The sequence below is a fragment of the Cryptomeria japonica genome, chromosome 9, assembly GCF_030272615.1.
Source record: "Cryptomeria japonica chromosome 9, Sugi_1.0, whole genome shotgun sequence".
NCBI classification, from domain to species: Eukaryota; Viridiplantae; Streptophyta; class Pinopsida; order Cupressales; family Cupressaceae; genus Cryptomeria; species Cryptomeria japonica.
Genome location: NC_081413.1, coordinates 727,217,243 through 727,361,421, shown reverse-complemented (window position 1 = coordinate 727,361,421; position 144,179 = coordinate 727,217,243). Strand labels below are relative to the sequence as shown.

Genomic DNA, 144,179 nt, shown 5'->3' with positions numbered 1-144,179 from the left:
TCTTATATGTGCCTTAGGATCCCCTTTTCCTCTGTACTTATCAAACTTAGGTGTCACAAAGTGTGTAGGAAATGGAGGCATTGAAATGCTTTTGTCAAATGGATAAGGACATATGTCTCTCATTGTGTAAGCTGGCTTCGGTATATTTATATCCTCTATTTTCTTTTGTAAGTCCTTGATTTGCTGTTCCAAATTGTTCTTAGGTGGATATCGACTTCTTGGACCATACCCCATGCTTGAGGTGTTGGGTGGAGGAGGAGAATGTTGCATATATGGATGATATTGATCATACACATGTTCATATGAAGGAGGTCTATAATGATGCTACGTATATGGACCACTTGGTATAGAGTCATGGTGAGAAATGGAATATCTGCTTTGTCCATGTATACCATACTCTATAGGAATGTCATGAGTTTGTTCTAATGTGTTGCCCCCAAATTTGACACTAGGTTTCCTTGTGTCCAAATTTTGAACATGCCTTTGGATATCCAATTGCTTTGGTGGTTGGTCCTTAACATTGGAATGTGAATGAGCATATTTTTCTGCATAAGACTTCCATAATGGTCTGCGAAGGTGAGTATCATATGCTTGACCATGTGTATGTGGGACCTCAGGTTTTTGAAACAAAGATGATGGTGATTCAGGCACAAGATCTGGTCCTCTATTGCCTCCACTATTATGCATCCTTTGATCCATGTTGAGGTGAGGTTATTGCAAAGGTTAATTTTCCATTATTTGAGACATATCAAAATCATGAGGGATCTTGGCTCCACTTTGTGCCATCACTTGTAAGAAGTATTGTCTATCTCTCCTCATTATTTCCTCAACCAATCGATTGAAACGGGGATCCATAATGGAGTCTTCCACTTCTGCTGAATGTACTGAAATGTTGTCCATATTGTCATTGTGTGTATCATTATTGTTTGTAGTGTCCATGTTCTCAACATTTGGAATGTTTCTATAGGCATCCATGTCAAGTAATGTGGTATGATAAGAATTGAAAAAGACATCATTATCATACTCATAGGAACTCATGTTTGCGGACTCTTGAGCCTCTTTAGCTTCTCTCCTAGATTTTTGGGAATGGGTTTCAACCATGAACTAGGTATTCACCAAGATGTGTGAGACTAGATGAAAATGGAAAGAGTATGGAAGACCAAGAGTTTGGATGGAATGTAAATGAATTTGAGGTGTACTTGCAATGTCCAAAGTGTAAGACCAAGTATGTATGTAGTAGAGTAGGTGTGGCTTCCAAAGAGATGATAGTTTCTCTTGATGAGGTAAGTTGACCTTGACTCTAAGTAAGACCAAATGAGACCCAAAGGTGATAGACCTTGATGAGGGACCACTTAGCAAAATGTTGTTGTCTGTAGTGTGTTGACAAAGCAAGATGAGGACAAGAAAGTGACCTTTTGACTCAAGTTTAGACAAATGTAAATGTAATGTAAGGTGTAAAGCATTGATGAACTTTGTGAGACCCATATATAGGCTGAATGCTAGATGAAAACCTAGAGAAATTACCTAGGAAGCTTAAGAATTCTGAAACTGATTGCTTTTGTTTGTTGGACTGTAAATTTTTCCAATTTGTGAAGTTGTTTGTTGTGACCAAATCTGAGTTTTTGACTATTTTTCGTGACAAGAGGACACAATGTTGATGATGACTCAATGTTTGCAAGTGTTTAGACTCAAAATGACTCAAAGAAAAGTGTGTTATTTGATGTAAAAATGTTCTGCATACACTTGAAGACACAAAAGACACAATGTTTTGATGTTTGATCTTGAATGTTTGATTGTTCAAAATAAGACAAGCACAATTCTTATGGTTGGCCAAGACAATAGTTGTTGATCCCACATGGGGTTTCCCCCGAGGCTACGCTATTCAAAGCAGATACTTAGATGCTTGACCCCACTAGCTCCACCCTTGACACTCACTTCTCTGGGGCAGCCAAGCATCAGTCCCCATGAAAACTCCCTGTGGCAAACTTTGTATCTCTACTAAGAACCATATGTGTGTGGGTCGCTCCAGAGGTCTGACCTCCTGACCCAACAACTAGAAGGATTTTGGCTTTCTAAAACAAAAAGGTGCTAGTAAGGGCATCCGCTCATGTGGCCATACATGTGGCACTTTCAGCTTTGTAAATACAGAAGACTCCCAGCCGGTAGGGGTTACACCCTACAAATGATCAAATAAATTTGATCAAATAGGTTTATGGGGAGACATAGTGTCGGTATGAACTAATCAACACACATTACCCATGGCTTTCACCATGGATGCAATTGTTTATAGTGGTTCAGAAGATGATGGATTTTCCTCACTACCACTTGGGTCATCTCTCCTTACTAGTAGTCCTAATGACCACATGGGGAGACAGGCCCTTTAAAGATTAAACAAAAAGAGCTTATTGCCCAAGACACAAAAGACACTGGTTCAATTTTAGTGCACCAATTGAAGTGTTTGCTAGTCTATGAAAATAAGGCACACAATAAAGATCAAAAACCCTTTCCAAAATTCTACAACAAAGATTTGTTAGTAGTTTTGCAATAATACCCCTCCTGCAAGCACACAGGTTAAGTAAATTTTAGATCCAAAAGACTTTCTGAAATAAGGGCCTTCAACAATGCGTTTTTTTGACCAATTCAAAGATCTGTTTCATAATAAAAAATGACCACCTGTAAAATTTCAATAAATTTCCAGAAATGTAAGAAAATCCAAAAAATATGCTAATTTGCTCCAAAAATTAATTTTTTATGAAAATCATAAAAAAATTCATATAAAATGCACATTTGATTCAAAAAATCTGAAATTTTTACTAGGTACTCTTGACGGTCTTCCAAACTTGCATAAAAAACTTTCTACAAAAAATTCAAGCAGTTTGTGAGATGTGAGCAAAATAATGCAAAACCCTAATTTTCAAAGATCAATTTTTTTAGGAATGATTTTGCATCAAAATTAAAATCACAAAGAATAAATTGTGTGTATAAATCAGAGAGATTTCCAAAAATATAAGAAAATCCAAAAAATTCGCTCATTTACTCTCAAAATTAATTTTTTATGAAAATTCATAAAAAATTCATAGAAAATTAAAATATGCTCCAATAGATCTGAATTTTATTTTGAGAGTTGTTGATACTGTCTCCAACCTGTCAAAAAACGTTGGTGCAAAATTTCCAAGCCGTTTGTGAGATCGGATCAAATCTCTCCAAGATCTTGATTTTGTGTCCAAAACCCTAGCTGCACAAGGTTATTCTCCAAATTGTTTTACAAAATAGCAATATAGGGTTAGAAAAACCTGCAAACAATACAGATCTAACAAAAATACATGTCCCATAGGGCGTACCAAAATGTTTATGGTGAAAATGGATAACAATATTGAAAGGCTAAATGAATTCAACCACAAAACCCTAACCTAACAACAACAAAGATCCACCATAACATATGAAGATTACCTAAGACAATGCAAATCAAATCAAATCACAAAGATTATACCATCACATATCCAATAGGGTTTGAATCTCCATTCTTCCTATCTCCGTTGATCTTGCTTGATATATTTGTTCTCGGATTTTATGTGTGCACAAGAGCTCAACAAAGAACGGAAATGTGGTTGCAAGTAAGCTTGATCGCATATGAAAGTTTGAAAGCGTAGAGTAGTCGGGTAGTCAACTGATCAGGGGCGATAATGAAAGAAACATCTCCTTATATAGAAGACACTATAAGAAATGGAGGGATAAGATTAAGAGGTGTAAAAGATAAATGGTCAGCTAAGATTAGAGGGTAGGTAAAGGAAATAATAAAATAATGAGAGCGTAGGTAGTGTAGGAATTAAGAGATGAATGACATGTGTCATGGGTAGAAAAGACTAATGAATTAATTAAATAAATAAAGATTTATTTAATTAATAGAGGAAGTGGGATCAATTAAATAAATAAAACTATTTATTTAATTTGGAAAAAGACAATTTAAATAAATAAGGCTAGAAGAGGATAAATGAATTAATTAAATAAATAAAGATTTATTTAATTAATAGAAGAATTAGGCTAAAATAATTAAATAAATAAAATATTTATTTAATTAGACTGGACAATTTTAGGTGTCTATAGTAGTAAACAACACACTCTTTCCCTTCTGCATTATGTTGTGCCAGTAGTACGCCCAATGTCGTGTTTGTTGCTGAAATATAGAGCAATAAAGGTCTACTTGGATCTGGTGGGATCAACAACGGTGTATTCATAAGATAGTCCTCGAGCATTTGGAATGCTTACTGGTATCTGGCATCCCATTGAAAGCGAATGTTTTTGTGTAACAGGTGTGTAAAGGGATGACACTTATCTTCTAGTTGTGCAATGAATCTTCAGATGGATTGAAGTCGCCCGTGTAATATCCTTAGCTGACTGATGTTCCTTGGAGGTGGCATGTCCATGATTGCTTTGACCTTTGCAGGATCAACCTCAATGCCTTTGCTTGAGACAATGTATCCTAGCAGCTTCCCTGAGGTTACTCCAAAGACACATTTCTTTGGGTTGAGTCGAACATAATATTGTTCCAGTTTGTCAAAGATTTCCTCTAATATTTCCAGATGACCTTCTCTTGTTAATGATTTTTCTAGTAAGTCATCAACATAATCCTCCATTATGGTATGCATCATATCATGAAAGATGGTGGTCATTTCTCTTTGATAGGTTGCCCCTCCATTCTTTAGAACAAAAGGCATTACATTCCAACAGTATGTTCCCCATGGACATGTGAAGGTCATCTTATATTGATCCTTTGGCGCGATCTTTATTTGGTTGTACCCTAAAAAGCCATCCATGAGAGAAAGCATGGCATGTCCTGCTGTTAGGTCCACGATCATGTCAATGTTTGGTAGGGGGAGTCATCTTTAGGACATGCCTTATTGAGATATCTGAAGTCAGTACAGATACAGATGCCCTCATTTGGTTTGCCGACAGGTACAATGTTGGATATCCAATCTGCATAAACAATTGGTCTAATAAAACCAACATCCAAGAGTTTCTTAAGTTCTGCTTTGACTAGTACCGCAATCTAGGGGTGCATCTTGCGAAGCTTCTATTTTACTGGTTTAGCTCCTTCTGCTATAGTGAGGTGATGCATGAATAAATCAGGATCAAGACTAGGCATGTCTGCATATGACCATGCAAAGTTGATCTGACGCTTCTGGAAGAATTCTATAGATTTAGGTTGTTCCTCTGGAGTTAAAAGAGATGCCAAATGTATGTGGTGAGAAGTCTCAGGGGTCACCACGTTGAATTCTTTTGTTTCCTCAATAATGATCGTTGATCATTCCTGACTTGTACTAGAGGGGAGGATGTCAAACCTTCCATCCTCAGGCGCCTCAAAGAGGTTTTCACCATTGGATATGCTCTTTCATTTTACTTTTTTGGGATCAAACAGTGCCACAGTGTGGTTTTCACTGGAAGATCCATGTTTTATTGTAATATTTTTACAGCTGAAAGGTTTGGCATCCACCCCAAAGTATGCTGCGCTATTAAGTTCGATGGAAAATCCAGCTTTGTGATCCCTGCTTGGTATGTTATCCTGTAGTTCCAAAAATTCAATGATCACCTCATCATTTTGGAATTGGTCAAGGCATGGGGGATTTGGTTGGTTCCATTCGATGAGTTCGGGATGGATAATGGGCATTACCTCATCGATCAGGTTAAGTTCATGGGATGTGTCTGTGAGGGTCAAGACGTTGTGGTAAAGGTCATTGATGGTACTCTCCCTATTAGAATCAGGTGTAGGATGTGATGTAGGGTTTGTGGAAGGTGTTTCCAGTTTAGGAACCCAAGAGGTTTTAATCTATGCTTCTCTGTAAACAGGGATTTCTTTGTGAGGTGGAGGTGGTGATGAGTCTTCCTCATCTGAAGCATTGAGCTGTACGGAATCAAATTCCTACTCATGTGAGTCGATCTTTGAGTTGCTTTCTAGCATTTGATTACTATACTAAACTGGGATATCCTTTGAGTTAAATACTGCAGGTGTGATCGGTTGATGTACCTTTGGAGATGGAATAGTTGGTGTTGCATGAAGGATTATTGGGATCAGTGAATCCGATATTGGGAGTATCGACGTTGTTGAATTTGCTTCTTTTGATGGAATTATCAATGTTGTCGATACTACTGGGGGTTCTGATACTGGTAATGGTGCGGTTGCTACTGTTGATGGGGTTTTTGGTTTATTTGGTGGGATGATTGGTGTTGTGGATGGTATTGTTGGGATTCTCAACCTCATTGGGGCAGTTGGTGCAGTGTTTGGTGCTGCTAATATAATCAAGGGTGACATCTTTAGAGTATTAAGCTGATATAAAGGTTTGGTGGGTTTTCCTTTGAATCTGAGCTTGAAGAGTCTCCTTTTGAAAGCCTAATACAGTGTTATCTTTAGGCTTTAATTCTGGCTGTAATGGTTCATGTCGTCCTTGCTTGTGAGGTCCCAAAGCACTCTGACCATCATAGCCCATTCTTTGCATAATGGTAAGGCCTTTGCCATATTGATCTGTGGGAAGCTTAGCTTGTGGGATTTTTGTGGTGGTAGGGTCTGTATAGATCCATTCTGCTAAGTCCTCATCTCTGGTCTCCTCTTCCTAACTCTTTCCAAGGATAAAAGGCACCAAAGTGCATACTGGTTTGACCAATGGTGCTTGAAGTAACCTTTGAGGTTTACCATGATTTATAGGGGAAGTGGGTAGTTGCCCAACACAAAAGAGTTAGCTTAGATTGTATTCCCTAGGACCTTCCTCTGCCATTTTCATTTTTAGCTTCTCTTGCTTTGGCATAGTGGTGTTTGAACTGGAAAGAGAGTCTGGACTTACATATGATGTGGATGGGATAGCTTCTCTATTGTTGGGAATGATGATATCTGGTTGATGGTTGATATTGTTACAATATGCAAATGGGTTTGCATCACCAAGGATTGTAATTTCTACACCGTTATGAGGAAATTTGATACACAGGTGATAAGTGGATGGAATGAATTGCATGGTGTGTATCCAAGGTCTTCCTAACAACAAATTATACAGTAGAGGAAGGTCCAGAACTTGACATATGATGTGCTTCACCACTGGGCCCACTTAGATTGGTAACACAACTGCTCCTTTTGAAGAACGCTCTGCATCATCATAGGCTTTTATGGTTATCTTTTTGCGAGGATCCACTGATTCAACTGCATATCCCAATGTTGTGACCAATTGTAGTGTACATATATTTAGGCCTGCTCCATTGTCGATCAAGACTCGCTTGATCCTATGTTGGTTGATAAATCCTTCAATATGGAGTGAGGCGTTATGAGGTTGTTGGAAGGATGTATTGTCACTTTCAGAGAAAGTGAGACATGGTGATGACCTTAGATTACCCACCATAGCTTGAAATTGATCTGTATTTAGATTGGCAGGAACTAACGCCTCTTGGAGAGCTTGATCCAAGATTGTTTTATGAGATGGGGATAGGCACAAAAGCTCTAAGATGGATATAAGTGCGGGCGTCTTATCTAATTGTTCCATAAGGTTATACTACTTTGGGATGGAGGTTGTGCCTTGTGGAGCTGCTTTAATGGTGATCTTGCTATGATGCGTAACAGCATTGCAGGTAGGACTTGGATCTTTGATGGTAATGGTTGCAATTTGTTCATCAACATCATATAAGTGATTCACAGTGTAATTATAGGTGGCTCATGTATAATCATTGGTATCTGTGTTTCATCCTGAAGTGGAAGGACCCCTTTGATCTTGTGATGGAAGCGGATTCTTAAACATAAGATGATCATTATTTGAGGTTTTTTGGTCGTGTCCTTCAATTTCAATCTCTCCTCAGTCAATAAGATCCTAAACAAGATCTTTCAATCTATGATAGTTACTTGTTTTATGCCCTTTCTCTTGATGGAATTCGCAATGTTCATTATCCCTCCACCATGGAGGTTTGACCTGAGGTTCGTAATTAGATGCCTTTGGTAAGGTCACCAGATTTGAAGAGACCAAGTGACGTAACACTGTTTCAATAGGTTCCCCTAAGAGAGTGTATGTATATTTTGGTTTATAATTTTGCTGTCCTTGTCTTGGTTCCTCTTGCGGTGCATTGCGCCCTTGATTTTGTGGGGGAGCAACCGTGTTGTTCTTAGGAGGGGGTTTTTGTGCCACAAATTGGACCACGGGTTGTGCACTCTTTATAGTCCTTGCATCTACAACTCCGTCATTGATCATGTTTTTGTTTTTATTCCAGAAGTTTGATTTATCACTGTTGTAGCGCAGGCGAGGGCCATCTTTTGGTTCATTGTATATCTTGATAATCCCCTTTTTGATGAGGGCTCGTTCACATTTTAAACCTTGGGTGATCATGTCTTTAAAGGACTCTATGCCTTTCATGTCTAGATGAAATTCCATTTCTTCATTCAAGTTGGAAATAAATATTTCCACTAGTTCTTGTTTAGGTAACTGAAGAGAGCATCTGCTAGACATTTTTCGCCATCATTGTAGGAAAGCTGAAAATAGCTCCCCTGGTTTTTGTTTGGTATTACATAGATCCGCCATGGTAACGTCGTGTTCTATGTTGTGTGAATAATGTGCGATGAACTTTTGGACCAGCTCTTTGAATGTCCTAATGCCACCTGTTAGTCGGGAAAACCATTGCGTGGTTGTCCCTCCCAAACTCTGAGGAAAGAGGCGCATTAGATATGTGTCTTCATATGCCACTTCTAGGCAAGCTGAGTGAAATTCCCTACCATGATCTCGAGGGTCTCCTTTTCCCTGATACTTTTCGAACTTAGGTGTTTCAAACCCTCATGGAAAAGGTGGCATATGTAGATTCCTATCGAAGGGATAGGTGTTCGCAAATGTACACTCCAATGAAAAATTGTAGGTGATTGAAGGTATGTCATTGATGGCAACCTTAAAATCCTATGGCACCGGCACAGGCACAGATGATTACCGGCACCCTGGCCGACATGATTTTGTTTATTGTATTTTGTATTTAATTGTAAAATCTTTTTGTAAGCCGACAAGGTGAATTGTAATAGGACTCATATAAGTATGAGATCTTGTGAATCATTTGTGTAAGCATGGATGGAATGTAATAGGCAGATGCGAATATTAAGGCAGATTTTGGAATAAGGGTTATGGAAGTTGTATGAGCTTACCGGTACTGAACCTGGCATAGTAGATGATAAATCGAAGAAGTACATGATATTGGATTTATATAATCCATTTTTGTAAGTTAGTGAGACTTCCCTTTTTGTAATTAAGCAGTGAGATTTAGGCAGTTGGCCTTCCTACATGTGCAGGCCCCTATTGTAAGTAATATTCACTTATTGGCCAGTGAACAAATATTGTGGGTCACAAATCCCACCGAGGTTTTTCCCACACCAGGTTTCCTCTTTAAAAATATTGTGTTATGGTGTGCTTTCTATGTTGTGTTTATTGTTCTTATTTACTGCATTAATTATGGTTTACCTGTACACTGTTTTGGAATGCAATTCATTTAATAAGTTCAGAAAATCCATTAACTGGTTAGATACTGATTCACCCCTCCCTCTCAGTATCTTTGGGAATCCTAACAATTGGTATCAAAGCTTGGTCCTCTATTTTCAAAAGCCTAACAACTTGAGGAAGATTCTGACACTGGTAGAGATGGAAAACCTAAGAAAGCAATTGGAAACAACTCTTTCAAATTATGATGTAGAAAAGTTGAAGAATATGAAACTTGAAGATGATCTGAAGGCTGCACAAGAAATCATTCAAGGACTTCAAGAAAATCTCACTATTTATAGGAATAAAAGAAGAGAACTTTCTGAGAAGATGCAGAATGATGATGGTGAAAAAGAAACTCTTAATGATCTTGTAAGCAAGATGAAGCAAGAAAACATGGCCTTGAGGAATGAGATGCAAGATATGACTATGAGGTTTTGTAAAGACATTGAAGACCAAAAGAAGAATGAAGATGACTTGGCTAGGAGAATCAATGATGCTGGAAATGAAAATCTAAGACTTAGTCATGAAAATGATATGTTGAAGATGGGTATAATTTACTTAGAGCATGATAAAACTGAACTCATGAGATAGAAAGATTTCTTAGAAAATTAGTTGGCTACTGCAAATTGACACAAGGAGAAATTCAAGAAAAGTTTAGAAGAACTTGATAACATGTTGAAAAATCAGAAACCTAATGGGGATACTAATGGTCTTGGCTTTGAAGTTGGTAAAAGCTCTGGTACTGCAAACAATCATGATCATAGTAAACCGGTAAGACAACCTAATGCCTACAAATTTAATGGGAAATGCTTTAACTGTAACAAGTATGGTCATAGAGAAAATCAGTGTAGATCTAGAAACTATCAGAACACTAATGCACCCACCGGTCAATGTTCTAAATGCAACAAAATTGGTCATAATTCAGAAAACTACAGAATGAATGTAAGATGTTATATTTGTGGAAGATTTGGGCACTTATCTAATCAATGTAGAACACATACTGGCATAGGATATGGAAAATCTATTCAGAAAAATAATGTGACTTGCTATGCTTGTAACAAGATTGGACATATTGCAAAATTTTGTAGAAGGCATCACTGGCAAATAACAAAGGACCCAGTTTGAAAGGTAAAGAGAAGGTTGAAGAAGTAAAGCAAGAATTTTCAAAACAATGGATCAGAAAGTCAAATATGAATGTTAATGAAGCTATTCCTTCACCGGTAGAACAAAGTATCACTCCACCAGCAGGAGATTCTTCATCTAACTGAAAAAGAATCCTTTGGGGGTATGGGAACAAATTGAAAAACATGCTAGTTTACCCTCGGTTGATGGTGAGAAGTTGAAATACTTCTTTACCGATAGATGTGTTAAGTTTCACTTAACTGAAAGGCATTTAATGTGGTAGTTGAAGGAAATGACATTATAAAGCAAGTGTTTTTCACTCTTTTTCATTCACTGAGCATTCAAATTTCCTCGGAGTGTGAAAAACCTGAGCGAAGGCATCCACGGCGAGAAGTGAAGCAAATCAATCAAGCATTCGAACCTAAAGACAGATTAAGGTATTTATACAATGGCTTCCTCCTCTGCACCCGAATTCATTGCAAACCCTACAGTAATTGAAGTGATTAAACGCCCTAGGCTTGTATTTAAAATTATTCCCGAAATTGCGAAGAAAGATGATACCCTAGGAGCATTTTCTAAAATACCCAAGGGATTTGCATATGCCGAGGATCCTAGAATTTACATACATTGTCATATTGAAGAACTAGGAGCTGAAGAGATAATGAACATGAATAGAACAGTAATTTGTGATGTTAATGGAAATGTGAAACCAAAACATAAGATAATTGAAACCCTAGGTTTTGTGGAGATTCTTAGTATCCCTGATTTTACAAAGGATGTTATAAGGATTGTATTAAGTAGAGTTCATGGGGAGTTCTTTTGGTTGGATTTCATTCATAAGATAACAAAAGAAGCAGTTAGGGCAGTGGCAAGCTTACCCTCCACCGGTAGCAGACCTGACAAAACTAAAAAGGTTTCAAATGACACTCTAATGACCCTAACCAGTGCAACCTTTGACAAGAGATCCTTGAGAGTCAATGATGTTAAGGATATCAATGTAAGATTCATTAGCATGATTCTTGGATACAAAGTTACACATGCCAACAGATTAAACTCTATTTCTAGTTTATGTGTCAAGAGTGCTTATGACTTAGTAAACAGTAATGCAAAGATGAGCTAATAGACAATCTGAAGAAACTTAAGGGTGGAAAGAAAGGCACATTCAGATTTGGCAACTTACTTGTATGCTTATTGCTATATATCACCAAGGAAGTTCTCGGTATTGGTAGAAAGGATTTTGGATTTGACATACCGGTAGGAAAACAACTTCTGGATATTCTAAATAACATGGGAGATGATAGGGAGAAGAACATAAATGAACATTTTCAGGCACTGAAGGCTAGAATGAAAATTAGGGAAAGATTATCTCAATCCATAGTAGATAAATATCAAAAGGAGATATGCTTTGTGATAAAGAAAGATGAAATCTGGATGGAGGCAGTGGTTCCAAGGACAGTTTGGGTTACAGAGATGGGTTATGAGGCTAATGAGAAAATAATAGAAACTTATGCAAAAGCACTTCTAGAAGCCCCTAGAGAACCAACTGAAGAAATATTTGGTAATGCTGAAACAATTGAGAGCAAAATCCAATCACAGAAAAGAATAAAGAAAACTGAACAAACAGTTAGAAAAGGAACAAGGCAGGCAAAAGCAATCAAGGAAGATATATTGAATATGACTGGTATTAAGGAGAGTGACTTGGAAGGATTACAAATAGAAACACATCTTTCACCAGTTGCTACCTCCTCTGACAGTGAAATATCAACAGAGTTTAAAAGGGTAGTAATAAAAAGGAAACCCTCAACGGTACCCTCACCTGCTCCTAAGAAAACAAGACAGAAACAACAGGCAGTTAGGCCTCCGGCAAAGAAGATGACTCCAAGAAAGAAGAAAGTAAAACAAGTTGTCCCTCCACTTGACAATCTTCTACATGAAATAACTGAAGACGGTGACTTATCAAACATTAGCAAGTTGTATAACACATTTTCAAATGAAGAAAAAGAAAGCATAGAAAACAGTGTTATCCTACACTTGGATATCTACAAGAAATTTTTGATTGAGGTTGTAGATGATTTACCTAGTGACTTGTACAGAAGGTTAGATGCTAAAATGTTAGCAATTATTGAACTGGACAAGAAGATAAAAATAGAGAAACTACTTGCAGTTCACCCAGTGAATTCAACAAAAGAGATTGATGAACTAATAAGTGAGGCAAACAGAACTGTATTTTCAACTGGCCACCGACATGTAGCATTAATGGATGGCAGAGTTAATGAGATCACTGAAAAGACATCAGAAAAATGGGATAAATTCTTTGTAGAAAAGGAAAAACAAGAAGAGCTTAAACGATCAAAGACATTTAAAGTCTATCAAAAAGAAAAGGATAAAGGTAAAGGTAAGGTAGGTGGACCTCTGAGCATAAAGATAACATATAACTTGCCCCCACTTTCTTCTAATGCTCCACCGACACAAACTGTTGATACACCACCAGCAACAAATAAAGTTGAGAGTATGGAGACAACACATGAGGACACGAATCCTGATTCTGAGGTGTTGTATACAATGAATATTGACACACAGGAAGTCAACATTGTGGTTGATAAGGAAACAAGTGAGAAGAGTGATGTGGCAACTGAGCCACCAACAGAAAACATTGTAGTTGAGACAAATATTGAGGATACAGTTGGAAACATTGAAATTGGGGTTGAGCAACAAAATGAACAATCAACTGATCCCCTGGTTACTGGAAAGACTGATGAGAAACCGACAACTGATAGCACTGACAAATTTGTTGAGATACCAGTTGTAGACAATTCAGAGGTAAACACAGAGAAACCAGTAGAAAACATAGAGTCACAATCAGAGAAACCAATAGTGGAAAGCTCTGAGAAACAGGCAGAGGTACACACTGAAAAATCAGAAGAGAAGAAGGATGAGGTAAAGGCTAATGAAGAGACTGTGCCACCAACATCATCTGAGAAACCTAAACCCTTGCTTGTAGAAATGCAGACTCAAACTGACCTACCAAAGGTCATCATAAGCAAAGAGGTTCCTCACACCGACGGATTACGGATTGTTAAGGCAGTTGGTCAATCATCTGGTTCTTCACTGATAGAATTACGACCAACCGATGTAACAGAGGTATTGCTTGATTTAATTAAGAAAATAATTGATTGCAATGCACTTGCATATAAGGCAATTGATGACACCATACCAATTTTGAAGATGACTACACCCAAGTGTAATATAGAAAATAAAGATTCTTTAAGCGAATTAGACACATTGTCTAAATATATAACCGGCAATCTTCTAGCAATTGATCAGATCAATGAGGAGACTTTTAGAGAGAAAATGAATAAAGAGAAGGAAAAATTCCTTGAGGAGACAGTAAAGAAGAGTAAGGAACATATTGATACATTATTACCGGTACTAGGAAAGAAAATTTTGGACTTCAAGAAATTGTACAGAGATACATGTAAGACAAACATTTTGACAAAGGATATAGATAAAGAGATCAACAGAGCTCAAAAAGAAATCAATGTCATTGCTGATAATTTAATAGGTTCATCAGACTCCATATCGGTAGTAGAATAGGAAATTACCGGCTATGAAGAGAAAATTGAAAAAATTAAAAAATATAAGGAGAGATTAAAGTTTAAGGCAAAGGAACTGAAATGCAGACTAGGTCCTAAACTAGATATCCTCATCTCTTTGAGAAAAGAGATTTCTGAGGCTCTTGTTCTAGGACTTAAGACACCGGAAGAGAAAATGCACATACTCACCGGTACAATCCAAAGGACAAAAGCAACACTAAAAGATAGTGAGAGGTTCTATAACAGCCTAAATTTTGCATTAGCGGATTATATCAGATTGTAACCAACCGGTTACAGGGATCCAGACAGGAACTACACTCAATTGACATTGAATGACAGCCTTTGTCATTGATGCCAAAGGGGGAGTAGTAGAGGATGAGAAAAAGGAGTAAGGAGAACACAAATAATGTATGACAAGAGAGATCATCTGCTCAGGGGGAGCACACTATTTTGGAAGATATTTTTTTGACAACACTTTTTTTTGACTTTTTCTCATGAGTGTTGCCATCAATGCCAAAGGGGGAGATTGTTGGCAAATGCACACTCCAATGAGAAATTGTAGGTGATTGAAGGTATTGTCATTGATGGAAACCTTACAATCCTATGGCACTGGCACAGGCACAGGCACAGGCACAGACACCAGCAGCGGCAACGACAAAGATGAATACCAACACACTGGCCGACAGGATTTTGTTTATTGTATTTTGTATTTAATTGTAAAATCTTTTTGTAAGATGACAAGGTGAATTGTAATAGGACTCATATAAGTATGAGATCTTGCAAATCATGTGTAAGCATGGATGGAATGTAATAGGCAGATGTGAATGTTAAGGTAGATTTTGGAATAAGGGTTATGGAAGTTGTATGAGCTTAAACCGGTACTGAACCTGGCATAGAAGATGCTGAATTGAAGTAGTACATGATATTGGATTTACATAATCCATTTTTGTAAGTCAGTGAGACTTCCCTTTTTGTAATTAAGCAGTGAGCTTTAGGCAGTTGGCCTTCCTGCATGTGCAGGCCCCTATTGTAAGTAATATTCACTTATTGGCCAGTGAGCGAATATTGTGGGTCACAAATCCCACCAAGGTTTTTCCCACACCGGGTTTCCTCGTTAAAAATATTGTGTTATGGTGTGCTTTCTATGTTGTGTTTACTGTTCTTATTTACTGCATTAATTTTGGTTTACCGGTACACTGTTTTGGAATGCAATTCATTTAATAAGTTCAGAAAATCCATTAATCGGTTAGATACTGATTCACCCACCCCTCTCAGTATCTTTGGGAATCCTAACAATAGGGACAAATATCATTAAGTGAAAACTAGGTAGTTTTCACACCACTGTGGAGTTGTTGGGCTAGATTCTCAACTTGTTTCCTCAACATGTCAATGTCATTAGGAGGAGGAGGAGGTGGGGGATTTTCTTGATGAAGATCATATCTGAAGTTATCTTGACCTCTTCCACCCTCATTATGACTATGGTGTTCTGATGCTTGCCATAATTGTGCAGTATCAAAATCAGAGGGTAGTTTGGCTCCCTCTTGGGCAAGTCTTAAAAAGTGAGCATCAGCGTTGTTCTTGAGGATTTCATTGAAAAGCTGATTAAAGAGGGGGTTGTTTTGTGCCCTTTCTATTGCTTCAGGAGTGGGAGTACTAGGATTTTCATCATTTGTGTTTCCTCCAAGGGCTTCTTGGAACTCATTGAGATTTTCCTCCTCTTCCTCTTTGATTTCTTGTTGTCTAGTCCTTGATCTGGTTTGAGCCATTTTGTTTGAAATTTGTTGTTGAAGTTTGATGAAAATTATTATGAGTTGATGATGGAATGAAAGATAAATGTTTGGTGAAGTGTTTAGCTTATGGATCTCTAGCACTTAAAGGTTTGATGTTACCAAAGTCCTTCTATGAATTGCTTGTTGTGTTTATTGACAATGTTTGAGATGATAAGGAATAGTAAGGTCTGAGATGTGTTACAAACCAAGCTACCTAGTAATGAGAAGATGCACTCATAGACTACTTTTAACCTGCATAGAAATGCCTCTTAGGATGAGTTTATCCTAGAAGTAGAGACACTCTAAAAAGCGATGTGTTGTTTTTTATTCAAGCAATATCGAAAAAAGAACTTGAGACAAGACCTTTTTATGTTTTGAGATTTTGAAATGGATTGATGATGTATGAATGTGAGAATAGATGTAATGTTTAAACTTCAATAAAAACTCTGTGTTATAAATGGAACAAATTCTTCCTCTTCTCTTTCGGGGGTTGGTGGTTCTTCCCAAGCTATGTTGTATGCTATGGAGATGTCTGGAAAGAAGGAAGGATTGATAATGCCTCCCTTGTTTTTATGATAACTCAAAGCTCTATATTGAGTAAAAGCTCTGTTGTTCAAAGATTCTTGGTCAAACTCATTGGATTTTCCTTGAAGATATAGACGCATGTGACGTAAGAAGGCTCTATGTGAGACAAATATTTGTCTATTGAGATAGAATTTTTTTTTCTTTTGATGAAAGCCTGTGAGCTCAATGGTCTTTTCTTCAAATTGATATGTTGATAAAGATTCTTCCTTCTCAAAATGTGAAGGATGGTCATATAGTTTGATATCTTGTTTGCACTTTTGTTTTGATTTTTGCCAAATGTTAGTTTTTTGAAATTTTGTGTTGGATGAATACTTTGTTTTTGAATTGGTTTTGATTTTGTTTGACAAGAAAACAGAGAAAGCACACAAACACAATAATGTTGCCTTAAAAGGCACAAATAAGTGTAGGTCTAAATCAACCCAATCTTTGAACTTTTTGACCCCTTTCAAATGTTTTTGTGTATGTTTTTCCAAAAGCCTGAAGTTGGATCAATTTATCATTGGTCTGACACAAATCAAAGACACTTCAAACACATTTTATCCCTAAGGTCAAATGGACAGTTACGATAATTTCAGCCCACATCTTGATATTTCTTCAACTTTGGTACTACATACCTTATGAATCCCGTCGTAGCAGGTAACGATGTGATATACTAAGTCTTGCATGAGTATAACAAATAGATGATCCCTATGATGGGGGAGTCACCACTTTTATCAAGCTACAAGTTTCTTTTCAAAAAGCTATGTTTCTACTCAAGGAAATATGTATGGTGAGTATCTTGGGAGCAAAACCATCTATGCTCTTGCACTGAATTTATCACAAATATCCTCAATCAATAGAATGGGTGGGTTTCTATATAAAAAGGTGTCTAGTAATGTTTGATGTTTTTGGACATAAGTTCATTCTATAGTGACTCACTTAAGAGCCTTGTAACTTGTGGTGGGGCCCATATGTCCTTTCGGCAAATTACACTGTAGGAACAGCTATACCCAAGGCTATAGCTTTTGCTCACACCTGATTTCTATAGCGGCTCAAAGGATTTACTGCGCGAGGTCGTTCCCAAGAGTGATGTGTCTCTTGGCAGGCCTCTCTTTAAAATATTAAACTTTGAGTGTTACTAACACTCTTCTCTTGCACCTAGGACCACAAAAGCCAAGGGAGAGGATAGTGGGTGTTAGAAGTAGGACCACTCGAACAAATTTGCACAAGCGTGCCAATCACTGAAAACACTTATTCTTTTTAATTGATTTATTGCAATGTGATTTATTTTCTATTTGGAGATGTTGCTCCAACAGATAACTAAGATATCAAAATGTTTGACACTTGACAAACTTTTGGAAAGCAAACTTGGTCAACAAAAATAAAGTCGTGTAGCTTTTGTAGCAAAGAAGGTAAATGTGAAGTTCTTTTTATGCACCAAACAAAAAATTTGAGTTTGTTTTAGTTGCACCAAATAGAAAATGTGAAGTTCTTTTTATCCATTTGTGAAAAACAAGAAACATGAAGTTCTTTGTTATGCACCAAATGAAAACTTGAGTTTGTTTTAGTTGCACCAAAAAATGCGAAGTTCATTTTTATTCCTTTGTGAAAAAAAAGAAAGATGATGTTCTTTGTTTTATGCACCAAATGAAAAAGTTGAGTTTGTTTTAGTCGCACCAAATAGAAAATGTGAAGTTATTTTTATCCCTTTGTGAAAAACAAGAAAGATGAAGTTCTTTTTTTATGCACCAAATGAAAAAGTTGAGTTTGTTTTAGTTGCACCAAATAGAAAATGTGAAATTATTTTTATCCTTTTGTGAAAAACAAGAAAGATGAAGTTTTAAACCAAAGAAATTGAAATGTTTTAAACTAACTCCTTCCAAAACCTGCACAAAAAAAAATTAAAAAATCTGCAACTAAAACATTCAAAAAAAGTTAGTGCACATGGTAGGCTCACAAGCCTAAAATAATGTCCTTGAAGTTACAAAAGTGTTGGATTCACGTCGGGTTCACTAAATGATGTCATGGAAATGGGGACAAGGAAACAACAAAGTTCAATGTTAATAAGTTAGTTTCAACCATAAAACCAAAACAAAGAACTAAAAACCATTCCAAACATATCAAAAGAGATTTCAAAAAGCATGAAAGAAGTTTAACAAAACAAAAGAAAGGAAAAGAGCCTCCCTAAGATGCTTCCATGATGCCTTTTGATGCTTCTCCCTTGTTTCTCCCCTCTCCAAGTCCCAAATGAGTGTAGCTCTTAGCTTTTAACACTAGCCATGGATTCCATATGGAGATTCAAGATGGTTGGATGTGATAAACAAATGCTATGCAAGTGTAGATAGTGATGCTATGAAAAAGCTCTATGCTAATACTAGTATAGTAACAATACTCTAATGCTTCCTTCTTTGCTTGAGGATAAGGGTTCCATTTATAGAAGAAATGGGGAAATGAAAGGTTAAGATTGAGAAATCTTAACAAGGGTTAGGATTGAAAGATATTAAATCCATGTGAGACTTTCAACCCAATCACATGTTGACAAGTGTCACCATGAGGAGGCTTGAGAGGAGAGATAAGGAGCATTAAATGCTTGAGGGGACATGATGGTTACCCTAAGGGGTTGGGTTAGGGTTAATGGATATTTCTTTTATTCAAGGGATAAATGAATGTGCAAGGGTTAAATGGTTACCTTAGTCAAAGAAATAAATGCTTTGAAGAGACCCATGAGTCAAAATGATGGTTAAGTTAGAGGAAAGTCTCTAACCAAAGGTAAAAGATGAGTTAACCATAAATGGTTATGTAAGAGCCTTTAATGGTTTGGAAGACTTTAGAGGTTAACCATTTGAAGACATAAAGCCTTTAATGGTTATTGAAGACTTTGGAGGTTTTTAATTAGTGACTTCCTTTTATTTAGGAATGTGATAATGATTAGGATAGGATTAGGCTAATTAGAAGAGTTAGAAGAATCTAGAAGGGATTTAGGCATGCAAGTGGATTTTGTAAGAGAATGCAAGTGGGAGGAATTTTGGGATTTTCAATTGAAGTAAAATCATTTATTTCAATTAAATGGTGTAATTTGCATTTGGATAGATATTTAAATAAATATTAATTTATTTAAATGTGAATGTGAATTTTGGATTTTATTTAAATAAATTTTAATTTATTTACATGAGAAAAAGGAAGATAAATCATTAAATGCTTGAAGACTTTGAGGGAAACCATTAAAGGCTTAAGAAGACTCTAGAAAGAAGCCATTAAGTTTGAAGACTTTAAGGGAAACCATTAAAGGCTTAAGAAGACTCTAGAAGTAAGCCATTAAGTTTGAAGACTTTAAGGGAAACCATTAAAGGTTTCAAGTGGGTGAGGATAAATAGAATTTTAAATAAATTATTTATTTATTTAAAATAGTTGTGCAACTTGCATTTGTAGGAAAATGCAAGTTGGTGGAGGATAAATGTGATTTAAATAAATGTTAATTTATTTAAATGTGAGAGAAGACTTAATTAAACAAATATGATTTATTTATTTAATTAATGGTCTGAATTTGGTTAAGTGAATTAAATCAAATAAATTGAATAATTTATTTAATTAATAGGAGAAGAGGGTTAAGATGAATTAATTAATTATTGATTGATGGTTAAATAATCAAATAAATACTAAATATTCATTTAATTAAGTGGACAGATTTATGTGTCTACAAATACAAAGACAAATTCAATGCTAGCTCAACAAGACTTGATGAGATGTTGGAAAGTCAGAGACATGGGAAAGACATGCGAGGACTTGGATTTGAGAAAGGAGAATCCTCCAGATCTGGACAAAGCAATGCAAAACCTAATCATAAGAAGAGAAAGAATCCTCTGGTAAGACAACCTAATGCTTATAAATTCAATGGTAGATGTTTTACTTGCAATAAATTTGGTCATATGACGAATCAATGTAGAAGTAGGATGAATAATGGAATGAACAATATGAACAATGGTCCTACCTTTATCGGTCAGTGTTTCATATGCAATAATTTTGGTCACAAGTCAAATATGTGCAGAGCAGTTTTGAATAATTTTCAAAACAAGAGATGCTATGCTTGTGGGATGTTTGGACATATCTCTAATCAGTGCAGGATGAGACCAAATCAAATGAACTTTAGACCTATGCAAAATGTTGTTTGTCGTACATGCAATAAAACCGGTCACATTGCAAAACATTGCAGAAGCAAAAATGTGAACAAGAGTGCTCCGGTGGACAAGAACAAAGTTGATCATAAAGGCAAGGCAAAGGTAGAGGAGATCAAAGAAAAGAATGAGAAGATGTGGGTCAAACAAGATGGATCTAAGGTGGACAATGGATCTGCACCTGAATCCGGTGGAGGATCTTCATCCAATAATTAAGGCATTTGGCCTTAGGGGGTGGCATCTTCATGCAAAATCCTACAGAATCCCCTTGGGGTGATACATGATCGATCATGATTGATTGTAGATGCTTGGAGATGAATATCTGGATCTCCAAATCACCCGATGAGTTGATTGATGTTCAACAGGGCATCCGATTTAACCTTATTAGTGCATTTATGTCAACTTGAAATTAGGGTTTGCAAGGTTAAAAAGGAAAAATGTTAATTGTTTCTCACATTGCGAGCGAAGAGAAGAATCTAGAGAGCAAGGTGAACTAGTTATCAAGGCGATCTAAGAGATCAAAGAAACTTCGACAAGGAGTATATGTGCATTCGACAGATGCAAGGGGTATTTACAGAAGAACACTCTTAACCCTAAATTTCTCATAATGGCATCATCTTTTGTTAATACTCCTTTGGTAGTTGAGTTTTTGGAGAGAGGAAGGTCGCAATTCAAGAAGCACCCATTTAAGTCAGTCGAGGATGATCCAAATGGTGCCTTCTCATCTGTGCCCTACAATGTTCTGCATGTCGACGATGTAAGAGTTTACATCCATTACACTATTGAAGAAACTGGTAATGAGGTGATTCTAGTACTCTACAACCAACACCTCCAGGATAGGGATGGAAGCCTTAAACCGAAATATGCGCAATTGCAGAGGAAGGGTTTCACACAGTTTGTGCATTTCCCCGCATATGACGAAGATGAGTGGCTAAGATATATTCTGAGTCGTGTGCGTGATGAATTCATCTGGTTAGACAAGCCTTACAAAATAACCAAGTAGGTCATTCATGCAATCACATGTCTGCATAAAATTAGTGACAAATTGAATCTGAGGAAGGTAGGTAACACAACTATGACAAAGGCAACCAGTGCACAATTCGATAACAGATCAATGACTATTGATGATATCTAGGAGCATGGTGTAAGATTTGCGTCTATGATCATTGGGTACAAGGTCTATCAGTCTAGCAGACTTACTTTTGTCTCTGGTACAACCATTTATGCAACATATCAGATGGTGAAGGAAGACACTTAGTATGATCTTTGTTCAGCTCTTCTTGAGGAGCTCCTGAGGAATTTGAAGAAGATAAAATTTTATAAGACGAATGTATTTAAGTTCGGTTCTCTAATTGTCTGTTTGGCATTGTACTTCATGAACCAAATTCTCGGTACAGGAAGAGTGCAATGGGCATTTTATTTATCGATGGCCACCCAGATCAATCAAAGTTTGCAAAGATTAGGAAACAAAGAAAATTAGATAGCAGCCTTGTGGAGTTTCTTTAAGACTTTCCAATGCCGAATGGAAGATAGAGAAAGGATCCCTAAAGAGATTGTGGAGAAATATAAGAACTCTATTTGCTTCATGGTGAATAAAGACCACTATCACATGGAATTTGTGGAGACCATAACAGTCTGGATTTTGCTGATGGGTTATGAGGTGGATGGTCAAACACTTGAAGCTTATGCTCAAAACCTCCTGAGCAAATCAGTGGACCCCAATAAACCTAGGTTTGACACATTTAAGGAAAAAGACATGGAGTTGCACAAGCAGTTCACAGTGATTGCAAGGAAGAGAAAATTATCTAAGATGGCTAAGGAATTGGTAGTGCAGATGGGATTTACCAGAGAGGTGGTGAAGAAAGCAAGGGAGAAGCATGCTTAGATGCAAGCTAAGAGGAATCCAAGAAGCCAAAGGCTGAACTGGTTCCCTCTAAAGCTAAACCAAAAGAGACCAAGTTTGCCCCTACTCTGATTGTACCATCTACAAGACAGAGCTCATCTGGAAAGGGAGTTTTGAAGCAAAGGAGAAACCTAAATGAACCCATGTTGTTGTATCTTCGATGGCATCTAAGACTAAATCAAATGAAGAAGCACGAAAGGCCAAGAAGAAAGGAGAATTTGTAAGGGTGGTGAGGAAGCCATAGTCTACTGGAGCCCCGTAGAGCAAGAAAGATAAATTTGAACCTACCCTTATCGGAAGACCCAAGAGGGGAAGGCAGCTCAGAACTCAACTTGACAATGATCTTGAAATTGACAACTTGCAAGGTAAATATACATTTGTTCCTCTAATGACAACATATCAATTGATTGATGAGATAATTATTGATGAGAATTTGAAGAATATTGGATCATATTACGAAAATCTAGTTGAAGCAAATCAAAGAAAAATTGAGGAAGCGGTTGTTTTGTATTTACACAACTTTAGTAAAACTTTGATTGAATTGGATCGTAGTATCCCTAAGGATTTGTACAATATTATTGATGCGAGGAGGTTGATAGCCAGTAAAACAGGTAAGGAAATGAAAGAAAGAGAATTGATCAATATTTGCACCTGTATCTCCCAAGATGAAGCTAAAAGGCTTATTGAGGAAGCAAATAAGAAGGAATTTAGAAGCAGAAATAGGGTGAATAGGTTAATGATTGGCAAGGTTGGGGAAGTGAGGAAGGAAACTGAGGATATCTGGAGAAGAATCATAAAGAGCAACCCTTTGTATAGTGATGCATTTCAAACTTCCCATCCGAAAGTAAACGAAGGTGTCTTTGGTGATCAAAAGGATGAAACTCAGACTGAGGGACATCCAAAAGATCAAGGCTGTGTAACACTTGATGTTGAGATCAGTGAAAATCCTCCGGTGGTAGATAGTACTAGAGAAGTTCCCGAGATTCAAAAGGATGGCATTGCACCAAGTGGTAATATCGGTGCACAGGATAAAGGGAATGATGCTGCCATTCTGAGAAATTTAGGGTTAAGAGTGTTCTTCTATAAATACCCCTTGCATCTGTAAGAGTGGAAGGGATTGATTTTGAAGAAACATTTGCCCCAGTTGCAAGATTAGAAGCCATTAGAATGTTTCTAGCCCTTGCAAGTCATAAAGGTTTCAAGGTCTACCAAATGGACGTAAAATCAGCCTTTCTGAATGGAGATTTAGAAGAGGAAGTGTATATTGAACACACTGAAGGATTCATTATATTAGAACAAAAAGATTATGTGTGCATATTAAAAAAGGCTCTCTATGGCCTCAAACAGGCCCCTAGAGCATGGTACTCCAGATTATACAACTACCTTCAAAAACAAGGGTTCAAAAGAGGGGCTGCAGACAGTAATTTGTATTTCAAAGATGAAGGTAATGATTTGTTGATTGTAGTTGTTTACGTAGATGATATTATTTTTGGTGGTAGAAAAAACAAGATGTGTAAAGAATTTGCCTCTAATATGAAAAATGAATTCAAAATGTCTATGCTTGGAGAAATTTCCTTCTTTTTGGGATTGCAGATTTTACAATTAAGTGATGAAATATTTCTTTCACAAACAAAGTATATTAAGGAGATGTTGAGAAAATTTAGAATGGAGGATTGCCACCCTGTGAGTACCCCCATTGTCATAGGTTGCAAGCTTAGTAAAGAAGATGAATCTCCTGATGCAAATCAAACTCAATATAGATCTATGATTGGAAGCCTTCTCTATGTGACAACCACAATGCCAGACATTATGCAAGTTGTTGGTGTGGTTGCGCGGTATCAAGCAGCACCAAAGGAAACACATGTGCAAGCAGTAAAAAGAATCTTCAAGTATTTGAAGGGTACTATGGATTTTGGGTTGTGGTACCCAAAAGGTGATGATTTCACTCTCAAGGCATACACAAATGCAAATTGGGGAGGTGACACTGATGATAGAAAAAGCACCAATGGAGGGGCTTTCTTCCTTGACAACAATCTTGTATCTTGGCTAAGCAAGAAGCAAGCTTCAATGTCTCTGTCTACTGCAGAGGCAAAGTATATTGCAGCAACAACATGTTGTACCCGAGTATTGTGGATGAAACAAACCTTGCAAGATATTAAAGCTGCATATGATCATCCTATCTCCATTTATTGTGATAATACGAGCGCCATCAGCATGTCAAAGAACCCAAACATGCATTCCAGAACAAAGCACATTCCAATCAAAGTTCATTTTCCAAGGGAGCAGGTTTTTGAGCAGCAAGTAAACTTGGAATATGTCCCAAGCAAGGAGCATCTAGCAAATATTTTGACAAAGCCTCTTTCAAGAGAGACTTTTGAGTACCTAAGGGGAAAATTGGGAGTAATATCACTCTCATCTTTTCACTAAAATGCAGGTTACAAGCAATAGAAGACCCCTTGCCATTGATGTCAAAGGGGGAGAAATTGGAGACAGGGGAGCATTAGACTAAGGGGGAGCATTGCTTATCATTTATGTTGCCATCAATGACAAAGGGGAATATTGATGGAAAATTGTCATTGATGTCAAGGAATAGTCAATCATATAGTACTTGGAGAAATATATACTCTTAGTATATATACGCACAGGAAGAATTATTGATACAACATACACATACACACAATGATACATACACAACAATACTAAAGCCTTTACCAATTACTCATATAATACATATTCTCAGAAAATAAGGGGTCTAGGTTACATGCCTATGTGTACCAATTCATGGTGAACGTATCCAAGATCATTCTGGACATATTGTGGCAAGTCAGGTTAATAGCAACTCATTGTAGAAAGGCAGTGTGTAAAAAGTCTCATAATTATTTGTTCCAAGATGTGTTTTGCATATAACACCAACATTCTACCTTGAAGAATACATTTGATTCTTCTATCAACATCATGAGATCTACCCGATACTTCATGTTAGCGGCAGACAGAGGTGTGCAAGGGTTATGTATGGTGACAACAAACAATCATCGAAGATCAAGTATCATATGTTTAAAAATGCGATTTAATTACTTATGCCACGGGTTCGTATGCTATGAGAAATCAAATTATACATATACGATTAAGTTTGAAGCCGCATCATAATAAATTTAACACTTCAACAAATAGTAACCAATCACCACGTTAACTAATTCATTGCTAATAAACAACTACGAATTAAGCTTGAGATTATCCACGAAGAGGTGTGGTGGCGGCAAATTTGAAGAGACGTGTTCCTTTCATAAAAATATATATATATATATATGAGTGTTGTGATTGTTATTTTTTGAAAAAGGGAAAAAAGAGTGGTATGAAATCATTAGAATATGAGTATGAATTTTTAAGTGGATGCCGTAAATACTGAAGACAAAAATTGAGATTAAGGGAATGCAGTTTGTAGACTTTTGCGTAATAATATAATGTTGCGGAATCAATAGAGAAAAGGAAAGATCATGCAAAGTATATTTATATACATATACTGAAAAATATTATTGAAGGTACAAATGTGTGTAATAAACAAATGTTGAAGAAACAAACGGCTATGTATACTATGTTCATGTGAATAAGTCTGAAATCATCTTCAGACTGTTAGTCAGAAATAAAAGAAAGAATGTTGTGCTAAATATATAAAGCATTAAGATAGTGAAAAATAGAAGTATGGAAGTCACTCAGACTGCAAAAAATTATCAGATATAGGTGAAGTTGAAGCTTCAACCTTGTGAGTTGATACTCACTAAATCAGAATAGGGTGAAGGTTGAGCTTTGTCCTTGTGAGTTGCAGCTCACTAAAGTCAGCGATTAAGGGGTTGAAGTCTCTTGTAGGTTGGAACCTACAAAATCTGTGTAGGGAGTTGGAGCTTCTAGTGGGTAGGTACTCACAAATTAAGGGGTTGTGTACCTCTAAGTTTATTGTAAAAGAAATTCTCAAAATAATCATTTAATGTGGTTTTCTCCCCATTAGATTTCCACGAGAAAAATTATTGTGTTCATTATAATTTGTATCATTTCAGTTTGGTTTGAAGAATAAAAATATATAATATATTGATTCACCCTCCCCCCCCGCCGCTCAGTATATTTGAGTGTTATTCACATACTAGTGGAACACACACGCACACACACACAATTTGAATGGAAATATAGAAGATAGAGTGACTATGAGAAAAAACACACAGAGACAAAATATTTGAATGAAAAACTTTAAGATAGAGTGACTAAGGGAAAATAGTCAAGTTCCCTAACCACCATTTGCATATAGGCATTGTTAAAAGAAATAAGAGAAGAGTGTCCAATGACAAGAAATAAGATAGAATGCTTAAGTAAAAATAGTCAAGTTTCCTAACCACCATTCGAGTCTATGGTATTGCTAAAAGAAATCATTTCCAAAATGATGGAACAATGATAAATGTTCCCCTTTCTTGCCTCTTCTTCAATGACTTCATACCATCTCTCTCATGGACTAAGAATTTCTTTGATACTACTTGTTAGAAATTCGACACAATGGTAACCATAATAAGTGAAACTAATATAAAAATAAACAATCAAAATAAAATAAATAAATAAATAAAATAATTGACATTATACTTATATATGATCCTAATATTTGGATGACATGATATAAGATAAAATGCCTAAGGAAAAATAGCCAAATTTCCTAAACACCATTTTTGTCTAGGCCGTTGCTATTAGGAAAATGGAGTCTTAGCCTTGCAATAATAAAATATTATTGTTGATAAATGGTGCAGGGGGTAACCCCATTGCGAGGTTTGGGGTACGCATGCCTCAACTAGTGTTTGGGGGCAACACCCCTAAAACCCATATTTTATGTAGAATTTATCATTATAAATCTTGACTGTTACATTAGATCATAGATCTAACAATGGATATTTTGTGTTCTTTACTTGTCCTAGATGGCAACCCTATTTTATGAGGGCATTGTATTATGGCTATGTGTTGTGATGTATCTAAGAATGTGATAGTCTATTAAAGATGCTATAGAGTGCACACACGCGCGCGCGCGTATGCTTACACTCACACACGTGGGATTTACCACCCACAAACTTAATTTGATTTAAGATTAGTCTAATTAATTCTAACATTTACTCATTCATTTAAAAATAATAATAATTCTAGTGGACATTTAAGATGTTTTTTTCACTTTTTAAAATAGACTAGAATTTGCATGATCAACAAATATAATAAATTTGCACACCTTTATAATTTTTTGATTATTATAAGAATTAAATAAATATAATTGTGCAAGGCCTTATAAATATAATTTGCACACCTTTATAAATTTGTTACTCTACGTAGGGAATGTGCTTTGGTTGTATTCGGTCACGGTTTTTTGTGTTGTGATCATTATGGAGTAAGCAATTTGTTATGTGGCATTTGTTGGGATATGAAGTACTGCTTTTTTCAGCCGCCACCATCATGCAAAGTCCCTCATTTATGTTGTATCTCGCATGAGCTTTAATCTTGCTTAAATGCCTTCACTTGTAATTATGAAGTGGTGTGATTTGTCCTGCTTACGTTTTTTGTGGCTGTTGTCTTTAAAAGCCGATATTTTTTCTCAATACAACAGTAAACTTTGAATCGGTCTTGTTGGGTTTTTTTCATATGTCGAGTGTTATTGCTCTTTCAAGATACAAGATTATTGTTGAGTGCCAGCTTGAGGAGGATAATGAGGTTTTGGGTAATAATTCTGAAATGCTTGGAAAGGTGTTTCGTTTGCTTACTCCTCAAGTGGATTTTGAGGTTCGCAGGTTGGTGGGAACTCTCTGGTTGCAGTTTGGATCTTCTTTTTCTTGCTTTGAGATTTTGTCTCGATTCCTTACTGTTTGCCATGACATTTTGTTTGATAAGGGTTTACTCCAACTCTTGGTTAATGTGTTCATTCATCCCTCGATTTGCTCCTGGGAGCTTGTTAGGTCTGCATTGGATAATTATCATTTTGAGTTGGGTTCTTTTTATTATGGGGGCTTTCTTCCTCGTTCTAATCTATTGGATAATGGGAGGTGTGGGGAATTATTGTTTGAGTTGAGAATGGGTTTATTATGTGACAAATTGGGGGATACTTTGAAATCATTTGAAATCTTGCTAGATTGGGCTCCTTCACAGTTAGTGGATAAAGCATTGGTTGTGCTTATGGGTTTACATTCTCTGCTCTCTTTTGGTTTTTTGGCTTCAGCTCCTCCATGGCTTGAATTTCCCTTGCAAATTATCCCTCCTTCGAGCATGGATAGAGAGCCTCCTGTTGAGAGCTCAAGTTCTTGGTTTCAGATTAAACTACTTTATGCAGATATCTGTGGGTTGATAACTTTTTGATGCAGGTTTTTTGAATTGTTGATATGCTCAAATTTTTTGGCAAGCCTGGGAAGCTTTGATGCTACGTACCTCTTCTACAGATCATATCTCACAGGCTGGGTGGTTCTCTCTCATTTTTTTTGACAGTCGTATGGATAATTATATGTATATCTTTGAAAGTCATGTAATGGGAGGATGATCACAATCAGATATGTAATTGGGATTATTGGGTTTTTACTTTTTTGCATTTTTGGGCCACAACCAGAGGTTTTTTTGCTAGTGTGCCCTTTGAACCCATTGTATCAAAATTCAAAATTAATAAAATATAGTTTAGTGGCTTGCCCACTTTTATCAAAAAATAAAATAAAATAATTTGCTACTCTAAAAAGAATTAAATAGATTTAATTATGTACAAAGATTAACAATAGCTAAAGTTTGCACACTTTTCCAATTTATTAACTCTAAAAAGAATTAAATATTGGCAATTGCACCAAAAAAGGAGGTGAAATAGTTACACCAATAGTAAAATATATTTTCAATACTATATTGGAGGGTACAAAATTGTAGAATGTAAAAATTGCATCTATTGGTAATAATTATTTGAAATGTAAACCAATTGATTTTAAAATATAAAAATTTAAATATGAATTAATGCAAATCAATTTGAGAATATAAATCATACAAAATATTTTTACAATATATGAAAATAAATAATTTAAGAAATCAATTACGATTACATTTAGAGATGATTTATTTAATTTTTATTTAATATTAGATACTGTATTATAAATTATATGAGTGATTAGTTTTATTAAAGCATACAAGTAAATTTTAATTTAAATCTTTTCATTAAAGATAATCAATAGAAAGAATACTCATTTTATAGAAGATTCTAGATTATTAATTGTAGATAGGAATTTCTTTTTACAAAGAATTATAGGCATAGAATAAAAGATTTTTAATATTGAGGAGGTTTAAGATGATTCATTTATTTTGTAACCTTAGAATATAACTTTATGTTAGTTGGAAGGAAAGCAAAAAAGTGAAATTCAACTAATTAGGTAAAATATATTTAAACATCTCAAACAACAAAATAAAACTAAAGATTGTATATTATCAATTACGCTACTTGTAACACATCAATTCTTGCAATTTATGCATACGTAGTTAAACATACAAATCTAAAACCCTAATAATTTAGTCAATAAAAAATAATAAATTTAGTGCACATAATAATTAGAAATTTATTATTAACAAAACTTCATAACATTCATTAAACATATTAATAAATTAAATTTTTTAAATAAATATTAAAAAATGATATATATAAATAAACCTAATCAAACTTTAAGAAGGTTACAGATTTCTTTTAAAAGTATTTATATCTAACTTATTATGGTTGTGGCCGATGGAGCTGCTCCTATTACATAGTAAAAAATAAAACTCAAATGCTGCATTTAGTAATTCTCTTTTGACACCTAAGTAAATTGTTCATCAACCTTTATAAAGGATCTTAGCAAGGATATTATGTATATATGTTTGGCGTCTTTTATTTTTAAACTAGCAATTGCACCTTGGTGTGCAATGGGTATGTCAAAGAGGTGTGAAGGGTCAATTAAGAAATAATTTGGTCTATTTTGCATATATTTGTGTAGTACATGAGCTCAATTAATAGGCCATTTAGCAAATGATTTTATTTTTGCAACAATGGTCTTGAAAGAGAAGTGATAGGTTGCATATACTTACAAGGATCCAATCATGAATGAAAATAACCTTTAAATCAAGAGGATAATTATCTCTATTACCAATAGTGTCATATTATGTTTGCAATAGGGAGAGAGGGAGAGTGAGGGATCAAAAGAGGGAGAGATATATGGGATTAAAAGAGGGAGAGATATATGGGGAAGATCAATAGGTTGAGAGGGGTGGGCGGGTGGCGAGAGGGGGGTGGGGCACTATAGAGATCGAGATAGAGAGGAAGATAGAGATAAAGATAGAGATGGAGATGGAGAAGGCGAGGGATTTGGGGATAAGGAGAGGGAGATGTGGAGTGCAAAACCAAACAAGGAAGATCAAAGAGAGGGACCCAAATTGGCTTTCAATTCCTGAAAGAATATATCCAAGGCAAGGAGGTAGAGAAACAAATGAAGGAGAAAGGATGCCAGCGATAGAGCAAACATTTGATATTCAACAAAGGATTTTAAGATACTATGTATATTTTTCTTCTAAAACTTGAATTTTGATACATGGATAGTTGTTTGTAGTATACAATCATACTAGTAGGCATTTTATGGGGGGTTGATGGTTTTTTGATAGTCTGTATATCTTGATCATGATAGATGCAAGGGTAGTGGTAAGACTGTTATGAGCTATGAACATGGCATTTATTGTTAATTGTAATTTTTTTTAATATAAATATAGTACAATCAAAACTTTACTGATAAAAAAAATTATTTGGGCCTTCTAGAAGCATTTGAAATAAACGTTGATATGTAAGGTTTTGTTGATTAAAGAAGAAGAATCATGAAGTAAAGAACAAATATTATTTTACAATTGAGCAACCTGGTACAAAGTCTAGATCTATCCATTATTTTCTCAAAATCTATAAAGTGCACAAGGCTACAACACAAAATTAAGCAATGAATATGAAGGTGCATGCATAATTTGAATAATGAAATTATGTCATTATAGAAATGGTATTCAAGTTTACACACTTTAAACAATTGAAAATTTATTTTCTTGTGGTAGAACGTATCACTGATATTCTACTCTTGAAAAGAGCATTAAAAAATTCCTTCCAAAAAAATCCTTTTACAATGTGCATATTACTTATTAATAAAAATAAATAAAAAACAACTTGGAAGTTTGCATGAAAGTTTACATCCCTAAAAAAAATTAATCCCTCTATCTTTTCTATCATGGTGGAGACTTTGCATGGTTTTTCCAATTCATAAGTAAATTGCAATGTCCATGATCCATAAACACAACAACTTTGCATACTTTTGTAAATTATTTATTTCAAAAAGAGCTATAATTTATTAATGCTTAAAATAATTTTAACTATGTGCTAGAACTAAAAGTAGTGGAAGTTTTGAATACTTCTACAATTTATTATTCTAAAAAAATAAAAAATAAAAAATTATGCACAAAGACTTATAATGATCAGAGGGCCCTTTATATCCTTAAAGTGCATAACTAGACTTTTGTATGCACTTTGACCAACTTAGAAGCGATGATTTGACTCCCTTGGTGACAATTTGCGAAGCTAAGAAGTCAAATTTCAGTCAAGTGCCTTATCCATTGAACTTAGTTGATGAATCCCATATTTCATGAAATCCAACCACAATAGAATTATTTATGAATGATATTGGACGACACAATCCCATTTCTGAATGTCACAAAACTTCTCATTTTTAAAAACATAACCCCTATTAAAAATTGACCTCTAATTGTACTAATTGTAAAATTACCCATGTATGGGGACAAGACTAACTCCTTCAAAAGCTAAGAAGGCATTATAGTGATACATGGTTCAAGAGCCATTATCTAGTTGTTTATATGGCCATATTTTTCCCCTTCATGAAGATTTCACAATGTTCTCATAATGATCGACTGTTATCATCCTCACTAAAATGATGCTTCTACAATAGACTGAAACTCTCTCATTTGGCCATGTTCTTCAATGTCAAAGGGTTGTTAAAGCTACTTCGTTGATAGGAAAGGGAAGAATACATATACATGTATTGAAGATCAAGCAACAACAAGTAATTTGTTTATGTCCTGTTGGTGTCTGTTTTATCATCTACCAAACATTAGAATAGCATACCCCAAGGTATTCTATCCTCTCTTGAAAAATCACTACTGATTCTAAGGTCTATATGTGCGAACAAGCGACTTTAGTGAAATAGCTTCTTGGGTAGTGTATGCTGAAAATCTCAAGGGGGACTTATGTTAACAAGTATCTTTGAACTGCTGGACTTAGACGGATTTAGCAATTTTAGGCTCTTCTTTTTTTCTTTTTTTTTCGAGGTTTAGACTTTCAAAAAGGGAAAAAGGGATATGGTTTGAGAAAGCTAATCTAATCCTACAAACTCCGGAAACGGTATCAACTGGGTGCTCTCGGGAAACGAAACTTTGCTTCGCCACACTAGGGACAACTACACAAAGCCGGTGCAATCTTCAATGGATTGTGCTTGTGATTAAGATGTTGGGATGCACAGAGAATGGGCTCAGACTAACTTTGCACGGTGAAATGGAAATCATCCATTCACCAAAACTATGAGCGGAGATACACCATCGATTAACACTTATCAAATCCTTCATTAAAATTAACAACAATGAAAGCAAATCTAAATTAATATTAACTAAGTGTTGAGGAAATTGAAACCATGCAAATCATTCAAACAATAGGAATTACAAAGCCTTAAGAGAAAGTGCACATGTAATATATTATCTGGAAATGACCTTACGCAACAATCCATCAAAAACCTCACACTCTCCAAATGAGAGGAGGTAACCTTATATAGTTTTTCAGAAATAAATGAACGACCAAGATCAAACAGTGATCAAGGGCCTAGATTGAAAGTTATAAACCCTAATTAGGGTTTCCTAAAACACTATCAGCATGCATGAATAAGAAAGTGACATGTGGCACAACTGCTAATCTCACTGAGGTGAGCGTCCACTTTCCTCCTTCGCAGATTCGATGTACCTGGACACAATAAGCTTGACCTCCTCCATGGTGACACTTGGAAAACTGCTAATTTGGAAGTCGATGATGTCCACCTCATCGGTACATGTGGCGAGGATGCTTTTCCACTCAACCACTTGGGCAAGAAAATTTTCATCGATGAAGAGAAAGTTTGCAATCTTTGAGAGATTGCATTTGTCAATCATCCCTGAATCCTTGAAGAAGCTTGACCGAATCCTGGCTCTTAGGTTTTCTGCCTGCAAATGCTTCTCCCTTATACTTTCTCTCTTCCAGATCTCAAATGCTACATGAAATACCTTGCTTAGGATCTCCCTGACACTTTCCTCTGTCTCAAAGCACTTGGTCTCGGATTTCTTCAAAACTTCAATCCAGGTGACCAAGGCATAATACCGTGTGTTGAAGTCGTACCTATCTCCAGCCTGTATGATACCTGCATCCACTAGGCTTCTTTTCGACAAGCCTCGGATAACCTTCAGATGCGGAAGTATTTCATCCTGAATTTCCTCCACATCCTCCCAATTGGTAGCTAGATCCTGGATACGATTGATTAGCGAAGAGGTCAACTCATGTGCTGACACTAAATTTTCTACCAGTATATCAGCAGGTTCTGAAGCATCTGAAATCCACTCCTTGGCCTGTGTGAACGAGCCCTTCATATCCTCATAATCCTTCATCGATTCCTGCTGAAGAGGTTGTGGAGGGGTAACCGGGATCTCATGGTTAAGTGGTCTGGTAAGATGGAGAACATACTTTCTCCACTGCTGGTTTTCTTCTTCAACCTTCTTTCTCTTTTCTTTCTCCTGAGCTAAACTTGTCTTTAGAGCGTTACAAGAGTCATCGAAATACTAGACCTCTTGGTCTTGGGTGGGCTTACCCAGCTCTATGGTGGTGATCTTGTAATCATCCACGGCGACATTGTCCCTAGTTTTTCCTTCTTTAGGCATCACTATCTGGATTGTCCTGAATCTTGCACTGTCTCTCTGAATCAAAGAAAACTTTCTGGCGGGCTTGGGTGGTTTAGCTATAACTGGCTCATTCGCCTTCTCCAGAAATGCTCCTGTGATTTCTTCGGAACAGGCCTCCTTGGGTACCTTAGCCTTTATTCTTTCCCTTAGCCAATCCGGGATAGTTGATTGCTCTACAGTATTATGGTCAAATCCATCATCTGTCCCTCCTGGGTTTGCAACTACACCATCTAAGAAGACTATGGGAGATGTAGGCGTCTCAGTTTGCTCTCTGTCCGGACTTTGGACAACTTCCTTCATTACTTCCTCAACCGAAGGAGAAGGCACTCTTACTTCATCATTAACTATGCATATGTTCATCTCCTGTTCCTCAACTGCATTTTGATCAGGCATGATAGAAGCGGCACTTAGGATGGATTGGCCTTCGTTGGACTCCCTTCTTTCCCCTACAATCTTCTTTCCTGTGACCTTTACGAAGCTTCCAACTAACTCCTTCCTCTTCCGAGACCCAACACTTTCTGGATTTCGGGCATTACCTGTAGGGGTACAAGGATTGGAGGACAAAGAGTCATCCACTCCCATCAATTCGTAGGTCAAGGTCACACCTTTGGACTTTAATTGCCTTGTCCTTTCAAATGTCCACCACCTAGAATACTCAACCACCATCCTCATGAGGTCGGCTAGATCTGACTTTTCTCCCTCTGCCCAATCTATCAAAACTAGTGGTTCATTCTTAATTTTTTCGAAGCCCGACTGTTGAAGCTCAAGGCTATCCTCTACTTGGTTAACAACTTTGAATACCTCTGTTGCTCTTACCATGCTCAAAGGAATTCTAGACCAAAATCTCTTCCTCATCTCGAAACTATCGGCTGCGTTAGCCCAATAATCTTCTAGATCAGGCCTGTGCTCAAATGTCATTCCTTCAACCTTCTTTATTATGTGGAATGGATCGAAATTCCTTCTTGCCTTGTACTGATAAAGGGGATACCAGGCCAGCTCCTCAGCAGTCGCAACAGCTTGTGACGATGGACATGTCTACAGCCCATTACCAATTGTAAGAGAGGAAGTTTCTGCCTTCTTTTGTTTATCCCTCTAAATTGCCATATACCCCTCCAATTGCCTCACAACCTCGAGCAACACAACTCGGTTGGTAGGGTAAGATGGAAGCTTGTAGGGAGGCCTAGAGAATCCTTGAATTCTAAGGTAAGTGAACTTTGGATATTGGATATACCAATATCCAAATCAACTGATAAAGTCCATAGACTCTTGAGAGAGCCTCTGGTGCAGTCCACCTTGTAACGTCTACGTGATGTGCATGAGGAAGGTATCATTTACTCTTTTAAAATGGAACTTTTCTTCCATGTGGAGCTGGGGATAACAATCATAGACTGGAAACTGGTTCTCTTTGTTCCCTACTTCTCCTCTGCAAGTGAGGCCTCTGTATCTGCAGGTTCTGGCCAAGGAATAAAACAGGTACGAACTCATGAAGAAGGTCCTATTCGCTTCTAGGTTCCTCAATTGGCTGTCTAGGTTGTCGCTAATCATCCGGGCCCAGTCTATCATCTTTACTCCATTCATTATTTCATTAATGAAATAATACATCCAGGGCTCGAATGGAGCACCTTGAGGATTTCCCATTATTTTGTTGAGCAGAACGATCATGTCTCCAATGTCTTCCTTGAAATATGCTCTTACCAGGCTCTTCCTTTGAAGTTTGGAGGCGCCCTTCCTTGATTTGTCCAGCCAGGAATGGTTGACTATGGCATCATACTCCTCTAAGTGGTCCTGATACATGCTATCAACTTCGTCCTTTGTTACATACACCGTGTTGTGGTACTCTGGGATCCGGAAGGCCTCTCTGATGGCCTCATCACTGATGTTCGCCAGCACCCTTCCATCAGGTGTAACATTGTCTTTATTGGTGGGGTTGTAATGTTTAGCGCATTCAACTACTAATTCATTGCATTGCATGGTGGGAAGGAAGCCAGCAGCATGCACAATACCACTCTTCATCTTTCGTGCATTTGTGGTAGGCACAAGGTTGTCCAGACTGAACATCCGCTTCTTAAATTCCCTCAGATTGATGTGTCTAAGGTTGGTGTCGCTAACATTTTTCCACTTCGAAGTCATCCTTGACTCCAGAGGAGCGTCTTTATCCACTTGAAATTTCATAGTGCCTAGGATCTGCAAACATACAATGAAATTTTAAGTTAGAAATAAATTTGTAATTTGAAGATAATAAAGGGGCTGCGAATGGCTAAGTGTTTGAAAATTTCATTTTATTCTCATACTTAGCCATAAAAACTGGATTTTCATCTAAAAAACCCTTTAATTTCGAGGGTGGTTGTGATCGTAAATCAACACCAAGTGTTATAATTCCAAAACTCTCTTATACTTAGTCAAAAAAACAATGATTTTCCTCCCCTAGAAATTTGAATAAATCCACTAAGCATCATTTCTCAAACTCTTGAAAAATACTCAAAAAATACATAAATCTGCATCGTGAATTCAATTTCACCTTCGAATAGATGGAAGTAAGGCTGGAAATTTCTCAAAAGGATTCAGAAAATTTGGGAAGGATTCAACAATTCTTCCTTATACCGGTTGGCTTTTCTTAAAAATTTGTGAAACTTTTGCCAAAAAAGCTTGGCCAACTATAAGCAATGTCGAAATTTCTTCAGATGAACTCCAATCTGAAAACACTTTACTATGCTCTCCTTAATAACTTTGAACTTCTTAGTGTAGAAATGAATCTTCCAATATTCCCTTTCTGAAAAACTTTCTATTTTGGTTTTTAAGTTCGAATTGCTTCATAGATTTTGATGACATCACTCTGAACTTGTTGACTTTGTTTGACTCCAAAGCATAAGGCGGAGTTTTGGAGCTCTCTTCATGGGCGGACTTCCTTCATGTTTGGCGGACTTCTTTTCCTCTTCAAGGCATAGGGCAGAGTTTGATGGCCCTTCCATCATAGGGCAGAGTTTTCATGCTCCCTCTATGGTGGACTTTCAAGGCATCATGGAGGGCGGAGTTTAGATGCACCTCCTATGGCGGACTTTGAATGACATGGTTACCAAGGGCAGAGTTTGAAGGCATCTCCTTCAACATGTATGGCGGACTTTTGAAGTGACCCCAAGGCATGGCGGAGTTTATAGAGGGTCTTCAACATCACACTTTGCACCTTGGGCGGACTTTTAAGCTTACTCTTCAAGGCGGAGTTCAGAGGTGGCACCAAGGAGGGCAGAGTTTTGAGCTCCCTCTTCTTGGTCTCTTTAACATATGGCAGACTTTTAGACCTCTCTCAACATAGGGCGGGGTTTGAATGACCTTTCCCAAGGCAAACTTTGGAGGACACCAAGGCATGGTGGAGTTTAGAGTGTTCTCCTAGGGCGGAGTTTTGGATGACCTTTCCCAAGGCGGACTTTGAAGGCATCTCCTTCAACATGCATGGCGGACTTTTGATGACCTCACCATCTTCACCAACAAGCTTGGGCGGACTTTGGAAGTCCACAAGACAGGGCAGAGTTTTGAACATATCACCAAGGGCGGGGTTTTAACTACCTTCTCAAGGCATAGGGCGGAGTTCTGTGCTCCCTCTTCTTAGCCTCTCCAACATTCATGGCGGACTTTTGACACCTCTCAATATGGCGGACTTTTGATCTACCTTCATCATGGCGGACTTTGATGGCTTCCCAATCATGGCGAACCTTTATCATCTCCCCAACATAGTGGATCTTTGCTTGGGCGGACTTTCTGAACACCTGTCATGACACTCAACCTTATCCATTAGCCATACTCAGAAAAAATTTGGAAAATTTCAAAATTTCACATTTTAACCAAATTTAACCAGATTAACTTGAAATTTGAAATCCATATTTAGGCAAACCATCTGAAGCAATATGACCCCTAAAATGTAGGGAACTGGCTTTTTAGATCAAAACTTGGAAATTTTGGGTCTCGGTCGAAGCAGGTGAGTGGGATCAGTGCAAATCCTAGATTCCCATTCTGAAAAAGCAAAAAGCAGACATCCCTAAAAAATAGGAAAAACTTTCTAAAAATAGCCATACGAAACTTCCTAAAAAATAGGAAAAAGCAAACTTTCTAAAAATAGAAAGTTGTCCAAATTCGTCCAAATCAATTGTGATCTTCGTCCTTTGGCCTTTCTAAGCATTTTGGCGGTGTTCATGCTTTGGAATCACATGGTTTGTAAAAATTAACTTTCAATCGTTAGGACTTGAACTGCTCAAAACTGGGCAAGGCTTGGCAAAACTGAAGCGGAAGGCCATAGGATACTAACAAAAACCCTAGAAAGCAGGAAAAGAGAGGGTCCCCATTTGCAATGGAGCGATGTGTGAAAAAGGTCACAACATGTCCTAAGAATGATTTACCATCCAAAACTATACCATATTTCACTCTCATGTTGATTATACTACATTTTCACTCCTGTTTTGTAATATTCACTCTAGTTTCAGATGTATGGTTTGGTTTGGTATAAGCTGCTGCTCCATGAACCATGTTTGAATTTCTGGTTTCTATGTAATTTTGTGATCAGTGTTTAATTGGAACCTAATAAAGCTTATATACCCAACTTCTTATAGGTTGGTGACCCAAAAGAATGTCTTATTGTTCTTTCTTTTCATTACATAATAATTCTCACCATCTTATTCTTTGCCACTCATACTATTAATGGTCATTAACATCATTTACACCTTTTCCATAAATGAATTTCTAGTAGATAAAAAATATTATGCCAATAAATTTTACAGGATGCAATAGAAGAAAATAAGATGTTTAATCTTTTTTCAAAAGTACAATACAGGCAATTTTAACGTGACTTCCTCAAAGAAATCGCTTTCACAGATAGATATAAACTAAAGTTATTTGATGTTTCCATTCTGTCATAACTTTAGAAAGATCAATTAAGTGGCAGAATGTGACAACTGCAAGCTCGCTTTTTTAATATCTATTACGAATGGTTTTGAGCAGCCACCAAACATAATCTGCAAAGCAACTAACAGCTGTCAACTACTTCAAAATTAAATCCAAAATACACAAATTTAAATGACAAGTACAGAAGCAAAGAGAATTGGAGGAGAAAAGTGTGAAAACATTTTCTTTTGTTCTTTTTTCCAGTTGGAAGGAATGTCCGTGCCGTGCTGATCTCTGGAAGAATAGAATAGAATAGAAGTTAAGGAAATGAGTCTATTTTAGCTTTTAGGCATACTCCCAAGAGTTGGACTTAATAATCAAACTTCGGTCTCACTACTCTGTGTACTTGAAGCTGGGTAGAATCACACACAGCACAAGGTGCCTAAAACTTACAGCCCATAAGCGATTACACCAAATGCCTTTTGGAGCTACAAACCAATTGGCCTCCAACCACGGGTATGAATACATTTTCTTGAAAACTCAACCTGGAATAAACCTTTTTCATTATGATTCATAAAGTTGTGACACGATGCCAACTAAATGATTTAGTGCAACTGTTCTAGCCATAAAATAGGCTGCATTTGGAAATTTTATATTTAAAATTTATATAGAGCAATCAAAACCAAACAACGAATCCAACAAAATGAGGGGAGAGGAAGGCATAAAAAACTTAGTGGTAATTACAAACATTTTATAGCATTCACCACTCAAATTTCATCATTATCAAAAGAAATTTTTGGTAGAGGTAGGCAAAAAGAAGAATCACAAGGATCTGAACCTTATGAAATGCCAAACACTATTTCCAAAGCAATAATACAACATTTCCTCCCATAAAATTTGATTTTAGTAGAGCTATAATGCACTGGATAGGAAAATGCTAGGTTGGAAATCGAGGTGTCAAAATGTCTAGGGAAGTAAAAAGTCATGTGTCACTTTCCAAGTTCAGACAATGCTAATTCTGGTTGGTATATTATTTTACTTCATCAATGATGCCTGCCTTGAAAAAGCACAAAAAACATGGCCCAACTAGAGTACATAGATTATATGTAGATCAAACATGAATATCTAAGTTGAACTTGAAACTATTTGAAATAAACATCAATACAAGACTGTACCTGTAATTGGGGTTTGTAGCAAAACCAAATGCCCAAGAGATCTGGATGCTTAATAACCAACAGACTCCCAACCTTTTTTCTCCAATGCCAGCCGCAAAGCCTGAATTATCACAAACACCTTTACTTCATAAAATGAATTAAAAACATGGGAAGGAAATGAGGAAAAAAAACATGAAAGCAACTATCTCGCCTTGATTCTCTTTCGGTTGATATCAAAGTCATAGTTTCCTAGTCGGGAAGCAGAACGATACTCAACAATTGGACGCTTGCCTGGAGGAAACCAAAATTCGACATCGTCTACAAACTGCAGATTGTAAATGATCAAGCATTCTTCAGGACATCCGAGTGACAGACTCTATATAAATCTGCTTATACATTAGTAAACAGAGATGCTTGTGGCAAAGACCATCTTACCCCCAATATAGGGCTTTCATACTCCACATGAACATAGTCGTCATTTTTCTCTACTATTTGTGGCATAAAATTATCAGGTTTTGTAGTCTTAATCTGAAAATGCAATACCCATATCAAATAAATAAGGGATTTAGTATCTGTTAGCAAGAAAAACTCACAAAACAAAAGCAATACTTTTTAATAGTTCTGTTTTTCGTCCTTCCATAATTATTTTGACCAAGCCTTCTATCCCTTTAGCAGTTTGCTTGATAGAACTCTCACAGATTCTTGTGCAGCAAGTTTCTAGTAAATCCATATTTCAAGATTAAACATCATATTACCATACTCCAGCAGCATTCAAATCGTTACAAATTACAATCAATAAGCCAATACCACTTCAAGTAGCTCAGACATTGCTTGTTGCTTAGACGCTGGCTTTTTTCTTCCACGTCCATCTTCTGGATTATAATTCCTGCAAAGGTTGCCATTTCAAGAAAGAACAGAATTATGGAAAGGGAGTGCACATCATTATCATAAATTTCAGCATTATGTGACAAAAATATATTTTCATGCGCCACTAATTTTGTAACATATTCATAATTTCATGACAGATCCAGAGGGATTGACAGTGCAAAAACTCTTTAAAGACAATTAGATTTGATTATATTCCCTGGAGTTGTTTGTGCCTGTTGTGACCATTTCACACATCGCCCCATTGCAAATGGGGAGCCTTGCTTTTTGCTTTTTTAGGGTTTGTTTTTTTTGGTCTTTTAGGGTTTTGTTAGTTAGTCTTTGCATTTTTGAGTGCTGTCGGGAAGATCAATAGGATAGCAAGTCCGGCTTGAGTGATGTCTTGATCCTGAAATTTGGCTAAGTCTGGAATGTCCTGAAATTTGGGCTAAGTTTGAAAGTCCTGATCCTGAAATTTGGCTAAGTTTGAAAGTCCTGATCCTGAAATTTGGCTAAGTCTGGAATGTCCTGATCCTGAATTTGACTAAGTCTGGAAACTGAAAAACCTCAAAAAACTAGATTTTGCTATGTAACTCCTGGAGGTCTGAAACCACTCTCAAACATCCTGAAAGTATATATGGAATATAACTTAAAGTATAAGTTCTTATACTTAAATGTTATATTCCATAAAAATTATCCTGATAGAGAGTTCAAAAAGTCAAATTTCGCTCCTGTCCTTCACTAAGGATCCAGAGCGAATTTCGCTCCTGTCCCTCTCCAAGGGACCAAGGCGAAGCGCTCCTGTCCCTCACCAAGGGTCCAGGGCGAAAAGTCTTATTTGAGCCATTCCTGGCCTTGTTTGGTCAAATTGAAACATCAAAGACACAATGAAGGACGAAATGAGCATGATAGAGCATCCAGACTTGATCAAAAACAATGAAATGATGAAGTTTTTGCCTAGAAGGTCAAATTCGCTCCTGTCCCTCACTGAAGGACCGGAGCTTGAAATCCAAATTTGCATTATCCTTGCCAGATTTAAGTGGTTTCGCGATTTGAGGAGGTCAAGGGAAGTATGTTTTGCCCGTTGAATATAACTTAAGAACGCCACAATGAAGAAAATCGGCCTAAGTAACAAGTTCGCTCCTGTCCCTCTCCAAGGGACCAAGGTGACTGGCTAGGGCGCTCCTGTCCCTCTCCAAGGGACCAGAGCGATTTTCCCTCAAGACAAGTTTTTGGCAAAAGAGAAGGCAAAGATTGTTGCCAAGATGTTGTTATAAAAGACTTGTAACTTCATTGAAGAAATGGTGAAATTCATGGGTTGATTCGACAATTTGCATGGTCTTTATACTTCTCGTATTTGATTTCATGTTATTAGATGAGTGGAAGAAATGTGCTTGATTGATGGTGGAATTCGTATATCCATACTATTAGCAGTTTGTTGATTGCAGACTTGCCTTGCGTAGTCAACTGGAATCGTTCAGCTTAAGCCTAATTTCAATTATTGCTTCTTCATTGATATGCATCAACCTGATGGTGTCTATGCCTGCAGTGATGATTTGAACATCATAAAGCTTTCCTTCGAAGATCGCACTAACCTTGTGGAGATGGTCTTGGGATGTCAAAACAAGACTTAGTTAGAATTCCATCAAAGATCAATCATTGCTCCTACATTCCTTAGTGTTAGGATTAGATCTTTTCCTCGCCCTCATCTTTTTTCCTTTTTTCAAATCAAAGCTAGTAAGATCCTGTGTTCCAGCAATATTCAAAGCAAATCAGAAGTTCAGGCATCAAATGTAAGTCCCCTTGTGATTCCAGCAAATCACTTCATACCACAGAGAGCTTATCCACACGTAGAGACCCTACATACAAGAACCTTGAAGTCATCCTGATTGATCCTTTTTCGCGATATCTTCAGCAATCAGAGGCTTTACTCAAGAGAGGATAAGGTACCTTTAGGTATTTTATTCTGTGTTTGATAGTGTACAAAATACACGTCAACAGTGCCCAAAATAGTTTTTCAAGCACTGGTCATAAAAATGATATAATACTTGATAGCCATGTGTTCAATTCTTTAAGCAGGCAATGAAGTCAGAAATATCTGCAAATACCTTGATATTAGAAACAGGAAATACAATCATGTGAGGAGGAAATATTATGTGCTTACAGCCAATAACAACATTTCACACAAGAATCGAAAGTTCCCAAAGAAAACTAATACAGCATTGTTTTACCAAGTTGCATAAACCTAAGTACCTAACCTTCAGAAAATTCAGATTTAATTTAAATTTTCCAATATATTTCGTAAAGCATTTTAACTTTTCAGATATCAAGTCAGATCTCATTTAGAAACACAATCATCGAGTACAATATTTTCTAAAAAATATACAGAAGCAAGAAAGCTTTGAAGCACAAATAATAACTTCAAATTCACAATCCTGTTAATGGGTGATTAAAAAAACAATCTAAGACGATCAGCTTCTTGGAAGAAATCCCCAGACTGACTCTTTAAGTTCAATTTTGATGGAGCTTCTGTTGGTTTTTCAGATCTGCACTCAGAAAATTAATCCTCTCTGCAACAATGCAACGTATAAAGTGGAAATTTCCAATGAAAACAGCAGATCTGAGGGTGTTAATCTACAAATACATGCAAACGCTCACAAATTTGAACTCTCAAAACTATTTCTTCTATTTATACTGAAAAAGAATTACATTGAACTAGCTCTGCTCTCAAATAAGGCCTCTTGTAAAAACAAGAGAACTCTAGGGCTTACAATGATAAATCCCCATCTCAGTGTAGCGCCAAGGCTCCCTCTTTGCAAGGTAGGTGTTCTCCACCAAACCTAGTCTCTCCTTCAAACCTCAAACTTCCCTTTCGTCAGGGGCTTGTCAAAAATATTTGCAACCTGCAAATCTAAGGGCATATACCCATTGCTACCTTTTGAATTCTTATATGCTTAAAGTGATTGTATAGCACTAGATTCTCAAAGAGCTTGATGCAACTTTGATTATCACAATACAAAATTGTTGATTCTAACATCTGATCACCAACCTCCACTATCAACTTGCACAGATGGATAGCCTCACAACTAGTTAAAAATGTTGTTGTATACTCTACCTAGATGAACTCGATGCCACCATCACTTATTTCTTGTTGAACTAGGATATCATACTTGAACCCAAGTTGAAACAAAACCCTGAAGTTCTCTTTCTAGCATCAGCATCACCTACCTAATCTAAATCCACAAAGCCATGCACAATCAATTCTCCATCTCCAACATATCTTAACCCATAATGAATTGTACCCTTCAAGTATCAAAGCACATGTTTTGTAGAGGTTTAGTGAACCTACCTAGACTCAACCATGAAGTAACTCAATGTATGCACTATAAAGCCAGGTATCAAGTCAAGGATTCATCAAAAACCTGAGGGAACCTATCAACTGCTTGTACATTAAAGGATATACCGAATCCAATTTTGAATCTACAATCCACTTCAGACTCAGCTATTGGAGTAGCTATGGTTTTACAACCCATCATATAAAATCTCTTTAGAATGTCTACTATGTGCTTCTCTTGACCAAGGAAAACCTCATTTGTACCCTGCCACACCTAAGTCCTTGAAAATAGTTCATAAGGCTGATGTTCATATCCAACTCTAATGGCCAACTCCCCCTAATAGCACGCTATGAGCTTCTCAATAATACCTATACCTATAAGGATCGGGTCACCCACATAAAAGACCAAAACTAATATATCAAGTTTATCAAATAAATGGTAAAGATTAGTGTTCTAGCCTAATCACACATCAACCCATCTCGGATGGGGACCCCCTACTTTTTAGGCCCTCTCAGTCTTTTGTTTTGGTTTTTGGGGGTCTTTTGGTGGCGGTCTCGTCAGTCTCTCTGCTTTGCAAGTGTTAGGTGGTCAAATTGATTAAGTCTACTTTTCATTTGAGCGAATTTGGTTAAGTCTACTTTTCGTTTGAGCGAATTTGGTTAAGTATAGGGCTTGTTTCATCAATTTTAGTGTTTCTACCTTTAGTCCCAGATTTTAGAGGTTTCTGCTAGGGTTTTGGAAAAATTGAGCGTAGAACTAGAATTAGGACTCTGAGTTCTTCAAGGAACCTCCCAATAAAATTTGAGCGAAAACGGAGCAACTTTCTATTTTTAGAAAGTTCCTAGTTTTTAGGGATTTTACTAAGTCTTGGAATGTCTTCATTTTGCCAAAAATCAAGCTTAATATTTTTAGTAAGTTTCTATTTATAGTAAGTCATTCCTGTGTCCTATTTGGGGATCCAATGCTGACGTTTTGGAAAGTTTCTATTTTTGGAAAGTTCGTTTTGACAGGACCATTCAGGCAGACGATGAAGATCAAGCATTCACGACTACTTCTAATTCCAAAAAGTCAAAAAGAAGATAGGATCAATCAAAAATGGCTAAGTGTTGGCATCCATTCCTGAAGTGGAAAGCTCGAAAAATCATCCAAGTCCAGGAAGACACTTCAAAATCACAAATGTCACTTCAATTAGAAGGAGATCAAAATGTTCTAAGCACGGAAGATTGAAAGATGAATTTCCATGCCGGGGAAAAATCCAAACATGAATTTGGATTAGAGCGCCAAATCAAACTGAGTTCGGAATTCATAAAATTATGAAGAATCCTCCATCATGTGGTTTTAGCACCCAGGTGTGCAATTGGGCGCTAAATCCAAGTGCTCTTGGAAAGTTTAAAAAATGAGTGAATCCATGCCAAGGTGGAAATTTCGCCCTACTCCTCAGGAGGGCGCTAAATAGGAGAGGGCATGGAAAGCAAGACAAATAGTGAATTCCTTGACCAAGTGTAAAATGTGCCCTAGCACTGTGGAGGGCACCAAAATGAAGTATGCAAGGAGAATTGAAGAAAGTGTGAATTCCTTGGCTGTATTCAAATTCCGCCTCAAGCCAAGGATAAGCGCCAAAGTTGGGTTGCCAAGGACAATGGAGAAAATCATGAATTCCTTGCCTTGGTGGAAATGGCGCCCAATGATGGGATAGGGCGCCAAAGGGAGGTAATGAAAGATGGAAACTTGATAAAATTCCTCCCTCATGAAGAAATAGCGCCTAGGCATAATGGAGGGCACTAAAATGGATGACTCATGGAAAACTTTGAAAGTTATGAATTCCATGCGTAGGGTAGATTTGTGCCTATGCCAAGTTAAGAACACTAAAGTGAAGGTGGCATGGAGGATTTCCAAGAGAAGGTGAAAATTGTGCCTAGGAATGATGAAGGGCGCCAAAGGAAGGTTAACATGGAAGATTGGAGGAATTGAGAATTCCATGACAAGGTCAAAAATCCGCCCAAGAAGGTCATAGGGTGCCAAATTCAAGGTATGATGGATAATTCAAACAAAGTATGAATTCCTCCTTCAGTTGGAAATTCCGCCCTAGGGGGTATAAGGGCGCTACAATGGAGGGTGCATGGAAAACTTAAGGTTGATCAAATTCCTTCCTTCCATGCAAATTGTGCCCATGGAAAAATTAGGGCGCCAAATCCACATGGCTAAGGCAAGGATGAAATGATGAATTCCACCATGAAGAATGAATTCCACGCCTAAGTTGGAAAACTGAAAATTTATCTAAGGCATGAAAATCCAAGGGTCAAGGAGGAATGAAAAGCAATAATCCCCTCGGGAAATCATTTTTAGACACCAAATCTTATCAGAATCCGAATTTTTTTACAGATTTGGAATCGTGAGAGATTTCTCTCTCTAATGGTGATGCAGGAGCACCGGTGTGGTTCTTACCGGTTTGGGCAGTTTGCAGTGGAATTGCTTTAGATCATGGCATTTCTTCATGTTTGAGAGTTTAGCATTGTGATTTTGGATTTATTCCCTTGTGTTCGTTGTCTTTGTTGTGTTCGAGTTTCATGGCATTTGGATTTAATCCGGTTCTGGATCGGGTTGCGGTTGATCTCTGTGACTTGCGGATCATTGGAAATGTTGTTTTGGGCCTTGGCCGGTATTTCTGGAGGTCCGTGCATCGTTTCATGCTTTGGAGTTGTTCTTAGTGATTTGAACCGACATGTTATGGTTAGCACGTTTCATGAATCGGTCGGTCTTTGGGCCGACTTGATTAAGTTGTTATTATTTGCGGATGGTATAAATGGAAGTTTGCAAATCATTTGAGCGGACAAAGACTGAAGATCAAAGACAGAATTTAGAGATCAAGCGAAGATGTAGATCCGGCAAGATTCTGGCCTGGTGGATTGAAGCCGGAAGGGCTGAGGTCCGGATTAGGGTTGAACCGACAGACTATTTCTAGAGGCCGATTTGATATGTGGATGATCTGCAGATCTTATGTTTGTGTTGTAAGCATTGTTTGCATCCTGGACTGCGATCTAGCATGTGGCATATGTAATTTTTCAGACTGTAATAAGAATTGTTCATACTGTTTACCGGTTGTGTATTATGTGATGTTACCGGTTGTTCTTTCTGCTACTTCTAGCATTGTGTTACCGGTTACCGGTATATTTTGCACGGTGTTTGTGTTAGGCTGCAAGGATGGGCTGTCCTTCATTGGATCTCCCTACCTTGACTACATCAAGTGGTATCAGAGCTGGTTTGTGAACCTGTTGTTGGAGGAAGACCCAGTTATGCACCGGTTGGTTGAAGAGGAAGTTGAGGCAACTTGTGGGCTTGTTCCGATCACCGAACGTGAGGCAGAGCAAGGTTCGCAGGTAGATCGTCGTCCTAGAGCTTGAGCTTGAGGTAGTTAGTGGGTGGAGAATTGAACATATCTAAGGCAGGCTACAGATTGGACCGGTAGATCGTCGAGGAGAGGCAACCAGAAGTTGTAGTCAGATCGCCGAACCCCTAAGGCAGTTGCAAGTACCTACTGATAGATCGCCGAACCAGATCAAGTGATGGGAATCACTTTTCAATTAACCCCAAGAGTATGACGCAAGAGCACTGGTGTGGTTCTTACCGGTTTGGGCAGTTTGCAATGGAATTGCTTGAGATCGTGGCATTTCTTCATATTTGAGAGTTTAGCGTTGTGGTTTTGGGTTTATTCCCTTGTGTTCATTGTCTTTGTCGTTTTCGAGTTTCATGGCATTTGGGTTTAATCCCGGTGAGTTATCGATTCCGGTATTGGCCCAGTTGATATGTTCTTACCGGTTAGTTTGGCAATGCGTTGAGCAAAGTTGGATTGGGTTGCGGTTGATCTTCGTGACTTGCGGATCGTTGGAGATGTTGTTTTGGGCCTTGGCCGGTATTTCCGGAGGTCCACGCATCGTTTCATACTTTGGAGTTGTTCTTAGTGATTTGAGCCGACATGTTATCATTAGCACGTTTCATGAACCGGTTGGTCTTTGGGCCGACTTGATTAAGTTATTATTATTTGCGGACGGTATAAATGGAAGTTTGCGAATCATTTGAGGGGACAAAGATAGAGTTTAGAGATCGAGCGAAGATGTAGATCCGGCAAGATTCTGGTCCGGTAGATTGAAGCCGGAAGGGCTGAGGTTCGGATTAGGGTTGAACCGGTAGACTGTTTCCGGAGGCCTATTTGATATGTGGATGATCTACGGATCTTATGTTTGTGTTGTAAGCATTGTTTGTATCCTGGACTACGATCCAACATGTGGCATATGTAATTCTTCAGACTGTAATAAGAATTGTTCATATTGTTTACCGGTTGTGTATTCTGTGATGTTACCGGTTACGGGTATATTTTGCATGGTGTTTGTGTTAGGCTGCAAGGATGGGCTGTCCTTCATTGGATCTCCCTACCTTGACTGCATCAAGGGACCCAAGTCCTAAATTTTAGGGAAATCCCTAAAAAATAGGAGATGTTGGAGAAATGTGGAAAATCCCCTCCAGAGCAGGAAAAGTCAAGACGGGATGATAGATCAAGTGAATCTTGAAGAATATTCCAATTTCCCTCAAAAAATTTGAAAGAATGGAAAGTTAATGAGTTGGCGAAGGAATATTATAAGTATGACGCATGACTCAGTGCATTAAGAGGAATTTCCAAATTTGAACTCAACAACAAGGAAGATTCCATGTGCATGGTGAGATAAATGGGAAAGTATGACGCATAATGAATGCAGTTGCCAAAATTGATGCCTCCCAACTTAGCAGCATGATTTGAGAAATTCTATATAAGCATGGAGACACATTTCATTTCTCACGTGCGAGTTTCAAGCAAGAAGAGTTGGAGAAGAAGTAAAAGTCATACTTAGTAAATTTTTCATCATTTTCAACAAGCTTTTCAGGATGGCGGATTCAAGCAAGACGACTACCATCACCAAGAAAGCGTAGATAAAAGCAAAGATGAAGGGCTTCCTTCCAGTTTCCTAGATAAATTCCAGGTGGAAGGAGATCAGCAATACAAATTTGAGCACATTCAACCTGGCTGCCTTCAAGATCAGAATGTTTGGAACAACAGGATATAATCCATCCCCAACAACTGTCAAGTTTGTCCAGAGCGGGATTGTTGCGGTAGCTGGTTTTCCTCCTACTATTTAGTGTCCGGATTTGATTATGGAATGTGTAAAGCATTACAATCAGGAGTGGAAGACAATTTCAACGTCAGATGGCATGCTGTTGGCGACATTGACTCCGGACTCAATTGGTGAAGCTTTCGGAATTCCTTCACACCATTCCATGACATTCAGGACCATTAGCGGAGCTCAAGCAGTGTATGATGTGGGTCCTACCAGGTGTGCTGATTTAATCAACAAACAGTAGTTGCTAAAGCCTAGGCCACATGTCTCCAAAATGCCAAAGACTCACTATCTTCGAGTTCAAACAGGAATATGTGGACCTGATAAAATGCTGAGCAGGGTAATGGGTGTTGGGAAAATGGTGTCTCAACCTTGCATTTACATGAGGTTACTATTTATAGTAAGTTTTCATTTGAGCACGAAATGGTGTAAAATTCTCCCCAAAGCTTCTAGTTGGCTAGATAAGCATTCCGGTAAAGTTACGTCGCAAGATCACAGCTAGTTTTGAAGATATTAAATTTTCCGTTTTGGAGGCGTCCAATGAAAGGTTTAAATTTGATTTTGAGGACTTTAGAGGCCCCGAAACACCCTGAAAAGTGGGTGTAAATGACATAGTAGTTTATTAGGCAGTAGAGTACTTCACGAGTTTTCCAGCACTTCAAACGGTTCGTCAATAGGACACACGGTTCTCAAGTTACGGCCTCTGGAAGTTTGTACTCCTAAAATAGGAAATATAAAATACATCGGACACATAAATGAGTTGTAAAAAGGGAGGTGTTGTGACGTTTTCACACATCGCCCCATTGCAAATGGGGACCCCCTACTTTTTAGGCCCTCTCAATCTTTTCACTTACATTGTTGGGGTCTTTTCGCAGCAATCTCGTCAGTCTCTTTGCTTTGCAAGTGTCTGGGGGTCATATTGATTAAATCTGCTTTTTGTTTGAACGAATTTGGTGAAGTCTAGGGCCTGTTTCATCAATTTTAGGGTTTCTGCCTTCAGTCCTAGATTTTAGGGGGTTTCTTTTAGGGTTTTGGAAAAATTGAACTTAGAACTGGAATCGGGATCCTTCAAGGAACCTCCCAGTAAAATTTGAGCGAATTTTGAGCACTTACTATTTTTAGTAAATATATTTTTAGTAAGTTTCACTGCCTCCCGGATTGGTCTAATTTTGCCAAAAATCAAACTTACTATTTTTAGTAATTTCTATTTTTAGTAAGTTTCTATTTTTAGTAAGTGTTTTCCTCACCTATTTTGCCCAAACCTTGACATTTTGAAACACTTACTATTTGGGAAAATCTATTTTTGGCAGGTTCTTCACAGGAAAACACTGAAAACTGAACATCCCTGAAGACACTAAAGACTGAACTCTCCTTAAGATCATTTCTAAATCCGGAAGAGTCAGAAGGCAGACAAGTTGGATCAAAAAAATGGTTAAGTTTGGAACTCCTATTCCATAAGAGGAAAGCATGCAAAATCATCCAAGTTTGGAAATTCACATCAATCCACCAATGTCATCCTAATCCGAAAATGGTCTGAAATTTGACTGTCTGAAAATTTGAAAGATCTTCCAAAATCCAGAATTTGCATTATGATTCCTAGGGACATGAAACCACTTTCAAACATCTTGACAATATATATGAAATATAACTTAGAGTATAAGAAAGGAAAAAGACATTGAAGATACCACTTATACTTAAATGTTATATTTCATATATATACATGTCCTGAATTGGTATAAAAAAATAAAATTCCTCCTTCATGGCCAAAATCTGCCCAAGTACTCAGTAGGGCACCAAAACAGATGTCTCATGGAGGATTCACAAATTGATGAATTCCTCCTCCACAACAAAATTCCGCCCCAGGCCAAGGACAGGTGCCAAAATGGATGTCTCATGGAGGATTCACAAATTGACAAAATTCCTTCTCCAATGAAAAATTCCGCCCAACACTTAGGTAGGGCGCTTAAGTAAAGAGGTCAAGGAGGGAAGGAAAAGTTGTGAATTCCTTCCTTCAGTGAAATAGCGCCCAAGCCATGATCAAGGCGTGCAAGATGGAGAAAATTCAAGATTCCAGGCAATAGAGGGACAATGCCTTGGCCAAGGAAAGGATATTGCAATGGCTAAGTCAGAAAAAAAAAAATTTTAAAAAAAAATCAAGGATGAAATGATGAATTCCACGCCTAAGCTTGAAAAATGAAAATTTGTCCAAGGCATGAAAGTCAAAGGGTCAAAGAGGAACGAAAAGCATAAATCCCCTAGAGAAATTTTTTGAAATTTCCATTTTTAGACACCAAATCTTATCAGAATCCGAATTTTTTTGCAAATTTGGACTCGTGGGAGAATTCTCTCTCTCCTGGACCTGGGTCCTAAATTTTAGGGAATTTCCTAAGAAATAGGAGATGTGAAAATTGGTCGAAAATCTCCCTACAAGCATGATGAATTCAAAGAGCACAAAATTTCCTTCCTTAGGGAAGAATTGCACCCAAGAAGAAGATATTCCAAGAAAGGTGAAAATGTGGCTAAGTGTCGAAAATTCCTTCCTTTAGGACAAAATTCCAGGAAAGGTAAAAATTGACTAAGTGTTTGAAATTTCTTCCTTCAGGACATAGTTCTTGGAAATCATGAAAATTGGCTAAGGCATGAAGAATTTCCTTCCTCAGGGGTAAGGAACAAATATCTTTCCAAAGGAGAATTCCTTCACAACAGAATTCCACGCTGGGATGAATTGAAGGTGGAAAAAACAATTTCTAAGGCAAGGCAGAAATCAAGGATGAATTGAACAGGAAATTTCTCCCCCAGGGAAAAATTTGAAAAATCCATTCTCGGGCATCAAGAATCATCCGAATTTGAACATGATGGTAGATTTGGATGCGTAGGAGAATTCTCTCTCTCGTGGACTTGAAACCCTAATTTGTGGAAAATTCCTAACAAATAGATGGTGGAAAATCATTAAAAATCTCCTCCAAAGCAAGGAAAGTTCGAGAAACTTCAAGAAAATTCTTCATGGATCAAATTCTTCTCTCCTGAAGTTTTCTCTCTCCAAGGTTTTCTCGCCAAGTGGTAGCCAAGTCAACGCACGTTGAATTAATGAAGCATCTCTTTGCATGTAGCCGTCACATTTATGGCATTATGGCAGATTCCTTTTGCACAACCGTCACATTCAAGAGATGATGGTGCATTTATGGCATCATGGGCGATTTTTTCATGAAGGTACATTCATTGCATAGTGGGCACCTTTTGCATGTAATGGTTAATTAATGCTTCATGGGTGCCATTTTTGGAAGGACTGTAATTAATTGTATATGGGCTTTATGGGGTATTTATTGTTGATTCCCACCTTGTTGCATCTTGAGTGGGGAATCTTCTAGGGTGAAACCCTAATTAGGGTTTTGCATGTAATCATGGCCGAAGGCCTATATAAAGGGGTGATCCCCTCATTTGTAAAAGGAGGGAGATTTGTCTGAAATTGTTGTGATAAGTTTTGAGATATTAACAGTGAAACATTGTTCTCTGATGGTGTCCACTTAAGTTATTTTTTCAAAGCTTGCATGGTTTCACCTTCCTCACTTAGAGTAGAAGTAGTATAGTGCTTTGATTTCAATGGAAAATGTAACGGTGTTTGATGAATTTCCATGGTTCATACTTTTTGCATCTTGCTGATTGGAAGTTGTAGTGTAAAGTTAGCCTGAACCACTAAATTTGTGCTAAGTTCGATTGTGGATAGTCGTTTGGATTGCGCCGTTTTGGGTATTCAAATGCACTTTCTCAGTTTGAAAATCCTCTAGCATCCCCAGAAGATTGCAGCAGTTCTTGCGGAGTTGTAGTTTATCTTGGCGAAGCAGAGCTTGGTTTATTTGGAATTTGTCCACCAAAGCACTATTCATTGTTATCACTGCCCTTAGGAGTAGATTTAGATCCTTCTAAATCCTTTCCCTTTTACTTTCAGTTCATTTCAGTCCGTTTGAAGCAAAAGCATCATAGAATTGCTATATTTGATGATGAAGTTCCACGCCACAGCAAAGAAGTGAAAGAATGATGCAAACATAAGGCCCCTTGGATTACCAGCAATCACATCAGCCAACTGAGTCACGTCCGTAGCATAAAGGAACCTTGGAGTCGATTGTTTGAACTTCTTGCAATCTTAGCATGCAATCGCACTTTGATCAAGAGGGAGTGAAGTGACCGTTAGGCAACTTTATTCTGTGTTCGACACTATCAAAACAGCACGTCAATAGGAGGGACACATCATAGGGCATCTGGAAGGGAGATAAGGTCGGCTACACCTTATTGGGTGGTTTTAGCCCATGGTTCTGCAATTCCGTTTGATGGTTTCTTTTATTGTATCTCCTATATATGAGGTGCGTGAGATAGAGGTTGTGTGTAAGAGTCTTATAGCTATTGAGTTACCTCTGAATCTCTGATTAGTGGTACTCCTGCGAAGAGCTTGCTTTGCAAGTATATTGTAATCTATTGCATGGGGAATGATTCAGTTGCCAAATTGGTCAAAGCCCAAAATTGATGATTTGAATATCCTGGCTAGACCTATGTTGAAATTCACTAAACACTGGGTTGATCGGCAAATAAGGAAGTTGAAGGAAGGAAATGTTCACTTGACCTATTAGTTGATGGTAAGTCTAGATTCCCATAGTGAAACAACTAAAGGATCTTCGTAGGCCCAGGCAGAAGGAGAAGTTTGGCTTGATAAAGGGAAAAGTGCTCCAAAGAGGCCAAGGACGACAAGGAAGAAGCATGCCCAACAGGGAGTCCAACAAGAAATCCGTCAAGAGGTTCGTCAGGAAATCCATCAAGAAATGCAACAAGAAGAACCTCTGCAAAAGAGAGCAAGGGTAGAAAGGGTTCAGTCACCAGCAACTTCTTCCAGTGTGTGGGAGGTAGAGATGTTCGTGTAGGAAAATCCAACAGATCCACCTCCAGGCAATACTTGTAATGTCCCCTTCTCCGCGGTGATTAGTTCAATTGGTCGTTAGCCTATTTCGGAGGCCCGTAGGCTAGTCGAGAGCAGAAATTAGGGTTTCCTATTTTCTAGGAGGATTCTTTGGTGTTTTCAGGGGGTGTATGTGGGAGTTTGACAGTTTGGATTCTGGATTCCTTTTGGGTTTTCAGAGAGCTTCAAGATGGTTCAACATGCATCTGCATCGGGTGACTTTTTTCGGACTTACTATTTTTAGTAAGTGTGACGGCTAGTCAAAATGTTGTTAATTCACTGTGGAAACACTTACTATTTTTAGCAATATGCTATTTTTAAAAAGTACTATTTTTAGCAGGATTTCAGCATGCCTGTTCAGACGGCTATTTCCGACAGGTCAGTTTGAGCAATTGGTCTTCCAAGCATTTTTTGGTGCTATCCTTGGCAAGGGTTCTTCAGCTCAGTTCAATGACTATTTCTGGCAAGGCAATTCTCTGAGCTTGTTTCCCCATATCCTTGGAGCTTGTTTTGGTAGGTTCAGTATTTGATGAAAAATGGTGTTTAAAATTAAATTATAACTTAAGGCAAAGGTTGGACGATTTATTTTAAAAGGATTGCTTAAGTTATATTGATATCTAAGTCATTTCCTTAATTATATATTGGGCGATTTATTGTTGAGGAAAAATATTTTATAAAATGAAATATTAATAAGGCAAGATGGACGCCTTATGGAGAAATAAGTTAATTTTATAATATATTTCACTTATCTGTCTTGGATGCCACATTATGATTTTATTGTCATTTTTATAAAGTATATTTGCTCCTATGAGAAGGTCGATTTGGAAAAAGGAGAAATGAAATGTAATTTCAAAATAATGTGAAGTGAATGTGCATTTGGGTTTGGTGTTCATTTGGAGGGAATATGAATTTGAATTTGGAGACACAAAGTCTATAAATAAGAGTGTTGGGCTCTTGTTTTTGGTATCCAAGAATTTTTATAATGAAATGCTGCTGAAATGCAGAGTGAAAGCTTCAGGGAATGCTTACCTCCTAGCCATAGCTTGATTTCTTGCTTGCTATACAGCAACTAGTCGAGCAAAAGACTGCTCTTCATTCAGAGGAGTGGATTGAAGATAATGTTGCAGATTTATATATTAGACTCTGATTTTTGGGAGTGTTGTAGTGTGTTCTTGTTGCTAGTCGTGGAGTGTGCTGAAGTGGATTTTGGGTCGCAGGTCTTAGTGTGTCATTCTCCTCGTTCTGGGTATTTCATCTATCTTTCTTTATGGTTTAGGCGATTCATTTTGCAAGTTTATAAAGCCTAAAATGGTGTTTTGGATTTTATTTTTGCAAAATCATACCTTAGTTGGCCGTACCATGTGGCTGAGTTCTTTGGAATGTGTGCATAAATTATTGGGGTCAATTTGCCATGTTTTGTTGTCCTAGGAATGATCGCCTACCTCCTAGTGATCATTTGCTTTCAATTTTGTGTCATTTGGTTAAGAATTGGGTGAGTTGTGAGTGTTTTAGTGGGATTTGGTGTTGCTGGTCTGTATGTTTTCAGCATGCTGGGAGTATATCAGAATTAGAGTTTTTGGTGTTTGGAGTTGGTTTTGGGGTGTGTGAGTTCATTGGTGTGAATAGAAAGGACTTGGTTTCATTTGCAGTTGTTGGTCATGTTATTGCACTTGGTTCATCACTCTTATATGCTATGATTCATATTGTAATGCTAGTAGTAGTACTAACAACAGTTTATATTGTTCTTTCTTGTCCCACTGCATAAGTGGAAGAGGTTGGCCTTGCCACCTATCTTTGGAATAGTGATTTCCCTTAAATTGTAATCCATATTGTGCATTGTAAAGCTGGTTAGTACTACTAACAGCTATCTAATTGGATTATTGCTCTTAGTCCCACTACATAAGTGGGAGAGGTTGGCTTTGCCGCCTATTTTTTAATATTTTAATACTATCCTCTCACTGCAGAAGTGGTAGAGTTGATTGTAATTTCATTTCTAGTCCTCTTGTTGAACAAGCGGTTGAGTGATTGCATTATTCAGTTCTTTAGCTTGTTCTTCGCTAGTTTACCGCCAAGTGATTGCATTGTTTTCATTATCCCGCTGTATAAGCGGAAGGGGTTGGCTTGCCGCCCGAAGATTGTAATCAATTTTCAGTTATTGGCATCTAACGATCCCCTTGACACTGTATGATCTCACCCTCCCAGATTGGGCTCTTGGTGATCAGAAAGTGGAGGGTTACTTTCAGCAGCATTTGGTTTTCATTTCCTAACCATAACAAGTGTTGTGTTGAATGTAATTGTGGAAAAAAATTGGGAAAAATTAAGGGGGATATTACAATACTCCAGCACCGGACATACTCAGCATCAGTGCTTCACACAGACCCAATCAATCAAGAAGTCAAAGACATGAAAGTCCTCCACACCAAGAAGAAACTTGTCAGGATAGTTTCATCGAAGCCATCCTTGGCGAAATGGAGGAAGAATCACAGGAGCAAGAGCAGATGGAAATCCATAGTCACTCCATTCTAGCTCCTGATTGGCTGATGGATAGTCTAAGAAGGGAACCCGAAAAAGAAATTGATCCAGCCTGGGAATTAGAAGAGTTGTTGAAAAGGATGGATCAGCCAACAGAAAAAAAGGCTCCCCATAAATTTTCCAAGGTCATGAGGGATGAATCTAGATCCCAGACCTTGCACATAGATGAGCCTGCATTAGATGAGGACAAGAATGAAATTAAGCTGGAAGATTATGTTATCAAACAGGTTGATCTTGGTCATGCTTCCACAGGACAAGTAATTGAAGACTTCGAAGGATCTTCCTAAGCCTTGAAGGAAAAGATGCAAAAAACGAAGGCAAAATGTAAGAGGCTGAGGGAAGAAAATAAAGCCTTATGCGACTACATTAGAAGTCTTAAACGGTCACTCAAGGAAGCAAGTTCCTCATTCATTCCTCCTTCTTCCCTCCCTAAGGAAGTTGTTGATGACACAAAGGTAATCAGAGCAATGGTACAGAATTCCAGGGAATGGGTAGAGGATGTCTACAATACAGCAGGAAAGTTCATTGAGTACTTGGCTCAACTTCATTCTAGGTTCGTGGCCCTTCTGAACAGATTGGAGGTAGTGGAAGGATTGTGGGAAGATGTTCACATATATCAGAACTTAACCATTTTGCGACTCAGGGCTTTAATAAAGATTCCGAAGCAAACACTAATTGATGGGAAAGTAATTCAGGAGAACGAGGTTTATGACTTTCCTCAATGGTTCTGTGCAATTTACTCTGGAAAGAATACCTTCGACAAATTCAGCATGGAGTCTTTAACTTTGAAAGACTCGATCAGAAGGGTGCAGGAAGAAATCATCAATGCAATTGAAGCACTGTTCGCAAAAAGGCTCAACGAGGATGGAGTAACAGTGAACTCCTTGAAATCCCAGTTGCACGAGTTCTTCTTCGTAGGTTAATTCACTAAGGAACATTTTGCAAATGTTTCTTCATTTTCCAGTACAATGAAGAAGACACAAGAAATCATGATGGAGTGGGAAAGCTTCTTTTCCAAGAGCGAGGAGGAAATTACCTTGATGGAGTTTGATATTGAAAATGTGCCAAGTGTCTCCATCAGAGAGCTAGAAGCCGTCATCAGTAAATTCGTTGCGTATGCAATTAATGAGCGAGATAATGGTCATCCATTCCTGGACGAAAATCTTTTGACTGAGTAGTGGCGACGCATTTACTGCTAGAATATTTTGACTTAGTGGCGGCCCGGTCAATGCATGTCGAATGCATAAGGAATCTTTTTGTATGCAGCCGTCATATTAATGATTTTATGATAGATTCTCTACGCATATAGCCGTCGCATGGGGAATGATGGACATTTATTTATTGCATGGGAATATTTGTTGTATTTTGGGCAAGTTTAATGTAATGGGGTGCATTTAATGCATGAATGGATGCCATTTTTGGGCTTATTTGAATTAATTGTATATGGGCTTGTAGACACCTAAAACTTGCACAACTAATTAAATGAATTTATATTTGTTTAATTACCCTAATCCGCCTATTGACTAAACTAAGGTTTAATCAATATCTCTTTTCTTCTAATCAACCATTAATCAAATTAAAGATTTAATTAATTCTCCCTTTCTTCTATCTAGGCCATTTTAATTAAATTCAACATTTAATTAAATATCCCCTTTTAGCCATTTTAATTAAATTCAACATTTAATTAAATATCCTCTTCTAGCCATTTTAATCAAATTCAACATTTAATTAAAATTCCCTTTCCCATTTAATTAAATTTACATTTAATTAAAAATCCCTACTTCCCTCACCCCACTTGCATTTTACAACATATACAAGTTGCATCGCCTTTTGGCTAAAACAAATCTTTTATTTTATCTAAAAAATCCTATTTTCCTCCACCCACTTGCATTTTCCTACAAATGCAAGTTGCACCACAATTTTAAATAAATTAATTATTTATCCCCACCCACTTGAAACCTTTAATGGCTTCCCTTAAAGTCTTCAAACCTTTAATGGCTTCCTTCTAGAGTCTTCTCAAACCTTTAATGGTTTCCCTTAAAGTCTTCTTAAACCTTTAATGGTTTCCCTAAAGTCTTCAAGCATTTAATGCTTTATCCCCCTTTTTCTCATTTAAATAAATTAAGATTTATTTAAATAAAATCCAAAATATACATTCACATTTAAATAAATTAATATTTATTTAAATATCTATCCAAATGCAAGTTGCATTCATTTTAGTTGAAATAAATCTTTTTATTTTAATTAAAAATTCCTATTTCTCCCACTTGCATTCTCCTACATTTTTCTTTAACTTCCTAAGCACTCTTCTAGAACCTCTCAAAACCCACTTAATTAGTCTAATTCTTCTATCATGGTCACATCCCTAAATTTTGGGGAAGTCACTTCTAATTTTGGAAGAAAGTCTTCTAAATGCATTTAAAGTTTTAGCTTTTCAACAAGCTAACTTTGTTGAGTTCCCCAAATTTGTAGGACTCTCACAAAAGTCTTGAAGGTTATCTAACTTCCAACAAGATAACCTCCAAGGTCTCCAAAGAGCTTTTAAAGCTCTTACAAAACTTCACATTTTCAACACATTGAGCTTTGCACAAGATTTTGTCCGTTGGACAATATCTTTATTCATTGGATAAAATCTTTATTCCATGAATTTGCCCACATGGGATTAACCATTAAGTCTTCTAAAACATTTAATGCCTCCTCCCTCTCCTCTCAATCAATCCCATGGTGACACTTGTCAACATGGGATTTGGTTGTAAATCTCACATGGATTGATAACTTTCAATCTTGACCCTCCTTAAGCCAATTCAATCTTGGCCATCCAATTCTCCAATTCTTCTATAAATAGAGCCCATTTCTCCTTCAATTCATATCTCAATCTTGTGCATCTAAATTACAGTCATTTTGCAAGTTAAGGAGCTCATCTTGTCATCTTCAAGCATCCAAGCCATTTAGCATTAGCATTAGCGTTTTAGCTTCATTTTAGCATATCATCTAGTTAATTGCATATCATCTCATAGTATTTTATACTCATCTAGTTTAATTAAATCATCTAGCATCATCAAATCTTCAATTTGGAATACATTTAACATCTTAATCATCTAGTCTTGCATCTTGCATCCTATCTTCATCCATCATCTCTTCTTAGCTAAGATCTTAGTTGCATCCATTTTGATCTTAGCACATCACTAAAATCTCGTTCTCTAGGTTGTCATCTAAGAGATCAAGTGCTCTTCCAAGTGAGGGCCACCTTGAATCTTGAAGATCTTTAGAGATAGAGGGCAATGAGGTGATTTTAGGAGTTTTAAATCCACTACTTTGTTTATGATTTCTAACTCTAATGCAATGCTTCATTGGTGTGTTTGAAGTGTTTTTCTTCTTGCAGGTTGAAGACCACATTTTTGGCATATTGGGCTTAATGGATATTGTTATCAATGAAGCCTGCACCCTCTGCTAAAGCTGTGAACTTCAACTGCCTATTGAAACATGGGAACACTTCAAGGTTGTGGGTAACCTGAAGACTGAAGTGGACCTCCAGAGTAAGCTGGTTCTTTTTAAATTCTTCACCTAAACTAACAATTTCTTCAGGGAAAAGAGTGAGGAGAACATATGAAACTAAAATCTAAACCTAAGGTGATGCACCAGATGATATGTTGAAATTCAAATAAGCAAATGATACACAGTATAACAGTGATAATGAAGCTCTTTTACACTAACCAACAACCCATAATCTCTGCATCAATACTTCATAAGAAGGTTGGATAATCACAGTCCTAAGAGGAAAAAACTCCTTTCACAACCTAAGACTGATAATTACTGAAAACACAGCTTATGACCTGCAAGAGTATATGTATTTCTGTATAAGGCATCAACAGAAAGTGCAATTTTAAGGGGGGCAAAAGCCAACCACAAAGAACTGCCTAACACTAAAGACACACGATAACAAAAAAATGAGAAGGTACAAGCTATTATCCCTGCCAAAAGGTATCACCAAGCTGTATTATCCCTGAAAATGTGTTACAAAATCATCCACTTCTGCAGAAAAAACTCTGAAATTACAATCTGCCAAAAGATGAACAAGTCAGAACCCCTACAATAAAGAAGGAAGGTAGTATATATGCTTTCCAAAAAGCAGATAATGAATACAATAAATTCCACCTCCTCTTGGGCGAGCAGAAACAAAAACCCCCCTCAAAAAGACCTGAAACGGGTCTGAAAGGGAGAAACCTGGGCCAAAAGTCAAGCCAACCCAAACTGCAACCATAAAAGCTCTTAAAAGCACTATAAATGGCCCCAAAATATCACTGACAGGCCTGCAAGCCTTCATTAATGCAAAAAATATCTCCCATTTGACTTTATCAAATAAAACTGAAAAATAATCTTATAAAGTAATTTTAAAATTTATTACTTAGTTGAACATTTGTTTAATTTCCCTTTTGATATTTAAAGTCAAGATTTAATAAAAATAAAGATAATAATGTTATTTATTTAAAGTGATAAAAAAAAGTAAATCACTTTAATAAGTAATATTATTATTTCTATTTATTAAATCAATAAATGTAATAAGAAAATATATTTATTAAAGTGTTCTAAAATAATCACTTTAAATAAATAATTTCCTTACTATATTTATTTAATTTGATAGCCTTTAAATATAAAAACGAAATACAACAAATATTTAACTAAGTAATAAATTTAAAATTCTTTAATGAAGATCATTAACCAATTTAAAATGCCAAGCCTAAATATTTATAAAAAAGATATTCAATAAGTGATTTAAGATAAATCACTTAAATGACATAAGAAAGGGAAAATAATTCATACACTTCACGACCCCTTTAGGCATTTCACGAGGAACAAGATGAGGAGAAAAGAGGATGAAAATGAAAGGCAAAAAATTGCCTAAGTCATCGATGGATATTTTTAGGGAAAATGTAACCTAAAACTCTTCATTTCATTTCTCATTTTGCATTGGCACGATGTCCTCCATCTCTCCTGCTGCCGCCATGCTAGGGTTTGAAGGTCAAAACTGCAACCTTGGACAATTCTGGGTGGTCTTCATGCATATTTGGGTGCCGCCATTGTTTATTTTCCCTGCATAATGCGTTGAGGATGCATTTATTCTGCTGTTCGAAAAAAAATCAACTTCCATTTGTGATCTGAAGTTGATTCCAACTTTCATCTTCACGGCTTTAACTTCTTTATCTGGAAATCCCTCTTTGCTGATTCTGTTGAATCAGGGTGTGATTTTTCTGATGTGTTGGGTGCCGCCATGAGGGTTTGGAGGCTTGAACCTGCAATTTGTTGATTCTAGGCCTCTCACAGCAGTCAAAATTTATCATCTCCCGAGCCTTCTTGCTACTGGGCGTGAACTTTTCTGATTTCTGGGTCTTTGGAAGGAAAAATCAGACCTTCAGGTTATCAAGGTAAGTAACACATACATTGTCATTACTGATTTATGACCGAAAAATGCATGATATGCTATCGTGATGATTCTAGTTTGATTCTGTAGCACAAATTTTCTTCATAAAAGAAAGTCGTTTTCCTGAATATTCCACTAAATTTTTCTTTTTTTAAGGAAGAAAATATTTCTGCTCTTCGAAATGCTAAAAAATTGACATAGCTCCCCTACAAATTTGAATTTATCTACACTACAAATTTGAATTTATCTGCACTATTGGGATTGCATACTGGGATTTTGTGATCATGCCTTGACTATTAGATCTCTTTGCTTTGCTTCTAGACAACAATGCATGCTATCATTGTTCTAAGATGCTTTAATCTCCTCAAGGCTGTTATATGTCCATTGTGACTTGATGAAAGGGCTACTCAAATCATGAATGGAGGTTGTCATCTTCATATTGCCATCTTACCATACAAACTGACTTTATGCCAATGCTGCCCTTTCGAAGAGTGTTTGTGTGACTGGTATTTGATGTGTCAGTTGCGTGTCTTTTTCTTTTTTTAGCCGCCATGTTGTATTCTAAGGGTAAAAGGTGTGATTTTTCTGCATCTACTGAGGGTTACTGGATGAATTTTTTTGAAACCAAAACTCCATTGTTGACTGCTGCAACATTGCGAACTGGTTACTGTGATTGAATCATGTATTGGTGTGAGAAAAAGTGTTTTCATAATGATTTTTTTAAAATGCACCGCTTTCCCTCCTATTTGTTGCCCACTGTAATTGACTGCTCTTGCATCACTATGAATGGGTGATAACTGAACTATCCCTCATGCTTCCAATCTTTGCTAATGTTTGCATTAGGTGATTGTATCCTGTCACTATTCTTTATTTTTTTGTTTGTGACTTTCTTCATCGTCATTGTGAGGATCATACAGACCTTTCATTATTTAGTGAAGGAAAAAACAATCCTTTCTCTCAGTCACAACCTTCTTTATATATATCAGAAGAATTGCATGGCTTTGGCAAAGATTCAGTGTTCATTTTTGTGTCTGCTGCAAAATGATTTGCTTCACCAGTTTGCTTTGAACCCTCCAGTTTTGGTGCTTTGGAAGCATGTAAAGGTCCATGCTTTATTTGATCAGGAAAGAATTTCTGAAACTTTTAAGTCGATGAGTTGTCTTCTACTACTCTTATTGCATTACATTATCTTCTTAGAAAGCACTGCTTTAACATTCATGAGGTTGTTATGACTCACCCTTGCTTGTGACCTTTATTAAATATCTCCATGGTCAACCTTGAAGCACACTTACATTCCTCATACTGCTGTGATTATCATTGCTGCACTGTCTTCACCTGCTCTTGAGATTCTCACACATGACAAGGAAATTTGCATTGAGTCATAATTCACACCTGCTTTAAAGCCTTTACCCTTGGGAGACTCCTTGGATCAATCTCTAATGGTGACTATAGCTGCTTGGTACTCTAATATGTCAGCGTGGCTCTTTGGAGTAGTGATTTGTTGTTTATACCAGTGAATTGACTAATTCACCATTGTGAATAATGAACCCCTATTTGATTTAGTTACGCTGACACATCAGAGTAACAATAATTCCTTTTAAAGACTAGATTGTAGCACGCTGAGCTCAACCCTTGTGGGAGCCCATTTCACCCCACATGCTGAAAATGAACATGATCAGATTTGTAGCTGCACATGAAGCAAACATGTTAGAAATAATATGCCTATGTATGATGATTTTCTTGATTTCTCTTGGACACCTAAAATATGCATCTCCTTTCTTTGCACATCAAGACTGACTTATACATGTATAAGTGAATGCTCATGTATAGTGTATGACCTTTCATTGCTTAGAACACAGTTCTAACTTATTGCCTATTGAATCATGCAGGAAGAAGGAGCACTAAGGACCTGGGAAGTAAGGAGGAGCAAGATGACACCAGCAGATTTATGGATCAGCCAACAAGCACCAATCATTCAGGCAATGACTGGTCACCCTCTAGACATGCATTTTTAGCATTTACTTATTCATGTATAATTTAGCTTTCATGTGCATCATGCATATTGAATGAACATGGTCAGTCTCACGGCTTATTGTGTGAGACATGCATTCTATCATTTTAATAAAGACTACATTCTTTCCGAAAGACTTGCCTACTACTACGTGTATTTATATCAATGAAATGTTTTTATTTTGCCATCTTTGCTTTCTGCAATGTTTTGATGCTATTTCATTTGTACTTGAATGCAACATAGAGAGGCTATGAAATATACCACTTGCTCAAAAAGAACCCAGTGGCTCTACCTGATTGAGCTTCTAGGTGAAAATTTGGTAACAGGTATTAAATGTTGATTCCCACCTTGTTGCATCTTGAGTGGAGAATCTTTTAGGGTAAAACCCTAATTAGGGTTTGCATGTAACCAAGGCCAGAAGCCTATATAAAGGGGTGACCCCCCCTCATTTGTAACAGAGAGATTATTGTCTGAGATTGTTGCTAAGAGTTTTTGAAGCAAACAATTAATACATTGTTCCATTGTTGGTGTGTTCTTGTGTTGTTTTGGAGCTTGCATGGTCTCACTCTCTTCATAAATTAGATTTTCTTTCATGTTGTTAGATGAACTAGATTTGATAGGGTTGCTTGTTGTGAACTTCGTACTCATACTTTTGGTGTGTAGCTGATTGTTGCATACTATGCAAAGTTATCCTGAGCCTCCATTATATGTGTATGCTTAGCTTCAATTATCTGTGGAGATTGTTCGATTTGATGGTTTCCATTGGTGATTTGAAAATCCTTAACACACCCTTTGAAGATTGCACCGCCTTCGTGTAGTTGTGCTATGTTGGTGAAGCGAAGCATGGTTGGATTTTGCATGAGTGATCCCATATCCTTGTCCATAGTATTAGATTAGTCCTAGCCTAGTTTTATAAATCCTTCACTCATTTACTTTCTGCATATTTCAAACCCCCCCAAATCCAAAAAAAACAGAGCTTTCATTGCAAATCTATCACATAAAAAATCCTTGAACTCGTAAGTTTGTTAAAATCTTTTGTGAGCATACGTAAGGCCCCTTGGGTTAACAGCAAATCCATCAACTAACTGAGTCACCTCCACGCGCGAAAGGAACCTTGAGATTAGCCGTTTGATCTTTCTTTGCAATCTTAGCATACGGTCTAATTTTAAACAAGAGAGACTGAAGTGACCGTTGGAAACTTTATTCTGTGTTCGGCGTAGTCCTAAAAAATACGTCAACAATTAGGATCTACAACAATTACGCAACAATTTGTAAGTACAAAGCATGTGGTGTTTGCTTCAGCAGATATATAATTACAACCTACATACATGGATCTTGCACATGAACCTCAAACCTTGTGGACTGATTGAAAAACATCTCTTCCTCTATCTTGCAATTCAAAAAATTGTCTTTACATCCATTTGATATAAAGACCAACTAAAGTAAGATAGAAGTGTAACTCATGGTTGGAGCAAATTTCTCATTGTAGTCAACTCCCTCTCTCTAAGAGAACCCTTGTGCAACAAATCTGGCCTTGTCTATGCTTCTCTATGCTCTCATCACCCATTGACTTCCCTTCTAGTCTCTACACAATCTTCCAAACACCAATTTACATAACGGAGTGATACTCCTTTGACATGGTATCTAGCCACACCTACTCTAAGTTTTCCTCTTTGAAATTGTAAAGCTATGAATCAGCGACTAGAAGACATCAATGTAGCATAACTTGATATTTCTTAAGGGGCTTACTCACCTAGAAAGAAGCCTTCAATGCTCCTACTTATTCTTTTGCTTCTTGACTATACTACAAGGTAACAAGTTATCTATTCTTGCAGGAGAACTTGACTGAACTACATTTGATATAACTGTACTCTCAAGTAGGTGGTGTTTTCGAAGTGTTCCAAATTATGTTATCTTTTCCTTTTTCTTTTTAGGATTCAATTGTGTAGTTTTTTGAGTCAACCTTCATCAACCCATATTTCATGAATTGTGGTTGACAAGAACCCATCTCTCATGAGCATAAATGGTCCACTTAGTACTCATTGCATCTAGGTTATGCTCATAGCAATGAAGCGATGAGACCTTCTAGGAGGTCACCCATTACAATACTACTCTAACTCAAGCATATTTCACAATGGAGTTTCCCTAAAATCAAGTCCACTTAGTTTGCTAACTCATTTGAAAAACCTTTACCGAGGGTTGTGCCTTATGAACCATTCATTATAGAGTTCTTTAGATTGTTTATTTTCAAGAGGGTGGTGATCTCACAATGTGTCAAATTACATGATGCTTTTTTACAAGATTCAACTACATAGTTTTTGAGTCAACCTTCAACAACCCATATTTCATGAGTGGTGATTCACAAGAACCCATCTTTTCCTTTTTCTTTTTAGGATTCATTTGTGTAGTTTTTTGAGTCAACCTTCATCAACCCATATTTCATGAATTGTGGTTGACAAGAACCCATCTTTCATGAGCATAAATGGTCCACTTAGTACTCATTGTATCTACGTTATGCTCATAGCAATGAAGCAATGGGACTTTCTAGGAGGTCACCCATTACAATACTACTCTAAATCAAGCATATTTCACAATGGAGTTTCCCTAAAATCAAGTCCACTTAGTTTTCATTTGAAAAACCTTTACCGAGGGTTGTGCCTCATTAACCATTCATTATAGAGTTCTTTAGCTTGTTTATTTTCAAGAGGGTGGTGATCTCACAATGTGTCAAATGACATGATGCTTTCTTACTAGATTCAGCTACATAGTTTTTGAGTCAACCTTCAACAAACCATATTTCATGAGTGGTGATTCACAAGAACCTATCTCTCATGAGCATGAATGGTCCACTTAACACTCATTGCATCAAGGTGATGCTCACAGGGATGAAACAATGGGACTTCTCAAAAGGTCACCCATGATAGCACTACTCCAACTCAAGTGCACTTAAACATGGATTTTGCCCCCAAATCAAGCCCACTCAACTTACTATTCCATTAACAAAACCTTCAACAAGTGTTTCCTTATGAACCATTTTTAGCCCTTTTTAAACTCAAGGGTTTTTTCAAATGATTGTTATTTTTATCTCCCTTTTAACCAAAAGGCAAATAACAATAACTTTTATACCTCTTGTAATTGTAAGGGGTTATTTATACGAAAAAATAACTCTTTCTTACTTTAGGGAAAAATACATAACACTTCTCAACCTCAATGGGAGGCTCCTAAGACTCGGAGGATTAAGAATTCTCATCAAACTTCACATCTCGGCTAACTACTATCTCTTGTTGTGATGAAACATAGATTTGTAAGCTTTGGAGGACACAAAATATCCCAAAAGTGCACCCTTCAAGCTAGAGGGTTCAATTCCATTCTCTTCTTTAGACCATGAAAATATAAAGGACTCCCAAACATCCCAAAATGAGAAACATAAAGTTTTTTTTCTGAAAATCTACTCAATGTTGTCCTTCAACACCTTGTGAGGACACCTATTTAGAATGTAAACGCAACTGCATGCCCTTATGCAAAGAAACATGGAAAAATATAGGTTATGGATCATGGCATTTGATGTCTAGAAAGATTTGTTCTTCCTCTCTACAACTCCTTGATCCATATCCCTCTAATTTTCTACAAGAGCTTTGAAATCTTGGAAATTCCCAAATATCTCATTTTTGGTCTTAATGAAGTAAATCCAATTTTCTTAGAAGAATCATCAATAAATGAAACATAAAAAATGGTATCCACCAATGAAGCTAATAAAATAGGTTTGCACACATCTAAATAAATCAAATCAAGAATCCCTTTCAATATGTACTCATTGCTAGGGAAATAGTTTTGCCATGCTTGTCAATTGTGCAACTCTTGCACATTCTTGATGTCCTTCAGTAGGGGCAGTGCTCCATAGTGCCAACGACAAATTCTCTTGTGCAAAAGCTTGCACACTTGGTTATTGTCATGCACTTGGGCTCCATGTTTGATCAAATCAGAAAACAATCTATAAAGGCATACTTTTGGGTAAAACTCAACTAGGATCCTAGTTGTGAGCTCTAATAATAATTTTTACTTGTAACTAGATGTGTGGCATCATCAATGAGCTCCATCCATACACCTGCTTCCTACTCCTAAAGACTATTAAAATCCTTCTTATTGAAGGTCATGTGTCTTGATGCTTCACTATCCACATAGTGCAATACATCAGAAACAATGTTCATAGAAAGGCACAACAATATGGAGAAGGTTATCTCAAGCCTAGATGAAAAATCATCCACTACTAAAGCTTCTGCACCCCCTGCAAACTACTGCTTTTGTTGTTGCTGCTTACCCTTCCCCTTCCCATGATATTGAGAAGCATAGTGGCCATTCTTGTGGCATTTGAAATACTTGATATGACTCAAGTCTTTATCCCCTCCATGAGGAGAACTAAAATCACCCTTCTAACCCTTCTTGGGTCCACCTATCTTACCACCTTTCCTCATCTTCACAATGAGGGCTAGATCCCCTTCCACTCAGCTGAAAGTAGTCTTCAATCTAGTTCTCTCCTAGATGAAATCATCTTAAAGCTTCTCAAAAGTGTGAATCTTCCATGAGCACAAACAACGTGAACAACCAAGTTCCAGGATGGAGAGAACCAATGCAAAGTTATGGGCACCAATTCATCATCATTCACCTTCACTCCTATAATGTCCCCTGTTGAGGGAGTACCTGATTTTTGCCAAAAAATAACAAGTACCTGATTTTTGTCCAAAAATAACAAATCCAATAATACAATTTATTTACAAGAGTATTCTTTCACTAAATTACACAATAGCAATTGAATTTAGGGAAAATAATCAATTAACATCAAACAAAATGATAATGAAGATACCTATTGTAAACATGAACATTATAGCTTATTCCAAATAACCAAACCATATTAGAAACTTGAGGGGAAAGCACAATAGGGTGCCGGGAGACTGTCCTCCACAAATAAGCCCAAGGGTGCCGAACAACCAACCAAGTCAATCCGACCCCTTGGACCACAAGCAGTCCAACTCAATGGGTGGTCTACTTAATTGAGGGAACCCGTACTCCTTCATCTCCCTATTATGTTTACTTGCCAATTCCTAATATGATTGCTTTATGAAAATCAAATGAATAATTACTAATCTAAAATTCTTGAGCTAATAAATATTGGATTCAAATATGTGGCATACCAACTACTGCAGAAATATAAAGTTTGTCGTATCTTACTGCCTTACAATTCAAATTATCACTGCTTTATAATTTAATTTCTTACTGCCTTACCCAGATCAGATTTCAATGCCTTCATCCCTTTTTTTTGCAGATCAGAACTTGTTCCAATTCATTCCATGCCCTCCCATTCCATTCCTTATTTTCCTTTTAAATTATCATGTCTCTATAGAAGGGAGGTGTCTCTTTGAATAGAGATAACTCTTAAGAGGGACATCACCTTTTGTCATATTAATCGCTGCCTCTAACATACTCTTAATTGCTGCATGTCTTTGTTTATTAATATCAAAAGTTGCCTTTGTATATTAATTACACCCTGCTGCCTTCAATAATGGAATCGCTGCCTTAATCCTTTGATAATCGCTGATGCAATTAACTTGGATGCCAATAGTGAAGCCGGCCCTCTTATTGGCAATTTTAACAATTTATTTTTTCCTAATTTTCTTTGATGCTGGGTCAGTTGTCTGAATGAAGTCTCATCGCCCAGTTTTATTTATTTATAGAGACTCTGGCTCTTCTTAATCTGAGTCATCTGTCTTAATTGTTTGCTAATAATCCCCTTGACCAAGTCAGCCTTTAATTCATTAGTTATTCTTTAATCTCAGTCAGCCCTAGTTTAATTGCTATAAAGTCTACAATCTGATTTTTGAAGACTGCAATATCAATTTACAAAGGCTGTGACCTCATACACTAGCAGGTGATATGACAACTCCAACAGTAACAAGCTGAAATCAAAACTCAGTTATCTTCATAAGGTAACTAGCCACTATGTATGTATCACTCATCCATGTGGCACTAAGATTGTTCTTTAGTGTCATCTTGTAGAAAATGTTCATACTCTACTATAGAAAGGTTAAGGCATCACTCAGCTCCTTGTTGTCTTCTTCTCTACAATGTGTGGGATCAAATGTTCTTTCACTAAATCTAGAATGATTCATTTTGCCTTGGCCAAATTTTTGTTATGTTCAGCCAATTGAATACAATCAGTAAGAGGGGCAACCTTTGTCTCCACTAAGTTCCAGATAAACCTCCTTCAATAGGATTTGAAATCTGCACTTTCAAGGTGTAGAGTTGGAAACACCCTCTAGACTGTCACACTCTGAAATCAAGACTAATTATACCTGCAGCTTTTGGAACATGATAAAACAAAACAAATTAATTGGGAATAACTAAAATTAGCAACCTATCACAGGTGCAGAACAATACTACAATCACCAAAGTACTTATGACATCACACCCTACAATCTCTCATAGGTCTGTAATGCTTCAATAACTAAAGCAAAGGCATCACATCCACTAAAATTCTTAGACAGCTCGCTCACTTAGATAGCAACACACTTCAAACACAAATTTGGAAGATTTCATATTACATCCTCTAATACATGTTGCTTTTTCAGACCATAGTAAGGAAATTATGCACTCAGAAAATCAACTCTAACTAAAGTAGCTTAAAGCCGAAAGTCCAATCAAAATAGCAGACCTAAGTATGCTAATACACAAACACATATTATTGATAAGATGAACAACAAATACTCACAAGTTTGAACTCTCAAGACTGCATATATCTTCTATTAAAACTGAAAAAGGATTATACTACACTAGCTCAACACCCGAAGATGATTTCTCTATTTGTTTGAGTGGTGTGCCCTAGGTCTCTCTTATTAAACAAGAAAACTCGGGGGTTTACAATAGGAAATGCCCATCTCAGTGGATCGCCTAGGCTATGAGAAGAGAAATCCTAACGTAGAAAATAATTGACACAGAAAAGTGCCTCGTTTTAAAATATGAATGACTTCTCACAAACTTTAGAATTCAATCTATACATTAGAAAGACAAGTATTGTCATGCTAAAAGATAGAAGAACTACACTCAACTAAATATAAGAAAAGGGTAAGGAAAAAAGAACCAATTGTTGCACTAAATTTGGTGAATGCGCCCTGTTGAAGGAGAACAACAGTTAAGCAATAAGTACAAAAAATTAATAGCTTCGAGGAATAATCCTAGTTTGGCAAGTGAAGACATCCTTATGAAGGATGCTTCATGGCAATGTATTGCTGGGGAATCATTCTTTCTAGGGAAGAAAACAATTGATGTAGTCTCTAATTGAAGGAATAAAGATGGCTTTATCAATTGGGAGTACAAGATTGATTGTAGGAGACACTTTGGTTTTTATTACAGGTCTAGCAAAAGGTTCCACAGTAAGCTAAAAGTTAAATAATGATTTATCTGAGGCCTTGTAGAAGTGCATGTCCATCTAGTGGCACAACATAGAAAGGGGTAGGTTAGCTTGTATATGGTGAACACTGAATAGCATCCCTTGTATCGATTGGAAATAGGCATTTCATAGATGCATAATGCAGGAAAAATAGTGAACAAATTGTAGCTATCTAGAGAAACACACGTATCATGGAACACATGTATATGGAAAGGAAGGGAGAGTAACACAAAATGGATAAACGCTTGTCTCTAAGACAAAGGGATTTCATGCAAGAGAGTACACATAAGAAGAAAGGGGTTCATGCAAGCTTACACATGAACAAAAAGGTTTTGAAACTGGAAGTGCCACATGTACACAAGACATGTAAGCAGATGAATTCTAAAATGGAGACACCTAACAAAGGTTCAATCATGATGTCACACAAGAAAGGATTAAGTGCAAGGATTTCAAAATATAATGATGGTAAGAGTTGGAGGTAAGAATTAGAAAAGTTAACAACAAAGTAATTAGAAAAATGATTCAGATGTTGTAAAAGGGTAAGAATTAAAGATAGAAGTACACACAAACATTGGTAGAGACAAGTGACTTAACTACCTAACATGACAAAAGGATGAGTTGGCAATTGAAATGACAATAGAAAGGTTGCTTCACATGTGCAAGTTGATTGGGCAATGCGACACTAATTTGTGATGGGTTTTTGACATTCATAGAGAAATTTTTCAAGATGGTGTAATTAAAATATTTAAAATGGTAGCATTTTTGCAAGGAAGTCACAAAGTTCCCAAGCATAAAATAGAAGCCATTTTTTTGTGAAATTGCAAAAAACAAAACATTTGGAGTATAAAGGGTTTGCAAAAGAAGAAAGAGCTTAAGGTTGTAACTATGGTGTCACAAAGGATAGCAAGTAGTCGTAGATAGGGGCCAAGGCTAGGAAATAGAAGTTACACAACAGAATGTAGATGAAAAAGCTAGGTATGAAGCACAAGAGTTGAAATACCAGAGCTTGAATTGATGTGTATGCCATTGGGATATGAAATAGTAGGAAATCTTTAGGTTGATCTCAAGTGATTCAAAGTTCAGATATCAACCTTTTTAATGATGCAAATCACAAGAAGGTTTGCCAAGGAATTGTTGTACACAATGTAAATGAACTAGGAGAAATGTGCAAGCATTAGAATGCAAATGCGCAAGCAATTAGGCAAACAGGAATGCTCACTTTGTGCTGGCTCATGTTCTTTGGCAAGGGAAAAGCATTGGTTCAATTCCTCGTCAATCACTTTCACAACAAAGTGCCATACTTGAATGAGGACAAAATCATCCCAATCAACTCTAAAACAAAGATTCTATAGTTGTCATCCAACCAAATGCAACCAGATGATAAACCTGCATATGAGAACTTGGGGTATGTGTCCTATGGCATAAGTGCTGAATATGTCCATCAACTAATACAAAGTTAGAAGGGAAAGAACAAAACTAAAGTGTTTACATTCCCAACACACAAGTTAGGGTGGCATACGCATCGCTAGGCATAAAGATATCGCAAAAGTGTAGGATAGAATCAATCACAAACATGGGTGCAGTCACAGGATACAAAATTAGCGTACAAGGCATAATTTATTAATTTATGATTTGAGAATGTGCAAGTGATGACAGAGAAACTTTTTGCTATGATACACTCTTAATTTTACACACCTTGGCCTACAACAAACACCATGCGAGGAAGCAAAAAGGGTGTCAAAGGAGGTATCCACTACATGATGTAAGAATCTAATGCTTATTTTCATCATGTAGAGTCAAGACAAACACCCATCAATTGTTGACCGATGCTTGGTCTTGGGCACTACAATCACAATTGTTGTGTGCCTTACCAAAATTTGAGATGCATTGTTGTCATTGCAAGATCATGTACCCCAATGTGCACACAAATAGGGATCTAAACATATTACTTTGCATATTGATAGCAAAGATGGCCATCACTAAACATAGGTGACTTTTGAAAAGGACACCAGTGGGAGATGTTCATCACTAGGGAAAAACACCTGCAAGACAAGACATTTCCATAGTAGTATTAAGCACATCAACCAATGATGAGGCTAAAGGAATTGCTGCAATCTTCACCCCACACAAAAGCAAACACAACAAATTGGTAGGGTATCAATTTAGGAACTCAAACATGATGAATGGCATGTGCACCAACAACAACCTTCCTTCCTACACAAACACAAATCCTAGATACTTAGTGGGAAGCCCCCAAGCTTAGAATCCTAATCATCACAAGCATCTCCACCCTCAACATCACAAGAGGAACATCATGAAGGGGCATCTCAAGCACCACTAGTAGTGAAAACCAAGTCTACTTGCACTCCACCAATATAAAGCTAGTACACTATGATTTCAGCTTAATTCTTACGTGGCTAATTCACTCTAGGCATTGTTGCACATGTTGCTGAATGGAGCAAAAGGAATTTCATTAGACCTACCTAAGTCAAAGGAAGAAGTAATAACAATGATGTCCCAACATGTGTTTGATGGTGGCCTAGTTGCATTCTCATTAGCTAGCATGCTCAAGTTGATCAAGAGACTAACTTGTTTGCGCAACAGTCTCAACAAATTGTGCATTTAGTCCATTCACTCAATCGATGAGCTTTCTGTGATTAATACAACACAGCGGGAGATTGAGAAACTCAAAGGATAAGCTCTTAAATGCCCGGAACATCATAGAGGACAAACAAGTATTGGTAGATCGTTATGAAAGGTGTCTTAACCTTGCATCCTAATGTTAAAAACAAAAAAATGCAATTTTTAGGCTATAGAGAATAAAAATACAATTCCCAAGGATCTAGAGGTTAATTTTGGCCCAAAAAAATATCAAAACAAACCTTGACCAAAGATAGAAGGTTATGGTGATCAGACCCTTCAAGATCTACAGTTGTGAAAAAAAGGGACTAAATCAACTTCTAGGATCAAAAGTTATGGCCTCTAGAAGTTGAGCCTCCCACATCAAAAATCTAAAAAGAGCGTTTATGACGCATAAGAGAGTTGTACGAGGGAGTTACACTTGTTGACCTACTTGTGATGCATGCTATGACATGTCTTAAGGCATCTTTGATTTGAGATAATGAAGCCAAAATGGAAAGCCAAGTTGGTGAGTGGATTATGATGAGTTTATGGAGGGTGGAAGAAATATGTTATTTTTTACCTGTAGACTCATCTTGGGATTTGGGAATTGGATTTTTAACGAAGAATTTAAATGACACATTTTTTGGATGGTTTTAGCTCATGTTTCCTAATTACCATTTGATGGTTTTATGTATTGTTTCTCCTATTTATTGGGTGCTTGAAATGGAGGTTTCATAGTGGATTTTGTAAGTACAATTATGCTGCCAAAATTGCTCCAAATACTTTGTTGGCGATACTCCTATAAATGTTTAGACTCTAGAAGTGTATTGTAACCATTGATTACTAAATAATACATTGAATTTCTTTGGAGTGTAAACTTTTCTCCGAAAAGGCTTTTCCCCACATTAATCATTGGGTTATGATATATTCCTATTGTGTTTATTTCCTTGTAACTATATAATCATTTCAACTTTTGCACATACCGTATCCATTAGATTAGTGTAGGAAGCACATTACATCTATGCTTCCTTTCATCTAGTATCAGAGCTTGATTACATCAGCTCCCAGATGTTAGGCACAATATTTTTTGTACTAATCATGGATTATGTGGGAGCTTGCATAGAAGGAGACCTTGTTGCAAGAAAATGGCAAGCACATCAATAATAGAGATGGAGAGACTTACAAACATTAACTTTGACCTATGGAGGATATGATTGTAGACAAAGATCTATAGGCTAATGTATCTAGATTCAAACCCACTACTATGTCACTAGCCAACTAGGATCTATTTGATATAAAGGCGAAGGGCCTCACTAGATTGTTCTTGGAAAATTTTGTTTAGTTAAATGAACATGAAAAAGCCACCGTACAAGCTCTTTGGAAGAAATTGTTAGACTTTATATCAAAATCATCTTGTAACTTTGATATAGTCTATTAGAATGGCACTAATCTAGCCCAATCACTAGATATAATTGATAGAGGCGTTCAACATTTTAATTCTGTGGTTTTTACCCGTGGAGCACTCATATGCTTTATGGTATTCCATATTACTATTAAATTATTAATCATTATTTGGACAGCAATTTTGACTATACTAGACAGTTATGAGACAGCCGAAAAATGTTGATTAAAAAAAATACATTTAGGTAAAATGCATAGAGGAGACTACAAATATTTTCTCCAAATTGACAAGCAACTGAATTTCTAGAGGAAAAATACAAAAAATGAGCAGTCAAAATTGTAAAAAATATGTTTTTTAAAATGAGGGTAAACATAAGTACATTATAAGTAATAACATGTCTCATCTATGTAGAATAGATATCATCTATAAACTTGAAAATGTTTCATGTCAGAGTTCCATTAAATAAATAAGATTGCAGAAAGAGGTATATGTGCGCGGTTTGTTGACAGAATAAGCTGACAATTGTCAATAATTTTAATTTAAATGTTCAATGGGGTCTTGAGATGAGGGGATGAAGGGACAGGGGACCAAGGGCATTGATTTAGGGATGGCAGCAAGATGATGGTGGTATGGCACACGTCATTTTCACAATTTTATCACTATGTTTTCTGCAACACCATTTTATTATTTCTAACCAAATCTTCATTCTTCAAAAATTTAACAATGAAGCTAAAAATCTAACATATCTAAATGATGAGGGCTATGCAGTTTTTCAGTGTTCCGCAAAGACTTGGCACTTTCTCTTCCTCTTGCTCTCAAACTTATTCTTCCTAACACTAACACTCAACCAATGAAGAATTGCCAATGTTCTCACTCTTGTTATTGAAATCAGTTTTCCTATCCTAATATTCTCACTCTTGCAGCCTTTCTCACTTTTTGTGACTACTTAGGGTGTGGGTGGGGCCATAAAACATTAGGGTTAGGGTTACTGGCACAAACATTAAAAAAATTCTGGATTTTTTTTTTTTGAAAATGCACTTCTTGAGCTGAATGACATGGGGGACGGCTGGGTATTTCCAGTACATCCAAGAGATGTGACTGAGTCCCCCAAGGGTTCCAGGGATGTCCCAACATCTCCTTGCATCCCCAAGGGCCAAAACAGGGGGATGCCCCAAAAACATCACTCTTGAGGGGGATGCTCTAGAAACATCCCTCTTTGGGGTGAGGGTCGTTGTCCCCTAAAAGGTGGTGGTGGTGGGGGTGGTGGTTGGGCGAGGGAAGTTTCTACAGGGTCCCTGCATCCTAAGGATGTGTCCATCCTAGAAACAGCTGGTTTTTCAGGGGGGGCCATCTCCATGGAACACTTAATTTATGGCTTCTTCTACATAGTGTCTCAGGCTGCCTTTGGTAAAAAGTTAAAAACCAATTCACCAGTAATAACTAATAACTATAATGCTTACACTGTATATGATGTTGGTCTTAGCTTGTGAACAATGAACAAAAAATCATATGAGCACACAAATACATACCAAGGTGGAACATAATGACTTAAATCATTTAGTTCCTCTGCTGTTGAGATACAGTTTTGAGTTGCAGGACATAATGCCAAAGATGGAGGATTCTTCTGTACGCAAATATAATTAGGCTTTGTCCCACTGCCACAGCACATTAAATGCACATTAAAGACAGACAAAATGAAAATCCTGTAATACACAAACATTATCTCCTATGTTTTATTTTGTTAAAAGGTTGCAGAAGATTGACATCAAAAACATTTTCTGTAAGACATATACATTTTGAAATTGATAGCTAGTGTCAGTACCCAAAATTGAATATAGCTGCTAACACGGCTATTTCAGTGCTCTGCAGTACAATCTCCCTACATTTCCATCACTCATCAATTATCTTCAAGCTTTAATTCCTGAAATAAAAGCGAAGGAAAGACAAACTATAAGAAAAGGCAGCTCAAAGGAAACAATGAAAGACAAAAGACCTTTACCTTCTCCCAACCTTGAAAGATTCCATTGAATGTTTTTCTGAAGATTCCAATGCCCTCATAGATGCAGAATCCGAATCTCTCTCCTGGCAAGAAATGCGGTGTAGTTTGCGCATACTTGTTGAATTGAAACAATGATTTTCTTTAAATTGCATAGAAACTGTACCAAAGGGCCTAATGATGTAAAGTGAAAATCAGTATGAGAAGGCCTTTTGCCATTAAGTAACTAGCTATGATTTTTTTATGCCCAACATAGTTCATTAAAAGAACACAAATGGTAAAGAATCCAATATGTTTAAACTTCAGACCAGTATGTTTAAATAAACACAAACGGTAAAGAATCCAACATGTTTAAACTTCAGACCAGTCATTTCATCACGTGTCATTTTACTTCAGCCCATCATAGCAGCAGAAAAATTTCATAGCCAAAATTAATTAATAAAAACACAAATTAGATGAGCAATGAGAACGACAATTGTTCACATGTTTGATATTTTTCAAAGGAACCAGGCCCTTGGCACTTGCTAAAAACATTCAATAGACAGATGAATACAACTATGCAGATTGCTCATCCATGCTACTTTCTAATGATTTGAAAGCTCAAATATTTTGTAAGGCACTGATTAATTTGATGATCATGGACCCAGTTGGACCCACAAAAGAGCAACGGTGATTTCATTTATAGCTATAACATAGGTATTTGGAAGCATGTTCCACTAAAAACATGCAAAATGCATTGCTCCAATATAAACACTATAAAGCTATAAGCAAACACATCATCTTTAACAGTCCAAAAACTTATGTAAAACTAAAATACCAATTAACTTCCACGAGAATCTCCTGAAATCTTTGCTGAGAAATTAAATTTTTGAATTAAATTTTTCCCTTCGAAAAAAGTGTTAAAGAGACATAAGAATCCCTTATAGAACATTTGATGGGAAAAATAAACTAAAAGGAAGAAAACTCTTCAATGCACACAAATGAATCGTTTTACTTGAGAAAGATGAGGAATCTAAACTGAGGGAAGGAGGGACAGAGGTGGGAGAGCAAAGGGGAAGAAGGGGAATAGAGAGAGAAGGAGGGAGAGAGCAACGGATGGGAAGGCAGAAATTTCATCACTAGGATATTGAATGCATGTGAATTGACAGACATCACATGGATAACATCCACAAGCTACAAAGGGCCTAACATATATCAAGATGAAAGTGAAGCTATTGACCCTCACTGCCTAACACTGAAATGTTAACTGTTACTGCTGAATAAGAAATTAGATTGAAAAGAAAAAAGAATTCCATTGTTCATTTGGATGTAATTGTCATTACGGATGGACAGATTTGTCTGGAAACAGACTTTTTTTATCACAGAATTAGACAGTCTATTAACATTGGCTTACTGGTCAGTTGCATTCAATCCACCACTCATATGGTGGGCAACACTCAAGCACACACCACTGTATAGCAACAAACCTGATGAGACAACTTCCATGATTCCAATTTAGATGAAATTTAATTAGTCTAGGTGATAATATACTCCAAAGGTAATGTGTTATTAAAGGCCTAACTATAAGTTTAAATGTTTATCTATGGATTATCTAACGAATTTTTTTTCTATTATAACAGAAGAAAAGAACCAAAAAATGAATGATGAAAAATGTTCAAGAAGGATAAATAAAATAATCCAGGAAACTAGAAAGGTAGGCAAAGATCACGAGAGGATCTCAAAAATTAAAAATAATGCAGTAAACAAAAAAATATGTAAATTTCAAGGGTAGGAGAAGGATGGTCACCCAATTCAGAGGTCCTCAAAGATAAATTATTTATGAAAGGAAAACCTCCTTAACACCAAGAATGCAAAAAGATACCGTTTCTCTGTAGCAAGTGTAATTGAAGCATCCGGATAACCCACCTAATAGCCCACACAAGCTATGATTGTCAGGTTTTTATGCATAGCATATGTTAAGCATCTATAGCTCCACCAGGAGTGGAAGTATAATGTCCCCACTTTGAAATAGAATTTAATAATAAATAATAATAATAAAATTAAAATTCAAAAGAATATAATTAAAGATAATTAAAATATAATTAACTTAATGAATGGTCAAAAGACATGAAATGAAAAGTTTGGACTCCCTCAAAAATGAGATATAAAAGGGAGAAGAGAACCTCATTTGAGAGGCGGGAGATAGAGAAAGGAAAAGGAAGGGAGCATGTAAATCAAAGAAAGATTAATGGAGGAAGAAAAGGAATGGGAAGTAGATAAGTGTCTCTTTCAAAGGGAAGACATTATGAAGGGTTGTACAATTTTGAAGGAAGAAATTGTGAAAGGTTGTGTCTCTTACCAAAGGGCATACATGATGAAGAGGTGTGACCTCTCCCTCACATTGGGAGATATAAAGGGAAGAAGGTTCGTTTGAGGAAGGGATCCAAGGGAAAACAGTTTGAAGAATATTATATTATTCTCAATGGCAGCAATGAAAAGTGGTGACTGAATTCTTATGAAAGGCGGTGCCTCAATCCCTATGAAGGGTGTTGACTCTTTCAGCAATAAAGTATAAAGGAAAGATCATTCAACTCAGAGCATAGGGAGGAACAAGAGAGCAAATCAAAATATGCAGATCTGCAAATCAGTAATCAGAAGACTTATAATTGTTCAAGTCATTGGCTCTAAATCAAGATAGTAAGTTGACAATTTACATTCCCAAGCATAATCCAAACCCCATTTGGGAATTCTAGGGCAAGTTGAGTAAAGTCTCAATAGGGGACATTACAGGAAGACAGAATCATGTATACAGTCCTCAAGCAGGGAGCTCATACCAAATGATCATCAAGATAAAACCACTTTCTTCAAACGTCAGGAAGCCTTTAGTCCAGAAAAAGGCCACTTGCCGAGTCTACTATTGAATACTTTGATGTGCTTATTCTGAAAGTATTGAAGGTTTTTGATCTTTTCTCAAAAACTTGTAACAGAGCTTAGCAGGGAGAGTTTTAGACAACCATTGATGAGAAGGTGCAGTTTGTCATTGCCCCCTGATTAGTCCCATTCATAATTAACAAAGAAAAGAACATATGCAACAATCCCAAGTGAGATCTAGATTGCCAATTGTTTGTTCACGTATTCTGATTGACAGATTTATAGAGTAAATGGAAATACAGAATTAAAGAACATAATAATATAAATTACTTGCAACATATTCAGAAAGATATAGCTTTATTATCATTTGGAGTACAAGATATCATATGAGAGGTGCCCAACTATGAATAACAAGTACACATATAGTAGACCGATGTAAATTAAGGCTACCAACTGTCATTAACTACTAACAGACAACTAACAACCGGTTGGGGACTACCACACAAATACAAAACATAATTATTTATTACAAAGCTGACTATAACATATTTATTTCATTCATTGCCAACTACAACAGGCCCCCCAAAAATAAAGTTTTCTTCCCTATGACACAAACAAAATTGAGAGTCATACATTAAAAAATTGAAAAAATACTACTAGGAGGGAGGATGAGAAGACGTCCCTAGATGCATTGAGGACATAGGTGTGGATGTGGTAAAGGGCAGCTAGCGAAGACACATATTAGCCACCAGCTCATGCTCCCAAGCTGCCTTCACCATGTGAGTAGCCTCCATCAGTTGGATTTTTGTCTTCTCCAACTCCTGCTCCCTCTCCTATAACCTGCACTCACTCTTCTATCTGCCTGTCCCGTTCAGCTAGCTATGTATCTCGCTGGGCTAACCGTGTCTCACTTAGCTAGCTGTCTGACTCGCTCGACTAACTGTGTGTAATGTTCCCACTTTGAAATAGAATTTAATGTTAGATAATAATAATAATAAAATTCAAAAGAAAAAGGAAAAAAAACAAAATTAAAATTAAAATATAAAAGAATATAATTAAATATAATAAAAATTTAAGTAAATTAATGAATGGTCAAAAGACATGGAATGAAAAGTTGTGACTCCTTCAAACATGAGATATAAAAGGGAGAAGAGAACCTCATTTGAGAGGAGATAATTTGGAGAATCAGAAGTGTAGATCTGATCATGAAAGGGTGTGTCCCCCTTCAAAGGGCAGATATAATGAAGAGTTGCACCCTTTCAAAGGGTGCTAATGGTGAAAGGGTGTGCCTCTTGCCAAAGGGCATACATGATGAAAAGGTGTGACCTTTTCCCTCACATTAAGAGATATAAAGGAAAGGAATCAAAAGCATCCAATGACATCACCATGGTTCAGATCAGATCAGAACTGTTATTAACTTATTAAGTTATGGGCAGTAACATCCTTGTTCTTGGTGGTATGAATGGGGATGTGCTTAATATGTATGCTTAACATATCCAACCTGATAATTTTCTTATGCAGAATTTAGTAGTAATATTAATAATATTAATATAGACTGCAATATGAACGACAGTCATACTTAATTTCATATACATTCATAGTACAACAAGATATTGACATATTTAGAGTCCCAAGCTCTTAAACAATTCTAATTCCTTTTTTTTGAGGAGTGGTGTGATGTAGATAGGGAGAGGCGGAGTAAAACCGTCTCATGATAGATGAGCCCCAAGGATGAAAGAACTTTGTTGCAAGGTTGATCAAAATGAGCTATTGATGTGTTGTCATTGATGTCAACATGCTTTGGTTGTCATTTGTGACTGGTTGGTATAATTGATATTGAGTTCACTGTGCAGTTGTGCTGAGAGATTTTCTCCACAGATCTTCTATATTGTATATCTATTCATGCAGTTTGGATATGTTGTTAAGCAGTGTTTAGAGATGCTATATTCTGGATTTGGTTCTTCGGATTGCTGTGCTAAGGAAGTTGTGTTTACCAATATGTTTGACAGTGTTTCCGTATGAGATGCATTCTCAGCATTTCTCCACATTATGATTTCTGGCGTTGCAATTTTGGAGTTAAGTTGATAATGTCCTTAGCTTCATTCTACTCAGTTGGCATGTGTTCTTGGGCTTCGGAAGCTTGGTTTCAAAGTTTGATGGTGTTTACTCTCGGTTTGGCCGACCTCGGGTGTTTACATTTCATATTATTGCTCTGATGATTATGGATTGGTGTATAATATATTTGATGTTTATTTTGGTCTCAGTTAAGATGTGTTGTGGTCCACTTTACATTCTTTTCCACCGTGGGAATGTTTAGTGCCAACCTAATTTGATTTGTGTTCGATTAAGATGCTTAGCCAACCTTGGGAGATTTTGCAAATGTGAGGATGATATAAGTAAATAATAATTTGACATAAAGGTGTGTGAAGAGAGAACGAGTGTATGTTGTGAAAGAAAGTTAAATGTGATGAAGATGTGTGAAAGAGGATCTATCTACCTGATTCATAGATGAGTAAGGTTTGGATTGATGAAAAGTGTTGATTAGTGTGGACTTTCATGTGTTAGCTACTGGAAGCAGTGAGCCGAAGGTATCTACAGATCTTACGGTTGCAGAGGTGCATCAATGGTGGATTCTTTCTCTTTTATTCTTCTTCATTTTGGCAGTGAGCCCTCCGACAATGAGCCTTTCTTTCTTTCTCTCTCTTAGGCAGTCAACCCTTTGGTAGTGAGCCTTTCTTTGTAAAAATCACCTTAACCGGTGTCACCCTAATAGGTGTTCATTTATTGAGAATAGCATTCTCCAAGGTTTTTCCCCTAACAAGGTTTTCCACGTAAAATCTAGTATTTCACTATGTATGGTATCATTTGGTTTTTCATGCTCTTTCATGCTCATATCTTTCTATGGATTAAGTGTTAAAGTTAAGTTGTTGCGAATCCAATTTAAAAGAAAAGATTTAAGATATATTTATACAACTGATTCACCCCTGGTGCAAGAGCACCCTTCCAAACTCTTTCTCTTTCTTTGTTTTGTTGGTGTTATGCTTCTTATGAAGCCATTGTAAATGAATAAGAGCCATGAGCTCATGTGTGTTAGACTAGGTCCTAGTTGTAGGTCCTTAGTGTTTGTTGTGATTTCTTGTGCAGGAGAGGTTGAGTGTGCCTGGAGTGTGTGTTAGGCCTTATTGGCATGTTGATGTCCTTAGGATAGCCCAAAATAGGCCTAGGAGTCATGAAAAGCAACAATGGCAAAGTTGCTCAAAAGATGCAAAAGTTGCATGACAACTTTTAAAAGTTGTCAAGCAACTTTTCCACCCAAAATGGTCATAGACCCTTGTGTGCGTGGAGAGCCCTAATTTTGGCACACCGACCGAGGCAAAGGTAGTACAAGTACTTGTAAACCCTAAAACAGTGGGTTGGATGTCAGACTTTGTACGGCCCTAGCAAAAAGATCAGACTGAGACTGTAAAACTGTTACCAGTCAGTTTGAATGAAGAAAACAAGCAAATTAATGGATTGAGATACGTCCAAAACTGTGTGGTTTGTCTTTCATGGTGTAAATACTTTCATTTCAAGCAGTTAGTTTAGGTTTTTACTTGCAGATTGAGTAAGTTTGTAAATAGTTTGTAAACTGTCTTCTTACTGTCCAGTTTTGGACAGGATTGTGTAAATGAAGTCTTAACTCCATTCCCCATTGTGGAAACACCATGAAACCATGGGGAATGAGAGTGAAGACCCTGTACTATAGTCCCATGCAAGCAGGGCCCTTGGAAATGCAAGGAGGCCAAACAAAGGCCCATTCCTAGGCGAGACTGGACAGTGCCCGGTTAGGAATGGTTGTTGCTGTAGAGGTCTTGGAGAGCAAGGTTGGACAGAGGAGAGTACATCCTTTGGAGGAAGTGCAGAGGAGTGTTTGAAGCAGCATTGGTGTGAAGGAGGAGCCTCCACCAATCCAAACAAGGTGGCTAAAACTCAAAGTACTCACTGTGACCCAGGCAGACCCTAGAAACCCTCACAAAACCCTTAAAAACCCCAAAATTTGCCCTAGGCACTGTACGGCCACTTGGAGGCCCAAAACCTAGAAAATCCTTGAGCCCTTGCCAATTGAAGGGCAGTCCATTTTGGGAGTTAGGGTTGTTTGTGCATCGTTTGTGAGAGGGAGCCCTAGAAGACCGGTTAGGAGGCCTAATTGGTCCTAATCCTTGTAGCCCTATTTGAAGGCAAAAACCCAAATTTGTGAAATCAATAAGGGGTTAGAATCTTGAAACCTCTTGGGGGCTCATGAATGGGTGGATAGACCATGAAATAGACCTGAAACAACCTTGCTAAGACCTTGGAAGGTGTGGAACAAGATTAGCCCTTATTAGCCATAGTAAGGGATTTTGAGTCTCATGAGTAGGTGAGACCTTAGGAGCAGAATAGCAACTCATTGGTGGGTGGATTGGGCAAGGTCAGGGGATTCCTCAAGCAAAGGAAGTCCTAGAGACCCTAGGGTGTGAGGAGAACACCAGGAGATCCAAGGAAAGGATCCAAGAGCATAGATTAGGCTAGTCTATCCCAAACCCCATCCCATCAGATTGGTATCAGAGCCAGTTAAAGACTTGTTGGACTGTGTATGTCTCTATATACTGGTGAATCAGTAGGGGATAACAGAATGGTTACTAATGCAGAGCTGGCGAGAGAAGTAGAAGAGCAGAAGGAGAAGAATAGACTCCTTGAAGCAGCTATGAGTGAGATAAGGGATAAACTACAGGAAGTGGTGGATCAGAGAACACATGAACCTTGGGATGAAGACACCAAGGGTAAAGGCAAGAGAACTATAGACATAGATGACATAATCTCTAAACCGGATCCCTTGTTCAATGAAGAATCTTTTGTGAAGGCTATTAAGGCTTTGAACACCAAAGCTTTTGAAGGATTGCCACATTTCAGTGGAAGAATGGACATAGGCACTGTTATGGAATGGATTGAGGGCATGGAAAACCACTTTGAGTGTGAAGGAGTGACAGAGGCTTAGAAGGCTAAAGTTGCCAAATCAAGATTAAGGGGAGCAGCTTTGACATGGTGGAAGTACCTGCAAGAAGAAAGGATTAGCATGGGAAAGCTACCAATTGCAAATTGGAAAGCTATGGTGAGTAAGATTAAGGAGAACTACTCACCAGAGGATTATGAAGTCCAACTTCATAAGAAGAGACAAGGATTGAAGCAAAAAGATCTTGATGTAACCTCCTACACTGAAGAGTTTCAAAAGCTATGTCTTAGATCTAAAGTCCAAGAAGATGAATCTATTAAGGTTGCTAGGTATCTAAGCGGCCTAAAGTAGAACATTCAAGAGGAGATAAGCTTATGGACTCCTACTACTGTTCAGAAATGTCATCAGCTTGCTGTCAAGGTAGAAGAGAGGAACAAAAGGAAAGGAGACTCCAATAACAGGGGTAGAGGCAGAGGTAGAGACCAAGTGAATCACCGAGGTGGTTACCAAAGCAAGGCAAATGAGCAGAGGAACCAAGGAGAAGCCAAGTTGACTGAGCATGGCAATGAAACCAATCTCAGAGGAGGACATTCCAGAGGAAGAGGTGCACAAGGTGGTCCAAATAGGGGTAGAGGTACTGTTGATGTGTATTTTGTACACGACCAAACACAGAATAGAATACCTAAAAGGTACCTTATCCTCTCTTGAACAAAGTTCCTGACTGCTGAAGATCTCGCCGAAGGATCAGTCGAGGCAACTCCAAGGTTTCTACCTTGTAGGATCTCTACTCGTGGATAAGCTCTTCGCGGTATGATGTGATTTTGCTGGAATCACAAGGGGACTTACACTCAATGACCTAAACGTCTGATTTGCTGGAATCACAAGTCCTATTCACTAACTGGAAGACAAACAAATGGCAAAAGATGCAGGGTTCAGGAAGTCTACTCTACTATCTAGGATGCGAGAAGATGGATGAATGACTAGGTGGAGTCCTACTGGGCTGGGTCTCACCATCAAGTTGAACAATTCAACACCAACTCAGTGTGATCTTCTAAGGGATGCTTCCAATACGTTCAAATCGTACACCATCTAACAATGATCACCATTCAAGATAATGCATGAACAATAGACGTGTAACGACTTAAGATTAAGCTCATTTTATGCCAATTGACCACGCAGGCCGCACTTACCATCAATAAGAGGCTAGTGGTATGGACTAGACAGATTCCACACAGGTGCATTCAACAATTTTCTTCACTCAATCTAATCATCTATCATCAAAAATGAAGATTCAACAAGAGACCATGCATATTGCAAAGAAACAACATATTCCACCATATCTTCAATGAAAAGAAGTCTTTACAATTAAGGCAACAATATCTTTCCTTCTCTTCTAATCTACTCCAATTGCTATTCTACTATTCTGGCCTCTATTACTAACTATTAACTATTAGCCATTATTGACTAACTATTAGCCTTTACAAATGAGGAGCCAGGGCTTATATAGCGCCCTCAATACAATTCAATGGCTTAGATCAATTTGAGATCAATGGCCGAGATTTTACAATGAAAACCCTAATTAGGGTTTGTTACAACAAACTCAATTCTGGCCAATGAAATAATTGCATTATTTGGACACATGTCTTCTCTGGAATATTCGACCAATGGATAGTCGGGGTAGGTACATTGAAGTTTGTGCCATCTCCCATGAGTCAGGTACATTGAATCTGGACACACTAAGGTGGACCAATCCGACTAGAGGAGTGATGACTGGGATGCCACCTTGTCTGACACTTGTAACTTGGTAGATATTCAATTTGATGTTGCTGAGAAGCTAGCTTTAATTAACTCTTCTGAAACTGTTGGCTTCTTCAACGGACCCTTGCTTTAACCTCGTTTGTCTTTGATGTGCAGGATGGATGGTGTACCTTTCCTTCAAATGTTGGACTGGAAGAGGTCGTCCTTGATGATGCTGGGCTGGAGAAGGCCGTCCTTGATGATGCTGGACTGGAGAAGGTCGTCCTTGTTGATGCTGGACTGGAGAAGGTCGTCCTTGATACCTACACAAAAGTTTAAAGTTAGGGTTTGAGCATAATATCTTAAGGTATAGGATTCAAGACCTTTCAAGGGCAAAATTTAGATATTAATTTGAAAATGACATGATAAATCCAAGAATTATGAATTTTCAAATTAATTATGAATGGAAATCAGATTTTACAAGACTTAGATTTTTAAAGATTGCTATGGAAATCAAAATAAACCTTGAATAAAAACTTCAAAAATCTGATTCTTCATACCTCCTCTTTGAATGCTTAACTATCAACCTTGGAAAATAAATAAAAGGAGATCAGAATTTGCTGGATAAGGACTGAATTTCTGGTCTTCCTTTGGATGAATTACGCCTCAATCAGCCTTCAAAAGAACTTCGCCTTCCACTAGCCTCCAAACCTTAGCAAATTCTGAAAGTTAGCCTCCAACTTAGCAAGAAATTCGCACCTCTAATCTGCTCCTCAAATTCGCATTTGAGTAATGAATGAATGATTTGCATTTTGTCCACAATACATCTCCCTTATATAGGGCGCTCACCCTAATTCCTCATGAGGCCGACTTAGGTCAATTAGCAATAAAATAAATAAGACCCCCTTTCGGAAGGAGGCCGACTTGCTTAAAAAGACAAAATAATAGGCTTGAGCGCTTACCTTAATTTTTAAAATTTTAAAATTAATTTCAAGGTTTGAAGGGTGGTTTTATCATTTGTTTTAAGGCTTAAAAAATTAATTAATTTAATTGCAAATACCTTAATTCACGCGAACTTGTTTTAGCCTCCCCAAATGTCTTCAATTTGGCTAATTTAGTGAAAATTGAGGAATATTAAGGTTTGATCAAGGCTTAATGAAGGCTCTTTGCTCCTTAGGCATTGAAATATCCCAAGTGATGAAGGCCTAAATTATTTCAAGACTTGTTTGAACCTCACATCCAGACTTGCACACTTCATGAGTCAAAATTTTCACAGCCTAGATTTGCAAATTCCCATGCCCTTGTCTTCACAATCTTGCAATTTGCCCTTGACTCACTCTAACAAGGTTGAATGATAGGCCTTTTGATGATTTCGCCCTGGACCCTTTGGAAGGGTCAGGAGCGATTTTTCCAATTAGGACCTGAATATCCCATTTCTTTCTTGACTCCAAAATTTTCTGGAAGGCGAGCTCATGTTTGTTTTGACCTAATCAAAGTCTTGCATTTCAAATTTTAGCATTTCACATGAGTAAATTAGGTGAAAAATGTGAATTTTGCCCTGGACCCTTTGGAAGGGTCAGGAGCGAAATTCACTTCTCAAGTCAATTTTCTAGTCTCCTTCACTTCAATTCATCAAAACTTGCTCAGTTTGAATCCAGTTCTCAACTTGCTATCATTGATTTGATCTTCACAAGGCAAAAAAGGTCAATTTTGTTCAACAACCTAGCCAAGGACAGGACCTATCCTGAATTTCGCTCTGGACCCTCTCGAAGGGTCAGGAGCGAAATTCACTCTTGAGCTCAAAATTCACACTTTTTGAAGGTCCAAATCTCTCCAAGGCATTCCAAATGGCTTTTTTCACTGTAATCTAGGCCTAGTTTTACTCAGATCTTGGAGGAAAAGGTGACTTTGATGTTTTTCGCCTTGGACCCTTTGGAAGGGTCAAGAGCGATTTTCCTTGCTTAGGCTTACTCCTCCATCATTTTAACTTCAATCCACCTCACAAGGTTAGGAAATAGTCTTCTTCTTTCACCCAATCCAAGTTTGATTTGTTTTTGCAAGGCAAAATAGGGGATTTTAGGATTTTCGCTCTGGACCCTTTGGAAGGGTCAGGAGCGAAAATCTTCCTCTAACCTAGAATCATCACTTTTGGAAGCCAACATCAACTCGAAGGTGATCTCAAGGGCAATTTCTACCTTGGTCTAGTCTTGTCTTAGCATAAACTTGAAAGGAATACATAGGTTTTAGGATTTTCGCTCTGGACCCTTTGGAAGGGTCAGGAGCGAAAATCAGGTTTTAGGGCAATTTTCCCATCCTTTCATCTTCAAATCACCTCCAAGGCATAGAACATCTTGCCTCACTCCTCTCCAAGTCATGAAAACCAAAATCTTGTCTTAAATTGCAAGGAAAAAAAGAGAATTTAGAAATTTCGCTCTGGACCCTTTGGAAGGGTCAGGAGCGAAATTTTCATTAGGCTTCAAAACTTTCCTTCTTAGCAACCAAAATCCACTCTAAGGCAAACCAAATGCCTTCTCACACCCTTGTCTAAGTTTAGTTTTGTCCAAAATTTTGAAGAAAAGATGACTTTGAGGATTTTCGCTCTGGACCCTTTGGAAGGGTCAGGAGCGAAAATCTCTTCTAGGCTCAATTCCTTCATCTTTCATGATTTCTTGCAACTTCAAGTCACTCCTAGGGGCAATTCCTTCTTGATTTTACCTTATCCCACACTTGACTTAGCAAAACTTTGATAGCAAAAAGAAGTTTTGAGAAAATTCGCTCTGGACCCTTTGGAAGGGTCAGGAGCGAAATTCTCAATCTTGACCAAAAATTTTCATTTTTTCAACTTGAAACTTCTTTGCAAGGTAGGATTTCATGTTTGATTGTGCTAGGAATAAAGTTTCATGTCCAAGAAAGGCTAAAAATAGGTTTACAAGGAATTTCGCTCTGGACCCTTTGGAAGGGTCAGGAGCGAAATTTCCTTTCCTGGCCAAAATCCTTCATTTTCACAACTTCTAAACATGCCCAAGGATTTCAATATGTTCATTCTTCCTTTCATCATGTCTTGGACACCTCAATTTGAGCAAACCAAGCAAGAAATGTCTCTTATAGAGATTTTCGCTCTGGACCTTTTGGAAGGGTCAGGAGCGAAATTCTCCATTTGGGCTAAATCATTCATTTTTTTCAGTTCAAAACAACCTCAAGAGGCAAAAGCAAGTTATTCTTCTTCCATCCATGTCAAAAAAACTTGACCTTCTTCAATGCAAAACAAGAACCTTTGGGAATTTCGAAGGGTCAGGAGCGAAATTTCCCTTTTGGTCCAAAATCCTTCATTTCTCAACACTTTCAAACACTTCAAAGGCAACAAGAATGTCCATCCTTCCTTCCAAGATACCTTGCAAATCAAAATTTAGTCAATCTTAGGAAAAAATGAGCTTTAAGAAGATTTTCGCTCTGGACCCTTTGGAAGGGTCAGGAGCGAAAATCTCATTCTAGGCTAGATTACTCACTTTTCAAACTTCAAACCACTTCAAGAAGCAAACTTAGATCATTTTCGACCTAAGGAAGAAAGTTTCAAGGTCAAACAAGGTAGCAAATGAGGTTTATGATGAATTTCGCTCTGGACCCTTTGGAAGGGTCAGGAGTGAAATTCTCCTTTAGGCCAAAATCTTGTTCTTCAAAATCAGTCAAACTCCCTCTCAAGGCAAAACATACCCATTCATCTCCCATCAAGCCAACGCCTAGCCAAAATAAGGAGGAAAACAAGAGTTATAAAGATTTTCGCTCTGGACCCTTTGGAAGGGTCAGGAGCGAAATTCCTAATCTTGGCCAAGATCCTGACTTCATTTTCACATTTCTTCATTCAAACAAGCGTTTTTACCTTGATTCAAGCCTGGGAATGTGTTAGTTTTAGGTTTTGGTCAAAGTAGAATGTCTTATGGAGAATTTCGCTCTAGACCCTTTGGAAGGGTCAGGAGCGAAATTTGACTTTTTGAACTCTCCATCAGGATTATTTTATGGAATATAACATTTAAGTATAATTCTTATACTTTAAGTTATATTCCATATATACTTTTAGGATGTTTGAGAGTGGTTTTGGACCTCCAGGAGTTATATTGCAAAATCTAGTTTTTGGAGGATTCTTCAGTTTTCCAGACTTAGTCAAATTTCAGGATCAGGACATTCCAGACTTAGCCAAATTTTAGGATCAGGGCATTCCAGACTTAGCCAAATTTCAGGGCATTTGAAGATCAGGATGACATTCCAGACTTCATCACTCACCAACTCGATCTAACTCAGACCTTCAAGGATGATACCCACTCACAAAGCAAGACACAATTAGCAACAAGAGCAAAACCAGGCCCTAAAGAAGACTCTCAAAGAAACCCTAATTCTGGGGCACCTGTTGACTCCCCTGGCTCAAGCAAAGCCTACCATCCTATTGATCCCCTAACGACACTCAAAATGCAAAGGCTAACAGACAAACCCTAAACACCTAGAAAGCAAACCCCAGAAAGCAAAAAAAGTAGGGGTCCCTATTTGTAATGGGGCGATGTGTGAAAAAGTCACAACAGGTACCGGCAGAGGTAACTCCTATTTTGCAACAATGAAGTGTTACAATTGTGGACAATTGGGACACCCGGCATATAGATGCCCTGACAAGCCTACCACATCAAACAGTGGAAAGAGGGTTCTTTATGCACAAGAAGACTCTTCAAGCAGCAAGACACCGGATGTGGACCAGATTGAATCAGAAGTTGGTGAGAATCTGATGTTCAATAGGATTTTGATCAGACAGCCGGTTAAGGAGGAACCCAAACATAGGAGAGCATTGTTTAGGGTGAGATGCAAAGTTCTTGGTAAAGTGTGCAAGGTGATAGTTGATACAGGCTCAACTAACAACATCATCTCAGAAGAGGCAGTTAGGAAGTTGAAACTCACACGAATACCCCACACCAATCCTTACAAGGTGACTTGGTTGAACAAAGGACAGAGTGTGCTAGTCAATGAGCAGACTTGGGTAGAGTTTTCTATTGGAGGATACAAGGATAAGATCCTTTGTGATGTGTTGCCTATGGATGCATGTCACTTATTGCTAGGAAGACCCTGGCAATTTGATAGGAAGGTGATCTATGATGGAGAGGAGAACTCCATATCCTTTAAGAAGGACAGCAAGACCTTCAAGATTTAGTCTTTGACAGAGGATGAAGAGGGCACTTCAAAAACACCTAGTGTCTTAATGGCTACTGGTAAAGAGTTCTTAAATTTGTTGCATGAGGAGGAGATAGTGAAGTGTGCCATCTTTGTGAAACCAAGGGAGGAAGTAGACAAGTTGCAGGCAGACATACCCAAGGAGGTGAAGCAAATGTTGCAAGAGTATAAAGACATAGTGAGTGATGGAGCACCTGCAACACTCCCACCAAGAAGGTCTATAAATCATCAAATAGACTTTGTTCATGGTGCATCCTTACCTAACAAGGCTGCATATAAGCTCACACCTGATCAGAATAAGGAAGTAGCAAGGCAAGTGCAGGAGTTATTGGAACAAGGACAGATTAAGAAGAGCATCAGCCCATGTGCAGTCCCGGTAGTGCTAGAATCAAAAAAAGGAGGTAAGTGGAGACTATGCACTGACTCAAGAGCAATCAATAGGATTACCATAAGGTATAGGTTTCCTATTCCTAGAATAGAGGATCTAATGGACTGTTTAGGAGGGGCTATGTATTTTACCAAGCTAGACCTTAAAAGTGGTTATCACTAGATAAGAATTAAGGAGGGTGATGAGTGGAAGACTGCTTTTAAAACCACAGATGGATTGTATGAATGGCTTGTGATGCCATTTGGGCTTACTAATACTCCAAGCACCTTCATGAGGTTGATGAATGAGGTGTTAAAAGACTTCACAGGCAGATTTGTGGTAGAGTACCTAGATGACATTCTCATCTATAGCAAAACCAAGGAAGAACACCTTGAGCATTTGAGGTTAGTTTTAGAAAGGTTGCATGAGGAGAAGCTATCCATCAACCTTGAGAAGTGTGACTTCTTGAAGCAAGAGCTGGTTTACTTAGGATTTGTGGTGTCCAAAGGAACCTTGAAGATGGATCCAAGCAAAGTGGAGGCAATCTTGAATTGGCCTGCACCTAAAACAGGGACTGAGGTAAGAAGTTTCCATGGATTAGCTCAATTCTATAGGAAATTTGTGAGGAATTTCAGTGGTATATGTGCACCAGTCCTTGACACCATAAAAGGAGGTCTTAAAACTAAGTTTGAATGGACTGAGCAGGCAGACAATGCATTTCAATTGTTGAAACAACAAGTAGCCACAAAACCTATCCTTCTCCTACCTACGTTTGATAAGCTATTCACTTTGGAGTGTGATGCAAGTGGAATTGCAGTAGGTGGTGTATTGAGTCAAGAGGGAAGACCTGTGGCATTTTTCAGTGAGAAGCTTAATGAAGAAAAGAAGAAGTACTCAGCTTATGACCTAGAGTTGTATGCATTAGTGCAGTCTCTAAAGAAATGGAGGCATTACCTACTCCCAAAGGAATTTGTAGTGTTCACAGAAAATCAAGCATTGAGTTACATAAACACTCAAGAGAAGCTTAGCAATAGGCATCTGAATTGGATGGAATACCTCCAATCCTTCACCTTCACCATCAAGCATAAGAAGGGGCAACTTAACAAGGTGGCAGATGCATTAAGCAGGAAGTTGTTGACAGTTCAAGAGTTACAGTTGCAGAGCATAGGAATAGAAGGTTTCAAAGACCTCTATGAAGAAGATGAAGACTTCTCAACAGCTTACAAGGTTTGTAAAGAGTTTGAGAACCATTTCCATGGTGAGTATGCAGATTACACTCTCCAAAATGGTCTCTTGTTCAAGGGTAACCAGTTGTGTGTACCTAGGGAATCCATGAGGGAGAACCTCATCCAAGAGAAACATAATGGCAGTTTAAGTGGACACTTTGGAGTCAACAAAACCTTGGATTTAGTACAGAGGTACTACTATTGGCCAAAGTTGCCAAGGGATGTGAAAAGATATGTAGAACAGTGTGGTGTATGCCAAAGAGCCAAAGGTGGATCAAGCAATGCCGGTTTATATCAACCATTACTGGTCCCTAACAAACCTTGGGAATGTATAAGCATGGACTTTGTGGTAGGATTTCCCAAGACAAAAACAGGTATGGACAGCATCTATGTGGTAGTAGATAGATTTTCCAAAATGAGTCATTTTATCCCATGTAAGACTACACATGATGCAAGCTATGTTGCACATCTCTTCTTCAAAGAGATTGTTAGGATTCATGGACTCCCTTTAAGCATTGTTTCAGACAGGGACAGCAAGTTCATGGGTCATTTTTGGCAGACATTATGGAGGAGACTAGGAACTAACTTGTCATTTAGCTCAGCTTACCATCCACAAACAGATGGTCAAACTGAAGTCATCAATAGAGTGTTAGGCAATTTGTTGAGGTGTTTAACTAAGGAGTATGGTCAGACATGGGACCTTATCATTTCTCAAGCAGAGTATGCATATAATGACAGTGTGAATAGAACCACTAGTAGAAGTCCTTTTGAGGTTGTATATGGGAGACACCCAAGGGGAGTATGTGAGTTGAGAGACCTTAGTACTTTGGAAATGAAGAGTGGGCAAGCAGAGGACTTCACTCAAACCATCAAGGAAGTCCAAGAGCAAGTTAAGAAGGCCATCCTTGAATCCACTCAAAAACTGAAAGCCAAAGTGGATGAGAAAAGGAGAGAAGTTCAGTTCAAGGTGGGTGACTATGTGATGGTACATTTGAGCAAAGCTAGGATGCAAAGTGGTAAGCCTACGAAACTACAAATGAGAAGGGTAGGACCTTGTAGAATCCTGTCGCAATATGGTAAGGATGCCTACAAAGTTGACCTGCCTTCAGATTTAGCTATATCACCAGTCTTTGATGTAGCTGACCTGATCGTGTACAAGGGTAAGATAGAAGGGCAGACTGAGAACCAAGCCAAGGTACTACAGGACCTTGATGTTAATGTCTTACCACAGGTGAAGAAGCCTAAAGCAGAGGAGATCTTGCAATCAAGGGTGAAGAAGTCAACTAGACATCAGGTCTACATGGAGCACTTAGTGAAATGGGTAGATCAACCAGTATCTGAAGCTACATGGGTGGAGGAGAGCAAGTTCAAGACACTTGGAATAGACCCGACTCTCATCTCTTCTTCTATTTCTTAGTTGTGTGCAGAGGGGGAGTATGGTGCAAGAGCACCCTTCCAAACTCTTTCTCTTTCTTTGTTTTGTTGGTGTTATGCTTCTTATGAAGCCATTGTACATGAATAAGAGCCATGAGCTCATGTGTGTTAGACTAGGTCCTAGTTGTAGGTCCTTAGTGTTTGTTGTGATTTCTTGTGCAGGAGAGGTTGAGTGTGCCTGGAGTGTGTGTTAGGCCTTATTGGCATGTTGATGTCCTTAGGATAGCCCAAAATAGGCCTAGGAGTCATGAAAAGCAACAATGGCAAAGTTGCTCAAAAGATGCAAAAGTTGCATGACAACTTTTAAAAGTTGTCAAGCAACGTTTCCACCCAAAATGGTCATAGACCCTTGTGTGCGTGGAGAGCCCTAATTTTGGCACACCGACCGAGGCAAATGTAGTACAAGTACTTGTAAACCCTAAAATAGTGGGTTGGATGTCAGACTTTGTACGGCCCTAGCAAAAAGATCAGACTGAGCCTGTAAAACTATTACCAGTCAGTTTGAATGAAGAAAACAAGCAAATTAATGGATTGAGATACATCCAAAACTGTGTGGTTTGTCTTTCATGGTGTAAATACTTTCATTTCAAGCAGTTAGTTTAGGTTTTTACTTGCAGATTGAGTAAGTTTGTAAATAGTTTGTAAACTATCTTCTTACTGTCCAGTTTTGGACAGAATTGTGTAAATGAAGTCTTAATTCCATTCCCCATTGTGGAAACACCATGAAACCATGGGGAGTGAGAGTGAAGACCCTGTACTATAGTCCCATGCAAGCAGGGCCCTTGGAAATGCAAGGAGGCCAAACAAAGGCCCATTCCTAGGCGAGACTGGACAGTGCCCGGTTAGGAATGGTTGTTGTTGCAGAGGTCTTGGAGAGCAAGGTTGGACAGAGGAGAGTACATCCTTTGGAGGAAGTGCAGAGGAGTGTTTGAAGCAGCATTCATGTGAAGGAGGAGCCTCCACCAATCCAAACAAGGTGGCTAAAACTCAAAGTACTCACTGTGACCCAGGCAGACCCTAGAAACCCTCACAAAACCCTTAAAAACCCCAAAATTCGCCCTAGGCACTGTACGGCCACTTGGAGGCCCAAAACCTAGAAAATCCTTGAGCCCTTGCCAATTGAATGGCAGTCCATTTTGGGAGTTAGGGTTGTTTGTGCATCGTTTGTGAGAGGGAGCCCTAGAAGACCGGTTAGGAGGCCTAATTGGTCCTAAACCTTGTAGCCCTATTTGAAGGCAAAAACCCAAATTTGTGAAATCGGTAAGGGGTTAGAATCTTGAAACCTCTTGGGGGCTCATGAATGGGTGGATAGACCATGAAATAGACCTAAAACAACCTTGCTAAGACCTTGGAAGGTGTGGAACAAGATTAGCCCTTATTAGCCATAGTAAGGGATTTTGAGTCTCATGAGTAGGTGAGACCTTAGGAGCAGCATAGCAACTCATTGGTGGGTGGATTGGGCAAGGTCGGGGGATTCCTCAAGCAAAGGAAGTCCTAGAGACCCTAGGGTGTGAGGAGAACACTAGGAGATCCAAGGAAAGGATCCAAGAGCATAGACTAGGCTAGTCTATCCCAAACCCCATCCCATCAACCCCCCCCCCCCTCTCAATTGTCTTGTGCATTAGAACATTCAACAATTGGTATCAGAGCTTTGTTTCCTTGGAGAAGAACTTAACTGCTTGAGGAGATCCCGATGGCACACAAACTAACAATCCCTATGTTTGAGGGATTTGACTATGCTTTCTAGAAAGTGAATATGCAAGGTTACCTGATTTCTCTTGGCTATGAAATATGGAAGTCTGTTACACAAAAGTACACTAAACCGCAAACTGGGGTGAACACTCTGGATGAGATCAAGGATTTTGAAGACAATTGAAGGGAAGGTTTGCTATCTTTAGTGCTCTTTCTAAGACTGAATTAACAAAAGTTGTGTCTTTAAAACTGCTTATGAGGTTTGGAATAAATTAGAGATGACTTATGAAGGAGATGATACTATTAAAAAAGCTAAGTTGCAGAATGCTAAAACTAAATATGCATGCTTGCGGATGGATGAAAAAGACAATATAACCAACTATCTGTAGAAGATAGAAGATGTTGTATACGAAATCAGAGGTCTTGGAGATAGCTTGTCGAAAGATGAAGTTGTGAAAAAGGTACTCAAAACTCTTACTAAACCCTATAGCTCTAAGGTTTCAGCAATAGAAGAATCACAGAATCAAAATAAGTATACTAGAGAATACTTGTATGGCTCTTTACTTGTTTTTGAGATGAGAGAATTTGGTGCTACTAGTGCAAGAACGAAAATTGCATTCAAGGCTACTAAATAAGCAAAAGATAAGGAATTTGATGAAGAGAACCTTGATGAGATTGAGGCGAACTTTGTGAGAAGGATGAAGAAGGGAACCAGAAAGTACAAAGGTAAATTGCCCTTTAAATGTTTTAGCTGTGGAAAGATAGGTCATTATGCTTCTAGATGTCCTAATAAAATTGCAAATTAAAAGAACAAGGAACTCAAAGGAAAGTTCAATAGGAAGGCTTATTATGTTAAAGAAGATGCAAATATTTCTGATGATGAATCTGATTATGAAGAAGACAGTGAAAGTTTGTTCTTGGCAGTAAAGGAAGAATCTTGTTTTGCTAACCCTGGCAAAGTTGTGAAAGAAAAAGCTCCAGAAGATGCTACTAAAATAGAAGGTGTTGTTGTATCTATTTTTCATGTTAAAAGAGATAAAGATGAATGGAATATTTGTAAATGATGTTCAATTTACATTCAATATGCAAATTATATTCTATTTGATATTATCTTGTTTTATGTATTACTGATTTAAAATATAAATCTGACTATCTTCTTTTGTATGGCAGGTGAGAGGAGCATTTATAAATTTTGATGTCCTTTCTTACAACTGCCATTTGATATAATATATATATAGCAAGTTGGGTACGATCAAGCAATGCCTTGATCGGTCATGACCGGTCAAGACATTACTTGATCATGCCCCTTTGCTAATTATATTAATAACAAACGGTGCATACTAACAATCGATGTCAACCGGTATATGTTATACTTTAACAACCGATAACTATCGGTGTATGCTTTAACCTTAACAACCGATAACTATCGGTGTAACTTTATCATGCCACCCGATATTAATCGGTCCACATATAACCCGATATCAATTGGTGTCAGTTTATATTAACACCCGATACTAATCGGTGTTTGGTTAATTCGATTAATCATTTGTTTACTATTAATTATGTTAACCAATATAAATCGGAATGCAATAGCATGATTTAGTAATCGGTGAACATAAATAATGATAGAGGATGATTATCGATATTAAGCATTTGATCGAACTGAATAGATTAATTATATGCAAATGAAGAATGGCTATCAAATCAAGGATTAGTTGCTTGAAGGTTTTCATCATAATTATCAATATGATAAATGATTGAATGAGAGACTTCATTTATCTCTCATTCAATCATTTATCTTACCGAAGCTATCATGCATTAACAATATTCATAGTGGATGTTCAAATCATATGATTGGAGACAAGAGTAAGTTTGTGAAACTTGAAAAATTTGATGGAGTTCTTAGATCTGAAGATGATCAGACGACTACGATAGTTGGAATTGGTTCAATCAATTTTGATGGCATACATAATACTAACAATTTTTTCTATGTTAAAGGCTTAAATCATAATCTTTTAAGTGTTGGTCAAATGTGTGGAAATGGATAAAATTTTGTTTTTCAAGATGATGGATGTGAGATCAGAAAAAAGGTCTGAAACTATGATTGCAGCAGGAAGGAGGACAGATGGAAATGTTTATCAGTTGAGGATTGTTGGCAGATATTGCTTGATGGCACAGATTAATGAGAGTTGGCTATGGCATTGGAGGATGTGTCACATTAATTTTGATAATTTGGTTAGGATTAGTTCAATTCAAGTTGTGGGAGATTTACCGAAGATTACAAAGCCTGTTAATGCTATCTGTAAGGAATGTGAAGTTGGAAAAAAAACAAGAACTTTCAATGTTAATGAACAATCTTCTACTAGACTGTTGGAGTTAGTGCACACTGATCTTTGTGGTCCGACCAAAACAAAAAGTCAACAAGGTGATAGGTATTTCATGCTCTTAATTGATGATTACTCTAGAATAACTTGGTTAATTTTCTTAAGAGAAAAATCTGAAGCTCTAGAAAAGTTCAAGAAATTCAAGGTCATGGTTGAAAATGAGATAGATAGAAGAATAAAATGTTTGAGGTCTGACAAAGGTGGAGAGTTTATTTCTGATGAATTCAATACTTTTTGTGAGAATCATTGGATAATAAGACACGTGTCTACTCCTAGGACATCGCAGCAGAATGGTGTAGTCAAAAGGATGAATAGAACAATTCAAGAGGTTGCTCGAACAATGATGAATGAAGCAAGTCTACTAGAAATCTACTGGAAAGAAGCAATAAATACTATTGTATACACACTTAACAGAGTGCAAATTAGAAGAAATCATGGGAAGACATCTTATGAACTTTGGTATGGAAGGAGTCTGTCTATGAAATATTTCAGAGTATTTAGAAGTAAATGCTATACCAAAAGAGACGAAAAATATTTGGGAAAGTTTGACACAAGAGCTAATGAAGGTATATTCCTTGGCTACTCTACTAAAAGAAAAGCTTACAAATGTTATAACAAAAGACTGAGAAGAATTGTTGAAAGCACAAATGTGAAGGTTGATGAAGACAACTTAAAGAATACAGTTGTAAAGATGGGATATGAATTTGATGAGTCGACCTATAAACCTGAAGAGGAAAAGATTGAAGAAACAGAAGTACATGATGATAAGGAAGATGCTCCAGAAATTGCTCCTAAGACTCCAAGGTATCTGCAGAAGAATCATTCAGAGAAACAGATTATTGGAGACTGTAATGTCACCAATTTTGGAGAGGAATTAATTAATTAAGTTGTCCAAATTATTAATAAATTTTATGGATAGCTTGATTAATTATTTTAATTGATAATATTAAGTTAATTATTTATAAAGTTATCAAATAAATTAAAATTAAAAGATGACTTTATATTTAATTAATTTAATAAAGTGACTAGTTAAATATTATATCATAAAGTCACTTCTAGAAGCTTCTAGATGTTGGGGTGAAAAAGTATAAAGGGAGATGTAGATGAAGCTTCAACAAAGCTTGGTTTTGTTGAATTGAATATTGATTGGATTTTGTAGGACCGAGGGGTTTCTGCAGATCTAAATCTTTGGGAATGAAAACTCCCATAGATTGCATTGAGGAGGTGATACTTCAATCATCTCATTTGTGCTACATTGGTGGCCAAGGGCCAATTTCTCCTTGGGATCTTATTGGAGATATTTGTGGCATCAAGTGTCTTCAACAGTGTTGCCATTGTGGAGCTGATTCCATTACACTCACTGAGCTCTTAACTCAGTAACTCTTCAGATATATCAGTTTTGGGACAGTCACAATTTGGCTCTATTAGCCATCACTTGCATCGATTTCATTACCTGATTGGGGCGCTTCATTTCCAGGGTGAAATTGAGGGTTTTGAAGCAAAATCAAGACTGCAATTTATTCTGATCTACATTGGAGATACTTCAGATTTTGATAAGATCATTGGGGGTTCATTTTGTGCTTGGAATCCTCATCTTTTTGGCTTCTTGGGAAACCGATTTGCAAATTAAATATACTGCAATCGTATCTCAATATAACAGCCCAAGGAGACCACAATTTTTGTTCATGGAGACCCATTATTGCATCAACTTTACCTTTTTACTGGAGCACTCTACTTCTGAGGTAGCGTCTTTGGTTTTAGATGATTGAAAAGAGACTTAGAGGCTACAGATTATTTATCATCAGGAAAATACTTCAGACGGGTGATAGAAGAAAGAGTTCGATTTGGCTTGCTGAGGGTCACTTTGAGGTGACACTTGGTTACTTTCCAATCTTCCAGCATAGGCAATTATTCCCACCAGGTTTGGCATGTTGTTTTGCATCCATTTCAAATTGTTGAACAAATCATTCATGTCTGCCATTGTTCTCAGAAATTCAGTGATTGCATACCCAGGAGTTTGATATCTCATTGCATTGTAATCAGTCATTGTATTATGCTGGTTGAGCATATTAATCAGAAGTTGTAACAAGTCCATTTTACACCAGCAATGAAAGGTTATTAAACAATTCTTTGTAATGTTCCCACTTTGAAATAAAATTTAACAATAAATGATAATAATAAAATTCAAATATTTAAAATTAAATTCAAATATAAAATAATATAATTAAATATGATTAATTAAAAATTAATTAAGTTAATGAAAAGTCAAAAGACATGAAAGGAAAAGTTGTGACTCCCTCAACAATGAGATATAAAAGGGAGAAGAGAACCTCATTTGAGAGGGGGAATAATTTGGAAATGAGAAGTGCAGATCTGATTTAAATAATAAGTGCAGATCTGATTAGGAGAGGTTGTGTCCCTTTCAAAGGGTGCTAATGGTGAAAAGGTGTGTCTCTTGCCAAGGGCATACATGATGAAGAGGTGTGACCTCTCCCTGACATTGAGAGATATAAAGGAAAGGAATCAAAAGCATCTAGTAAGATCACCATGGATCAGATCATATTAGAACTGTTATTAAGTTAGAGGCAGTAACATCCTTGCTTTTGGTGGCATGCATGAGGATGTGCTTAATAGATGAAGCATGATAATGTTATTATGCAAAATTTAATAATAATAATATAGAGTGCAATACGTATGACAGTCATATTTAATTTCATTACCTGTGGCAGACCAGATCTTACACACGTCAGATCTGTCTGCCACTGCAAACACAATTATAATAAAAACTGATGATTTTAGGCAGCAGTGGTAATTTATATAGTAGGTAATTACCAAATATATTGGTAATATAATTATTTATAAATATATATATATATAGATTCAAATCAGAATAAGGATAATAGATTTATCTATGAAAATGATGTTAGCAAGATTTATATGTGCTTGATATATATATATATATATATATATATATATATATATATATACACACTTGATTATATTTTCTTAGATTATTTATATATGTGTGTCTTATCTCATAATCAATCAAAGGAATGAATAGAGGAAGTACGTTAGGGAATTGCAATTTACCAGTTCTCCCAAGCTAAGTAGGCCACCCCAAGGGATGGAATTGTCATAGTGGGACGTTCCTGCCTCTTGTGGGCCAAGAGGTGAGTTGTCATAGTGGGACGCTGCGCGCTCTTGGGCTTAGTTGGGTTGAATAGTTTACAGGCACCCTCACAAGGCTTTCCTACCAAACTAAACTATGATTGAATATGGGTAGAAAGACACATTTATCATTCTATGTAATATATTTGCTATTAATCCATGTATTTATTTGTCTATTCCTAAGTTTATTGAATGACTAGATGAAGTTACTCTTATTTATTAAAAAAAATGATAAACTATATTGTGTTATTACTAATTTAGGGAAAAATTCAGGTAATCACAAGTTGGGGACATTACATTCTTGCATGTCAATTGTTTGTTGTAATGCCTTGCAGCTGTAGGTGATTATAGGCAAAAGAAGATTGCATTTGAACTGTTTGTTTGAATGCCAATAGCCTATAGTCATTCCTTGAAGTGTTTTCAGTCATTTATAGATTATGCAAAGTGTTTGATATTACATCTAGTAGCTGTAGCTATTAATTCTCAGTTACTTATATGCATGTAAGGGTTGAAATCAGTCAGTATATCATTGTTATTATCAATCTCGCAATCTCTAGAAGCAGATCTAACATCAATTGCAGCACTCAAACACCCTTCAACGCAGTATTATCGGACTGTTAAACAACCAGTAAGGTAGAAGTTTGCAAATGAATTGTTTGACAATATTTCTTGAGCCATGAAGAGCATAACACGCAAGTTATCCTGCAGTTCAGAAGCCACATAACACGCAAGTTATCCTGCAGTCCAGAAGCCACATAACACGCAGGTTATACAGTCTGAGTCCTAGATCAGCAAGTTGCTAGCTAACTGTTTGACAATATTCCTTGCATATTCAGTCATTAATGAGCAAGGGATATTACAGTGGTATCAAAGCCAAGATCCTGCCATTCTGTTGGGGAAATCTTTGACAATCAGAACAGAGGGAAAGATCGCTTTCGACAAATCCACTTTTGATTTGATGCGGAACTTGTATGATTTGTTGAATGATCTAGAAACAAAACAGGGATTTCTAGGAATGTTTGGGAAATCAAAAAGAAAGGAAATTTCTCAGCCTACAAGTGATCATGGGAAAACATTCAAACAGGAGCATAGTATAAGAAGGAATGAAATGAGAAGACAAGGTCTATGCTTCACTTGTAAAGGTCCTTGGGAGCTCAATCACAAATGTATAGATGAAAGGATGGTTAAAGAAAATGGGACGAGCAAGAAAGAGAATGAAGAACAAATTGTTTCAAGTAAGAATTGCTCGAGATTCTTCGTTGGTGATCTAGAAATTTACCTAGATAAAGGTTGTGAAGAGGTTGGTCTAGTTCAAAGAGGCGGAATGATAGAAATCCAGGATGTCTCCAATGAAGTTCATGTATTTTCATCTGATGGGGAATTGTCTGCAAATAATGATGTAATAGCAGCCACTTCTATGATGCCAATTAATGATGATTCTTCCAAAGAAAGCAAAGAGGAGAAGGGTAAAATTCTGATTTTGGACAGCAGTTGTTTACCTCCTCATTTTCATGAGTTTGCAGCCTTTACTCATGAAATGACAAATGAAGAAAAGTCTACAAATGCTGGCATTCATAGTGCAAGTGTTGAGAATTAAGTTTCCAATAAGGAGGTGCATGTAAGAGTTGAAGGCGTGACATAAATGCATGACAGTGGTGTTGATTGTTATAACAGCAGTGATACATCTCTTCATCTTCGAGGTGATGCAGCTTTTAATCATGGAGAAGACAATGTTATGGAGTCCCCTAATGTTGGCATTCAAGTTTTGGAAGATGAACACGAATCATCGGTTGATGATGCATCTAGTAAAAGGTCTGATTTTGTGCATCATAACATAGAAGATGTAAAGAGGACTCAAAGCATGTGTGACGGGTGGTTAAGGAAAGCTAAGCAAGCTAAGTTGCTAGCTGCCCAAACAAGGCAACACTTACAAAAGGTCAAGGAGCGCTACAATCGTTTAGATCAAGCAATACAGCAAAGAGAAGCATATCTTCGATCAGTCTTCCTTCTAACGAAAGAAGACATAGAGATGGAGTATGAGCAAGGTAAGTATGATTACAAATCAACTTTAGAGGAGTCACATATTGCTTCATTGGGTTTACATGATGATCAAAAAGTTGAAGAATATGCAATCATGGATGAGCATAGTGACCCTATGAGATCAGCCACACATGAATTACTTTGGGGTGTTAAGAAAGACACCTACATTAAAAAATTGATGTGGGCACCTATTTCTTATGATATGGCAGCTATCCACTTGTTGATTGGTGACTCAATTTTCCTTGATTCTGCATGGGATAGTGGCTGTCCTATTTTGATTTCCAATGCACTTTCAGATTTGGAATGGTCTACATCAACTATTCAATGGCATGAGCGTGTGTGGGGACGTACCTACTTGATGGACAGTGAGTATCTGATGGATGGTTATTTTAATGACTCACTTGGTGCAAGGGCTTGAAGCAAGTATGGTCAGTTACTTGACTTGCTTCCCCTTGAGGTTTATACTCTTGTGGCACGAGATGAGGTGATTGAATTGAATCAGCAGACTCAGTCGGTGTTACAGGAGCTCTTTGGTGATAGCAAGGAAATTACACATATTTTCCCTTGGGATCCAGGTGGAGTAGAGTTTTCCTTACAGCTGAGATTACGTGGGGACAAGCAATTTCAAGGGGCAGATTGTAATTTCCCCAATTTTGGAGAGGAATTAATTAATTAAGTTGTCCAGATTATTGATATATTTATGGATAGCTTGATTAATTATTTTAATTAATAATATTAAGTTAATTATTTATAAAGTTATCAAATAAATTAAAATTAAAAGATAACTTTATATTTAATTAACTTAATAAAGTGACTAATTAAATATTATATCATAAACTCACTTCTAGAAGCTTCTGGATGTTGGGGTGAAAAAGTATAAAGGGAGATGTAGAGGAAGCTTCAACGCAGCTTGGTTTTGTTGAATTGAATATTGATTGGATCTTGTAGGACAGAGGGGTTTCTGCAAATCTTCATCTTTGGGAATGAAAACTCCCATAGATTACATTAAAGGAGGTGATACTTCAATCATCTCATTTGTGCTACATTGATGGCCAAGGGCCAATTTCTCCTTGGGATCTTATTGGAGATATTTGTAGCATCAAGTGTCTTCAACAGTGTTGCCATTGTGGACCTGATTGCATTACACTCACTGAGCTCTTAACTCAGTAACTCTTCAGATTTATATCAGTTTTGGGACAGTCACAATTTGGCTCTATTAGCCATCACTTCCATCGATTTCATTACCTGACTGGGGCGCTTCATTTCCAAGGTGAAATTGAGGGATTTGAAGCAAAATCAAAACTGCAATTTATTCTTATCTACATTGGAAATACTTCAGATTTTGATAAGATCATTGGGGGTTCATTTTGTGCTTGGAATCCTCATCTTTTTGGCTTCTTGGGAAACCGATTTGCAAATTAAATATACTGCAGTCGTATCTCAGTATAACAGCCCAAGGAGACCACAATTTTTGTTCAAGGAGACCCATTATTGCATCGACTTTACCTTTTTACTGGAGCGCTCTACTTCTGAGGTGGTGTCTTTGGTTTTAGATGATTTAAAAGAGACTTTGAGGCTGCAGATTATTTATCATCAGAAAAATACTTCAAACAGGGTCGATAGAAGAAAGAGTTCGATTTGGCTTGTTGAGGGTGACTTTGAGGTGACACTTGGTTACTTTCCAATCTTCCAGCACAGGCGATTATTCCCACCAGGTTTGGCATGTTGTTTTGCATCCATTTCAAAATGTTGAACAAATCATTCATGTCTGCCATTATTCTCAAAAATTCAGTGATTGCATACCCAGGAGTTTGATATCTCATTGCATTGTAATCAGTCATTGTATTATGTTGGTTGAGCATAATAATCAGAAGTTGTAACAAGTCCATTTTACACCAGCAATGAAAGGTTATTAAACAATTCTTGTATGTCAATTGTTTGTTGAAACGCCTTGCAGCTATAGGTGATTATAGGCAAAAGACGATTGCATTTGAACTGTTTGTTTGAATGCCAATAGCCTATAGTCATTCCTTGAAGTGTTTTCAGTCACTTATAGGTTATGCAAAGTGTATTACATCTAGTAGTTGTAGCTATTAATTCTGTCACTTTATGCATGTAAGGGTTGAAATCAGTCGGTATATCATTTCTATTATCAATCTTGCAATCTCTAGAAGCAGATCTAACATCAATTGCAGCACTAAACGCCCTTCAACACAGTATTATCAGACTATTAAACAACCAGTAAGCTAGAAGTTTGCAAATGAATTGTTTGACAATATTTCTTGAGCCATGAACAGCATAACACGCAAGTTATCCTACAATCCAAAAGCTGCATAACACGCAGGTTATACAGTGTGAGTCCTAGATCAGCAGGTTGCCAGCTAAGTGTTTGATGATATTCCTTGCATATTCAGTCATTAATGAGCAGGGGATATTACAGTGACAAGAACAGAGGTGTTATCACAAGAAGTAAAGCTACTAAAGAACAGGTGAACTTATGCTTAATTTCAGAGACAGAACTTAAAACAGTAAAAGATGCTTGCAGTGATCAACATTGGATGAAAACTATGAAAGAAGAATTGGAACAAATTGAGAAGAATTGGAACAGATTGAGAAGAATCAATCTTGGGAACTTGTCCCAAGACCGGCTGACAAGAATGTGATAGGAACTAAATGGGTATTTCAAAACAAGCTGGATGAAGATGGTCACGTAGTAAGAAATAAGGCAGGACTTGTATGTAAAGGCTACTCACAAGTAGAAGGAATAGATTTTGAGGAAACTTATGCTCCTGTGGCAAGAATGGAAGCTATCAGAATGTTTCTGGCTTTTGCAGCACACAACGATTTCAAGGTCTATCAAATGGATGTGAAGTCTGCATTCTTGAATGGAGAATTGAAAGTGGAATTGTATATAGAACAACCGGAAGGATTCAATCTATCAGACACTCTAGATATGGTCTGCAAATTGAAGAAGGTGTTGTATGGATTGAAGCAAGCTCCTAGAGCTTGGTATACAAGGCTTGACAGGTATTTGTTGAGACAAGGATTTCAAAAAGGTACTATTGACAGTAATCTCTATTTTAAGGTTGTGGAAAATGATATCTTGATTGTAGTTGTTTATGTGGATGATATAATCTTTGGAGGAAATGATAATATGTGCAAGAAGAGTTTGAAATGTCCATGATTGGGGAAATGAATTTCTTTCTTGGATTACAAGTTAGTCAGAAGGAAGATGGTATATTTATCTCACAATCTAAGTATATTGAAGAAATGCTAAAGAATTTGGAATGGAAAATGCTAAACCTGAATGTACTCCTATGACTATTGGTTGTAAGCATATACAGATCAATGATTGGAGGATTATTGTACCTAATTGCAACTAGACCGAATATCATGCATGTTGTCTATCTTGTGGCTAGATTCTAGCAAGATTCCAGAGAGACACATGTTGTGAAAAGAATTTCCAGATACTTAAAAGGAGCAGAAGACTATGGACTATGGTATCCCAAAATATCTAATTTCACTCCTACTGCCTATACTGATGCGGATTGGGCCGGTTGTGTGGCTGACAGGAAAAGTACAAGTGGGGGTGCATTTTTCCTTGGACCCCGGTTGGTTGTTTGGTCAAGTAAGAAACAGGATTCAATATCTTTGTCTATTGCTGAAGCTAAATATATTTTTGCTGCTACTTGTTGTACACAAATATTATGGATGAAAAAAAACCTTGAAGGACATTGGAATATTGTTTGATGAACCTATTTCTATCTTTTGTGACAATACCAATGCAATAAATATTTCTAAGAATCCGGCACTACGTTCAAGAACAAAACACATTTCAGTTCAATACCATTTCTTGAGGGAGAAAGTTTTGGAGAATGAAGTGAAGCTTGATTATGTGCCTACAAAGGAACAAATTGCTAATATCTTTACTAAAGCACTCACTAAAGATACTTTCGAATATCTCCAAGAGAAATTGGGGGTTATTACCCCTCCTTTTCTGAACTAAATGCATATAGAGGTGCATTAGTGCAATGAACTTCATGAATATTATTATTCTGAACTAATGATTAGGGGCTACCTCTGAGGGGGAGCTAGGTGTGGTTGTGAGTTGAACGGAATGAGCTAACAGTTTTTGTATCTGAGCCTTTGTCCTTGATGGCAAAGGGGGAGAGAACATGAAGTGGATGAACTTGAAGTGGATTGGTAAACTAAGTATTTGGCAAAGGGGGAGAATTTTGGTATGAGAGTTGTTGATACTGTTGTTGTCATTGATGTGTTCCCATCAATGACAAAGGGGGAGATTGTTGCAAGTTTGATCAGAATGAGCTATTGATGTGTTGCCATTTATGTCAACATGCTTTGGTTGTCATTAGTGACTGGTCGGTATAATTGATATTGAGTTCTTTGTGCAATTGTGTTGAGAGATTTGCTCCGCATATCTTCTATATTGTATATCTATTCATGTAGTTTGGATTTGGTTCTCCAGATTGCTATGCTAAGGAAGTTGTGTTTACCAGTATGTTTGACAGTGTTTGACAATGTTTCCGTATGAGATGCATGCTCCGCATTTCTCCACGTTATGGTTTCTAGCGTTGCAATTTTGAAATTAAGTTGATAATGTCCTTAGCTTCATTCTATTCAATTGGCACGTGTTCTTGGGCTTCGTAAGCTTGGTTTCAAAGTTCAATGGTATTCACTCTAGGTTTAGTCGACCTCGGGTGTTTGCACTTCATATTATTGCTCCGATGTTTATGGATTGGTGTATAGCATGTTTGATATATATTTTGGTCTTAGATATGATGTGTTGTGGTCCACTTTACATTATTTTCCACCGTGGGAATGTTTAGTGTCGACCTAATTTGATTTGTGTTCAGTTGAGATGCTTAGCCGACTGTTGTGACGTATTCACACATCGCCCCATTGCAAATGGGGACCCCTACTTTTTGCTTTTTAGGGTTTGTTTTTAGGTCTTTTAGGGTTTTGTCCGTTAGCCTTTGCATTTTGAGTGTCGCCAAGGGGATCACCTGGATAGCAAGTCCTGCTAGAGTGATGTCCTGATCCTGAAATTTGGCTAAGTCTGGAATATCCTGATGCTGAAATTTGGCTAAGTCTGGAATGTCCTGATCCTGAAATTTGACTAAGTCTGAAAACTGAAAATCCTCCAAAAACTAGATTTTGCAATATAGCTCCTGGAGGTCTGAAACCACTCTCAAACATCCTGAAAGTATATATGGAATATAACTTAAAGTATGTATAAGTGACATTTCCTTCTATCTTTCTTCTTTCTTATACTTAAATGTTATATTCCATAAAATTATCCTGATGGAGAGTTCAAAAAGTCAAATCTCGCTCCTGACCCTTCCTGAGGGTCCAAAGCGAAAATCGCTCCTGACCCTCTCAGGAGGTCCAAAGCGAAAATCGTTCCTGACCCTCAGAGAGGGCCTAGAGCAAAAAATCTTATAGGGGTCATTGCTAGCCTTATTTGATCGATTTGAGATGTCAAAGGCATGGTGGAGGATGAAGTGAGCATGATAAAGTATCCAGACTTGATTGAAGATGATGAATTGAAGGAGTTTTGCCCAGAAAATGAAAAATCACTCCTGACCCTCAAAGAGGGTCCAAAGCGATTTTCTTTGTATGCACATTTTTTGACCTTTCTTGGACATAAATTCTTATTCATAGCATGAAGCAAGACGACATCTTCCCTAGCAAAGGAATTTCGAGATGAAAAGTGAAGCATTTTGGTCTAGGTAGCAAAAATCGCTCCTAACCCTCAGAGAGGGTCCAGAGCGAGATTTTCAAATGTGCATTATTCTTGCAAGATCAAAGTGATTTTTATGATTGGAAGGGATGAAGGAAAGCATGTTCTACCCATTGAATATAATTTGGATGATCAACAAAAGAGGAAATCAACCCAAAATTAAAAAATCGCTCCTGACCCTCAGAGAGGGCCCAAGGCGAAAAACCTAATATAGGAACTTTTCATCCAAGTTTGAGGAAAGCCAAGGTTAGGCATGGGTTTGAAATAATGTTTAAATTGCCTTGAAGTGAAAAGAGATTGTTGAGAGTTAGTATTTTGAAGGCAATTACAAAAATCGCTCCTAACCCTCAGAGAGGGCCCATAGCGATTTTCTAGGATTCTCTCTTTTGTTTGAGGAATTGAGGCAAAATCTTGTGTGGATGGGAAGAAGATGTGATGTTTTGTGCCTTAGAGGCAATTTGGAATCCAAAAGATGAAGGAATATGCCTAGAATGAAAAAGTCGCTCCTGACCCTTGCTGAGGGCCCAGGGTGAAAATCACAAAAAATGCATATTTTCTTCAAAATGGTGCTAAGGCAAGGTTAGGATAAAGCGAAGAGACCTCCAAAAGCATGATGAATAATGTTTTGCCTTTGAAACTTGATGATTTTGGTCACAAAATGAAAAATCGCTCCTGACCCTCAGAGAGGGCCTAGAGCGAAAATGATGAAAATCCTCATTTTACCTCACAACAACAAAGCAAATTTGGATGAAGTGGATAAAGGAAGGATGTTTCTTAATGACGAATGAAGTTTCAATGAAAAATGATGGAGAATTAAGCCCAGTTTGCAAAATTCGCTCTTGACCCTTGCTGAGGGTCCAGAGCGAAATTGACATTTCCACCTATTTTTCCTGACACAAAATGTCAAATTTGAAGTGCAACACATTAACTAGATATCAATTTACCCTCCAGGAGATTTTCAAGTCAAGATGCGAAGTATTCAAGGCTAAAATTAGAAAATCGCTCCTAACGCTCAAAGAGGGTCCAGGGCGAAATCATCATGGAGTTTCATCAAGCCTTGTTTTAAAAATTGATATTTTCCAGTTTGCACTAAATCGTCAAAATTGCTAAATTTGAAGCATCTGGAATATTAAAATTCGCATTAATTTAAAAGCATTTTGTATTTAATAAATTGATTTTAAGCCTTGAAATAATTAAAAAAATCCACTTTGGAGGCATTTAAAATTAATTTTTATTAAATTAAAATTTATTGGTGAGCGCTCAAGGCATTATTTTGCTTTTATTTCACAAGTCGGCCCCCCTTTTTTGAGATTTTATTTATTTTTTCACCTCCTTTTTGCCAAGTCGGCCTAGGGGAAGCAAGGGGTGAGCGCTCTATATATGGGGGATGTTTTGTTCAAGTTTAATCATTCATTCATCCTTTCCTAAGTGCGAAATTGGAGAGCAATTTAAGGAGCGAAATCTAGCTGGTTTGGAGCGAATTTCTTTCAAGTGTTGAAGGCTAAAGGAAGTGGAGTTTATTCTTTTTCAAGCTAGAGGAGGCGTGACTCGTCCAAGAGGAGGCTATGATTTAAACTTTGCCTAGCAAAATTCATTCTTCTTGCATCATTTCTTAGAGTTTAATACTCAAGAGGAGGTATGGCAAAATCATCTTGACACCCTTGTTTAAGGTTTGATTTTTGGACATTTGTTTTGGAAAAATCTAAGTATTGCATGGTTAATTAGGAAATGATAACTCAAGATTTATCGTGAAGTTTCCTAATTAAAATCTTAAATCTTCCTTTTAAGTCTAATTTCTACACTTCAAGATATAATACTAATTGTGAAAAGTTGTGTAGGTGTCAAGATGGCAACTCCAAAGGCTGGAGTATCTACAAGTCGGCAGGCTCTCATTAAAGAAGATCAAGCAAGGGCAAGGGAGACCTCCTCCAGTCTAGCATCGACAAGGACGGCCTTCTTCAGTCAAGCATCCTCAGGAATAACTTCTTCCAATCCAGCGTTCCAGGGCGAGATACATCATCATCCTGCACATCAAAGACAAAAGAAGTTAGAGCAAGGGTTCGTTGAAGAAGCAGATAGTTCCAGAAGAGTTAATTAAAGCTAGCTTCTCAACAACATCAAATTGGCATCAACCAAGTGTCAAACGAGGTGGCATCCCAGTCATCACTTCTCCAGTCGGTGTGGTCCACCTCAGCATGTCCAAATTCAATGTACCTAACTCATGGAAGGTGGCGCAAACTTCTATGTACCTACCCCAGCTATCTATTGGTCGAATTTTCCAGAGAAGACATGTGTTCTAAAGATGTAATTATTTCATTGGTCAAGCATTAAATGTTATGTAATGGTTGTAACAAACCCTAATTAGGGTTTTCACTATTGAATCTTGGCCATTGATCTCAAATTGATCTTAGCCATCGAATTGTATTATGGGCACTATATAAGCCCCGACTCTTCATTTTGTAAAGGCAGTTAGAGAGAAGTTAGTGAATAGAGAGTAGTTAGAAGGTGATTAGCCAGTTGATAGAATAGCAATTAGAGTAGAGTAGAGAGAGAAGGCAAAGATTGTTGCCAAGATGTTGTTGTAAAAGACTTGTAACTTCATTGAAGAAATGGTGAAATTTATGGGTCGATTCGACAATTTGCATGGTTTCTATACTTCTCATATTTGATTTCATGTTATTAGATGAGTGGAAGAAATGTGCTTGATTGATGGTGAAATTTGTATATCCATACTACTAGCAGTTTGTTGATTGCAGACTTGCCTTGTGTAGTCAACTAGAATCATTCAGCTTAAGCTTAACTTCAATTGTCGCTTCTTCATTGATATACATTAGCCTGATGGTGTCTATGTCTGCAGTGATGATTTGAATATCATAAAGCTTTCCTTCAAAGATCACACTAACCTTGTGGAGATGGTCCTGGGATGTCAAAACAAGACTTAGTTAGAATTTCATCAAAGATCATTCATTGCTCTTACATTCTTAGTGTTAGGATAAGATCCTTTCCTCGCCCTCGTCTTTTTTCTTTTTTTTCAAATCTAAGGCAGTGAAATCCTGTGTTCCAGCAATATTCAAAGCAAATCAGACGTTCAGGTCATTGAAGTGTAAGTCCCCTTGTGATTCCAGCAAATCACATCATACCACAGAGAGCTTATCGACACGTAGAGATCCTACAGCAAAGAACCTTGAAGTCATCCCGATTGATCCTTTTCACGACATCTTTAGCATTCGGAGGCTTCATTCAAGAGAGGATAAGGTACCTTTAGGTATTTTATTCTATGTTCGATAGTGTACAAAATACACGTCAACACCGACCTTGGGAGATTTTGCATATGTGAGGATGATATAAATAAAGGATAATTTGACGTGGTGTGTGAAGAGAGAATGAATGTGTTGTGAAAGAAAGTTAAATGTGATGAAGGTGTGTGAAAAATGATCTATCTCCCTGATTGATTGATGAGTATTGTTTGAATTGATGAAAAGTGTTGAGCAGTGTGGACTTTCATGTGTTAGCTACCGGAAGCAGTGAGCCGAAGGTATCTACAGATCTTACGGCTGCAGAGGTGCATCGGTGGTGGATTCTTTCTCTTTTATTCTTCTTCATTTTGGTAGTGAGCCCTTTGGAAGTGAGCCTTTCTTTCTTTCTCTTGAACAGTGAGCCCTTTGGCCATGAGCCTTTCTTTGTAAAAATCACCTTAACCGGTATCACCCTAACAAGTGTTCATATATGAGAATAGCATTCTTCGTGGTTTTTCCCTTAATAGGGTTTTCCACATAAAATCTAGTGTTTCACTGTGTATGGTTTGCTCTGGTTTTTCATGTTTTTTCATGCTCATATCTTTCTGTGGATTAAGTGTTAAAATTAAGTTGTTGCGGATCTGATTTAAAGGAAAAGATTTAAGATTTATTTATACAACTGATTCACCCCCCCTCTCAGTTGTCTTGTGCATTAGAACATTCAACAAATTCATAATCCTGAAATATGGGTTGTGGGCCCCAAGGGTGAATGGACTGAGGTTCTGGTAATCTGGGCTACATTAGGGAGATGGTATCGTCGCACCCTAGACAAGCAAGTCTCCCATCCAAGAGTAGAAATTAGAAGGGGATTAAGATTAGGCCTAAATAAGGACAATGCCTAACTATACTATGAGCAATCCTTGTCATTAATTCGTAATTACTATAACATGGTAGGTAGTAATGTTGATGCAGGAGCATCCTCGGTCTCTGAGCAGTCTTGCATCAACCAAAAATATTTCCTTTCAATTTAGTTCTTCTTCAGTTCATTGTGCAGTTTTCTGTGTTCTTACTGGTAGGTATCAGCAATTGCTTGCTTTTCATTGCAGATCCTATTTTCAGTTTCCAGACTGGTTCATGTGCTTAATTCCAGATTTTCAGTCCATTTGGATTCTTTTCCGGCTAATTATTGCTCCCGGTTGACTGTTTCTGGGTTTCGGGGCAGTTCTTGTGTTTACCAGCTAACTTTCCTTCATTACCGGAGCGGTTCTTGGCGTGTGGATCTATTTGGGGTCTTATCCGATGTTCTTGGGCGTGTGGCCAACCTTCCTGCTGATCCGATCTACTTGGTTGTTATTTTCCGGAAATATTTCTTTCATTCTTAGGGCCGACCTAGTTGCACGTTTCATTTTCTTGCATTGGTAAATGTAATCTTTTGAGGCCGACCCGGATATGTTCGAGAGGGTATTTATATGGTACTTTGTAATCATTTGTAGGACAGAGAAAGTTGAAATCAGAAGAAGGATTGAGATTGGTAATTAGTGATTCGGTTGATTCTGAGAGTCCCGATTAGATTGTATCTGGCTGATAGCCTGCATAAAACTAGTTAACTACCGGATGTTCTAAGATGATTGTATGATGATAATCGGTTGGTTGTCAGAAGTTCTAAGGCAATAACATGATCTGTTTCTATAATCTTGCTATGTTTTCTTGTTGCTTTCGTTGTGTTACTCTTGCTGCATAAGCCAATTAATTCTCTTTTGAGGGTTTTACCGATTATGGCTGCATCAAGTGGTATCAAAGTTGGTTATGAACCGGTTAGTGGAAGAGTTGTTTGCGAACCTTGAGGCATTCATTTGGGTGGACAAATCGTCGATTGGAGGCAGGCTATGCGTGTGTTCAATAGATCGCCGAGGGAGGCAATTAAAATCGGTAGTCAGATCGCCGAGTTGAGGTAGTTCACCGAAGCGGAAGAAGAGATGTCGCCTAGAAGGACAAACCCCCGAAGGGTAGAGCAGATGATGGAGGACTTCAAGAATGAAGTGAGGAACGAGATCCATAACGCATTGGCTGGTTTGCAGAGAAACCCTAAATCTGAGGATGAGTATGAAGAAGTCGGTGAAGAGCTTGAAGCGGAAGAGGCTAAAGGACCAAAAAACAGAAGAGAGGAAAGATTCCTGAAAGTAGTGGCGCAAGCGAGTAAAGTTCATAAAGTGGAAGTCTCAAAATTTTCCGGAACACTGAACCCGAAGGATTTGATTGATTGGATGAAAGAGTTGGAAGATTACTTTGAGTTTGAGGATGTCAAGGACCTGCAGAGAGTCCGGTTGCCACAAACTAAGTTGAAAGTGTAAATGTTTTCAATTTTCTATTCAATGAGCAAGATATATAATGTTATTGTATTTTTCATGTAATTGTCAATTCATTATATAATAAATCTGATTATTATATTCTATGTTGCAGGTGGAGAGAGAGCATTAATAATTTTGATGACTGTCAAACATCCACCGATCGGTATATATATATATATATGCAAGCAAGGGGATCAAGTAATACCTTGACCGATCATGTCTATTAGACATGGCCGATCAAGATATTACTTGATCGTGCCTTTTCAAAACCATAATCGTACTTTACCGATACCAATCGGTGTGAATGTATTTAACAAATACAACTGATACTAATCGGTGTTTGTGCATTAGGAATTATGACCGATGCTAATCGGTATTTATGCATTGGTTAAGAACCCAATATTAATCAGGATTTGTTTGCAAGGTTATATATATACAAATCAAGGAATACGATCATAGCAAGATCGTATATGTAAATATCAACATAAGTTTGAATGATCATACATACGATCATCATTATTGGTATAAGAAAAACCGATAATGCAATAACATATAGAAGAGCAATTATAATAATCATCAGACAAAGGAATGATAAATGAAGTCTTATCATAGTCTATCGATGAGATAGATGATTGAATCAGAGACTTCATTTATCTCTCATTCAATCATTTATCTTACCGAAGCTATCATGTATCAACACTCCCTCTTAGCTAGGGAAGTGTTGTGACGTTTTCACACATCGCCCCATTGCAAATGGGGACCCATTTTTTTTTGCTCGTTTTCGCTTTGCTTTTCTAGGGTTTTGTTAGTTTGTTAGTTGTCTGGATTTAGGGTCAAGCCTTAGGGTTTTAATTATCGTCTTTTCGGACCAAAATCCAGTCGTTTTTGAGAGCTTTTGAGCTTCCTTTTCTGGAATGCAAATTTTGAATGCAATGAATTCGCCAGAATGGTCTAATTTTCAATTGGAATGTTGATGCAGAGCTTAAATTTGTCTAAGTGTTGAAGATGAAATGTGAATTTTTGTCCAATTGAATATTTTTGACCAAATTTTGACTTTTTTGAATTTTGATCCTAGGCATTTCAAATGATTTGTTTTCGCCTTGTGAAGTGATAAAATGTGTAAAATCATGATATTTTGGCCTGTAGGAGCAAAATCGCTCCTGTCCCTCAGTGAAGGACGGGAGCTCGTTTTCAAATATCTTACTATTCTTGCAGGGTCAAGATGAATTACGAATTGGAAGTGATGGAGAAAGGCGAGATCTTTCCATTGAATATAAATTGAAGATTTTCATGAGCACAGAAATGCCTCCAGGGGAAAAATCGCTCCTGTCCCTCAGTGAAGGACCGGAGCTACAAATCCAATTTTGCTTTGTCCTTGCAAGATTTTAACGTCTTGACGATGTGAAAAGGTCCAAAGAGGTACATTTTATCAAATGAATATAACTTGAAGCGCTGTCGGGGAGATCACATGGATAACCAAGTCCGGCTTGAGTGAGGTCCTGATCCTGAAATTTGGCTAAGTCTGGAATGTCCTGATCCTGAAATTTGACTAAGTCTGGAAACTGAAAAAACCTCCAAAAACTAGATTCTGAAACCACTCTCAAACATCCTGAAAGTATATATGGAATATAACTTAAAGTATAAGAAAGAAGAAACATAGAAGGAAATGTCACTTATACTTTAATGTTATATTCCATTAAAATTGTCCTGATCGAGAGTGCGAAAAGTCAAATTTCGCTCGTGTCCTTCTCCAAGGGTCCAGAGCGAAATGCGCTCCTGTCCCTCTCCAAGGGACCAAGGCGAATCGCTCGTGTCCCTCACCAAGGGTCCAGAGCAAAAATGCTTAGTTGAGCCATTCCTGACCTTGTTTGGACGAATCGAAGACATCAAAGGCATGGTGAAGGACGAAATGAGCATGATAGAACATCCAGACTTGATCAAAAACAATGAAATGATGAAGTCTTGCCTAGAGGGTCAAATTCGCTCCTGTCCCTCACTGAAGGACCAGAGCGAAGTTCTTCATAAGGTACGTCCTGAACAAAGACCAAGCAAATTTTATGTTCGAAGGCAAGAAAGGAGGCGAGATGAACGCGTTTAAGACAAATTGAAGATTACCAAATGCCATCAAAGGACCAAAATGCTTAAGTTCGCTCCTGTCCCTCTCCAAGGGACCAGAGCGATTTTTGTTGTAAATGATTTTCTCACCAAATTTCAACCGATCTCAAGGCATGATTGAATGAAAGGAGGCATTACGAATCCGTTGAATATAATTTTCGAAGGTGATGAAGTGAAATGAGGCCCATAAGAGCAAAATCGCTCCTGTCCCTCTCCAAGGGACCAGAGCGATGAGGTACGTCCCTTTCATTTTTATAATTTTGGTGCCAAATAAACATTTCAAATTTTCCTTAAATGCTAAGTTCGATAAAATTGAAAATCTAATTTAATTAGCATTTAATATGGCGTTTGACATTTATTAATTATTTTGCCTTTATTAAAAATCGAAATTTACAAATTAAAAAACGAAAGGCATTTTAATTAATTAATAGAAAAAATCGAATTGAAGCGCTATACTTGGAGGTCGGCCTTGCTAAATCATTTAAAAATCGTTTAAAATTGCTTTATTTCACAAAAGTCGGCCTTAGGGTGAATGATGAGAGGCGCTTATATAAGGGAGGTGAAAGATTTTTATTTTCACATTATCATTTTTATCATCTTAAGTGCGATTTAAGGAAGACAAAGGGAGAAGTGCGAAGTTGTATTCAAGGAGGTGCGAAACTACTATCCAAAGGAGAGGCGAACTTGAAGTTTCCATTTGAGCGAAGTTGCCTAGGACGTCAAAGACATATCAAAGATGGCGAAATTGCTAACTTGAAGAGGAAATCACGTCCAAGACTTGAAGGGTGGCGAAGTTGATAAGAGGAACGTTCTTTTGAAGATCACATCAAGACTATCGAATTTCAAATTTTGCCTAGGCGAATTCCTTTATTTTGCATTTTAGAGTTAAGCTCTCAAAGAGGTATGACGATATGGATTTATTGTTTTGATTTTGAACGTTGATCATCATTGCCTTAATTTTGGAATTTTGTTTTGCCTTAGCTTAGTCTTTTTTAGGAAATGATTAATAAAGGACTTATCATTAAGTTTCCTAAAATTTGCTCTCTAATTTATGTTATGTATTGCAAAATCATGGTACTAATTTTGAAATGTTGTGTAGGCATCAAATGGAGGTCTCTTCAAGGAAAATCAAGCCGGATCAAGGACGGTCTTCGCCAGGACGATCAAGCCAGGACATGGACGACTTTCTTTGGACTAACATCATCAAGGGCAATCCAGCGTTCCAAGGCGAGGTACATCATCTTCCTGCACATCAAGGACGCAAGGAGTTAGAACAAGGGCTCGTTGAAGAAGCAAAATAGATCCAGAGGAATTAATTAAAGCAAGTTTCTCAACAATATCAAGATGAATATCCACCAAGTTCCAAGTGTCAAATGAGGTGGCGTCCTAGTCATCACTTCTCCAATCAGTGAAGTCCATCTCAGCATGTCCAGATTCAATGTACTTAACTCATGGAAGGTGGCACAAACTCCGATGTACCTACCCTGGCTATCCATTGGTCGATTTTTCTAGAAGGGACATGTGTCCAAGCAATACAATTTTATCATTGGTCAAGCATTAAATGTTATGTAATGGTTGTAACAAACCCTAATTAGGGTTTTCATTGTAAAATCTTGGCCATTGATCTTGAATTGATCTAAGCCATCAAATTGTATTGTGGGCACTATATAAGCCCAGGCATTTCATTTTGTAAAGGTTAATTTTAGAGAATTAGAGATAATTAGAGAGAGAGAGTTGTAAATAGTTGAAAGTAGTTAGAGAGTAGAATAGGAGGACAAGGCAAGAAATTGTTGCCATTGATTGTAAACAAACTCCATTTTCATTGAAGTAATGGTGAAATATGTCGTTTTCTTGCAATTTGCATGGTTTCTTGTTGAGTCTTCAATCTTAGATGGTAGATGATTAGATGAATGGAAGAAATGTGATTGATTGATGGTGGAATTCGTACATCCATACTACTAGCAATTTGTTGATTGCAAACTTGCCTTGTGTAGTCGACTGGAATCGTTCAGCTTAAGCTCAATTTCAATTTGTCGCCTCTTCATTGATATGCATCAACTTGGATGGTATCTATGCCTGCGGTGATGACTTGAACATCATAAAGCTTCCCTAGAAGATCGCACTAGCCTTGTGTAGATGTTCCATTGATGTCAAAACAAGACCTAGTTAGAGTTTCATCAAAAATCAATCATTGCTCCTACATCCTTAGTATTAGGATTAGATCCTCTCTTCGCCCTTATCCTTTTTCCATTTTTTCCAAATCTAAGTTAGTAAGAACCTGTGTCCAGCAAAGCAGATCGGAAGTTCAATGTAAGTCCCCTTGTGATTCCAGCGAATCACATCATACCACTGGAGCTTGTCCACACGTGGAGACCCCACTAAAAGAACCTTGGAGTCTACCTAACTGATCCTTTACGTGAATCTTCAGCAGTTAGAGACTATTTTCTCAAGAGAGGATAAGATGCCTTTAGGTATTTTATTCTGTGTATGATTGTGTACAAAATACACGTCAACAGGAAGATGAATGAAAGACAATATATCTAGCATCACATTTCTCATGATGGTCAGTATTCCTTATGTAGTCTTATGATCTCACTCTCCAGAGGATCATATCCCCTAGACATGTGACATAAAGTATCATCAATCATATGATACAAGAAATCACATCACCTAAGCACGTGACATGAAGTATCACCTAAATATGTGATGCAAGAAGTCATATCACCTAAGCACGTGATATGAAGTATCACCTAAACACATGATACAAAAGTTTATCACATCAACTTGTGATGACAAGATATCACCTAAGCACGTGATATCAGTATTGCAAAGTAAGCAATACTAAGGATAAATACATAAGAGTAATTAAATTCTCATTTTATCCAAATTGTGGTATGTGCACTGACATTTCCAAATGTCTTTACCACAACATAATCATGGCACATCCATGATATACCAGGAATCACACATGATATCTGGTTTGATCATTATAAGATCGTCACCTTAGAATGTCTACATACAAGTGTTCATTATCTGAGAGATCGTCACCTCTTAGAAATGTACACGGGGGGTGGAGCCCATAAAAGTCATATCACGACAAAGAATTTTACACATTAAACATCTTAATAATATAAATACAGGAATACAAAGCAAATTAAATTTCAATCATACCAAGACCTTTTCTGAAGTGCTCACTTTCACCCTGGAAAGTGGTTTGGTAAGAATATATGTTGTCTGATCTCCTGTATAAATGTATTCCAACTGGATCACATTTCTATCTACCATGTCTCGCACATAATGATATGGAATCTCAATATGTTTGGATCTGTCATGAAACACCGGATTCACTGAAAGTTTTATACAACTCTGGTTGTGGCATTGAATAACTGTAGGTTTCATTGGTTCACCGAATAACCCCACAAGCAACTTCCTAAGCCATACTACCTCTCGAGCAGCCATGGCAGCTGCAATGTATTTGGCCTTAGTGGAACTCTGTGCTACCGATGACTCTTTTCTGCTGATCCAGGATATCATGGCTGAACCTAAACTGAAACAACATCCTGAGGTGCTTTTCCTGTCAGTTACAGTTCCAACCCAATTTGAATCTGTGAATCTGTGTAAATCTAGTTCAACTCTCTCATATTTGAGACCAAGGTTTAGGGTACCTTGTAGATATCTCATGATATGTTTTACTGCTACTAGGTGTATCTCCTTTGGTTCACACATAAACTGACTCAAGGCATTAACTGCATAACATATATTTGGTCTCGTATTTACCAGATACATCAGGGACCCAATCATTTGCCTGTATAGAGTAGGATCTGAGGGTTGTGATTCTGTTGCTGCTTCCTTAAGTTTATGAAGGTTTGTTTCCATTGAGGTCATGGGTCTGCAATTTAGCATTCCAAATCTCTTCAAAATGTCCAAGGTATACTTACCTTGGTTTAGTATAATGCCATCAGAATTCTGCCATACTTCCAAACCTAGGAATTAATGAAGGAGTCCTAAGTCTTTCATGTCAAATTCTTTAGCAAGGTCTTTCTTGCACTGATCTATGAGGTGATCTTTTCCTGTGATTAACAAATCATCAACATATAAATCAATATCAGCATATCACCTTTGTTTTGCTTATAGTAGAGATTTGGATCTGCATCATTCTTTGAGAAGCCTAACCCTGAGAGATAAGTGTCAATTCTTTCATATCAGGCCCTGGGAGCCTGTTTAAGCCCATAAAGAGATTTCTTGAGTTTACACACATAAGACTCTACATCATGAATCTCAAACCCTTCATGTTGCTCTAGTTATACTTCTTGTGCAATCTTTCCATTAAGAAATGTTGTCTTTACATCCATCTAATGTACTTTCCATCCTTTTGTTGCTGCAATGGCTAAGACTACTCTTACTGAGGTATATCTAGCTACAGGTGCAAAGGTTTCTTCATAATCAATTCCTTCCTTTTGTTAGAATCCTCTGGCTGCAAATCTAGCCTTGTGTTTCTCAATGCTGCCATCTGCAGCATGTTTGATCTTGATGAGCCATTTGGAGGAGACAACAAATTTTCCAGCTGGCCTAGGAACAATCTTCCAAACATCATTTTTCATAATGGACTGGTATTCCTCAGACATGGCATTCTTCCATACTTGATCTTTAAGTGCATCTGATACATTGGTAGGTTCAGCTTTTGAAAGATCATTCATGAGGGCAACATAGTTGGTGAATTTGCTAGGCCTTTTGATTTCTCTGAAGGTTCCTGAAGGGGCAGCATACTTCTGAGCTTCTTCTACAATTTTGGTGGCCCATAGTGGCCTTTTCTTGAGATTTTCTCTAGGTGGGTTGTGTATTTCACCTTCATTTTCCTCAAGATTCTCCATCTGAAGCTCAGGGGTAGGATCTTCATCTGTGCTAGGGGCAGGAACATGGACTTTAGGTTCCATGGAACTTTGGGCTCTTTTGAAGGCTAAGTCTTCCTCAAAAATTACATCCCTACTAAGTTCAATATGCCTCTGACCAGGTATATAGATTTTGTAAGCCTTGGAGGTTTCACTATACCCAACAAGTATTCCCCTTTTTCCAGAAGGCTCTAGTTTTGATCTTTTCTCCTTAGGTACATGAAAATAAACAGGGCACCCAAATATCCTAAGATGGTTGATATCTGGCTTTACTTTAGTAAAAGCTTCCTCGGGAGTTTTATCTTCAAGATGAGAGTGAGGACATCTATTTTGTATATACACGGCAGTGCTGGTTGCTTCTGCCCAAAGATTGGTATTGAGGTTCTGATCTAGGATCATGGCTTTGGCAGCTTCTACAATTGTCCTATTTTTCCTCTCAGCTACCCCATTTTGTTGAGGATTATAAGGTATAGTAAGCTCCCTCTTAATCCCAACATTTTTACAAAAATCTTTAAACAAATCTGAGGTGTATTCCCCCCCATTGTCAGTTCTTTAAACCTATTAAGGATCTCTTCTGATTCTTTACATTTCATAAAGTAGATCCAAGTTTTCCTAGAGTAGTCATCAACAAATATTACATAATACAAGAATCCCCCTAAAGAGGGTACAGACATAGGTCCACATACATCAGAGTGGACTAATTCTAAAACATTACTTTTTTTCCTAGTACTATTTTGAAAAAAACCCTTAGTAGTTTTACCTAGGGCACATCCCTTGCATGCCCCTGAATGATACTGCTTTAACTTGGGTAGACCTGTGACAAGGTTTCCCATTGATGATAAAGCTCTAAAATTTAGGTGACCTAGTCTTCTATACCAAACTTCATTAGCATCTGCAACTTCATGGATTAAGGCTAGGTTGGGCTCTGTGCACAGCTCATATAAGTAGCCTTGTCTTTGACCAATGGTTTTAGCTTTCTTAATGGATGAATTCCTTGGCCAAGCCAACACTCTGTTGTCCATGAAGGTCACTCTGTACCCAGTATCCTCTAGTGCTGAGATGGAGACTAGGTTTCTCTTAATGCCTGGTACATATAGTACTCCTTTAAGCTGCAATGATACACCTAACTTCAGTTTGATGGTGCAGGTTCCAATTCCTCTGACTGGATGTGTAGAGTCATCTCCGATAGTCACTTCCTCATCATTCTCCTCTATCATGGAGTCTAGCACTTCTCTAAACCATGTAATGTGTCTGGATGAGCCACTATCGATCACCCATGAGTTAGCCTTGTTTGATGCTTGGTTTGTAAGTGCCGAATAGAGTACATACTTCTCGGAGTCATCTCTTCCCTTTGATTTTCCAGTTCTGGCAAATGTGGCTTGTTGTTTAGCTCTTTCTGGACATTTAGCAACATAGTGCCCGAATTTGTCGCACCTGTAACATTGAATATGAGAGAGATCCTTCTGGGAGGTATTCTTGCCTTGACAACCTTTCCTCTTCCTAAATTGTTTCTTCTTGCTTTTCTTATTGGAGTTTGTATTTAGGACTTGGAGATCTTCATCTATAATCTTTTGTTTGATCCCTTTCTTATTTAACCTTGATTCTTCTTGGAGACAGTCTGTCCTTAGCCTTTCAAACTTTGGATATTTAGCCCTTGCACTGATGCCTTGGACGAACATTTCCCATATACTAGGCAGCCCATCTAAAGTTAATTCTTTGCTTTGGATCTCATATCCAAAGGTTGCTAGCTCATCCCTTAGGGCTGATATCAGCATGAAGTAGGCATTGACTGACTCCCCTTTGATCATAGCTATATGATTTATTTCTCTCTTTAAAGCCAAGGTTCTACTTGCATTGGATATCTTGAATGCATCTTCAAGTGCTTTGAACATATTGTAGGCTGTTTCATGTTTCCTTATGATGGGCATAATATTATTCCTCACCCCATCAACTATGATTTTGATGGCTTTTTCATTTCCCTCTATCCATGTCGCTTTGTCAAGTTCAGTCTCAGGTTCTGTAGTTTCAGCTTTTACAAATGATTCAACTTTATTTTCTCTTAGAATCATCTTAATTCTGAACTTCCATGCTGAGAAATCATCGCCTCCTCCGAGTCTATCTTCGAATCTGATAGTGCTTGCCATTTGGAGAAATGTGATGTTGGATATATTCTTGACTTGAATTTTACACAAAATTGAAAAGCTGCAAGTTCGATTTTACTATAGCTCTAATACCATGTAAATGTATTCAATTTTCTATTCAACGAGCAAGATATATAAAGTTATTGTATTTTTCATGTAATTGTCAATTCACTATATAATAAATCTGATTATTATATTCTATGTTGCAGGTGGAGAGAGAGCATTAATAATTTCGATGATTCTCAAACATCCACCGATCGGTATATATATATATATGCAAGCAAGGGGATCAAGTAATAACTTGACCGGTCATGTCTATGAGACATGGCCGATCAAGATATTACTTGATCGTGCCTTTTCAAAACCATAATCGTACTTTACCGATACCAATCGGTGTGAATGTATTTAACAAATACAACCGATACTAATCAATGTTTGTGCATTACAAATTATGACCGATGCTAATCAGTATTTATGCATTGGTTAAGAACCCGATATTAATCGGGATTTGTTTGCAAGGTTATATATATACAAATCAAGGAATACGATCACAGCAAGATCGTATATGTAAATATCAACATAAGTTTGAATGATCATGCATACGATCATCATTATTGGTATAAGAAAAATTGAAAACATTTACATGGTATCATCATCATCATTATGCTGCCTTGTGGTCGAAAGAATTACAAAAAGACAGAATGGAGAATGGAGAAATGAAGATCACCTGGTGGAGACAGATGGTTGCAAGATTAAGGGCCAAGTTCATACCGGGAGACTACGAGTTGAAATTGTTCAAGAAGTTGCAGAACCTGAAACAAAGAAACATGATTGTGAAAGAGTACACTAAGGAATTCTACAAGGTGATGATTAGATCTGGACATAGAGAGATGGATAGAGAAAAGGTGGCAAGGTACATAAATGGACTTGCATTTAACATTCATGATGAGATGAGTATGTTGAGTGTTTCCTCAGTTGAAGAAGCTTACCAGTATGCTTTGAAGGCTAAGGAGAAGATGAGAAGAAGACAGCCGAATAACCCTAGAGGGAAGGAGAGATTCAAGGGACAGATGAGTACAGAGAAGCAAAATGTTGAGGAAGAATCAAAACCTAAGTGGAGTAAAGAACCGGAACAGAAAACATAGAGGAAAGGCACTGGCAGTACCGGTAGAGAATTTCCCGACAAATGTTTCAAGTGTGGAGAAACCGGACATAGATTTTATGAATGTAAGCAAGGAATGGCAAGAAGTTGTGTGGTTAATGAGGAACCGGAAGGTGAAGTTACCAGAACTGACTGTACACCGGAGCAAGGAGAATCCCTTATGTTCAGAAGAGTCATGATGGAGCAAAGCAGTGAGGATACCGGATCTACTCAGAGAAAGAGTCTTTTTCGGACTATGTGCAAATCAGGTGGTAAGTGTTGCAAGGTTATTATGGATAGTGGAAGTACTGATAATTTGGTATCTGAAGAGATGGTAGTGAAACTTGGATTGAAGAGGCTTGAGCATCCTTGTCCTTACAAGGTAAGTTGGTTACAAGATGATCAAAAGATAGAAGTAAAGGAACAGTGTTTGGTGAATTTCAATATTGGGCCTTTTAGGGATGAGGTCTTGTGTGATGTTGTATCTATGAGTGCTTGTCATATCTTGTTGGGAAGACCTTGGCAATTTAATAGAGGAGCTATTTATGACTGTAGAAGAAACCTAATCACTATTGAGAAAGATGGGCAGAAGTTCACATTGACTTCTTTGAAGGAGATAGAGAAGGCGAAAAATCTGAGTCTTGAGAAAAGATGCAATACTGAGAAACCGGTTGCAGAGGTTATACCGGAAGATGACATGAGTCTACAGAAGGACCTGATAAATAAGCCTGACGGACAGATAGAACCGGATGATAGAGAGCTTATGGTGACAAACCGGATGAAGTCTTGTGGCAAAAACAAATCAGAGTTGCAGAAAAAAGAGAGCAGTAAACAAAGACAATGTGCAGATCTGAAGCAAAGGAAGAGAAACAAAGAGAGTCAGGGGTTAGAGAAGCCAGTTGAGATCCCGGAGGAGCTAAAGAAGAGATTGGCAGATAAGGAAGATGTTTGGATTAGAAATGAGCATGGGGTCTTTATCCCAAATCCTTTTAGATGTCCATGAGTTGCCTCTCATGGAACATCTCTTTCTACCTGGGGTGTCTGATGCAGGAGAATCCCCGGTCTCTGAGCAATCTTGCATCAACCAAAAATATTTCCTTTTAGTTTAGTTCTTGTTCAGTTCAGTGTGCAGTTTTCTATGTTCTTACCGGTAGGTACCGGTAGTTGCTTGCTTTTCATTGCAGATCCTATTTTCGATTTCCAGGCTGGGTCATGTGCTTAATTCCACATTTTCAGTCCATTTGGATTCTTTTCCAGCTAGTTATCGCTCTCGGTTGACTGTTTATGGGATCCGGGACAGTTCTTGTGCTTACCAGCTAACTTTCCTTCATTACTGTTGTGACGTATTCACACATCGCCCATTGCAAATGGGGACCTCTGCTTTATGCTTTCTAGGTTAGTTTTCTTTGCTTGGTTGTCTAGTCTTGGCTATTAATCTTTGCGTTGGAGAGTTGTCAGAGAGATCATTAAGATAGCAGGATCTGCTTGCATTGAAGTGGGTCAGTAGATGGTCCAAGTCAGGGTCTCTTTGAAAGCCTCCCCTTGGTTAGGCCTGGGTCTTGTTTCTAGGGTCGAGTCTTGATTGAGTTTAAGGAAGTCTTTGTGTCATGCTAGGATTCTTGCCTTTTGAGACTTATGTCATTGAGTTAAGGAAGTGAATGGAGGTCTGTGAGTATGTGTTCTCAAGGATTCTTCCCTTTGAGGGTTTGAGATTGGTCCAAATAATGAATGATGAAGTTATTTTACTTCTAGGCATTGATTGATGTGAAACTGGCCTATTTATCCTTAGAAAATGCCTAGCGACCAAGCCTAGACTTGAAAACTTGAGAGTTGAATGAGGAATTTGAGTGATAGTGTCGAATTCGCTCCTGACCCTTCCAAAGGGACAAGAGCGAATTCTTCCTTAGCTCTCTTTGCCCTCCTATTTTGGACAAAAACCTTGCTTTCTAGTCATGATTGAGGAGAGGATGATATATCTAGGCCTTGAGAATGAATTGAAACCTAGCCGAATGGACTTAGCCTTGGAAAGATAAGAATTTGAGCTCAAGAAGCAAAAGTCGCTCTTGACCCTTCCAAAGGGTCCAGAGCGAATTTCCTTAGATCTCCTAACTTAGATCAAAAAAGCTTGCTCCTACACCTTGACTGAGTGAGGAATGACCTATCTATGCCTTGTGAGCAAGTTGGAACGAGATGGGATGAGGAAATTGAGCCTAAAACATCAATTTCGCTTCTGACCCTTCCAAAGGGTCCAAAACGAATTTCTCTAAGAGCACCTTCTTGCCTCTTATTTAGAACAAATTCATGATTCTATGCCTTGAGTGAGGGGGATTTGATTCGTACATGCCCTTGAAGTGAATTCAAACAAAGTGAAGTGATGAAATATGAAGAATTTATACAAAAACATCAATTTCGCTCCTGATCCTTCCAAAGGGTCCAGAGCGAAATTCCTAGAGGGGTATGTACCTTCCAAGGGTACACAAGCAAACTTGTCAATAGTTGCTCTTTGACTCCAAAATTGAGCAAGGAAAACCCTTAGGATGCCTTCCTAGCATGGACCAAGGTCAAAACAAAAGTAAAATGAAGGATGAATTGAGTGAAAATATGAATTTCGCTCCTGACCCTTCCAAAGGGTCCAGAGCGAATTTCATCTAAGCTCCTGACCCTTTGAAAGGGTCCAGAGCGAAATCCTTAAAAGGACTCCCTATTTCACCTTGTTTCAAACTAGGATGGAGGCTAGTTGCATAATCATGATAGAAGGAGGTTTGAAAAGTTAAGTTCAAGGCAAAGTGATGATGAATGGAAGATGAATGGCATCAAAGGAAGAATTTCGCTCTTGACCCTTCCAAAAGGTCCAGAGCGAATTCTCCTAAAACACATATTGGTTCCTTGATTAGGTCAAAGCTTTCACTCCTATAGCATGGTTGAGAGAGGATTGACGTATACTTGCCTTGAGAAGTGGATTGGAGCAAAGGAAATGATGAAATTAAGACTAAATGACAAATTTCGCTCCTGACCCTCTCAAAGGGTCCAAAGCGAAAATCTCATTATAGGTCCTATCCTTAGAGATGGTCCAGAGCGAAATCCTTAGAGAGGCCTAATTTGTCACCAAAAGCATTGAGTGGACATTACTTTGAAGACAAATGGACTTGATTGAGAAGAAGGAAGGACCCAAAAGCCAACTCTAAGAGCAAAGTAGGAAATGATGAGAGTTTGAGTGCAAATAGCTATTTCACTCCTAACCCTTCAAAAGGGTCCAGAGTGAATTCTTTTGAAACCTCCTTTTGCTCCCAATTTACATCAAGCATAGTGTTGGTTGAGGTTGATTGAACTTAGAGGCATCCTTAGACATACATTTGAGTGAGTTGTGGTCATAAAGAGTGAAGAATTTGTGCAAAAATGCAAAATTCACTCCTAACCCTTCCAAAGGGTCCAGAGCGAATTTCACCTAAGCTCCTGACCCTTCCAAAGGGTCCAAAGCGAAATTCTTAAAAGGACTTCATTCCTCACCTAAGCCATTGAACTAATCTCATTTTGAGCAATAATGAAAGAAACTTGAATTGATTGAGGTGAAAGAAGGATTTGAAAGTCAAGTTTAAGGTGATTTGAAAGTCAAGTTTAAGGTGGTTTGAAAGGAAAAGAAGTGTGAATTGAGCCTAAGGGAGCAAATTCGCTCCTGACCCTTCCAAAGGGTCCAAAGTGAATTTCTTCATGAAGCTTTGTACCTTGCTCAAACCTTTGAACTAACCTATTCCTAAGCATTTTTTAGGGCAAAAGACTTGTTTTTTTATGAGAAAAGAATTTTTGTGAAGGAAAATTGAGCAAAATGCAAAATTCGCTCCTGACCCTTCCAAAGGGTCCAGAGCGAATTTCATTATAGGTCCTATCTTTGCCCAAGGTCTAAAGTGAAATCCTTCTTTTAGGCCTTTTTGGGGGTCAAATAAATGATGTCTTCAGGAGAGAAGGATTGAAAGGTCAAGTCTAAGACAAGGCTAAGTGAAAAAGAGTATGAATTGAGCCTAGAGGATCAAATTCACTCCTGACCCTCTCTAAGGTATAGGAGCGAATTCTTTCAAAATCTACATCTCACATCCAGTTTGAGTAGAATCCTTGGTTCAAGAATTTTGCATAAGGAAGAATGACCTCATCCAAGCCTTAAGGACCTATAATCATGGTTTGAGCTAGTAGAAATGAGTAAACCTAATGAATTTGAACACAAATGTCAAATTCGCTCCCGACCCTCTCTAAGGTACAGAGGCGAATTTCTTCTAAAAGTGTCTTTTCCTCCTAGCTTCAAGGGAAATCGACTCAAATATCTTCTTGTTGATGGTTTAAAGTGAGGAATACTATGTTAGAACGAATACATCATTTATTAACATCATTTTGTTTGTTTTGCAGATCAATAAAATCAAGTTGGAGGAAGATCAGGCTAGGACAAGGACGACCTCTTCAAACCTCATCATCATCAAGGACACCTTAAGTGCAGAGAAGAAGACTAAAGTGTTAACGACTTCTGGTGTTCAAGGAATTGCAAGCAATAGAGCAAGCTATCCTCGGGGTCCTCATTCTATCACATGGAGAAATCACAAGATGTCAGAGGTGAAGGAATGATTTGACCATGACTTCCTATCACCACTACGTGAAATCAAGAGGAGGCCTCATCATACACAAGAGACTCAAGGAAGGGTACACCATTCATCAGGTACATCGAGGACGAAGGAGGATCAACCAAGGTCAGTTCAAGGGTACGTTGGAGAAGCAGATAGTTTCAAAAGAGTTAATCAAAGTTAGCTTCTCATCATCATCACATTGAATATCAAAAAAAATACAAAGTTCCTTGACCAAGCACAAACGCAAGACAAGGTGGCATCCCAATCACTATTCCTCCAATCAAAAGGCTCCACCTCAGCATGTCCAGATTCAGTGAACCACGCTTACGCACGGAGGCAAACTTCGATGCACCTACCCCGGTTTCCTATTGGTTCACCAGCATTGAATGTAATTTTCTCATTGGCTAAAGGAGTTTGTTTTTGATTAAGGTAAAAACAGGTTTTGAAGGGACCCCGAAACCCTTTACAAAAGAACCTTACAAGATGAAAGCATTAAGCAACCAGAAGGAACAAACCCAAGAAAAACCAGCGAAATAACTAGAGAAAACTAGCTAAAGCCCAAAAAAACTAGCAAAATCCGATCAGACCTGACAAAAGAAACTAATTAATATTTTTCAGGGCATTAGTCAAGTCATTGCTAATCCCATACAGGTCTTTGATATTTTCCCTAAGATTAGGGATCTCCTTAGCAGACGCAGCAGCAGCTTTCTTAACACTCGCTCTAGTTCTCTTTCCAGCTCCACCCGGAGTAGCTTCACCACTTCCAATCTCGATAGCATCTTCATCCATTTCGAGGTCCACCACCGGTTTGGGAGAATTGGAAGTATCAAGGACCTTTGAGATATCCTCAAGGTTTTTGGTGACAGCAAACAAGATATTCGGGATAATACCCAGCAGGTTTTTCATCGCCACTTTCCCTTCTTCCAGCAAGTTAATCTGAGCAGCCATTTTATTAACTTTCTCCTCCATTTCCTTCTTCCACTGCTCCTAATCCCTGTCATCTTCCTTCCTTTTGTCATCCATCTGTTTCCCATTTTTCTCCAATTTCTTCAACAGTTTATAAGTCCATCTATCATAACCCATGGCTAAAGGAGTTTGTTGTAACAAACCCTAATTAGGGTTTTCATCTTGTAATCCTAGCCATTGATTGTAAATCAATCTGAGCCATTGAAATGTAAAGAGCTCTCTATATAAAGCTCTGGCTCTTCATTTGTAGGGGTTAATGGTTAATAGTTAGTTAATAGAGGTTAGAATAGCTAATGATCAATAGTGAATAGAATAGCAATTAGAGTAGATTAGGAAGAGAAGGCAAGAAATTGTTGCCTTGATTGTAAATGAACTCCATTTTCATTGAAGTTGTGGTAAAGTGTGTTGTTTCTTAGCAATATGCATGGTTTCTTGTTGAATCTTCATTTTAGATGATAGATAATTAGATTGAATGAAGGAAGTTACTGAATGCACTCGCATGGAATCTGCCTAGTCTAAACCACTAGCCTCTTGTTGATTGTAAGGGCGCCCTGCGTGGTCAATTGGCATTGAATGAGCTTAATCTCGAATTGTTATGCTGCATTAATTTGAATGGTGATCAGTGTCTGATGGTGTAACGATTTGAACATATTCGAAGCATCCCTTAGAAGATTGCACTGAGTTGGTGTTGAATTGTTCAACCTGATGGTGAGGCCCAACCCAGTAGGACTCCACCTAGTCATTCATCTATCTTCTTGCATTCTAGGTCTTAGATTAGACTCTCTAAACCCTACACCTTTTTCTATTTCTTTATTTCCCAGTGAGTAGATAGGACTTGAGTTCCAACAAATCAAACGCTCAAGCATTCGAATGTAAGTCCCCTTGTGATTCCAGCATAATCACATCAGACCAAATTGAGCTTATCCACACGTAGAGACCCTACATACAAGAACCTTGGAGTTATTTCGATTGATCCTTAGGTAAATCTTCAGCATTCGAATAACTTTGTTCAAGAGAGGATGAGATACCTTGGTATTTTATTTTGTGTTCACATGTGCATGAAAAACACATCAACAATTACCGAAGCGGTTCTTGGCGTGTGGATCTATTTGGGGTCTTGTCCAATGTTCTTGGGTGTGTGGCCGACCTTCCTGTTGATCCAATCTTCTTGGTTGTTATTTTCCGGAAAGATTTCTTTCATTCTTAGGGCCGACCTAGTTGCACGTTTCATTTTCCTGCATTGGTAAATGTAATCTTTTGAGGCCGACCCGGATATGTTCTGGAGGGTATTTATATGGTACTATGTAATCATTTGTAGGACAGAGAAAGTTGAAATCAAAATAAGGATTGAGATTAGTAATTAGTGATTCGCTTGATTCTGAGAGTTCCGATTGGATTGTATCTGGCTGATAGCCTGCATGTAACCGGTTAACTACCGGATGTTCTAAGATGATTGTATGATGATAACCGGTTGGTTGCTGGAAGTTCTAAGGCAATAACATGATCTGTTTCTGTAATCTTGCTATGTTTTCTTGTTGCTTTCGTTGTGTTACTCTTGCTGCATAAGCTGGTTAATTCTCTTTTGAGGGTTTTACCGGTTATGGCTGCATCAAATGTATGTTTCCGTTTGGGAATTAACAGCCTATAAATAGGGGACATTACACTGTGTGTCTCACTCAGCCACAATCACCTCTAGGGTTGTCACTCGTGCATGATCTACTACTGTAAGATGAGCCAACTGCTACTAAGACTTCTAGATATGATTGGCCAACTCTACTTGGGTAGTCTTAGCTTGCCAAACGGCTCTATCTCTCAACTACATGGCCCACTCAATCCAATCAGAGAAGGATGTCCCTAAAAACTAGTCTTATGCCATGAAGTGTTGAGAGTACTCAGTCGTGTCTCCCTATAATTGTCTACCTAGATGCTAAGCGGCCAACATCTCAGTCATCTCCACTCCTGACCATCCATGTGAGATAAAGCACCAAAAGAACTCCGGTTCGCACTCAATCTGCATGAACGTGAGGATCCTCTTGACCTCGTTCACTACCAATAGAGTGTGACTGATGTCAAGCTGTCTAGAAATCTCTCCAACCTCATGCATCATTGTGACCATAGACTGAATCTCTACAAGGTAATGTTGTATTGTGCCAAGGGTGTCGTCTACATCTAGTCGACTAATCTCAATAGAAATCCCCTCTAACTCAGCCTCAGTCCACACTTCTTCCTCTCTTGAGGGGTCAACCATAAATTGTGGGGCCTTCGAAAGTGGCATCAGGACTTTCTCTGGTGCCATCTCCATGACAACCTCTATAGTTGGTTGAACTGGTTGTGAGGGCTCTGAAGGATAGTATCAACTGTCAAGGTGGCAACCTTTGTCTCTTGTAACTGTAGACCCCTAGTCAAGAGCCCTAGTGAATTTTGGTGGAGGGACATCCACTAGTACCCCCAAAATGTCAATCCAATGATCAATCTTGGTGGCTTCTTCAATCACCATAGTGCCTTCAATCAAAGGTGTCGATGCACCCGGTGGTGATACTGCAAGTGGTGGTGGAACTATGGCTGATGGCTGTACTCCAATGAAAAAAACAAACACAAATATGCAGAATTATGATATGCCTATATTCTACAAGTGCAAAATTTTACAATAATATAAGCTCATTACTCGAGTGAGCACGAGATGAGAAAATATAGAAAATACCCTAGGAGTCCTAATTAATGACTACAAGGTGAGTCATAAGTGAGGATACCAAATAAACAACTTGTTAAAAATAGAAGATGCATCTCAACAATATGACACATATGGATGAGAGAAGATGCCTCTCAACTGACACATGAATAGAATGACACCTAACTAAGCAAGCTTATTCCATGTGCTAAGATAAATAAATAACTAATAAATAAAACAATAAAATGCACTTATAAATATTAAAGCTCATTCTTTATGATTAAACATTTATACAATGTACAAAACATGGAGACTACAGCTAGACAAACAAAACCATAAGTGAAGCAATGGCTGGGACTGGGAGGGTAACACAAGAAGAGGCACAAAATTTTCGACTTAACCAGATTTTTGAGAGCTTCTTGGCTAATAATAGGGCCCTACCCCTGTTTATTTAGCAAAAAAGAATTGGCACACACATACTTGTCTTATGCATACAGAACAAATTCGATTGCATATCACAAAATTATTTGCACATCAAAATTAGTAAAGCATGTATTCGATGAAAAGGATATGGTGAATGAACTCTTAAAGAATAACTAAATTGTATCATTATTTGAGATTTAGTTCAGGGCAGCTCGTAACTACTAGTTCCTACCACTTGAAAAATCACATATACAATTCTTTAAAAGTGAATAATTATAGTTAGAACAAATCCATTGTTCAGATGGGATTGAAAAATAAGATTGTTTGTCGCAGCGATCAACTTCAATAGAGGGTTATGAATATTGGATTAAGAGGCCGAAAAAAAAACCATGTGTTTCACAGTTTCATTACGTTGAATCAAATCAAATAATTTTTTGTTGGTCATATTTTTTAGTAATTGGCAAGCACTTGATTGGTTTAAGTATCCCAAATGGAACTGCTTTCACATCACAAAGATACTGCATGTAAAATTCAATAAAATTCTTGCATTCAATTGAAAAAGAAAACTTACTGGATGGATGGCTGAATCAATAGATACCAAAGTTCAATCCTATAAAGACTGCCTACAACTAACAGAGTAATAAAACTTAGGGTAACAGAATCAACTGGTGGACTTAATAACACTCTACTTCTAAACAATGCTGCACTGCTGCCAATAGCTATTGAATTTGTTTTATAATTTGATAAAAGTTAATGATTTTGGATTTACATTAACAGGCAGCTGAAATTTTTTTAAATCTTCTGATTGTGAACAACAGGGAGATTACGTACCAAGTCAAAGTTCCAAGGGCCAAGTTGCCATGAAAATATAAAAAGAATTTTACCAGTCATTTGCCAGGCTGAAGTCTAAAGGTGAGTTGAAGTGCTAAACTTTGCAATGGACCAAGTTCAAAAGTATAGGATTTGTTCCTTGAGAGAATGCAAAAGTATAATTTATGAAATAAAGGACTGAAGTGAGCTCACTAAACTAATCATAAAAGAGCGTTTTCAAACACGAAAAGGGATCTATGCAGTCACAAATATAGAAGATAAGTATGATTTATGACTTGGCTTAGCGAAATTGGATAAGCATGAAGCTCCATCAAGTTTAGCATGTTTTGAATCACCTAATCAATAGATGTTCCATGTACAGTCCAACTGTCCACTATATTAAAAAATACAGTATTACTAATCAACTCATGCTTGTATCAACTGAACCAACAGCTTCCAGGGTTTTTGTGATGAACCTATGAAATGGGGCAACCTGGCCTGGATGGCAGTGCTGGCTGCCAACTATGCATTCTTGTCCTTTAGCAGAAAAATCAGATTTTATTTTGTTGTGACAACCGATCAAATTTTGTCTTGTAGTGACAACTGTCTTCTTGAAGCTTCTTGAAGAAAATCAGATTTTGTTTTATTTTGTTTTGTGTCTTCTACCAACTTCTAGAAGGGGGCCGAATCAGATTTGCCTTGGCAACTATGTGCCAACTATCTGCCACTATTTATAAACTAGAAGCTTCTACCAACTTCAGCCAACTCGCTGCTAATTGTGGTTTGCCTCTTTACAGACTGGCATCCCTTCATCGAAGGCAATCAGATTGTTTACTTGCCTTGCACTACAAGTTAATGTACCACCACAAGTGGGTATATATTGAGGACTCTGCTTGTTTTTTTGGGGGATGCTGAATATTTTGGTCTGCCTTTGTGCACAATTTGGGTCTTGGGACGGAATCCCCAAGAGCACCACTGCTGCTGTGTGTTGCGTTTCGAGCTTTATATGGTCTTGAGATGAAACCCTCAAGAGTTATCCTTTGCTGTGTGTTGATGTTCAAATTCTATATTGAATCCTATGTAATCTGAAATCTTAAATTGCTGTTGTGAAGAAATTCTATATCAGTTCAAATAGCAAATATATTCCTGAATTTGCAGTCCCTAAGATGAAACATGTTTATTGATGATTTAAATCTGTGTAAGCACTATTAATTATCAGAATTCTCTATAAGCAATTTGGAGTTCTTTATAGTGTGTATTTCTTTTTCTGAACCAGTCTGCATCTATATTGTGCAACCAGTTTGTTTCTTTGAATTTAACAATTTAAGTACAGAGATTCAGATCATACAGACCTTAGTCTTTTACAGTTTTTTTTTTCTTTTGAATTCGACCTGCTGAACGTTAGGACTCAAACACATGCACCAGGATTCTTGCATTCGTCGAGGTTACAACACTAACCACCAGAGGAGCTCTCTAAGCTCACACAATAGTTTGCCATCCATATCATATACTTACATAACAATCTCATTCTACCAGGGGAAGTCTCCATACAACGAAGGCCCATTGAACAAAAAAAGGCCATGTATTCACCCCTGCAAATCCAATGAGAAAGATCCCTACCCAAATGGATAAATATTAGAGCAAGAGTAAGAGACAAGGTTATATTTTAGCTCATTTCGTTTGCCCTATGGGCGTTGGTTCAATAAAACGTGGCACAATGGTAATAGGAGACAAGATTGTAATTTAGATCAAGGCCAGGCCAAATGAAAAGTTTGTTCAACATGATTTATTTCCATTTACCTTTGTATGTTGTTAAATTGAACTCATCCCCACACTCAAGAGTAAACCAAACATTGTCAATGCACCTATACGGGTATCCATGTCCACATCTCCTTACTGCAATAAGGCAGGCATAACTTCTCCAGACATGTTGTAAGGTTGTGGTACAACATTTACTAAAAACATTGAAGTTTCGTAGATGTTTTACTGTCTTTACCATATACTCTAAGCATTACCTAACACTGATTTAAAAGCAACATAATACCTCACCCAAGATTTACACAGCAAAGAAACGAAATTTAGTTCTAAAAAATGCTGCAAAGGAATTTAAAATCTGTCATTCCAACAAAATATTACAAGACAGTAAAATATATAACGTCGGAGATAAACCAATTTGGCGTTTCCAAATCAAACAGGAGTAAACCTGGAAGATAGCGGCGAAACAATGGACAAGGTTGCCATTGAAGAGCTCCCTCTGCTTGAATGCATTAAGCTTCTGTGTCTGCGATACTGTTCCATTGGTACCCTTCACAGTGATATCTCTAATAGCCAGAGAAAGTAATAAGATGGTAGTGATTACGCTTATATTACTTTGAATAGTAATTATGTCGCTGTGAGGCGACAGGATCTTACAATCTTGAGATAAGATGTAAGAAGAGAAATATGTGTTGTTGAATGGTTGCATTGATTATGTTGATAAAAAATTATATATAAGTTAATATGTTAAAAGAATAAAATTTGATGTGTCTACACAATATATTAAATTAAATTTAATATTATTTTTGTATATATAATTTTGAAACGTATATAATATTATTTATAATATTTGAAATATATTTGTGTTTACATGCATAATTATTTATAAATAATTGAAGAAATAATTTGTAATAATTTTGGAATATAATTCACAATTTTCTTTGCTTCTATCAAAAGGCATAGAATGAGCTTTTTGTTTGTTTATTTTTGGGCTCATACACATTGGAACAAAAGTCATAAGATTTATACCATAAAGAAATGCTTGGTCTTGTGTTAAAAGTGTATATTGTGGACAATAGAAAGTTAGTTTGTGTTAAGCAAAGGAAATAAAAATGAGAAAACATAATATTGGTGATGTGAAAAATCTCTCAATGTATTGACATACGATTGGCAAGCATGCACCTATACATCATGAAGGTGTGAATGTATTGAGTTAGAAATTTTTTTGTAAAGAATATATATGAAGATGGTAATGAAAATAATAGATTGAAAAGTTATTTACAAAAGGTTGCATTAAAGAATTTGTATACATAAACTCATTATAATAAGAGTAGATGTAGGTGAGACTCCTTTTTCCTAATAATTGTATATGAATTATTTTTCATTTTTGAATATTGATCAAAGGAGGATTGTGATTCTATATGAAGTCCTTTTATTGATTTAACTCTAGAATGACATGTAAAAATGAAGCCATGTCTTTCTATTTTGCTTATACTGATTGATGTTTTGTTGAATATCAATCATTGGAATTTATGTATAGCAATTCCTCATACAACGGATTGAGGTCTTTGTCTTTGTTTACCTAGCAATACAAGTATTATAGGTATCTTTTTTTTGTTGTTTTGGTTTCATGGTGGACTACTATAGTTATCAATTTGCACCACTGTGTACAAAGGTAAATTAGATGGTTTAGAGCCAATTGTGTACAAAATATGTATATGACCTCTCTGAGAGACTTATTTACAAGCTCTAATTGAATCCACAAGCTTGTGGTTAAGATATTCATTGGCTTCTATATAGAAAGAGTTCTTGGAGGAGTAGGTTAGCATCAAAACCAATGTTTGATGTTATGTGTGATTTTATTGCAACACTAAGTGCAACTAGGAGGTTTAGTGGTTTGAGCATTCTTTTGTTGTGTAGCTTCATTAAATCATTTGTAGCATAGTTGAATTGAGCGATCAAAATCTTTTTGTTCATCTATTGAAACTAATATGTTTGTGTGGTTCATTAATAGTTCCCAATCCTATTCAATTGGTTTTGCATTACATATATTTTGCAATGTTTGATGAAAGTCGGTTTGAGTTTGAGTGTCAACTTGTTGACAAAAATAAATTTAAATGTAACATTTGTAATCAAGTAAATTAACATAGTAATTTGGTATATGTGTGATGTGTAGATAGGTTTGTCCATAACATATGGTAATTGTGCTAAGTCATCTACAAGAATGATAGATGTGCCACCAAAACATAGATTTTGGTGGTGGGGAATAGCTTCATATAATCTACTATCTATTGTTAACAATAACTTTGGTCCTATGAAGCTCATATCATCGACGAGATATTTTGTGTGCTTTGTGTCTTCTTGAAATACTATTAGCACCTATCTCTTTAATTCAGTTGTATTTCTTTTATTAGAATCTTACTTTGGTTGAATGTATAGTTAAGGCATGTGTATTGAATATGAAAGGAAGTTAAGGTAGACGAACAACTTCCTACACTAATCTTGAGATGAGGGTTATGCAAAAAAAATTAAATCTTTACAATAGTTACACACATTAAATATAAATAACATAAATGGCATCCATACCATAACACAATGATTTATGTGGGGAAAACCTTTTCGAGAGAAAAACCCAACACTCCAAAGCTACCCCAATATATTATTTAGAAATCAACAGTGGAAAATAATATATTTGTAGAGAAAGCTTCTAATAGGAGTATCAACAACCAAATATTTGGAGGTAACTCAATAGATATAAGACTCTTACACACAACCTCCATCTCTCCCACCTAATATATAGGAGATACAATACATGAAATGGTCAAATGGTATTACAAAACCATAAGCTAAAACCACCCAAAAAGTGGCACCCAACTTATCTCCAATCCAAGATGCCCAATGAAGTGTCAAAACACACACCAACACATGTAACTCCCCTTTACAACTCATTTATGTGTCCAACATGTTTTTGTATTTCCCGTTTTAGGAGACCCAACTTTCAAAGTCCATAAATTTTGATCCAATAGTTGGATTGATGAACTATTTGAAGTGTTAGAAATCTCATGGAGAGATCTATAAAGTTATAACCCTCTACATCATTCACAACCACTTTCGAGCCCAAAAAATGCCTCCAAGGCCTTCAAAATTGACTTTGAAAATTTCAAAATGAAAAACCTTAATATAGACTTCAAATTCAAACGTGATCTTGAAACGAAAAAATTTATCGACATGCTTATATAGAAAATCCATAGCTTTGGGAAAAATTTAAGACTAATTTATGTTCAAATGTAAACTTAACATAAATAGTAACCTTATGTAATTGCAAGGTTGAGACACAATTTCCTTAACACAATGTTGCAATTCCTATAGGAGTAATAAGAAGGAGCAAGTTAAGTTTTGTGATACTAAACTCTGCGTGCATTCTTCACGTAATTGATTAGATAAAATTTTCTTGTATATGTCATGGCTTGGACGATCATATACAACATTTGCTTGAAAAAATGATTTATAGTGTTCTTTGATGATGGTAAGTGCTACTTGTTAAGAGATATTTCTTATGGTGGATCATTCAAGTCTAATATAGACTAGTCATCCTATTGGGCATCTTGTTTGTGCTTATGAAATGTTGTGCAATGTTATGTAAATGTGGGGATATAGTATATTCATCTTATTTGTTGATATTTTTGAAATTATCATGTCCACCAATAATTTCAAGGGCATTTAGATTTTCACCACTATCATAGCCCATTCACGATAGAAACTCCCATTCATTTATTTCTATTGTATTTCATATATCTATCTTTTTATTAGTGTCATCATCCTCTTCATGGTTAACCTTTGTCCTAATTATGCAGTTGGCGTACCACACATGGCATTTGTTTATATTCAATTCCTTCCAATTTTTTATAACCTCATTTTTCATGAGACATATTTGTGGCAATGTCATGGAAATGTTTATTTTGAATCCTATTTTGAAACAATATAGAATTGAGGGAAGAAATTGACAATTGTATTTTGTTTCCTATCTTTCCACTTGTACCCTTTGTGATGGGCATAAAATGATAAGGACTGTGCAAAATCAATTAGTGTCACTATTTCCAATTTAAAAGGGAATTGCATGTAGGAATGTAGGTAGCTCAATTGTAATGGATTCTCATATATAAGTCTTGTGATTTGATTGAATACTTTTTGGCTAATATTTAATGTCATAAAAGAAAAACTATAAATATTAAGTAACCATTTTTGTAGCATATGGCATGTTTCTTGCATTATTTTATTACAGTTGTCACAATCTCTATCATGGATTTTCTATATGTCGTCAAAGATTAGTTTTACAGTATTTTATTTCTACACATCTTTGGTAGCATATCAATACAACTCTCTAATTTCCTTTCTACTTTAGATGCATATTTGGAAACACATTTTTAAGCACAAAAAATTCCTAACGATAGGTTGGCAATCCATATTAGCCCAACATATTCAAATCATCTCTACAATGTGTATGTTTAACCTATCACCATTTCATGCAAGGTCGTATGTTTTCTTTTTTAAATCATCATAGGGTAAGGAAGAGATAACACACTCATTCCAAGGAGATTTTTATCAACATTCTATAGTTTGACCCTTCTTATGTAGGCACATCCCATCAACATATTTTATTTTTCCTTTCAACATGGTTGATTATATATTTGTATCCATTAAGTGTATTTATAGAGGATGTCAAATGTATTTAGAAAGTAGGAATCATCTTGCAAATATTGATGTGATGCGTTGTTTCTTTTAGATGGCCTCTTTGGGGTTCTTTGTAGTGAAATATTTGTCAATATATATATATATATATATATATATATATATATATATATATATATATATATATATATATATATATTAGATCTATATTACTTTCCAAGTCAAGCTTGTCCATATTTGGTCCATTATGAAGAAAAAGAAATCCATGTACATGTGAAAACCCTTGATGTTTCCATCTATCATTTTAACTAGTTTCGAAAGAGATTTGTCTTGAGGGTTGGTATCTATAGGAATCATATCAATGGAGGGTTCTACAATATAACCTAAATCAACGATGGTAATGGGTTGGTAAATATTTGCAAGTTTTGGTTTGGAGAAGCTACTAATTTGTTTCCTTTTTCATTGACTCCAACGGCTTGAATGATTATGACATTGCTATCAGGGTTCAACTGTGTAGTTTTTGAGTCAAACTTATTGACCCATGTTTCATGAGTAGTGGTTCACAAGAACCCATCTCTCATGAGAATGAATGGTCCACTTAGCACTCATTGCATCTATGTGATGCTCATAGGGGTCAAGCATTGGGACTTCCCAGGAGGTCACCCATCCCAGTACTACTCCAACTCAAGTGTGCTTAACCACGAAGTTCCCTCCAAGGTTAAACCCACTTAGCTTGCAACCCCATTTGCAAAACCTTTAGCAAGTGTTGTGCCTTATGAACCATTCATTATAGAGCCCCTTTATCTCATCAATTGATAAGTAGGAGGTATTTTACACAACAAGTCAAACTATGATATTGCTATCAAGGTTCAACTGTGTAGTTTTTGAGTCAAACTCATTGACCCATGTTTCATGAGTAGTGGTTCACAAGAACCCATCTCTCATGAGAATGAATGGTCCACTTAGCACTCATTGCATCTATGTGTTGTGCTTGAATGATGTTAGAGTAAATAAGGTATTGCACTTCCTTCTTAACATCCATACATCCTGAGTTGTATCATGTCCAGGAGCACAGTGATATTGACAAAAGGCCTTCAAGTTGAAAGAAGGAGGTAAAGGTTTTGAGGTATCTACTAGATGGATACGAGGGAGCTAAATTAAATTAATATTAATAAATTGCAGCATAATGGAATGG

The 144,179-nt window shown here is 37.4% G+C and overlaps 1 protein-coding gene across 5 annotated transcripts; it reads right to left on the bottom strand.

Annotated features, from left to right (window-relative positions):
* Positions 1-39,273: 39,273 nt before the first annotated feature.
* Positions 39,274-138,978, bottom strand: LOC131067406 (uncharacterized). Of its 5 annotated transcripts, none has more exons than XM_059211218.1 (10): positions 138,744-138,977; positions 88,108-88,239; positions 78,364-78,534; positions 78,187-78,243; positions 77,894-78,019; positions 41,454-41,532; positions 41,082-41,174; positions 40,858-40,971; positions 40,668-40,767; positions 39,274-39,623 (listed from the first exon to the last, which is right to left on the bottom strand). In XM_059211218.1, exons 1-9 carry the CDS (start codon positions 138,836-138,838, stop codon positions 40,717-40,719), a joined length of 918 nt encoding a protein of 305 aa, XP_059067201.1. In that variant the 5' UTR covers positions 138,839-138,977; the 3' UTR covers positions 39,274-39,623; positions 40,668-40,716. The 5 variants fall into 5 exon arrangements, with proteins under 5 accessions (XP_059067201.1, XP_059067203.1, XP_057858373.2 ...); XM_059211219.1 differs by lacking the exon at positions 39,274-39,623 and adding an exon at positions 39,714-40,037 and having other exon boundaries at positions 138,744-138,978; XM_059211220.1 differs by lacking the exon at positions 78,187-78,243.
* Positions 138,979-144,179: the final 5,201 nt, after the last annotated feature.

Bases quoted from the DNA above. Each gene is read 5' to 3' on its own strand.
- LOC131067406 (XM_059211219.1), bottom strand. From the start codon at position 138,838: ATGGAACAGTATCGCAGACACAGAAGCTTAATGCATTCAAGCAGAGGG. The intron at 78,244-78,363 runs GTAAAGGTCTTT...ATGGAAATGTAG, and splicing joins TCTTTCAAGGTTGGGAGAAG to GGAGATTGTACTGCAGAGCA. The intron at 40,768-40,857 runs GCGAGATAGTTG...GTGATAATTCAG, and splicing joins TCAACCGAAAGAGAATCAAG to GCTTTGCGGCTGGCATTGGA.